This window comes from Gopherus evgoodei, chromosome 2 (genome assembly GCF_007399415.2).
Source record: "Gopherus evgoodei ecotype Sinaloan lineage chromosome 2, rGopEvg1_v1.p, whole genome shotgun sequence".
Lineage (NCBI taxonomy): Eukaryota > Metazoa > Chordata > Testudines > Testudinidae > Gopherus > Gopherus evgoodei.
The window spans coordinates 41,243,203-41,365,098 of NC_044323.1; the positions used below are offsets into that span (position 1 = coordinate 41,243,203).

General features: G+C 40.8%; 1 protein-coding gene across 2 annotated transcripts; it reads left to right on the top strand.

Moving 5' to 3' along the window:
- Positions 1-36,222: 36,222 nt before the first annotated feature.
- Positions 36,223-116,065, top strand: MINDY3 (MINDY lysine 48 deubiquitinase 3). 2 transcript variants are annotated; one of them, XM_030550458.1, is made up of 15 exons: positions 36,223-36,557; positions 41,550-41,629; positions 43,689-43,746; positions 44,172-44,345; positions 48,596-48,647; positions 50,810-50,924; positions 55,358-55,431; positions 55,962-56,041; positions 69,007-69,077; positions 72,420-72,500; positions 101,713-101,785; positions 102,927-102,999; positions 107,435-107,522; positions 110,005-110,076; positions 114,997-116,065. In XM_030550458.1, the coding sequence occupies exons 1-15, from the start codon at positions 36,461-36,463 to the stop codon at positions 115,144-115,146; spliced, it is 1,338 nt and encodes a 445-aa protein (XP_030406318.1). In that variant the 5' UTR covers positions 36,223-36,460; the 3' UTR covers positions 115,147-116,065. The 2 variants fall into 2 exon arrangements, with proteins under 2 accessions (XP_030406318.1, XP_030406319.1); XM_030550459.1 differs by lacking the exons at positions 36,223-36,557; positions 41,550-41,629; positions 43,689-43,746; positions 48,596-48,647 and having other exon boundaries at positions 44,258-44,345.
- Positions 116,066-121,896: the final 5,831 nt, after the last annotated feature.

Sequence of the window (121,896 nt, forward strand, 5' to 3'; positions counted from 1 at the left end):
ACGACACCTGTAAGTCCTCTTTGTGGATCTTAACCTTAAAAAGAACAAGTACAAAACAGCAAGACCTAATTCCAAAGTAGGTGTATTATTGTCACATTTATTTTAAATATAACATAAATACAAGGCAACAATCTAGGTGTTGGGGAGAAGAGAATTTATACTACCAACCTGAGGGCAGGTTACGGGGTGAGATAGCAGCACTATTGCACTCTCTGTTTGCTACACAGAGTCTGCGGCTCTTTCCTCCATCACATCCAAGCTTCCTATCTCCTCATTGGTTTAAGGTGATCCAGTGAGCAGCCCTTCTTCATCACACAAGGGAGAGACTGCCAATATCTGTCTGAGACACCATTTGCAGATGATATATAAAACCCCATGTGCACTATTTAAAAGTTCCCAATCCTTAAATATGTGTTGCAATTGATTCATGAAAACCATTCCACATCACAGTGTTTTGTTGGCAGGTGCTTGGCTATGTACAAAAGAAAAAACATCTTTAATATGGTTATTGTAAACCATTTAAACCTTAGGTTTGCGGCTTAACCTGACTCATTATTTCTGTTTGGCATATGTCCTACCATCCAGTGTTAAATACGAGAGAGGAAGATATTTTACTTATTAATGAGAACCATACTGGCCAGTAAGACCTAATGAAGTGTCTATTAGAAATGTTAAAAAAAAAACCCACAACAACAAAAAAACTATAGCATTTTAGTTGAAAAATGCTCCAAAACACAACACACATGCACATGGCTGGAAAGTATCCAGATGCAGTGAAAAGGGTCAGGTTTGTTCACACTCATTTCATGAAATAACCCAGTGTGACAGAATACACCTTTGTGTTCACATCCCACATGCTAGTGTAATAATATTCTACAAAGTATGCCTTCTAAGGCATCATTTGAAAACTTGTTATTTGCTGGTCAGTATTGTCTGACTAAAATATGTGGGGTAACATTGTATATGAAGTTATGAGAGTCTCCTGTATGATGTTATTAACACATTCCAAACCCCACAGCCCTGCTCAAATAGAATTCAGCAAACAGGTCTGTCCCAAACAAAGGAATGTGTGCTTGCCTTAATTTGCATTTAAGCAGCAAACAGGGTCATCAAGCAGGAAGGGAAAACAAAAGAAGCTCAAACAGGTGGAAAAAAACAGTTGGGTATATCCTTCCACATACACTCTTTGTCTCATGATTTTCAGAGGGAAATGTTTTTCAAGAAGGAAATTAAAATATACAAAGGAGGAGCAAACACCCCAAAGAACCCCCTGTTTTGCTCCCTGCCCCACCTCATTCTCCGCACCTGAAAAGTGAAAAGGAAACAGCTGTTGGACTCTGGGGGAGGGGTCCTGACTTGAAAGTTTGGTCAGTAATCTGCTGGAGCATGTGGTGAGAAACTTTGCTTGAATCTAATATAGTTTATTAAGTTAGGCACCAGAAAGCACTTTATCTTTATTTTTTTTGTAGCTATTTCTGACTTTTATGCCTCATTATTTGTACTCCTTTAAAATGTATATCTTAAAATGGACTTAATATATTTGTATTTATATAGGTTCTATCCAGGAGAAGGCAGGGAGATACAGGACATACGTTTCTGGGGGGAAAACCAAGACTGGGAGTGTGTTGTGGTCACCCTTCAGGATAACTAACGCTTGTGAGAATCAGAGTGTAACCCAGGGTGTGACTGGCAGGCTGCAGTTACACAAACACATCTGGGAGTGACCTGCATGCTTGTGGCTGTCTGTGAGCAGTCCAGGTTGGAGGCTACAGCAGCAAGGCATCCTACATTAAAAAAAAGAGGTGACACAGCTCCCCCCCCCCTCACCTGATCTGGATTGTACCCCAGTGTGTCACAGCTATGTACACCATTTCTAAATTAGATGATTCCAGTTTACTACTGGCCTGCTCCTGTTTCCATCAGTCAAAAATTTACATCAGACCCTAATTCTGTTTGGAAGTCTAGAACATTAGTTTGTAACTGGGTTGATATCAGAACTTAGCATATACTTAGGTCCATCTCTCTTCAACAAAGCACTTAAGCCTGTGTTTATGTCCCACCAAAGTCAATGGAACTTAAGCATATTAAACTTAAGCATGTTCTTAAGTGCTTTATTAAATAGGGACAGACGCATGCATCTGCTTTGCTGAATTGGGACCTTAGAACCTAAACCAAAAAGAACAGGAGTACTTGTGGCACTTTAGAGACTAACAAATTTATTTGAGCATAAGCTTTTGTGGGCTACAGCCCACTTCTTCGGATGCATAGAATGGAACATATATTGAGGAGATATATATACACATACAGAGAGCATGAAAAGATGGGAGTTGTCTTACCAACTCTGAGAGGCCAATTAAGTAAGAGAAAAAAACTTTTGAAGTGATAAACCAAAAATGAAGCTCAAAAGAGAAAACTGCAAAAAAAAAAACAAACCCAAATCCTTTTATTTCATGAAATCTGTAACCTGTGATGCTACAGGCCAAATTTCAGGACTTAACTGCCAACTAAACTCCTTTCTTTAATGACACAAACAGAATCTACCCTAACCCTAAGACTCATATTCTAGACAGGCACCATGATTCCTTATCAAAAAATAGCTTGCCTTGATCTTGTACCACCAAAAAAAGTGGAAACCAATTTAGATATGATTTAAAGTGCTTTTTCAATTTTATTCGCTATGTTGAATTGTAATTCAACATAGTGAATAAAATATTCATATTCATTTCTTGATTTATTTTTTTTAAATGGTATACTGTTTCTGAAATTATTTTCTCCTTTCTTTCTATTTGTTTATTGGTTGCAATAAATTCTTATCCTTTCTCTTTTCTTAGTTTACAAGGTAAACATTTTACTTAATGCCTTATCTTATGGGCAAAATAAATGGAAGTTGATGGAGTATATTACTGTGATTTATATGTCTTCATTCGGGACTATGCTTGTGAATGTAGTCCTCTTGCGAGACTATAATGTTTTTTATAACTATCATTTATTTCTGAATAAAATTATATGAAAAAAAGAAATATATAACCTTGAAAAAGAGAACTCCCCAAAGAGCAAAACAAAGTTAAATGCTTCTCTCCTATCTATGGAGGCAGTAATTCTGTCTGGAATCAGACTTTAACATGGAGGATACATACTGATACATAACGGGGAACTACAGGTCAGTCAGTCTCATCTCAGTCCCTGGAAAAGTCATGGTGCAGGTCCTGAAGGAATCAATTCTGAAGCACTTGGAGGAGAGGAAAGTGATCAGGAACAGTCAGCATGGATTCACCAAGGGCAAGTCATGCCTGACTAACCTAACTGCCTTCTATGAGGAGATAACTGGCTCTGTGGATGAGGAGAAAGCAGTGGGTGTGTTATTCCTTGACTTTAGCAAAGCTTTTGATATGGTCTCCCACAGTATTCTTGCCGGCAAGTTAAAGAAGTATGGGCTAGATGAATGGCCTATGAGGGGATAGAAAGCGGGCTAGAGCGTTGGGCTCAACAGGTAGTGATCAATGGCTCCATGTCAAGCTGGCAGCTGATATCAAGCAGAGTGCCCCAAGGGTCGGTCCTGGGGCTGGTTTTGTTCAATATCTTCATTAATGATCTGGAGCAGGGGTCAGCAACCTTTCAGAAGTGGTGTGCCGAGTTTTCATTTATTCACTCTAATTTAAGGCCAGTCACACATTTTAATGTTTTTAGAAGGTCTCTTTCTATAAGTCTATAAAAATGTATAACTAAACTATTGTTGTATGTAAAATAAATAAGGTTTTTAAAATGTTTAAGAAGCTTCATTTAAAATTAATTTAAAATGCAGAGGCCCCTGGACTGGTGGCCAGGACTGGGGCAGTGTGAGTGCCACTGAAAATCAGCTAGCGTGCCGCCTTTGGCATGCGTGCCATAGGTTGCCTACCCTTGATCTGGAGGATGGCATGGACGTCACTGCACTCTCAGCAAGTTTGCAGATGACACTAAACTGGGAGGAATGGTAGATAAGCTGGAGGGTAGGGACAGGATACAGAGAGACCTAGACAAATTAGAGGATTGAGCCAAAAGAAACCTGATGAGATTCAACAAGGACAAGTGCAGAGTCCTTCACTTAGGACAGAAGAATCCCAGGCACTGCTACAGACTAGGGACCGAATGGCTAGGAAGCAGTTATGCAGAAAAGGACCTAGGGGTTACAGTAGACAAGAAACTGGAAATGAGTCAACAGTGTGCTCTTGCTGCCAAGAAGGCTAACTGCATTTTGGCTGTATAAGTAGGGGCATTGCCAGCAGATCGAGGGATGTGATCATTCCCTTCTATTTGACATTGGTGAGGCCTCATCTGGAGTACTGTGTTCAGTTTTGGGCCCCACATTACAAGAAGGATGTGGAAAAATTGGAAAGAGTCCAGCGGAGGGCAACAAAAATGATTAGGGGGCTGGAATACATGATTTATGAGGAAAGGCTGAGGGAACTGGGATTATTTAGTCTGCAGAAGAGAAGAATGAGGGGGGATTTGATAGCTGCTTTCAACTACTTGAAAGGGCTTTCCAAAGAGGATGGCTCTAGACTGTCCTCAGTGGTACCAGATGACAGAACAAGGAATAATAGTCTCAAGTTGCAGTGGGGGAGGTTTAGGTTGGATATTCGGAAAAACTTTTTCACTAGGAGGGTGGTGAAGCATTGGAATGGGTTACCTAAGGAGGTGGTGAAATCTCCTTTCTTAGAGGTTTTTAAAGTCAGGCTTGACAAAGCCCTGGCTGGGATGATTTAGTTGGGAATTGCTCCTGCTTTGAGAAGGGGGTTGGACTAGATGACCTCCTGAGGTCCCTTCCAACCCTCATATTCTATATTCTATGAAATTTCTGTCTCAGGGCTTGCCTTCACTGTAGTGTTAGCTCAACCTATAACTCAACTGTTGCCCCTAATCAGGCTCCTGTCCACACATACCACTTCACTTGAAATAGAGATGTGTGCTTTGAACTTGAGCTAGCTAGCCTATCAGGGGGTAGGGGTTGGATCTCAAGTGCTGCTGACACTCTAGCTAGTAGTAATGCAGTGGGGATGAAGCTATAGGTGTGAGTTAGCACAACTCTTCAGCTGCTACACCACTTACTCTGTGCTGCTATTCAAATCTCATGGTGTAGCTCCAGTGTTGTTTCACAGGGTGGTCGCTCTCATTTGAGGCAGGCTAATTCAAGTAGAGTAACTCAAACTAAATGCTGCAATGAAGACAAGCTCTCAAAAACACTGACGCCAAACTCTCTTCAGTCATGGGAATAATTAAATACCAGAGACAGCTGAATGTAGGGTAATATGCTTATTAGTATAGGAAGATAGTCTAGGCAGCAACAACAGGATTGACATAATTTCTATATATTGCCCCTACAAGGCCAAACATTAACTGATATAGGCCTACAGACTTATGCATCAGTTGAATGGTTCTGATTAGATTGTCCAAATGAGATAAGAGACTAGAGATTAACATATGGTTGGAGTGACCCAACAGCAGGTGAGACAACAGGAAGGATTCCACATTTATCTGTACTGGAAGGTACAAAACAGAATAAGGGTGTCATAAACAGAGAACTAAGGGTTAATGTCTCTTTCACCTGAATCACCTGACCAGAGGACCAATCAGGAAACAGGATTTTTTTTTCTCAAATGTCATAACTCTAGTCCCAGATTTGGACCTTAGCGTCCAAAATATGGGGGTTAGCATGAAAACCTCCAAGCTTAGTTACCAGCTTGGACCTGGTATCTGCTGCCACCACCCAAAAAATTAGAGTGTTTTGGGGCACTCTGGTCCCCCCGAAACCCTTCCCTGGGGACCCCAAGACCCAAACCCTTGAGTCTCACAACAAAGGGAAATAAATCTTTTCCCTTCCCTCCTCCAGGTGCTCCTGGAGAGATACACAGACACAAGCTCTGTGAATCTAAACAGAGGGAGTCCACCCTCTGTAATTCCAATCCTGGAAACAAAAGCACTTTCCTCTTCCCCAGAGGGAATGCAAAATCAGACTAGTAAATCTAACACACACAGATCTCCCTCTGACTTCTTCCTCCCACCAATTCCCTGGTGAGTACAGACTCAATTTCCCTGAAGTTTCCCAGAAAAGAAAAACTCCAACAGGTCTCAAAAAGAAAGCTTTATATAAAAAAGAAAGAAAAATACATACAAATGGTCTCTCTGTATTAAGGTGACAAATACAGGGTCAATTGCTTAAAAGAATATTGAATAAACAGCCTTATTCAAAAAGAATACAATTCAAAGCACTCCAGCAACTATAGACATGTAAATACCAAAGAAAAGAAACCACATAACTCACTATTTGATCTCTTTGTCCTTACACTTGGAAACAGAAGATTAGAAAACAGAAATCACTTCTCAAAGCTGAGAGAAAAGCAGGCAGACAGACAAAGACTCAGCCACAAACTTCCCTCCACCCAGAGTTGAAAAAAAAATCCTGTTTCCTGATTGGTCCTCTGGTCAGGTGATTCAGGTGAAAGAGACATTAACCCTTAGTTCTCTGTTTATGACAAAGGGTCAAAAGAAATGTCCAGCAGATAAGGAGGAGGAAGAGAGATGAATATGAGGAAGGAGCTGAACAAAACAGTTTCTTATTTTGAAAGACCATGTATTGTCCATATGCTGACAAATCTGTATTGACTTCCTTTCCGAGAGACTATCTAGAGCTGGTCAGAGAAACTTCAATGGAACCATATTCCACTGGAATACACAATTCTCTAAAAATCAAAACACTGCACAGAACTGGGTCAATTTTGCCAGAATTTCATTTAGAAAAGAAACAGTAGGGAGTGGAGTGGGGAAGAGTTCCAATGATGTCAAAACATGCTATTTTGATATTTTTGAATGAAATATTTTGATTTTTCATTTTGAAATGACTTTTCATTTTGAATTTTATTTTGTGTTCTAAGTCAAAATCAAAACTAAACATTTCAAATTTGTGAAATGGTCTTGAATAGCCTGAAACAAACTTTTTTTTGACATTTTCCTTCACAGAGAATTTCAAAATTTTCAGTTTTCACTCTGATATGGAACAAAGTCAAATTTCAAAATCTCAAACTTCTTCATGAACTGGAACTTCTATCCTCTGCACAGCTCTGATAATATCCATTTCCTCTCAGGCTTCTCCATTTCTCTAGGTGCAATGACCTTTATATTGTAGGCTTGGAGGGCCAGATTCTCTGACCTGCTCTTTTCCTTTTGTACAGCTTCAGAAATGCAAAGGGGGCAGTATCTAGGCCTAAATGTCCCCTGCTGGGGACACTCATATCACATGGCAATCCCTAGCTGGGATAGAGTTGGCTCCTACACTCCCCTTCCGCACAGTCTGCAATGCAGGGGTTGTGCTGATGGCAAGGAGAGGGCATGTCAAGAGTGAGAAGGAGGTGCTGGAGCATATTGCACTCTATCCATACTCAACTAGCAAATAGTCTCTTGTGGATTGTTACCAGGTGGTGCAAATTTGAGCAGAGATCTGGGAAGCCATAACCAGTTTCTTGACGGACCCTACTCTCTGCTGAGCACAACAGAGAATCTGGCCCTAAGTATTTATTCCCACACACATGCTCTGTTTCTGAGGGGAGAGCGCATGTTCCAAAAGATGCTACACAGTGCAGACATATTGCTGAACTGCAAAGAAGATTCAAAAGATTAATTTGTTTTGTCAGTATGTCATTTATGTAGCTACTACAAATACAGAACCTAAAGATGCAAAACTTAGGGTGAATATTATAACTAATTACAATATGAAGGCTCAGGCTTGTATGATGCAGTAAACCTGGTATGTCCAAAATTTATAAAAAGATATTCTTTTTATAGCATTACATGAGAAAGGAGCTATGGAGAGAGCATGCATAAGTGAGTGATATTGTAGCACAAAAGCATGCCCACAAGCAGCTATTGGCAGGCACTTGTTTTTCCTCTGCAACTATCCTTGTTTAGAATTAAATTGTGTAGTGGGGAGAGAGGGAGGACATTGCTGGAAGCTTAGTTTCTTATAGATTTTGCTGCCCAACACATGGCTGGGAAATACAGTGAACCCACCCTAGGCACTTTGTAAAATCTGATGCCACTGAAAGTATGTTAATGTAAATCAAGGCAACACCCTTGTCTCTATGTTTTTGTTAGAGTTAAGGGTTAAGAGGGAGAGATAGATGGAGTTTGAAATTCATCCCTAAACGCCCCATTCTATACTAAGTGTTGTAGAATACTATTCTAAGATGCATAGGTCAAAATACAATACAATCTGTGATGCACTTCACTGCCACTCAGTCTCATACTATTCAATAGAAGGTATTTCAGCTTCAGCTATTTCTAGTCACCCAACAGAGTGTCTGAATGTGAATGTCAGGCTCTTTCTCATGTGGTCTCCAAAGGACAGCTATCTCAGGGAAAGATTGCCATAATGTCTGAGTTTTGTCTTTTCACTCTTTTTCTTTTAGAATAGTGTTGCAGTGGTAGCTCTGCAGTTAGAGTTGAATAGATGCTTTCCTTATAAGCCTCAGTTTCCAGGCGCTTAGACAGTTCTGAAAAAAAAATTACCCTTTGGGCTGAAATTTCTCATTCTTGCTCTCAAACCAATGATGATTTCATTTGGAATGTCTGGTAAAACTCTGTTTGGTTGTGACACATGGTATTTCACACTGTAAGATCATTCTGATTCTTTAAAATAGTTCAAATGTTTCAATACACCCTTTTCACCCTTTTATCATTAATAATAGAATAGTAGAAACTGTCTGGGAGGACAGACTTTTATCCTGATTAAGAGTGAAGTACTCTGGAATTTGCTTTTATACAGTGTCCTTTATTTGAAGATGTCAGAATGTTTTTCAAACATCAATTAAGCCTCACAAAACACCAGAGTTCAGCAGAGAGCGGGATGTCTGTGGCTCATTTCACCCACAAGTGAAATGTACTTCCCACTAGGGTGGAACCTGATAGTTATTTAATAGCAACACAATAACACAATAACAATAAGCAACAGTCTGGAACAGAAGGTGAAGAACTACATATTCAGTTGAAACTTCAGGAGAAATGCAGGTAGACAGACTATATATGAATACAATGGAATTTTACACAAGACCCCTAATTGTATTAAAAGGGCCATATGATTTTTAGACATAAATTTTCAGAGAAATGAGCATTACTGTCCTTATTCACACAGAGTAATTGTGATGGCTGTGACTGCATGTCTAAATTAGACATAAAATTGCATGCACAGTTTTTGAAAGTTTCTGCCTGAATGATCACAAGTGATTAGATTTGTCTCATTTGAAAGATGGATTTGGCAATAGAAAACACACTGGATACAAATGAGGAAACTAGTTTCAGGAGTCTGAGTATCCTTAGTGTTAAACTCTATTATATTGTCTTTAAAGCAAGGTATGCTGTATATTGGACATTGAATAAGGTTGGTGACATTAGAGTTACAGAAGAAAAGGAAAGAAGTTAATCACATACAGAAAACCTTGAAATCAGTATTCTGATTTCTTTATAAAATGCCAATACGTGTGTATTGCATGTTACAAAATACATAGCTTAGAGAGGTCCCTGCCTGTAAGAAATTTACAATCTACATAGATACAATACAGATAAAAAGAAGAGGCATGACAACAGAAGCCAACAGAATCATAGTAAATAGGTATAGAAAACTAGGCAAAAACATGGGTTAATTGACTGATTTGAAGGAGAAGAGGGATGATATTTGCTTCACAGGACAGAGGTTGTTCCATGCACAGTGGGCACCATGAAAAAAAGTCTAGGAGTCTAGTGGGAAAGGGTATAGGGTACTAAGCAGATAGGTCTGAGCAGAGCTTAGGGTCAGAGAATAGATAAAGGGGCAATATAAGTCGGATAGCAGTGTTCAGGTTGTAAATTGAAGTGTGTTTCCCTTTCATTGCAGTTCTAGGGTATCCGTCCCTAAAAGCTTTTTCCCAAGAATACCTGATACTCTGTGAAGTTCAGTGTATTTCAAATGGCAGGAGAGCAGTGGAGAGAAAGAAAATCTCTTTCAGAAGCATTTTAATGAGGCCCAGGGCTATGCCATCTCTGGAAGAGATGATTTTTCTGTATTCAAAGACGTGAACTCCACTGAGGGACATCATCACACTCCTTTTGGTCCGATGGCAGAATTTTAACAATGGTCCCCCATAAGAGACCCCTCTCCAGTACATCCTGTGAGGGGCCTCACTAAAAAGGCCTGATGCTAGTCTTAGACTTAGTCTATGCTACGAAGTTTTGCCAGCATAGTTATGATGGTTAAGAGTATGAAAAAATCACACACTCCCAGCCAACACAGCTATGCCAGCAAAGCCCCTGGTGCAGACTCATCAATGCCAACAAAAGAGTGCAACAAAAAAGCACTCTTGTTGGCTTAGCTAATGTCATTTGGGGTTCTGGGGTAGCTGTGCTGCCAGAAGAACTACTTATCTTATCTCCAGAACTCCTTATCTTAACTATCATAATGCAACCTAGGAATAAAGGCGAGTCCCTGTCTACTCAGGGCTTTATAGATCATAATCAGAACCTTGATGCCCACAAGCAGACAGATAGCAAATGCAGAGCACAGGAGGGAAGGGGGTTGTTGTGGGGGCTTTTAAAGAAAGAAAACTAAAGACAAAAAAATCATGTAAGCATAACATTATAGTTGGGGAATTTAAAAGTACTGTACCAAAGTGAGGACATTCAAAGCCACTGTAGCGCAGCCACATTGTCCATGCAGTGCTACGTATATTAAAGGATAAAACTTATCAGCATATATGCAGACAGTATGTGCAAAGAAGCCAAGTCACAGCTGCTGTGGGAAGTCAGAACTGAAATTCTTTAATTTGTACTTTTCAAATCAGATGCTATAAATTGAGATAGCTTCCTGATCCTTAATTTCTTAACCACCAGATTGTGTTAAGAGAGACTTTTGCCCTGAACTAAATTAAATATTGTTAAGGACACCTGTACTAAGAACTACAACTCCCTCTACTGGGCAGAAAATTCTGACATTAAGAGCGGAAAATTCAGCTAATTTGGATGATCTGAAGTTAATGCTAATTGCACTGTTTTCAAAATGTCAAGTTTTAAGGTGTGACAGGCAAAATTACTGTCATATAAACCATGATAATGCATGTTCATAAAATACTGTGAGTGAGTTTATTTTTCTTGTGGGGTGGTGATACTCCCCTTGGTGATTCAGCTCAGGATGGATAAAGATCAAAATGTTCTAACTGAAAAATGTCCAAAACTGAACCTTCTTTGCATGGCAGTCCCTTAGCTATCACCTCCCTCTCCACAACAGGTTCTTACTTTATGACTCCTTCCTTTCTGTGAACCCACTCTAACTGGCTTATCATAATTAGGACCCTACCAAATTCACGGTCCATTTTGGTCAATTTCACGGTCATAGGATTTTTTTAAATCATAAATTTCATGATATCAACTATTTAAATCTGAAATTTCACAGTGTTGTAATTGTAGGGGTCCCGACCCAAAAAAGAGTTCTGGAGGGATGGCAAGGTTATGGTAGCGGGGGAGGTGGGGTTGGACTACTGATACCCTGACTTCAGAGTTGCTGCTGACTGTGGTGCTGCCTTCAGAGCAGGGCAGATGGAGAGCAGCGGCTGCTGGCTGGGATCCCAGCTCTGAAGACAGAGCCACCACCAGCAGCAGAGCAGAAATAAGGATGGCATGGTATGGTATTGCCACCCTTATTTCGGCACTGCTGCCTCCAGGGATGGGCCACCACTCTCTGGCTTCCCGTCTCTGAAGGCAGCAGTGCAGAAGTACAGGTGGCATGGTACAGTATTGCCACCTTTACTTCTATGCCACTGCTGGCAGGGCATTGCCCTCAGAGCAGAGCATCTAGCCAACAGCCACCACTCTCTGGCTGCCTAGCTCTGAAGGCAGCGCAGAAGTAAGGGTGGCAATACCGCCACTCCTCAAAAATAACCTTGCAACCCCCATGCAACCCCCTTTTGGGTCAGGACCCCCAATTTGAGAAACACTAGTGGCCTCTGTGAAATTTGTATAGTATAAGGTAAAAGCACGCAGAATACCAGATTTCACAGGGGGAGATCAGATTTCACAGTCTATGATGTGTTTTTCATGGCCATGAATTTGGTAGGCCCCTAATCATAATCCACCCTGTGGACTTCTCCCCCATAAATTATTATTTTACATTTTGGGTGTCATTGGGAAGTTTAGATGAATGAAATGGGTTTTAGGATAGATTTGATGGAGGAAAGGTAGGATGTCCATCATATCAGAAGACAGAGGCTATTCCAAGGTTAGGGAACAGTGTGACATAGGTGCAGGTTGACAGTGAGGAAGAAGACAAAAAGATTGTTCTGAAGAGAGAATTGCACAGAATGTAAAGCACATGAGGTGCAGGAAGTGTCGGAGAAAACAAGAGCTGATTTCTAATTAAAACAAATGTTGAAATCACAGACTTTCCCATGATACAGAAATTCTCACTTCTGCACAGCTTTAATCAAGAGATTCCCTGCAGCCCAACACTAACCGAGGCCACTGTCTCTCCAGAGCCCTGTTCTACGCTTTTGATTCTCCTTGACAGAGTTCTAGTTTTTCATAGCTCACATGCTCTGGCACTCCAATAACTTTGCTCTCACCCTCCTGGCAAGCTCCTTTTTCCACGTTATCCTCCCTCCTGATGAACTTCCCTGAAAGAGTCCCAGCACCCCATGATACAGTATTTACCTTCACAGATAGAATTCCAGTACTACATGAGCTACCTTAAAGTTATAAGAACCAAATTACTTGTGGCACCCTAGAGACTAACAAATTTATTTGAGCATAAGCTTTTGTGGGCCACAGCCCACTTCATCAGTTGCATGCAGTGGAAAATACAGTAGAAAGATATTATATATATGTGTGTGTGTATATATATTTATATATTTATATATCTTTCTACTGTATTTTCCACTGCATGCAACTGATGAAGTGGGCTATAGCCCATGAAAGCTTATGTTCAAATAAATTTGTTAGTCTCCAAGATGCCACAAGTACTCCTGTTCTTTTTGCGGATAGACTAACATGGCTGCTACTCTGAAAACTTAAGTTATAGGCTCCTGAGTCCTGACTATTCATGCCTGCTTTTTTCCCCCTTTCCAGACTTCTCACTGCTCTTGATCTTTCTGACAAACACCTCCAACAGGCAGGGCCGGCTCTAGCCATTTCGCCGCCCCAAGCACGGCGGCATGCTGCCGGGGGCACTCTGCAGCTCGCTGGTCCCGTAGCTCCAGTGGATCTCCCACAGGCTTGGCTGCGGAGGGTCCGCTGGTCCTGCGGCTCCGGTGGACCTCCCGCAGGCATCTCTGCGGAGGGTCTGCTGGTCCCGCGGCTCCGGTGGACCTCCCGCAGGCGTGCCTGCAGATGCTCCACCAGAGCCGCGGGACCAGCGGACCCTTCACAGGCACGCCTGCGGGAGGTCCACCGGAGACACCTGCCGCCCTCCCAGCAACCGGTAGAGAGCCCTCCGTGGCATGGCGCCCCAAGCACACGCTTGGCCCTGCCAACAGGCTCCCCCTAAACCTCCAAGATCCTGTACCACTTCACATGGTTTCCCTGAAATGTTCCCACAACTTGTCCTCCCTCCTTATAAGTGCCCCCAAATGATCCCAGACCCCCGTAATACTCCCTCCATGACTTTCACATATTCCTATGACACATCTTCCATACGCTCCCATGTTCTCTTACCTGTTCTCAGGTTTCCAGACCCCACAAAACGAAGAGGACATAAAACTTTGATTATGAAAATATCCACTTCTCACTTAGCTTCATAAGAAAACAATACCAGAACCCCAAGTAGTTTTTAATGACTTAAACTATATTCTAGGAAGTCTCTGATTCTATTTGTATACGGAAGCAACAGTAATCTTGGGAGAAACCTGGTGACATCAGTTATCACTTAGATATTCAACTTCATGCTACATAGATATTCATTTTAAAATTAAAATCAAATAAAATACTCTATATAGTACTAGTAAGAGTAAGATACATAAACTGGAATGATTCATAATTCATTCTTACAAGAGAATTTGGCATAATTGTTTGCTCTCTATTTTTTCTTCTCTGCAGAGTTACTGCAAGAAACTGGTGCAATTTGCTGAAGAGTATTGCATGCACATGAAGTTATTTGATTCAAGTATCCTAGACCTAAAATTTGCCTAAGCCACCTGTAGTCAATGAAGCTGAACACAAAATATTAATATTATTGGTTATACGTGCATTTAATTCTTGACATTCTTAATCAAAATTTTTACTTTTTTGACAATTATATTGTCAGTTTCTTTCTCTTACCATTCACAAGAATTGCAGTCCATAACCCAGAGCAATATGCCACAGGTCATATCTGGAGTAACCATGTGAATGTATGATAAAAATTGACTCTAAAATATAATTTCATTTTAATTTAGTGACAGGGCATCTCAACCTATGACTTTAAAACAATATGAAGCAGCACTAAAAACAAAACAAAATCCAAACCATAAGAAATCAAGGAACTGAAAACTCCATGCTTGATAACTGGAAAAAAAATGTATAAGCAAGTCTCTCTTATGTATGTCCACTTTCTTGTTTTCAGTGCCATACTTTTTTCCCTTTCTATCTAGACATCTTGTATCATTCCCCCTGGTAATCCTCAGCATACTTGCTAGATTTTCATGTAACTGCTACTGTACAGATAGGGATATTAATTCTTGTCAATGTTTCTGCAAATGATGGTACTAGAGTAGTTTGATAGGAATCAATTTCAATCAGTGGTGCTGTAGTTTAAACTAAACCACTGTTGTTAAAATATGGGAAAAAATGGCATTCCTGCTTGGTTTGCAATTAAAATTATTAACTTTAATAGAAACTGAGCTATGAATCAGATGTCAATATTTAGGAGTACTTCCCCCACTCTGTGAGAAGGATGACTACCACTAATGATAATAGCCAATATACACATGCATCAAGGGAAATCGATAGGTTATCTCCTTAATAGGTAACACAATTATAATTAAAATACTGGAGTATGGGTTAATTTTATACTATTTCTTATATTAAAACCAATTATTTTCACAAAAGAAGATTGCCTGTTGTGCTCTTTTGGTTTCCGCTCGACCAGCAGTTATCAAATTTTGTTACACATACAATGGTGCAATCAAGTGGAAAATTAGTTGATTTATCAAAGTAAGAATCCATTATAATTACACTGATTAAAATTATGAAGGTGATACTCCAGGTACTTTTTAGGTTTTAGATATGGTACACTAAGTTTTCAGGTATGAGAACTGCTGATCTATGTGTAGCACAAAAAATCTTTGCAATTATATTGAACACTCTTATCTTATTGTTCTTCCAGCTTCCAAAAGCACAATCCATCTAGAAAGAGCTTGTCATTTACCTGAAATACTATTTTTTCTTAAATGTACATTACTTAAATTTAAGAGGATGAAGAGATATGGTCTACCTTGCAGCCAGGGAACCAATAGAAGCCATCAGATAATTACTTGCAGTCCAAAAGAGAATTGGGATCTCTACAGGGTAAATGGTAGGAACAATACATGAGACTGAAAAGGAAATGTTGAAACTGTATGAGATCTTGCACTGAGGGAAACACAGTAGTATGTGTAGGTTTGTAGCATTACTAAGGCAGAAACAGATGCTACTAAATAGTCTCTACAGAGGAATAGTTGGATGAGGGTACTGGAGGAATTTCTACAGGGCAATTGTGGGATGACAACGTGAGCTGAGTTCAGAAGAAAATCAGAGAATAGCCCCAGCGTTTGAAAGAGAAGGCCAAGCATATTCCAATGGCATCAGCTATTTCCTGTAGCAATGTTCTTCCTATTGTATTTGGCACAATAATGAATGCATCAAGTGCTATGTCTGTTCTTAGCTTTTAGACATTTGTGTATCTTTCATTTCCACATACTTACCATCAGCAAATAAGTTCGTAAATCACTATATGCTCTTTTAGTTTCATATTCTAGTGGTTCAGACAGCCAGTGGCCCTCATGACATAGCACAGGTGAGTTAGAGGACATTAAGGCCCGTTCTCTCCCTACACATCCCCAATCCCTGCATTGCCTGTCTGGATTGCAATCCAAGGGTGGGAGAGATAGGCTCCATGGGGCTACTATTCTGCCGTCTGTGAGCAAGTGGGTAGAGAGGGGCAAGGTATTCACAGAGTGCAGGCTCTGCCCCTCCCTCCGATGGCAGCCACGAGAATTCCCCTGATGCAAGTGAGAAAGTAAACTGTACCTTGTGAAGAGATGATGTAGATTGCTCCCCACCACTCCTCTGAAAGCAAAAGTAAAGCAGGGAAGAATTTGCAACTAAATTACTATTCCTTCCCAAGGATCCTCCTGGAGTGGTGCAGCTACCAGGGCCAGCTCCAGGTTTTCTGCCGCCCCAAGCAGCCAAAAAAAAAAAAGCTGTGGCAGCGCGATCGCGCCACTCCACCCTTCAGCGGCAATTCGGCGGCTGGTCAGTCATTCTGACAGGGACTGAGGAACCCACCGCCAAATTGCTGCTGAAGACCTGGATGTGCCGCCCCCAGTAGTGACCGGAGGGCCGCCCCTTGATATTGGCCGCGCCAAGCACCTGCTTCCTTAGCTGGTGCCTGGAGCCGGCCCTGGCAGCTACACACTCAGCTAGGAGCAAGGCCCAATCTAGCCCAGTAGCATTACTGTGCCACATTGAACTTCTAAACAATGTATTCTCGGTATAGATTTGGTGGACATTTTCTAGTTTTTTTCCCTAGATAACCAAAGCTATGAAGAGAGTAAATAGGAATGAGGAACCATAGAAACCTTGCCTTGGAAAGTCTAACAATATAATACTATATAACTCCCCACCAATACTAGAGCATCTGGCTACACAAGTATGCACTGAGCAGCTTGGCATTTTCTTCATTATTATTATAATAATATTTATTTATGTATTACCAGAGCCAGGGAATGCATTTTAAAGACAAATTAGATAACACAATCTCTGCTCTCAGGAACCTGATACTGTGAGGTGCAAAGTGCCCTTAAGCAAAGGGAAGAGGGGGGAGGAGGACATACACATACAGAACTTATAAATTGTTAACGTTTTTCACCCACTTCTTGTTTGCTGTGAGATAAATTTTGTTTTTTAAATGATCAGAGGTGAATACAGAAATATAAGTAGTACAGGGACATTAATGGGGGAGAATCAGAGTGAACAAAGTGAGTTTGGAGTAGAGATTTAAAGGAGAGTGGTTGTTTCTGTGTCCTTCTAAGAAAACAAAAAAATATTAAAAAGCAATTGACTGTATCTTACTGGCAAAGAAAAAATAAGTTGAATAGAATTTTGTGTATTATATAGAAAGGAAAATAGAAAAATTATATGTATTGAAAAGCAGCAGATACATTGTAAATTAACAAGGCAAACAGCCACATGATGGCAGCATAGAATAAAAAATGGGAAACAGCTCCTATGCATTTAATAACAAAATAGGCAAAAACAACTCAAATTGTCACCATTAAGATTCATCTTTTGTTAAGAAGACTAAATGTGCATGTTAATTTGGAGATATTCAAGCAATGCTCCAGAGTAACAAAATGGCATTTATTTCCACATTTAACTATCCCGTTCTTAAATTATATTTTCCATGCTGAGTCACACCTTTTACACAGAGCAGAGGTCAGATTCATGTTATATACAGGAATGTTCTGTTTGTGTGAAGCAATATAAGGTTATCATTATAACATGCAGAGCAGTTGGCATACTAAAATTAAGTGAAGTATTAGCTTCTGCACTGGACTTCAGAGGTACCAATCAGTATTCAAATGGGAAAAATAAAAGTACTAGTACATTCTTAACTCCAAAACAGTAATAGATCCCTACTCACCGCCTAATCCCTTTGTCCACCAAGTCCAACCTCACCCCTCTCCAGTAAATTTGCACACACGCACACACACCACCCACTCCTCCATCTAAGTTGTAAATGCCAGTGAACAACCAAGACATCATTCATTTAGCATATATTTGGATTCTTTGAACTTGGTATCAACTTTATTGCTCCAGTCTATTAAAGGCAACAATACATTTTCTGAGTATCTTGACCTGTATTGCATAGAGTGGCATAAATCTTCTAAAATACATGTGTCATTTTAGCCCCGTGCGACTATACAAGCACATAACGAAGTGTGCACACAGCCCCATCACATTTATGCAGGCACTGGAATTTGTAAGTGCACACTTTTTAAGATAGGAATCAGTAATCCTTAGGCAGGCTAACTCAAATGACTTAGACAGCCAAGGCCTCACCTCTTTTATTTTGTATTCTGTGCTGCTGTTAATACCACCTACTATACTGATTGCCTTTTTTCATTGTTGTTACTGATACTGTGCACTGGCCTGATGATGTTTCCACAATAATTCCCTGATGCTTTCCCTGGCCAGTGTACTGGTTGATTGTTCTATTTGGCACATATTCCCTAGATTGGTTTCTTGCTCCCAGACTAATTGTTTTGTATTTGTCTACATTGAACTCCATTTGCTATATACCGGCCTCTTCCTCTGCATTCCATGCACTAAATCAGACAAATTGGGGAGCACTCCTGTGATCATCCTTTTCTCACCCTTATGTCCAGCTTGAAACATTTCCCTCTATGCCTACTTTTTGCCTCCTCCTCCAAGAACTGTTTTTAATCCTACAGTCTATTATACTTGTTATTCCATGACCACAGGCACTTGAAAATTGTAAGGAAAGTGCATTACAATTGCAGGGAATTATCTATTTTGTGGAACATTGTAAAACCCATCATACACTATGCATCGATTCAAAATGGAAAAAAACTGCAGAACAAGAAGGAAAACACCAATTATTGTAAGAAATATGGGGTCTGATTCTGTTCTTATATTGATCTTATAACAGTTTAATTCCTTTAAGCTCCCTGGAGTTACTCCTGATTTACGTTAGTATAAGAGCAAAATTAGGCCAATACTGTCAAGATACACAATTCCAATGCAGACAGGGACTTTGCTTCAGTTAAGCACTTTATGCAGTTACTCGGTGTAGAAAGACACTGATGAAATATCTTATAAATGTACCCAAACCAGTATCAGAAGTCAATGGAAATGTGGAAAAGGCACTGTGCTGCAAAACTTGGACACTTGTTACTATAGCAGAAAGAAGTACAGCAGTGCCACCTGCTGATCAATCCTCAGTTTTTGCACCCAAAAGAGAGAAAAATTCCAGCAAGCGGCTGCTGTACAAGTAAAACCAGAATAGTGGAAGGTTTGCAAAAGACACATAGGCTAAGTGTGCTTAGCCTATCAATAAAACATTCAGAAGTAATACTGGGTGATGACAAATTAGACAACTAAAATATTACAACCCCATCTTGTCTGTCATCTATAAGGCGAACTTTCATTGAAGTTTCTGTGGTAGGTCCACCCACAGAATGGTTAGAAAACTGGGCCCTCTAGTTTTAGCTTTTACAGAAGGAAGACAGCGTTATCAGAACAGTTTTGTTACCCAGGAATATAAATGATTTAGATTAACAGACTATAAAACCAAAAGATAGCATTATCTTCTGCATGACACAGGCCACTGGTTTTCCATGATTAATTCTTGTTTGACCTAGAACATTTATAGAAAAAAAAATTCTTGATTAAAAAACTTCCAGTGATAGAGACTCCACCACAAAACTAGTTTAAAACTAGATTGATTTTATTAAAGAATAAAACTGTCAGCATATTGGTAAATTTAGACAATTAAAAATGTGTCTCAGACAGAAGAGACACTGTTATTAATTTCACTAAAATCATGTAAGTCTTTTCATTTTCATGCACCCGTAATAGTACAAAAAGGGTGCTTCCCAGCAAAAGAATAGTTCTGAAAATATTTTCAACAGTTTATCTGAATAACCTAAGGAAGACCAAAATATTTTGCTAACAGTCCCTAAAATATATGCTGCACAGAGAGGTTAACATGCATTCCACTTTGAAATTCCAGTGCTTCAGGTCTGTAAGGTTCTAGTAGTTAGGAAGTCTTTTTGAAATGTTCCGCTCAGCTGATACAGTATACACAGAGTGTTCTCAAGATTATTATTGTGTTAACTTTTTCCTTATTTCACAGTTGGTTTTCTGGTATTTGCAGGTCTGAACTTCTTAACATTCTTCCTCTCCTGCTTTGTATTAAGTGCTGAATAGGTGCACCTTGCCTACCTTCAACCAAGCTTTGTATGTTCTTTGTGGGCATACTTGGATCAATACCACTTTTTTATTCCATCACAGATCCTTGCAATAGTGGACTAAGAATGTTAGAGAGAACCCTCTCTTTAGACGTATAGCTATAATTAAAAACTGCTTTTCTGAGTCACAACATTATCCCAAAATTAAAGCAATTGCTCCTCAATTTCTGTGGAATGGTAGCTTTCTGACAAAGGTTGTGTGACAGGGTCTAGGCCCTGCTGTTTTCCAACCAGCAGAGAGTCCACTCCCTGCTTACCCCTTGCAGAGATATATAGCATGAACAAGACACGGCTGGGGATTAAAGGTCTGATCCAAAGTCCACTGAAGTCAATAGGAGTTTTTCCATTGATTTCAGTGGGCTTTGGATCAGGTCTTAATGCCCTAAGGCAGAGGTCCCCAAACTTCTGAGGGTCATGCCTGCCTTACCTCTGTCGTCCCCTCCACCCCCCACCCCTCTCTAGAGCCAGGGCTCAGGAATGGGCAGGGAAAGGGGGACAAGGCTGAGGCTACAGCTGGGGGTGGGCTGTGGGAGGCTACAGCTGAGGGTGGGTCTGGGTCTTGGAATGGAGCCAAAGCCAGGGGCCAAGGCAGGGGACAGGAACGGAGCCACAGCTGGGCTGTGGCGGGGGCCAGCAACTGGGGCCGTGACCTGATACGGCTCTGCTCCTGGCCCTGGCCCCAGGCTTAGCTCCCAGGCCGGGAACAGAGCTGCTGCCAGTGACCAAAGTGGGAGCAGGCACAGGGACTGGAACGTGGCTGGGGGTGGGATGGGAGCAGAGCTGGTAGCGGAGAGGGGCTGGATGGCGCTCCCTCTGCAGCCCCATGGGGGCTAGCCTGGGCCTCGCCATGCCCCCCCAGATGTTCATCCACACCTCCCTAGGGGGAAGCACCCCACAGTTTGGGGACCTCTACCCTAAAGGAATGCGGAAACGCTGTAAGAACCAGAGAAATGTAAGGCTGGAATGTTAATTTCAGTTTACATTTTTGCCAAATTATTAAAAAATGTTTATATATATAAGTTATAAAACACTCTGCAAATCAAAAGACCATTTGGTTTTGGTAAAAGGACAAGGCGACTTCCGTTTTGAGTCAGATTCTTGTTCCTCAGTACCTAGAAAAGGCAGGAAAATGGGAAGAGCAGGAACAGCTCCCTATAAAGACCAGTGAGGGAAGGGGCCGGGGCACTGGGCTTGAAGCTGTCAGAAGCTCAAGTGTCTAGCTCTCTCTCATAGTGCGGTACAGTCTTGGCACTGGCTATTGGCTTGCAATAGTTACTTACTAATTAAGTTGGGGTTGTTTGTTTGTTGTTTTGGGAAAGCAAACTTGCATACACGACCTGGTCCAATTAGTTAGATCAACTGTGCACTCAGGACGACGCAAAGCGGGTTAGGGTGGGAGTTAAGATAGGGACACGTACTGTCTATTTCATCTGTCATCCATGGTTGGTGTTCATCGCTGGCTTCGGTCATCTGAATCCTGCAGCCTCTTCACTGCGAACGCCTGTAAAGGTAGAAACACATCTTGTATTATACAGTGCATGTGTGTGTGTCTTTTTGTTATCCCAAATCTCCGGAATTGTTAATCCATTCCCCTTTCCTTCCTTCCTTTCCCCTTAGCAAATAAAGTGTTGTTGCTTATTTTATATTTGTGTGCGTGTGGAGTTCATTAAAGTCAGCTCTGATAGATGGGCTTAAAAGAGGGATTCAGCAGGAAATAAACAGTAAGGCTCCCTGAGATCTTCTGATCAGATTGACCTAGAGAGAAATAAATCCTTAACGATTGGGACCGTGAAAGGTCATCCAGTCGAGCTCCCTGCACTGAGGCAGAAACAATTAAACCTAGGTCATTCCTAGGTGTTTGTCCTATCTGTTCTTAAAATCATCCAATGATGAGGATTTTAAAACTTCCCTTGGAAGCCTATTCCAGAGTTTAACTACTCTTATAGTTAGAAAATTTTCCTAATATCTAACCTAAATCTCCCCTGCTGCCAATTAAGACCAGTACTTCTTGTCCTATCTTCAGTGGACATGGGGGAAAAAATGATCACAATCCTCTTCATCACAGGCCTTAACATATTTGAAGACTGTTACCAGGTTCTCCCCTCCCCCACCCTTCTTTTCTCAAAACTAAACATGCCCAGAGTTTTTAACCTTTCCTCATAGAGCAGGTTTTCTAAACTTTTTTCATTTTTGTTGCTCTCCTCTGGACTCTTTTCAATTTGTCCACATCTTCCCTAAAGTGTGGTGCCCAGAATTAAGACACAGTACTCCATATGAAGACCTCACCAGTGTTGAGTAGAGCAGGGCAATTACCTCCCAGGTGTTACGTACAACACTCCTGTTAATACACTCCAGAATATTAGCCTTTTTTTGCAACTGCATCACATTGTTAATTCATATTCAATTAGTGATCTGCTTATACCCCCCTGTTCCTTGTCAGCAGTACTGCCACGTAGGTAGTTATTCCCTGATTTGTAGCTGTGCATTTGATTTTTCCTTCCCAAGTACTTTGCCCTTGTCTTTATTAAATTTCACCTTGTTGATTCTAGACCAATTCTCTAATTTGTCAAGTTCATGTGCAGCTACTTGGTAATCAGAAGTGGGAAAGGCCTTTAAGAAATTAGGTTAGACTGGATTATGCTCCAAATTGAAGATCTTTATGTTTATTTTCTATTTCCGTTAAATCAATTTCTTTCTTTTTATGTGCTTCATCCTTGCATCCTCAGAACAACACCTTCATTAAAAAACCTTTCTTATGTTTGTTTTTTGCTGCTGAACTGTAGATTCTCTCTACCAGTTGATGAAGATGTGTATGGTTTGTTTTATTCATCTACATACATCTCTACAATAAGCTAATGAGCTAAGACTTAAAATGTAAATCCTGAAGAGATCTACAACTGTCCAAGGAAGACAGACTATCCTTGTTGGGGATTCAACACTCAGAAGAATTGAAAGAACATTCTGCAAGGAACAGGCAGATAAAAGGATGGTGTGCTTCCTGGATCCAAGACAAGTACCATCACTCTAAGATTGGATAGGCTTCCGAAGTCAACGGGCAAGGATGCATTGGTGATGGTTCATATCAGTACTAATAACACTGTGTTGTCGGATATCTCACAGATAACAGATTACTTCAGGGAACTAGGAAGTGTGCTGAACAAGAAGAATGTCCAAGCAAACTTCTCAGACATCCTTTCTGTCCCACGAGCAAAGGAAGACACAAGGTAGAAGATTCTGGAAGTGAACTGATGGTTTGGTAAGTGGTAAAGGATTCTGGTTTTGTGTAACATTGGTCCACCTTGTATGTAGAGAGGGGGCTGTGTAGTTGGGTTGCCTCCACTTCAGCAGAATGAGAACCAATTTCCTCAGGGATAGTCTGGCTAGAGGGTGTTAAACTAATAACAAAATGGGAGGGTAAAAAGAGGAAAGATAGGAGCTCTCATTTAGCACAATATCAAGATGTTGAGAACAAAATTAATCATGGAACCAAGGGACATGTAGAGAAGAAATTCTTGAATTGCTGATAAACCAATTCAAGGGTAAGAAACAAGATGAATTGGAATTGCTCATTTATGAGCATAATTTGATCCAGTTGGTATTTACTGAAACCCGGAGGAATGTTAAAATCAGTAGTTATAAATTATTTAGAAAGGATCGAGTGGGTAAAAAGGGAGGGGTAGTGGCACTCTATATCAAAAATGGCATGATTCATTTTTGAATTACCGACAACTTTGAAGAAAATGATCTTGAATCATTACAGATCAAGGTCCTAACCTTGATAAACCACAAGATGGGGTATAAATTGGTGACTACTACAGACCGTCAAATTGCACTAGCAAGCAGGGTGACTGGCTCCTTAAGCACCTATATTTAGCATGTAGGAAAAACACCCTGCATGACTATAGGGCACTTCAGTTTGAGTGACACAAGCTGGAGGTCTCATGATGCCAGTACTAAAACATCTTCTGAATTTCCAGATATGATAGATGACAATTTCCTAACTCAAAATGCGTTGCATTCAACATGCAGGAATTATATATTAGTTTTTGTCTTGACAGATAGAGGACTTGATCATAGAACTGAACATTAATGGTAATTTAGGTGCAAGTGATTATGACAATTACATTTTTAATGTGCAAATAGAATAAAGTCCAAACCAGTAACATAAAAGGGCCATTTCCACAAAGCTGAGCCAATTCAGCCAGGCTGAATTTAATTAGAAAAATATGTGTGATCATCGGGAATTATTTAAGAACATTTACTAGGTGCCCAAAATGCCACAACCCCCCCGCAAAAGAAATAAAGCCATACTGGTTAAAAAACTAACCTGGTTTAGAGGAGAAGTGAAAGCAGCTATAAAAATATATATAAAACAAATGGAAGAAAGGGGAGTTCATAGTCATGGATATAAATCAAAAGTTATGAACTGTAGAAAATTGATAAGGGAAACAAGGGACACACTAAAAGTATATTAGGAACAAAAAGAATCCTAACAATGGTATTGGTATATTACTAGATATAAATGGAAGAATTATCTATAACGGGGTAGGCAACCTATGGCACGTGTGCTGAATGCAACACATCAGCTGATTTTCACACTGCCCAGGTCCTGGCTACCAGTCCGAGGAGATCTGCATTTTAATTTAATTTTAAATGAAGCTTCTTAAACATTTTAAAAACCTTATTTACTTTATGCAACAATAGTTTAGTTATATATTATAGACTAGGCCTGCACAACACGCAGCCCGGGCCCACTGTGCGGCCTGCGGGCAAGCGGTGAGAGGGGCTTCCAGGTTCACCCTCTGCCTGCGGGGGGGCGACCTCACAGCCCCGTGTGCCATGCTCAACTGCCTGGACTGTCAGAAGCGTGGCTGCCGGGTTTGCCACCTGCCCAGGGAGGGGTGGGGGGCGACCTCACAGTCTCACGCTTCTGACTATCCAAGCGGTAGGAGCACAGGTCGGCCATCCCTCACCCCGGGCAGGGGGTGAACCCAGCAGCCATACTTCTGACTGGGTTCACTCCCTGCCGAGGGGAGCAGGGGAGCGACCACACAGCCCCGCGTGCATGCACACTGCGCTCCGACCGCTGGAATGGTCAGAAGCGCAGCACACGCATCTCTGTCTCCCGCTCCTCCTGCCTGGCATATAGTGTCACTTCCAGGGCTGCTGAGGCGGGAAGCACTGGGCATGAGGCAGAGCCAGTAAATGCGAGCGAGGGGAGAGGCACCTGGCCTGGGCTCAAGCCGCAGCGGGGGATGTGGTCAGGAGGGTCCTTGGCTCAGAGGGGCTGGGCTCAGAACTAGGGGTCAGGGCTGGGGGGGATGTGGTCAGGGGGTCCTTGGCTCAGAGGGGCTGGGCTCGGAGCTAGGGGTCAGGGCTGGGGGGGTGGGGTCAGGGGGTCCTTGGCTCAGAGGGGCTGGGCTCGGAGCTAGGGGTCAGGGCTGGGGGGGGTGGGGTCAGGGGGTCCTTGGCTCAGAGGGGCTGGGCTCGGAGCTGGGGGTCAAGGCTGGGGGAGTGGAGTTAGGGGGTGTCTGGCTCAGAGTGGCTGGGCTTCGAGCTGGGGGCAGGGGGGATGGGGTCAGGGGGGTGTCTGGCTCAGAGGGGCTGGGCTCAGAGCTGGGGGTCAGGGCTGTGCGGGGGCTGGGGTCAGGGAGATGTCCGGTTCAGAGGCGCTGGGCTCGGAGCTGGGGGTCAGGGCTGGGGGGAATGCCTGGCTCAGACAGGCTTATCATGCTGCTTACCCCCACCTCCCCCCTCTCCTGGAGCCTCAGCACGCCGCAGCCAGGAGTGGCCCTGGACAGTGCTGCAGCAGCCTGGCTCCAGCGGGGCGTGAACTCCTGCCGCTCGGCTGCAACTCGCAGCCCCACCCCCTTGCCATGTGGCTGTGAGCAGGAGGAGCTCATGCCTCACTGGAGCGACGCCGCTGCAGCACTGTCCAGGGCTGCTCCTGGACGCGGCATGCTGAGGCGCTGGGGGATGGGGGAAGGTGAAGGCAGAGGCGGGGTGGAGCCTCCGACATTCTCGTGGGGGCCCCTGTGGGACGTGGGGCAAATTGCCTCGCTTGCCCTCCCCCCGGGTGGCCCTGCATGTGTGTGTTGCACCTGTTCTGCCCTGACTGCTGCCTCCTTTCCTGGTCCAGGGACCTTACCCCTTCCTGGCCCCTATCACACTGCTCCCCCGGGCTCCCTGTGGTTTGTGTTTGTGTGTTGGATAGTCACATCCAATCCCTTCACACTGCCCCCCTTTCATCTCCCTAGCTTAGTTCATAGCCCAAGAAAATCTCTTCAAACTGTCCCCCTTTTCCCCTCCCCTTATTTCATGGGGGGGATGATGAACCGAGAGGGTGAGTGGGCAGGTAGTGGCAGTGAGGCTTTATAATTGGGGGGGTAGGTGAGGAGGCAAGCGGTGAGTTGGTGGCTAGAGGGAGGCATCCATTTTCAGTATTTTAATTTTTGGTACTGCTGTGTGCAGTAATATAGTGACCCCTGGGGGGCTGAAGAGGGGTGTAATGGTGGGGCCGAGCAGGGAGGAGACGGGTCCTATTTTACTGCTGTGATCTGGTTACCCTATGCGCACCATCTTTCTCCCTCTACAGGCTTCCTCACACTGTCAGGCTTCCTCACACTGTCAGTGCCTTGCTAGTGTGCCACGTGCCATGAGATATCTCTTCTCTTTGTGTGTGACTGTGAATGTTTCCCTTGTGTGTGAATTTATTGAACAAAATCTTGAGTTTCATAAACCTATTCAATTTATTCATAAATGATCTGGAGAAAGAGGTAAACAGTGAGGTGGCAAAGTTTGCGGATGATACTAAGCTGCTCAAGGTAGTTAAGACCAAAGCAGACTGTGAAGAACTTCAAAAAGATCTCACAAAACTAAGTGGGCAACAAAATGGCAAATGAAATTTAATGTGGATAAATGTAAAGTAATGCACATCAGAAAAAATAACCCCGACTATACATTGGAAAAAATAACCCCGATGATGGGGGCTAATTTAGCTACAACGAGTCAGGAAAAAGATCTTGGAGTCATAGTGGACAGTTCTCGGAAGATGTCAACGCAGTGTGCAGAGGCTGTCAAAAAAACAAACAGGATGTTAGGAATCATTAAAAAGGGGATAGAGAATAAGACTGAGAATATATTATTGCCCTTATATAAATCCATGGTATGCCCACATCTCGAATACTGTGTACAGATGTGGCCTCCTGTCATAAACAGATAGCTAAGGGTGATAGCTAAGGGTTAATGTCTCTTTCACCTGAAGCACCTGACCAGAGGACCAATCAGGAAACCGGATGTTTTTCAACTCTGGGTGGAGGGAAGTTTGTGTCTGAGTCTTTGTTTTCTGTCTGCCTGCTTTCTCTGAGCTTTGGAGAAGTAGTTTCTACTTTCTAGTCTTCTGTTTCTAAGTGTAAGGACAAAGAGATCAGATAGTAAGTTATATGGTTTCTTTTCTTTGGTATTTGCATGAATATAAGTGCTGGAGTGCTTTGATTTGTATTCTTTTTGAATAAGGCTGTTTATTCAATATTCTTTTAAGCAATCAACCCTGTATTTTGTCACCTTAATCCAGAGAGACCATTTGTATGTATTTTCTTTCTTTTTATATAAAGCTTTCTTTTAAGACCTGTTGGAGTTTTTCTTTACTTCAGGGAAATTGAGTCTGTACTCACCAGGGAATTGGTGGGAGGAAGAAATCAGGGGAGATCTGTGTGTGTTGAATTTGCTAGCCTGATTTTGCATTCCCTCTGGGTGAAGAGGAAAGTGCTTTTGTTTCCAGGACTGGAAACGGAGAGGGGGAGTCACTCTGTTTGGATTCACAGAGCTTGTGTCTGTGTATCTCTCCAGGATCACCTGGAGGGGGGAAGGGAAAAAGGATTATTTCCCTTTGTTGTGAGACTCAAGGGATTTGGGTCTTGGGGTCCCCGGGGAAGGTTTTTCAGGGGGACCAGAGTGCCCCAAAACACTCTAATTTTTTGGGTGGTGGCAGCAAGTACCAGGTCCAAGCTGGTAGCTAAGCTTGGAGGTTTTCATGCTAACCCCCATATTTTGGACGCTAAGGTCCAAATCTGGGACTAAGGTTATGACACCTCCTCACCTCAAAAATGATATACTAGCACTAGAAAAGGTTCAGAAAAGGGCAACTAAAATGATTAGGGGTTTGGAGAGGGTCCCACATGAGGAAAGATTAAAGAGGCTAGGCCTCTTCAGCTTGGAAAAGAGGAGACTAAGGGGGGATATGATAGAGTTATATAAAATCATGAGTGATATGGAGAAAGTGGATAAGGAAAAGTTATTTACTTATTCCCATAATACAAGAACTAGGGGTCACCAAATGAAATTAATAGGCAGCAGGTTTAAAACAAATAAAAGGAAGTTGTTCTTCATGCAGCACACAGTCAACTTGTGGAACTCCTTACCTGAGGAGGTTGTGAAGGCTAGGACTATAACAGCGTTTAAAAGAGAACTCGATAAATTCATGGTGGTTAAGTCCATAAATGGCTATTAGTCAGGATGGGTAAAGAATGGTGTCCCTAGCCTCTGTTTGTCAGAGGATGGAGATGGATGGCAGGAGAGTGATCACTTGATCATTGCCTGTTAGGTTCACTCCCTCTGGGGCACCTGGCATTGGCCACTGTCGGTAGACAGATACTGGGATAGATGGACCTTTGATCTGACCCGGTATGGCCGTTCTTATGGCTACCATGAGTGAAAAGAAAAAGAGAAAAATAGAATCAGAGCACAGAGTTTTCAACACTGAATGGACGAATAAATACTTATGTACTGTTTCCAAAGTCAATATACTGTGCCTCATGTGTTGCGAAACGTTAGCCGTTGCGAAAGAATACAACCTTCGGTGGCACTTTGAAACTAAACATCCCAATCTCGCCAAATTGAACTCAAATGAAAAAATAATTAAAGCAGCCAATTTAGTGAAAAACCTTAGTGGAGAACAGCAAATTTTCAAGAAAGTGAGCACTGAGAACGATACAGTTACTAAAGTAAGCTTTCAAATTTCTACGGAAATTGCTGCTGCTGGGAAATGTTTCATAGTAGGCGAGTTTTTTAAAAAGTGTACGTTGATTGCGGTATCTGAGTTATGTCCAGAAAAGAGGGGAATATTTGAGAATGTCAGTCTATCACGCATTACTGTACAGAGAAGAATAGTTGACATTTCTACCATTCTAAGTGATCAGTTAAAGCAGAGAGTCACTGAATTCTGCTTTTACTCCCTAGCTATGGATGAAAGCATTGATTTAAAACACACCGCCCAACTTCTTATTTTTATTAGATAATTATTTTTATTGATAAACCTTTGAAATTACTGAAGAACTTGTTGGCATGTGCTCCATGACGGGTCGCACAACCGGAAAAGAAACCTCCAGTGAAGTGATAAAGTGCATGAATGATAAATTGGGATTAGATTTCACAAACTTGGTGGCCATTTGTACTGATGGTGCTCCAGCTATGTGCTGAAAAAATGTTGGAGCAGTTAGTCTCTTGAAGAATTTATCGGGAGACAAATAACCAAACATCACTGCATTATACATCAGCAGGTTTTGTGTAGCAAAGTCTTAAAATTTGAGCATGTAATGTGAGTGGTAGTTTCCATTGTAAACTACATCTGTTCTAGAGGACTAAAACATAGGACATTTCGAGCCTTTCTTGAAGGGGAAGACACTGAGTGCAGCGACTTAATCTACCGTACAGAAGTGAGGTGGTTGAGTCAAGGAACAGTGCTCCAGCGTTTCGTTGCTTTGAAAGAAGAGGTAGCAAAATTCCTAGAAAATGGGCCAATAAAATTCCCAGAGCTTGAAAATGAGTCCTGGAATCAAGATCTCTTTTTCTTTTGTGATATTACAGCACACTTGAATGATCTCAACATTCAACTTCAGGGAAAAAATTAACTTATATTTCAAATGTGTGCAGCAGTGAAAGCTTTCAAAATGAAATTGAAACTTTTCAGAAGTTAGCTGTCAAAAGGTGAAATGTGTCACTTTCCCACTTGTGCACAGCGTATCCCTCAGCACAAACATGCCAAGTTAGGAGAAAAATACGCAAAGCACATCAATCTTTTGATTGAAGAATTTGATAGAAGACTTACTTTGTCTAAAGATGATGATATCCAGTTGAAGCTGATTGAAGATCCTTTTTCTGTGGGTCCAGAAAAAGTGCCACTAGATTTGCAGTTGGAGGTTATTGAACTTCAATGTTTGGCAGTTTACTGAAATAAGCACAGAGAAAGCAGCTTGTGGGGCTTCTAAAAAGTCTGGACAATTAAAAATACAAGAATCTTATCAAAGTTGTACTGAAAATGTTCAGCATTTTTTGGAAGCACTTACATATGTGAACGTTTTCCATCATGAACATGAATAAAAACAAGCAACATTCTTCTCTGACTAACGACCATTTGGAAGACATTATGAAAATATCCACTTTAATTATGACCCCCGAATATGACAAGCTTGTTGCCGAAACGAGATGTAATATCTCTCATTAAATTTGCAAGGTAATTATGAAAAGTACAAATGCTTTCTTTCAACGGAACAGGTGTTTTTCATTTTTCCATGATTCATAAAAAAAATTAAAATAATTTTAAAAAGTGTTTGCTTTAATTGAAAAATTCTTAATAAAGTATCACCTCCCCCTACCCCCCCAAAAAAACCTTCCTTTTCGGCCCACAGCTGTTTCGGCGGGGCGGTGCTGGGGAAGGAGTGTTTGTTTCCACGGTGCGGGCGGCACTGGGGTTGGGGATGTTTTTCGGGGGGTGTAGCAGGGTGGGTACCCCACTCCTGCCCTGAACAGCTTAAAACAGCCCTGTGGGAGGGCTGTGGCAGGGGAAAAGCTCAGCTGGTTGGGGAAGCCGCCCCAGCTGGCCTGTATAAAAAGGCTGTGGGCCAGAGGCCCAGAGGAAGTCTCTCTCTGCTTGTAGAGAGAGAAGGGTCTGGCTGCTAGGGAGCTGAGCAGGGTACTGGAAGTGGAGCAGGGCTGAGGGAAGGCTAGAGGAGCTGGGGAGCTCCAAACTGGAAAACCCCCAAGCTGCAAACCTAGCTAAGGGCCTAAGACCAGTTCCAGGGCTGCAGAGGGGCAGCCCAGCTATCGAGGGGACAGCAGGTCCAAACCCAACCTTGCCTATGATGAGTGGCAGATATACTGCAGTCTGCCCCAGGGCGCGGGGGCTAGTTGGTGACTGGCAGTAGCCTTATACTGAAGTGAGGTGGGAATTAGAGGATTGGGGGTTCCCCAGAGAGGGGATACCTAGAGCCAGAGTGTAGGTGTATTGCCAGGAGGCAGCACCCCAGATCAAAGGGCACCGGGTTCCAGCAAGGACACAGAGCCAGCGGCAGTGGGACACCAGCCTGCAGAGGGCGCTCCAAAGGCTGGATGAGCTAATTCCCAAGAAGACCAGCAGGTGGCACTGCCGGGGTGAGTCCTGCTTGCTTACACGTGGGCTGGGCAGTGCTGGGGGACGGGGGGGGGGATTCGGCAGGGCTGGGTGGCATTAGGGGAGAGGGTGTTTCAGCACAGCCGGGGGTGTTTCAGCACGGCCAGTAATATGGCCCTCGCCGCTTTACGAGTTGTGCAGGCCTGTTATAGACTTATAGAAAGAGACCTTCTAAAAACATTAAAATGTATTACTGGCACGCGAAACCTTAAATTAGAGTAAATGAAGACTTGGCACACTACTTGTGAAAGGTTGCCAACCCCTAATCTATAATAATGCAGAAAAGGCAGAAGTATTTAATAAATATTTCTATTCTGTAGTTGGGAGAAAAAACAGATGATGTAGTGCTATTATATAATGATGACACTCTTTCCATTCCACTAGTATGTCTGGATGATGTTAAGCAGCAGCTACTAAAGTTAGGTATTTTTAAATCAGCAGGTCCAGAAAACTTGCATTTAAAGGAGATGGCTGGACCATAAAGGTTGATTTTCAGTAAGTCTTGAAACACTGAGGAAGTTCCAGATTACTAGAAGAAAGCTAATGTGCCAATGTTTTAAAAATGTAAATGAGAATGACCCAGATAATTATAGACCTGCTAGTCTGTCATTGATACCAAACAAAATAATGGAGTGGTTGATATGGGATTTGATTAATAAAGAATTCAAGGAGAGTAATATAATTGTCAATTAGCATGGGTTTATGGAAAATAGGTTACTTTCACAGGATCTATCTTTTCTTGGTAAGATTCCAAGTTTAGTTGATAAAAGTAATAGTGTTGACGTAATTTACTTGGACTTCTGTAAGGCATTTGACTTGGGACCACACAACATCTAGATTAAAAAACTAGAATGGTACAAGATTAATGTGACACACATTAAATGGATTTAAAATGGGCTAACTGGTCTCAAAATGTAATTGTAAATGGGGAATCAGCACCATAAAGCAAGTTTGTTTCTAGTGGGGACCTGCACACATCAGGTCATGGCCCTATGCTATTTAACATTTTTATCAATAATAAGGAACAAAATATAATACCGTCCTGGATAAAGTTGCTAAATGACTCCAAGACTGGGTGAGTGGTAAATAATGAAGAGGACATGTCTGTGATACAGAGCGATCTGAACCACTTATGCTGCATGCAAACAATATACATTTTAATTGGGCCAACCATAAAGTTATACATTTAGCAACAAAGAACGTAGGCCATAGTTAGAGGATGTAGGACTCTATCCTAGGAAGCAACAACTCTTGAAGAAGAGTTGAGAGTCATAGTGGATAATCAGATGAACACAAGCTCCTGTTACAATAGTGTGGCCAAAAGGGTTAATATAATTTTTGAATGTATAAACAGAGAAATCTTGAATAGGATCATGGAGGCTATATTATGTCTGTGTTTGGCACTGGTGTAAATACTGCTGAAATACTGTGACTGGTTCTGGTGTCCACAATTCAAGAAGGATGTTGATAAACTGGAGAGGGTTCCAAGAAGAGCCATGAGAAAGATTAAAGGATTAGAAAGCATGTCTTACAGTGATAGACTCAAGGAGCTCAATTTATTTGTCTGTCTCATCTGTTTATCTGTGAATCAGGAGAAGGCTAAGGAGTGACTAGATCACAGTTTATAAATACACGTGGAACAAATATTTGATAATGCACTCTTCAGTTTAGCAGAGAAAGCTATAATACAATTCTATGTCTGGAAGAGAAAGCTAGACAAATTCAGACTTGAAACAAGACACAATTTTAAAAACAATTTAATTAACCATTGGAACAATTTACCATGAGTCATACTGGGTTCTCCACCACTGGCAATTTTAAAATCAAGATTGGATATTTTTCTAAAAGTTATGCTCTAGTAATTATTCTGCAGAAGTTCTAATGCCTGTGTTATATAGGGGGTCAGATTAGATGATCACAATAGTCCCTTCTGGCCTTTGAAGCTGAGTGATAATATCTTCACAGAACAGGCTACAACCTTGTGACTAGATGTAAATTTAAAAAAGACATTCCTAGCCACAGTTTTTATTTGATCCTGTAAAAGCAGCTTGGGCTCTACGAGCAAGTTACACACTCATAACAAATGGTGGGCCCATTCCTTCACACAGTGATTGGAATACAATAATCTGTACCTTATCACTGGTTGCTTCTTATAACCAAGTATCATGTCAGTTTTGGGTGAATTGAGCCTCAACCAGTTTACTTGCAGTCTTGCTCCAGTCTCATCCATACATTGGGAAAGATAGTCATCTTCACTCTTTGGATAACTATTCCAGAATAAATCCAGATATGAACACTCTTAATCTGGAATTAGTTTACTCCACTTTGAAAGGCACTCTTATTGTGGAATAATAGTGTTCACACGGGGAAGTATTCCAGAACAGATACTCTGCTTTAAATCCACATCCTATATTACTCTGGAATAACTTTCGAATGTACACAAATCCTAAGAGAAAGCAACGGGGAGCCTTTTATCTTTCTCCATCCACAGCTGCCAAACTCCTCCAATGCTCTTTCCCATAATCCCTCCAAAACAGGTCTCCAAGTCTAGGCCATATCTGCTTTTCACTTTTATCAGACCACAGTTAACGTTGAAGCCCAATTATCACAATTTGAACTGCTGTATTAATTATAGCACTGCTGATTATTTTAGTAGAAATGTCCTGCTTTTGGGGAGTGAGCTGTGGGACAAGCATGGGCAGACTACCATCTCTTCCCTCCTTTGGCCCCAGACAGCCAGAGTACATAGAATAGTAGGCCACAAGTCCCCACAGCAACAGGACCTACAGCAGTAGCTCTATGATGTGGCAGCTGCTCCTGCTTGTCTCTGGGGTTATTAACTCAGCCCTTTTCAAGGCACCGTCACCCAATCATGGCTCTTCTGGGCTGGCAGGAGCCCTCTGCTCTGATGGTTGGGGAGTAAGTCCTGCCTCCTAAGGCCTGGGCAGGGAGCCTGGGTACAGGGAAGAACAAGGCCCCAGCCTGCCCATGGACTAGGATGCTAGGTGCTATACAAACTCAGAAAAGACAGCACCTGACTCAAACAGATAACAATCTAAGTATGAGACAATGGATGGATACAGACAGACTGACAGGGGAGTACAAGGAAATAGGACAATATTGGTCAGCAAGGCTGTGGTCTCAATATACCAGGAGCTATATCGTTGTTAAGTTTTTCAGAAGCATCACAGCAAAGGATAATTTTAAGAAGGGGTTTAAAGGAGGATAATGAGTTAGTTTTGTGGACACTTATGGGGAACTCCTTCCAAGTGTGAGGGGCATTATGGTAAGTGAGCAATGGAGGTGGCAGGAATTGACCTTTTGACACTAAATGAAAGATGTCAGGGCTATGAAAGGCCTTGAACATGAAGCTTGTTTGACATGATACAGAAGAGGGAGCCCATGGAAGGACACAACGAATGGGATGACGTGGCCAAAGTGACAAGCTGGGACAATGATCTTTGCAATGGCATTTAGAATGGATGGGGGCAGGGCAAGATTGTTTTTGTCCAGGCCAAAGAGAAAGATGTTGCAGTAACCAAGGCAAGAGGTGATGAGAGCCTGGCCAAGTTTTAGCACTGTGGATGCATAGGAAAGTCTGTCAAGTGTAGCCCTGTTAGTCTGTATCCACAAAAACGAGGAGTCTGGTAGTACCTTAAAGACTAACAGATTTATTTGGGCATAAGCTTTCATGGGTAAAAAACGCACTTCTTCAGATGCATCTTAAGGCTGAAAGGCTATATCTTAAGAAATGTTATGCAGAGAGCATCTGCAAGATTTAGACAAAGCCTGGATATGAAGACCTAGAGCGAGGATCAAGTCAAAGATGATGCCCAGGTTGTGGACGTGAGTGCCTGGCAGGATGGTAGTGGACTCTAAAGTGATCAAAGGTGGTGGTTACACTTTTTTGTGGTTGTTTATTTGACCGGTGGTGGGGTAGATTAAGAATGCTGTTCCAGCCACACGGACCCTGAGCTGGTAGCTAGACATCCACAAAGCACTGTCAAGGGGAGAGGCTGAGATTTGAGTTTGGGCAGGAGGCAGGTCTGGCACACTGGTAGCTCTGTGAAGCACCTGCACAGGCACGGCAGTGGAATCTGTGGTGAAGATTATCCAAGGAAGGGATAGAGGCAGGGTGATGCCCCGTTGTGCAAGTGGCCCCACAAGGGGTTATGCCTGGGCTGCCTCAGCCTGGCCAGAAGAGGGGCTCGGGGGCTGTGTCTGGGACCTAGATCCGCTGTATCAAAACCCCTTCCCCGGCCCACACAGACTGAGCCGCCAAGGCCCACGGGCGGGGTCTCAGATGCATCTTCGGTTTCGCCGCCGCCTCTGACTAGGCTCCGCACCAGCAGCCGGGCCGCGGAGAACGCGGCGCCGCGCGGGAGAACACAACGCTTCCAACGGCTGCTCCCAGCCTCGCGCTCTCGGCTGGATCCACCACCCAGCGCGAGACAGAACCCGCAGAAAGACGGCACCAGCCCCGCGTCACGGGCTGAGAGGAAGGCAGCGGGATTGGTGCTGAGCTGCGCTTCCCCTTCCGGTTCACCCAGGAGAGGAACCGGAAGCTTCTTCTGGAGGCGACTCCGCTGAGTGAAACCCAACAGAGGCGGCTGTAGCTGTTCCTTCTCCTCGCTTCTCTGTGAGCGGCCGTTTGCTGGACCCTCCTCCTGGTCCCGGTAGCCGCTTCTGCTCCGACCCCTTCCCATGTTCAGGGAAAGCGGGTTGGTAGCAGCCCAGTCTCGTTCCAGCGCCAGGAGCCGCCGTCTCCGCCCGGCCCGAGAGCCGCCGCCCCGTCATGTCTGAGCTGAGCCAGGAGCTTGTCCACCTGGTGTGGGGCAAGAAAGCCGGGCCCGGCGGGCTCGCTGACACCATCTTCTGCCGCTGGGCGCAAGGTAGGTGCCCCTCTCCCCACGCTCTGCCCTGATTCCTCCACCTCTCCCTTCCTTCGCTCCTCCCTATCTCTCTGCCCCTTCCTCTTCTCTCCCCCCTTCCTCCTCGCCACCCTCTGTGCCCTACACTTTGTCGCTCCTCACTCCTTGCCTCTCTCAGCTGCCCCTTATTCCTCTGTGCCCTCCCTCCGTACCCCCCCGTGCCCTCCTCTTCTTCTGCACCTTCTCACTCGTCCCACATTCTCCTTCTTGCCTTGCTCCTCTCTGCCCTCCTCTCCACCCCCTGTCCCTTACTCCTCCTTGCTCTCATTTCCTGTGCCTCTCTTACCTCCCTGCTTTGTCCATCCTCTGTCAAGTCCACCCCCTCACTTGCCTTCTCCTCCTATCAGGAACTGAGACTTGTCTCCTTCTGAATAAGTTCTTTTCCCTTTAGTCTTCTATCTCCAATTTAATTCTTCCCAATTCAGCCTCCCAGTTAGTTTTACTGAAAGCTAAATCTTCCCTTTATCAACACTCTACTTTATCAGTTGTTGTCTTGTCAATACCAGTCCATGGGGTTTTGTTGCTCCTAAAAAAAAAAAAGAGAGGGGATAAATTGGGAAACAGCATGCTTGGGGGTACAGATGAAATCACTATATACAGTAATGATGTTTTGCACATGTGAACTTGGTTTATTTTGCTATTAGATCATTTGTGGTCTATGAATACATGATGAAGCAATTTCATAGCTAAAATATTTTTGGGTTATCTGGCATTCTCTTTTTAGGATACTGAAATGAATTACAAAGAAATGGAGGAAATTTACTTATCAAACTGAATTCATACAGCAGTATATACACATTTTATGTGGTCTAGGCCAGGGGTATGCAGCCTATGGCATGGGTGCCAAAGGTGGCACGTGAGCTGATTTTCAGTGGCACTCTCACTGCCTGGGTTCTGGCCATTGGTCCAGGGGGCTCTGCGTTTTAATTTAATTTTAAATGAAGCGTCTTAAACATTCTAAATACCTTATTTACTTTACATACAACAATAGTTTAGTTATATATTATAGACTTATAGAAAGAGACCTAAAAATGTTAAAATGTATTACTGGCACACAAAACCTTAAATTAGAGTGAATAAATAAAAACTCGGCACACCACTTCTAAAAGGTTGCTGACCCTTGGTCTAGGCTTTTGTTTCTACAATCAGTTTTCCAGTGTTTGCTGCTTATTCTTATGTGACTACAGAGAAGCACTGGGATCATAAGTAGTCTTGCCAAAACTGGGTACAGACTTGGGCCTAATCTTGCATAGATTTTTGCACTTGCTCAATTTCAAACTCTCATGCATACAGGGCTGGATTAACTCTCCTGTGGACCTGGAGCTATTAGATTTTGTGAGGCCCTGTATACAAGTCTCTTTCCTAACTTATAACAAAATGAACACAATTACGGCATCAGGACTATTAACACTACTAAACTTGCCTTTTAATTAACATAAAGCTGTTCTGTGGTTACATCTCAGTCTTAAAACATGTAGAATATAGTTAAGTTAATTCAGAATAGCCTACTTCTTTCTTTAGAACAGCTGTTATATTAGTTTCTTTCTGGGAGAGCTTTGGGTGCAGGAGGGGACTCCAAGTTGGGGCAGCGTGTTGGGGTGCAGGAGGGGATTCTGACTTGGGGCAGAGTGTGTGAGGTGTAGGCTCCAGCTGGCAGTGCAGCAGGGCTCAGGCAGGCTGCCTGTGTGCTATAGCCCCACGCAGCTCCTGGAAGTGGACAGCAGCTGGCACATCTCTGGGTGCCCCTGGGGGGAGGGAGACAGTATGGTGCCTGTGTGCGCAAGCACCATCCCCACAGCTCACATTGACCATTTCCTGACCAATGGGAGCTGCGGGGATGGTGCTGGGGGTGGGGGCAGTGTGCAGAGCCGCCTCCCACATCCTTCTCACCAGGGGCTGCAGAGCCATGCCAGCAGCCGGCCTCTTCAGGGACTGGCATGGGCCCATGTCATGCAAGCAGCCTGCCTGAGCCCTGCAGCACCCTGTGGGGCCCCCCCTGAAGTCCCTGCGTTAATCAGGTTGAGTTAATCAGGTGCAAACATCTGTGCAGGACTGGTGCTTCTTCATAGGAAAACAAGTAATGATAACCATGGAATCTGAGATCTATACTATATTAAATAAGATGCTGATTTTGTACAAGTTCTTGTTAATTTTGTATAGAGAATCTTATTTGGGAACTGAAATTATAGTGTTGGACCCAGATATTTATTTGGTGAAAATAACGAATAAGGAATGAGAAGTTGAAACATTTCATCTGGCTTGATAACTGATATGACAAAGAGAAATATGAATCTCTTGACTAGGCAATTTTAAAAGGAACATGCTCATAAATTGGGGAGTGCATGTGTAGGACTGAATTTTGAAAAGCATCAGACAGATAAATCAGCAGGGGCCTAGAATACTTTGTTTTCACTAGTAAAATGAGGGGTTTCAGTGAGGGTGGTGATATTAGACTGAGGTGAGCAGAAACCAGGTATAAAAGGCTCAAAGGAGAGAACTTGGAAGAATGGAATTTTGCTGCTCTAATGGAATTGAATTATAGTTAAATAGATCTGAGTGTTTTTTCAGATAACTGGAAACAAAGGTGAATACAGAAGGGAAATGATTATTGAGGAATGGGATTGGATTGGGAAGATGGTCATAGAACTTAGATGAGGAAGGGTGGGAGAGTATTGGTGATTATGAAATATTGTGTGTGTTATTTAGAGGTAAGTAATCATCGTGTACATGGAGAAAGGAAGACAGGCAAGTCAGGAATGGTTTTTGATATAGGGGAAGAAAGATGAGCTCACATGGGATAGTATTAGTCTTGCCTTTGAAGAGCGTAGCTATATCTTAGATAGAGGGAGACGGAAGGAAGCTGGTTGTTAGGTTTTGACTTCTTAAAGTTAACAGTACATAAAGGCTATGTTGGCTGAGGAAGTCTACTTACGGGTTTCAACAGGTTGTTAAGAAAGAAGTAGTGCATAAGATTTCTGTATTGTTAAAATTATTATAGAAATTCCCCAAGAAGAGGTTACTTGTGGGGAATGAAAGGAGGAAGGGAAGCCAAAGGGGTCAGTAGATAACGTAGGTGGAATAGACTTCAAAAAACCCTTAAAGACTTGGTTTGGTTTCAGAATCCTAACTGAATTATCCATCTGGAATTTAAAAAAGGGCCAAAAGGTAGATGAAATCCTAAAGAGCATCATACAATAAGCAGATCTTAGCGGAAGTTAGAATGAACATTTACTATAGGCATAGTGTAAAAATAAAAAAATCCAGAGACTTGTACTTTTTGTAAAGGCTAAAATTATAGTACTCAGAGTATCCATACTAAGGAATATCAGATGTACAAATAATACTTCTGGGGGAATTCTGCACCACTGCATGCAGGCATAATGTGCCGTGCATATTTTTAATTTTTTGAGCAGAAAACAGCTTCTGCTTGAAAGTTGCTGCAGCTCTGCCTTTTGCTCACCAGAGGGTGCTGTGGAAATAGAATGGATTGGCGGGTAGTGCTTGATTTATCGGGGATTGATTTTATCGCACCTAGTGTATACGTGATAAAATCGATCCCCAATTGCTCTGCTGTTGACTCCAGAATTCCACCGCAGAGAGAGGCGGAAAAGGAGTCGACAGGGGAGTGGCAGCGGTCAACTCACCGCCATCCTCACTGCCAGATAAATCGACCTAAGATATGCTGTGTAGACCTAGCCACAGATTGTACATATGAATGCCAGTAGGCTATGGGATGTTCCTAGCTCATCGCATTGGTGGCAATCTATATCATTAGGTAATGTACACCAGGTGAATGAAATGACACTAATGAAACATTTGTAAGCACTATAGAATAATAGAGATTTTTGGTTCAAATTAAGGGAGTCTTAAGTAGGTATAACTTGTGTATACTGGTGCTTGGTATGTAAATTATATCAGTGTAGACTCAGATCATCTTGAATTAACACCCAGTTAGTAACAAGTCAGTTACACACTATTATGCATCACCTCTGGGTTTGGCAGACAGACTAAGGAAGATGTAATTTTCATTTCTAGTGAAGGAATGGTCTAATTTACATGATTGGTGAAGGGTGCCACAAATTACATAATTTTAGACTGGCCTATAAATTTAGTTCATTGTGTAAAAGACTATTAGCTGAATATTGTTTGGTGCTTGGAATACGCTTGTCCACCCTAACTTAAATTTTTGTGTGGCAAATTGGGCTTTGATGTTTCAGTCTTAAGATTTTACTGTGGATATGGAAGAGGAAAACTTTCAGATGTCCTGTCCAGGATCATCTTGAACGTGCCTTAGTTCATGAACAATTAACATTTCAACCCCTGTGGAGGACACTATTCCAAAAGGGCTTTCTGTAGTCGAAAGCAGATAGTTGCTCAAAAAGAGATTGCATGCCTTAAAAAAAAATTAAAATCCTTAATTGTGGGCCAGTAGTGCCTCCTGTGATGTCAGTGGGAGGTTTACTGTGGAAGCAGAAATGGATTATTTACAGAGAGTAAATATTCAGTAAAAAGCTCAAAAATCAACTTTTACACTAAGATATGGTGTCTCAAGTTTCTAAACAGGATTTATATGGAGCTATATTCTTACTGAATCAGAATGACTATGGTGGAGTGTTGAAAGTCACATTCTGATGGACATCTTAATTTTGTTCACTACTTTACATGTTATTAATTCAAAACTCTAGGGACTAGCCCTTTTTGGCCATGTGTCATTGCTGATATTGTGATATCAGTAATATTGTGGAATGTAATCAGCCCCCTTGTACTCCATACAGTTTTGATTTTCATGTTTCATATATTAAGCTTGTTTGCTCTGTAAAAATGGTGTTGTCTGGTCTACAAAACTATCTTGATCTTGGTGAATAAGGTGAGTGGCATTCCTGTGAAGGAGAATATATGTAATAAGTGTGCATGCTTAAGTACATCATTAACCATGCTCTTTTTCGTTGTCAGGGTTTGTATATAGTGAATCTGAATCAACTGCATTAGAACAATTTGAAGGCGGCCCTTGTGCGGTGATTGCACCCGTTCAGGTAGAGTGCGCTCGTTGCAGAAATGGTTTAAACATAACAGGCACAAAATTTCACCAGCTCTTGCATAATTTATATGGTACCATAGCTGAATAAAAAAATCAAGCCAAAGTTAGAGAGGGATCCCCAGGAGTAAGGAGAGAACCTGGAGTAGCTGCTGCTAGCACTGGATAGCTAAAGGAAGAAAGCTGGCTAAAGAGCCCTGATAGGAGAATCTGTTGGGTAAGTGAACCTGGTACAAGGAAAGGGAGACTGAGGGAGTGCTGTAACACTCTGAAATACTATGTGGTATGAGTATTAATTAGAGCCGGAGCATATAAATCTGTGTTTGGGTCCTTCTGCTCTGGGGTGGAGGGACCCCCCTGCTGCCGAATTACCGCCACCGAAGTGCCGGGTCTTCAGCGGTAATTTGGCAGGGGGGGGCCCACTGCAGGTCTTCGGAGCACTTTGGCGGTGGGTCCCGGAGCGGAAGGACCCCCCATCGCCAAATTACCGCTGAAGTGGGGGCCCCCCACTGCTGAAGACCCCAGACCCCATGAATCCTCTGGGCGGCCTTGTGGTTTGATACCTGATTTTGTTTTTTTAATTTTTTTTTTTTTAATCACAGGGATTTATAGAAAACCTAGCAGATTTCTAGAACTGCAATACGTTTTCAGACTGATATGGGGAAACGTTACCCAGGCACCCTTTTAAAAGAAAAAATGTAGCTTGCAAGCTGCTGAGCTTGTTACTTGCTGAAGATGTTTAGTTTGGTCTCTGCATGGAAGGAGGTTAGGGCAGTCTTCTATGTAACTTAGTATGTAGAATTGTGACGTGGTGGTGTACCTTCACTTAAGCAAGAGTCCCACTGGGTAATAGTCCTTAGTTCGGTATGCAGTTTGGCATACAGATATGAACTCTGGTAGACAGTGTGGGTATACTTCACACTTGAGGTTTATACTTAAAACTAGAGAAACTTATTCTGAAGCCACTGATGTAATAGGATTGAGTAGGGGAAACCAGGGAACAAATATCAGATGTGCCACAGGATTCTTTGCTGCTTTTACAGAGAACGAATGAAGCTCTGGCATTTTTTCATAGTTTGAGCTCAAATATCTGACATTTTAAGTGTATATTATTGCTGTCTTTTTAATATAAATATAATGTGAAATGTAGAATTGAATTGATGTAAAGTAAAACTTGATTACCTTATATACTCAGTCATAAGCCTAATTTTTTTAGTAAAAAAGGAAAGCACCAGTGAAGGGGATCGGCTTATGAATGGGTATAGAGAGGGAGAGGTGGAACACAGCCCCTCCGCCCAACAGAGGGAGCAAGGAGAGGCAGCATAGTCAGCAGATGCAGAAGGAAAGAGACGGGGCCAGAATTTTTCCGCTTCTGGCCACCCTGCGCTCCCCCCAGCCACCGAAGCAGCTGCAGCTCTGGGGCTGGCAGGTTGCAGCCATGCGGCTCGGCTCCACGCTCCAGAACAGGCTGTGGCTGCTGTGACTGCGCCTCCCAGCCCAGCCAGCTGAAACATGCTGCAGCCGCGCCAGCTGGTCTGGCCCACCAGAGCAGGCTGTGGCGGTGCTGCCCAGCCTGCTGGAGAAGCTCCAGCCAGGCCAGAGACATCCTCCCCGGACCTCCCCATATAAGGTGGGAAGGGATGGGATGGGGAGATTGTGGGGTTCCAGGCTAGGGGTGGGGTCATTTGGAGGGTGGTCACAGGGGCTACTGCCCTGACCCCCAGCTTCTCTCCCCCCCCCAAACATTTTCCCACCAGTTGCTGGTGTGCCAGGACACTTTGTGTACTTAGGTATACCTCTGTGCCTGCAGATGCTCGAGGTAAACAAACCATCTCGTCCTGCCAGCAGCTTATCCTGATGGCCCGGGAGCCAAAGTTTGCTGACCGCTGAATTATAGGATTGGTTTATGAATGGGTCATAAAAAAATTTCCATTTTTATTTATCCATCTTGTGGAGGTTGGGGGTCAGCATATAAATGAACTGGCTTATGATCGAGTATATGCGATATACGGTACTTCATCTTGTAGTCTAATGCTTTTTGCTTTAATTACATAAAGGCATTCCTTTTGAAGAAGCTTTTCACCTGTGAGAAGTCTGCTTGGAGAGAGTATCAAGGTAATTAGGACCTCTTTTCATTTTTTTTTTTTTAATTCTAGTAATTTGTGTTATAAAGAGGTTAAAGTTTTGTACATCTGCCTGTTAACTGTGCTGCCATGCTATCTTCATAGTGGGAAAAATTATACTTATGCATCACATGGCGCTAACTTGTTAATTTTCATACCTCAATGCTGGTCTACAATATTTTTGATCACACTGGTGGACATCACTGGTTGAAACTGATTAGTTTAAATTCTTATAAACTAAACTGAAAGTGAGTAACAGAAATCTTATTGAGATGTACCTTTTGGAGGGCTGGTTTTAAATTTCTGTACTGTGACAGCTGCTAACGTTAATAAGTGGGTGCATACATTCAATGCTATTAGCATACTTAAGATAGTGATAAACAGTAATTGAACTCATGCAGGATTCTGATCTTTCAGAGGAAGAACAGAAGAACCTTCTTTGCCATACATTATGTGACATTTTAGAGATGGCTTGCTCTGATAATTCTGAATCATACTCTTTGGCAACGTGGATAAGAGGAAAAACAACTGAAGAGACTGCTAGTATTTCTGAGAGTCCTGTCGAGTCAAGTCATCAGGAGGAACAACCCTGTAAGATGTATTTCTCTCTAAATTAATTGTGTTGTCTCTTGAGCAATAGTTCATTCTTTTAGAGAACCCTCAATAGCTGTGTCGGTGCAAAAAGCTCTCCTGCCAACCTAGTGCTATCTACACTGGCTCTTAGGTCACTGTAACTTACATCGCTCAAAGGAGGTGGCTTTTTCACTCCCCTGAGCGACATAAGTTATATCGCAGTAAGTGCTAGTGTCGACAGATGTTATGAGGAAGGGTGCACCATCAAGGTGATAGTCATACATTATTTATTTCAGATTTTGTTGTACATGCGTGTTCTTGTTTTCTGTAGGCAATATTGCAAGAGAGAGCTTTTAAGAATAGATAAATCGGGTGACAGTATTGAATAGAGTTTGGATCATAAGGTCTTTTTGGTAAGGGTTGTCTTTATTAGCCTCTGGTAAGTGCCTAGGATGCTTTTGAATGCTCAGATAACAGTAGTTAAACAGACTTGTTCCTAGAAGCTGCTTAATTAACAAAGTTCAATCTCACCATATAGTGGTTATTAGAAAGAAGTCTCTCAGAGAGGATTACTTATGGAATTTCTGCCCTTTTTGTTCAAAAACCATGTTTTTCCACTTAAGACATAATGTGCATAAAGTTGTACTGGCAACTTATTTCTAGGGCTTGGTAAATTCTTTCTTTGAAAGATTATTGTAACCAGGGAATAGTAATATCTGAGTAAAATATTTTCTGTATGGTTTCCTGTTTGTCATGAACATCATCTTTGTGCTGCGAAATTTGTCTTGTAAGAGATTGGAGCAAATTCTGGTTGCAACAAGGCTTTTCCAAACCGACTCTTCGTGTTAAAATACTGACCTGAACTGAGCACTCTGTGAATACGGAAAGGGGGCTTGCTTGCCACAAAAAAAAATCTCCTTTTCCCCTGCAGCAACCTTGATACTGGCAGCCCGGCCACTTAGGACTTCTCTTCACTGCATTGTTGACTTGGGCTCAACCAGACTCCTGTTCCTCCCCTCCCCCCAAAAATCTCTAGCGGAAGTTCAGTGGTAGTTTAAGCTCCACCCAGCTAGCCCATAAAGGAGGATGGTTTGGAAGGGAGTGCTGCTAAAGCTGGAGCTAGTAATGGAGAGGTAATGCAGCAACTCCACTTTCAACTAATCCGCTGATAATCCAGTCACTCTAGTTCAAAGTGTTCAGTAGTGTGATCACTCTCACTACGGCTAGGCTAGTTAGAATGTATGAGCTAACTGTTGTAGTGAACTAATCTGTCCCAATGTATGCCTATATATTTTCTGATGTTGCTGTACCAGTTTGGGAGTTGTGGTTGACTTTGCCCTTTATAAATGGGATGAAATTTTCCTTCTGTTATGAAGAGCCTGTACTTAAAGGAAGAGCAGGGAATTTCAATGGTGAGCCTCCCTTGTCTGTCTCTCTCTGCTCTTGGCCATTGAACAGCCCATCTCTTACTTGTACTCTGGTGTTCAAGAAGTATTTTGATTTTTACTTCTCTCCCGGTCTGAAGATTTTTTTTGGCCTATCCTCATTTTCTCCTGTTTTAATTATAGGGGGGCTTCCAAATCCTTATCTGGCCAAGCTGTGGACAAAGAGATGAGTACCAAAGAACTGATGGTAGTGCAAAGTTTCAGCACTGGCAGGGTTAAGACATAGATTGAAATTTCCTGCCTTTGCTGCTGTGACCAAATGATCATTCAAACTTTGCCTTTTCATTTTTCAAGACTTTTGATGTTGCGGAGGACAGGATGGTTTTGCAGATGGCAATCAGCTAGGCAATCAGGCTGCTGCTTTCGGGAGTCTAATTACATTATTCCGATGGAATAAAAGCTGAAGTATATTTATAATGTTGTAAACATTTCTAATTCTGGCTTAATACATTAACACTATAAAATAATTTCAAATATTCTAAATATAATATTTTTTTAAACTCAGCTTTTCTCTAATCACCTTTTTTCTTATATAGATTTTTTTTATTTCATCTATTCTTTCGTCTCCTCTTTTTATCCCATCTAAATGTTGTTTGTGTGATCTCATCTGAATTATGCCTGTCTCCACTATTTTTTTTAGTGCTATCCCTTCTCTTCCAGGCCCCTCATCTGTTGTCTGTCTGTTTCCTGCTTTTGTTCCAAATGTTAAGTTTCTGCTATTCCACTCCAAGTAGTATCAGAGTGAAATGGTCTAAAATACTGTTCTTAGAACTTCCAACAAAGTGGATTCAAACATACATACAGAATGGTCACATTTGTTTGATCTGCTTTTGTGGTGTACACTAATGACTTGTTGGCCATGCACTTTATTATAATCATGCAAGCTCTCGGGTTCAAATGTTGATTTGTATGTATATTCTCTCTAACTTTTTTCCTTTACCTTTTTTTTTTTTGTTTTAAAAAACTCTTAGTCTCTTTAAAGAAGTCGTCATAGCTGCTATTGTATCTAAAGTTACAATAATTTTCATTATGAGCTACTGTTCATGTTTTCTAAAATATGTTTTTGTGTAGGAATGTAACATGCATGATTTCTGCCCCCCAATTTTTTTTTTTAGATTGTGTAAAGCTTTTTAGCCATTAAGTTGAAAGGGTTTAATGATCATTCCCCTTTTTCAAAAAATATTCTGGTCCATTCACTTTTTATGGGGTTAACTTGGCAATTTCTATCTTGATATGTGAGTGGTCCACTGATTAGAGAAACAAAGCAAATAGCTCTGAATTTTTTTTAACTTATTTTAAAAAGGAAATCTATTAATAAAGACAAGGATCCACAGGTATCTTAGCCATTTCAGAATTGATTTTAAGGTTCCAACTATTATTATCTGGCCACATTGCATATTTGTCTTATCTTCTGTTCAAGTATTTTGTCTTCATATTTCTCCAAAATGCATATGGTAGGACATGAGACTTAAAAAAAGATCATTCTTCTTATAAATATAAATGTTGCAATTCCTGACTGCTTGTGATTTTTAAAACCATTAATATGTAGGTGACAGCACTAAGGATACTGAAATCATGGTCCAAAACCTCCTATGATTCATAAATCTGACATTAGTCTTTGCAAAAGTCACATCTTTACTGAAGAGAGAAGCATATTGTGTATTACAGGAAAACTAAAAAGACTCTTGAAAATACAATTTTGATATTCAATTAAGCCACTCTTCAGATAAATTAGATTATTTGAGGAATGTTTAATGCTTTGTGAACCTTCATACTGGCTCAGTAGTGTTGCTTATGACAGGTACACTTGTAACTGATACAGGGCACAATCATGCATTCATTGAAGCAAATGGAAGCACTGATAGGATCAAATAGATGTTCAGAAATTCATTGTTCAGTTTTAATTGAAAGTGAAAGCATCTGTTGTAGCTGTTATACACAAGGAATAAGATAAAATATTTAGGAATATTGGTGGAGTCAAAGCCTGTTAATGATGCTGCTTTTTGAGTGTCTCTTGTAATCTTAGATAGTTGTTTTACACATTTTACAAGTATCAAAACAGATTTTAGAGCCTACTTATTTAAAAGCAATTGAAAGTCAAGAAAAGCTCATTTTCTCTCCGTTTCAAAAGCTTTTATGAGGGACCAAATGTCTATGCTAAACCTGGGACAACACTACATGCTGTATTTTTTTCCCTCTAGCTGTAGATATATTTGAGGACTGTCTGAGGAGAGAGTTAGTTTAGAGTTATGAAAACTTGTTGCAGGAACAGTGTGCTTAAAACTATATGGAACTATTCTAATTTGTTTACAAAAACAAATAGTACTTAAACATTTGAAAAAAAGTACGGCTTTCTTACATTGACACTGCTCTAAAACTATTCAAATATTCATGCTTGCTTTCCTCTAGAAAATAATACTTGCAGTTGACTTGCAAAATTATTTGTAGCATGCTTCTGCTTGGTTGACTAACAATCATCACTTTTGCAAAATCAGACGTTTATATTTTTACAAATTTTCAAGGCTACAAACTAGGGGCTGTGTAATCTTGTTTTTTTTTTTTGGTTTTGTTTTTTTAAATTTTAAGATACATTTCTGTAATCTAAATAGTGGTGCATTCACTGATTTGTATGCTGAAGGACCCATATTGTTACAGTGAAGAAGATTACATCAGTTAGATACAAACATTGAAAATAAAATTGAAACTTTCAAAAGGAGGGGAAATTAAAAATATAATTGACGCTTGAAAGTGTACTGGCTTGCTGTGTGTATCTTGTGTCATTTTTTGCCATGTGTAGTGCTGAAAAGTGTCTCTTGTGTATAGCTGCCTTGGCTGCCGAAGAGCTTGGCTTTGAGCGATTTCATGCATTAATTCAGTAAGTAACATGTTGGAACATTTAAAATACATTATTTTACAATCTCACTAATATTCAAAATCATATATATGACAAAGTGTTGTAGGGGTTGGTCAAACTTGGAGTTTAAAACTTTGTTTTTACGCTGTGTATTTATAATTCAAAAAGAAAGCAATAATTGGTTCCAGATTTTTTAAAATTATCTAAAATATCAGATTAGCACACTGCACATAATTATGTGCATCTCTTTGCAGTTAATTGAAAGGCATGTTTGAGTAAAAAGGATATGAATAATTAAATTTGTTCTGATATAGTCTTCACAGATTTATGCTGTTTTTTTTTTTTTTTTTAAATACTTGTTTGACCTCTATTACAAGAAACAGCTTGCCTCACCTGGTATCTTTCCATAACTTAGACAGGCCAGGAAACTTTTTAAAGAAATGTCTGTCTGTCTGTCTATCACTACAAGGTTGGTTGGTTGGTTGGTTTGTTTATTTGTGTGTGTGTGTGTATGTTATAAAAGAAACCTTGTAGTGACCTTTAGATTATTATATTGGTAACTTTTTATTTTATCCAAAATATTCTTTAACTTTTATTATTATTCTCGTTTTGTTCCTTACATTTTATTCCTGTAAAAGGTATAAATTTTTTTTAAAAAATTATTAGCTTCAGAGACAAATTCAACAGCATTTCATCCTTCAAATGCTGTTGAATTTGTCTCTGAAGCTAATAAATTTTTTAAAAAATGTTATACCTTTTCCAGGAATAAAATGTAAGGAACAAAACGAGAATAGTAATAAAAGTTTAAGAATATTTTGGATAAAATACGTTGCCAATTTAAAGGTCACTACAAGTTTTTATCACCTCAAGAGTACTTACAATAGTCTCTACCAACAGTTTTCAAAACATCCTTTTGTGTGACAGAGGAGAGAGGAGGAAAAAAATATATTGCCTGACCTTATAATCAACTCTTGTCTGTTCCTTGGTCCTGTCTTAGGTCCCCAGATGTTTCCTCATCATAGCTTCTTACAAAACAGCCCACTAGGAGTAGACATCTTTTTCCATGCCCTGTTGACCAAATTCATTTGGCGGGTTAGGTTTCTGAACTTTCTGTGCCTCCTGTACTTGTTTCAAGGTTGCAGGATGCCTTTTGTTACCAATAAAGGCTTGGATGAATCTTCTCCCTCACAAGCAAATTTGCACCATTGCAATATAAATTTAATATTAAATAAGATTTATTAAAAACAGAAAAAAGTGGAGTAAAAACAATGGCTTGTTTAATATATTTAGATTTACACTTAGCATAACATACATTAGGTAAGGCTTTCTCAGCTTAAGTGACAGAAAAGAAACAATGCATACGTATTCTTAAAAGAAATCTCTGGTTGTGATCTCATGCTGTCCCAAGAGAAAGCAATCACCTCACTTACCTGCATTCAGAGATTTCTTCTACCTCTGACTTTCATTTACAATCTATCTGCTTGTCCAGATATGCCACCTTATTTTCCATACCAGTTTTTCCCATTACACCCACCCACAGACGAGTTGAGGACTTTTTGCTTTCACTAAGGCTTTGTCTAAGAGGTGGCCCATTGAGGATATGTCCTTTTAACAGCAGCCTTTCAAAGCCTTAATGATTCTTTGAGGGGCAAGCTGGTCTTTAAAATGAAGTCTCAGAGAGGAAAGTGGTTTATAATAGGTCCTACACAATGTTCATTGAAGGAAAATATTTTCACCTGGTTAGGTAGAGTTTTTCTTAAGATACAACTCTCCCCTCTCCTTTCCTTTCATTATTAATTACTGTACTGACAGACCTATTCAGTCTACTGCAACTTCAGATTTGAAAAACTTGTTAATTATTTATTCTAGCCACTTTGCGCTATTTGAAATGTACCTAATTTACATAAAATACATAAAAATATTTGCATATCAGTAAAAATATAATACTGTAACCAGCTTCTCTAAAGAAACCATTTATTTGCTCTTCTGATAAATAAATACTAATAGTTATGTGGCAGGTATATTAACTGCAGAGATTGCTGTTTAACTGTCTCAGCATGCAGTAACACTGATGTCCAAGTAAAAACAGAGTAACAGCTTAATGTTAGAACCTAATATCCTCTTTACTTTTTACACTATTCTAATGCTACATCTAAATTATTTCTCCTTTTTTCTGTCTTCAGCAAGCAATCATTCCAAAGCTTTCCAGAACTAAAGGATGCCATGTGGGATCAGTATTCAGTGTGGACAAATAAATTTGGAGTACTGCTCTTTCTGTATTCTGTGATATTGACAAAGGTTTGTTTATAAAAGAAAAGATTTGATCATTATCCCTTTACTTAAAGGTGAGCAGCAAGCTCAGAAATTAAAATTGAGTTAATTCCAGATTTATGGGTAGGATGGGCTCCTTATTCATGTTGCAGTAGGGCATCCAGCACAGAAATAAATTTGTAAATAGTGTATTTTTAAGAAAATTCCTTTCTGAACTTCACGTGGTAGTTTACAGGGGAGTAGGTGGAAAAGAATCTCTTTATAGAGTTAAAATGTATTTGTGTTGACTGCCATCCCATTACTGCCTATTAAGTAGGGACATTAGGTCCATAAATCTGTAGCTCCATTTTCATTTTAGTCTTTAGTTCAGCTGATAGCAGTGAAATCCTGAGGAGGGGGGAAAGTCAGAGGATCTCCTGGCAATGTTCCCCCCCTGATTGACTGTGAGTAGAGTGATTGTTCCTTATCCCATAGACTTTAAGGTCAGAAGGGACCATCATGATCATCTAATCTGACCTGTACATTGCAAACCACAGAACCTTGCCCAACCACTCCTGTAACAGACCCCTAATATCTGGCTGAGTTACTGAAGTCCTCAAATCATGCTTTAAAGACGTAAAGTTACAGAGAATTCACCATTTACACTAGTTTAAACCTGCAAGTGACCCATGCCCCATGCTGCTGAGGAAGATGAGAAAACCTCAGAGTCTTTGCTATATTTAGGGTCAGAATGACAATCAGTTAGACCCTGAGCAGAGCATGTGGGCAAGACCTACCAGCCAGATACCTGGGAAAGAATTCTCTGTAGTAACTCAGAGCCTTCCCCATCTAGTGTTCCATCACCAGCTGTTGGTGATATTTACTGCTAGCAGTTGTAGATCAACTACATGCCATTGTAGGCAGTCTCATCATACCACCCCTTCCATAAACTTACCAAGCCAGTTACGTTTTTTTGTCCATCCATCCGTTTCCCACCCTAGCACTTGGCAGACTGTTTCAGAACTTCACTCCTTTGATGGTTAGAAACCTTTGCCTAATTTCAAGCCTAGACTTGTTAATGGCCGGTGTATGTCCATTTGTTCATCTGTCCACCTCGGCACTTAAATACCAGGGAGGGAGAGAAGTTATTTAAGTTATCCCCTGATTATATACAGAGAGCAATCATATCTCCGCTCAGCCTTATTTTGGTTAGGCTAAACAAGCCAATCTCTTTGAGTCTCCTCTCATAAGGTAACTTTTCCATTCCTCAGATCATCCTAGGAACTCTTCTCTGCACATGTTCCAGTTTAAATTAATCTTTCTTAAACATTGAAACCAGTATTGTGCGCAGTCTCACCAGTACCTTGTAGAACAGTACTAACGCTTCCCTTTCTCTGCTGGATTTACTGTGCCTTATGAATGCTAGGGCTGCATTAACCTTTTTCACATCTGCATCACACTGACGGCTCATGGTCATCCTGTGATCAACCAATACACCCCGGTCTTTCTCCTCTTCTGGTGCTTCCCACTGACATGTCCCCAGCTTATATCAAAAAGTCTTGTTAGTCTCTAAATGCATGCCCTTAGACTGTGCACTATTAAATTTCATTCCATTTCTTCTATTCCAGTTTACATGGTCATCCAGATCTTCTTGTCTGATCCTCCTCCACATTGGCAATACCTCCCAACATTGTGTCACCCGCTAATTTTATTAGCACACTCTCCTTTTTTTTTTTTTTGCCAATATCAGTAATAAAAATGTTAAATAATACTGGTCCCAAGACTGGTCCCTGAGGAACTCCAGTAATAATCTCCCTTCAGCCTTAGATTTCACCTTTTTAGTATGACTGGTGTAGTCTCCCCTTTAATCAGTTCCTTAGCCATCTTGCGATTATCATATTAATCCCCATCTTCGCTAATTTAATTAATTTCCCATGTGGAACTGTATGAAATGCTTTACTGAAATCCAGGTAGATTAGATCTCTGCTACATTTCCTTGACTAAAAAAATCTGTTATCTTCTCAAAGGAGATTAAGTTGGTCTGGCACAATATACCTTTTGTAAAACCATATTATATTTTATCCCAATTGTTAACATCTATGTCCTTAACTACACTCTCTTTCAAAATTTTTTCCAAGACCTTGCATGCAATTGAGGTCAAACTAAGAGGCCTTTAGTTTTCTGGAGCACTTTTTTCCTCCTTTGTTAAAAATAGGAACTGTATTAGCAATTCTCCAGTCAGCGGGTGCGACCCCCAAGTTTACATATTCATTAAAAAGCCTTGCTAGTGGGCTTACAATTTCATGTGCCAGTTCCTTTAATATTCCTGGATGGAGATTACCTGGGCTGCTTTTAGTCTCATTAAGCTATTTGTCTTTGACTTCACCTTCGATGTGGTAATTTCTACTTCCATATCCTCATTCCCATTAGTCACTCTGTCATTACCCCCAAGCTCTTCATTAGGCTCGTTAAAAACTGAGGCAAAGTATTTGTTTAGGTGTTGGGCCATGCCTAGATAATCTTTAACCTCCACCCCACCCCATCCTCATTGCTTAGCGGTCTCACTTCTTCTTTTCTTTTTTTCTTATTTATATGGCTATAGAACCTTTTACTGTTGGTTCTAATTCCCGTTGCAAAATCCAACTCTGCTTGCCTTTTGGTAGTTCTCATTTTGTCCCTACACTTTCTGACCTCCAAGAGGTAGCTTTCCTTGCTGATCCCTCCCTCTTCCATTCCTTGTAGGCTGTCTGCTTTCTCTTAGTCATCTGCTTAAGATGCTTTCTTATCCAGCTTAGTCTGCAGCCCTTCCTTATGATTTTTTTCCCCCTTGCTTGGGATGCAGGCTTCAAATAGTTTCTACAATGTTGACTTAAAGTAATTCCAAGCCTCTCTACATTCAGATTTTTGAGTTCTTCAGTCTAGTTCACTTCCCTGACTAATTCCTTTAATTTTTTTAAAGTTAACCGTTTTGAAATCCAGGACTCTAGTTGCAGACCCGTTTTTGTATATCCTTCCATTTAGTTAAATTGAATTAGCTCATGGTCACTTGAACTAAGGTTGTCCTCTATAACCAGCTCTTGTATTAGGTCCTCACTATGTATCAATATTAGGGCTGTCGATTAATTGAAGTTAACTCACGTGATTAATTTTTTTGAGTTAATCACAATTAATTGCAGTATTGATTGCACTGTTAAACAGTAGAATACCAATTGAAATTTATTTAATATTTTGGTTGTTTTTCTGGATTTTCATATATATTGTATTTTGTGTTGTAATTGAAATCAAAGTGTATATTTTTTATTACAAGTATTTTCACTATAAAAATAATAAAAGAAATAGTAGTTTTCAATTCACCTCATACAAGTACTATAGTGCAATCTCTTTCTTTGTAGTGGAAGTGCAACTTACAAATGTAGATTATTTTTTTTGGTTACATATCTGCACTCAAAAACAAAACAATGTAAAACTTTAGAGCCTACAGGTCCACTCAGTCCTTCTTCTTATTCAGCCAATCGCTAAGACAAACAAGTTTGTTTACATTTATAGGAGGTAATACTGCCCTCTTCTTTTAACAGTGTCACCAGAAAGTGAGAGCACCTGTTTATAATGCACTTTTGTAGCTGGCATTGCAATGTATTTATGTGCCAGATATGGTAAACATTCATATGCCTCTTCATGCTTCAGCCACCATTCCAGAGGACATGCTTCCATGCTGATGACACTCATTTAAAAAAAAAATAAAATAAAAAAGTGAACTACATTTGTGATTGAACTCTTGGGGGAGAATTATGTCCCCTGCTCTGTTTTACATACATTCTGCCATATATTTCATGTTATAGCAGTCTTAGATGATGACTCGTTTTAAGAACACTTTCACTGCAGATTTGACAAAACGCAAAGAAGGTACCACTGTGAGATTTCTAAACATAGCTACGGCACTTGACCCAAGGTTTAAGAATCTGAAGTGCTTTCCAAAATCTGAAAGGGGCAGGGTGTGAAGTGTGCTTTCAGAAGTCTTAAAAGAACAACACTCAGATGCTGAAACTACAGAACCCAAGCCACCAAAAAAGAAAATCAACCTTCTGCTGGTGGTATCTGACTCAGAGAATGAAAATGAACATGCGTTCGTCTGCACTATTTTGGATTGTTGTCAAGCAGAACCCATCATCAGCATGGACGCATGTCCCCTGAAATAGTGGTTGAAGCATGAAAGGACATATGAATCTCTAGCGCATCTGGAACGTAAATAACTTGCAATGCTGGCTACAACAGTGCCATGAGACTGCCTGTTCTCACTTTCAAGTGACACTGCCCTTAGTGTCTCTTCTGTCAGTTATGCCATTCTGCAGCAAAGCAGCCAACCTTGATATGTTTTATTGTCTGTTTTATTTTGTATCTGCTAGCTTTAAGCTTGTCTTCATTCTTTAACAGCATTAATTTTTTTATAAATACTCCAATGAGTGCTTCTGCTTTTTCTCTAGGGTATCGAAAACATAAAAAATGAAATTGAAGATTCCTCAGAGCCATTGATAGATCCTGTTTATGGCCATGGGAGGTAAGTTGTAAAATAGTAATTTTTGTGAGATATGTTTGCAACTTTTTTATATTTTTACTAGAATAGCCAGGTTATTCAATGGTCTCCATAGAGTGGACTAACACGCTTTCCCATGTTTCTACAAGCAATTATTCTTTTAGAAATCATTGTTAAGCATCCTTAGTATGAAAAGAATTCAGTTGCTATTCTACAGTAGATAAAAGCAACAACTATTGCAGTAACTTTCTACTTGAATTCTTGAAACCCCTTTGTTCACACAGTTTGCTGCAATTTGGAACAAACCCTTTTAATACTGAATTTCCAGGAGAAGTATTCAATCTCTTAAAATGGTGATAAATTGGCAGTCTTAAAAACGTTAGTTTTAAACTGTTTTGGGTGTCATTGAGATAGATATTTAAACTGAATTCAAAGTGTTTAGACAGCAAATGCTTGCTAAGATATGAGTTTTCTCCTTTTGTTCAGGAGTAATTAGATTTGCAGAAATAAATTGCATATCACTTTTTAATAATGTATATCTTTCCATTACATAGCCAAAGCTTAATTAACCTCTTGTTGACGGGGCATGCAGTTTCTAATGTGTGGGACGGAGATAGAGAATGTTCAGGAATGAGTAAGTTACTTCCAGTTTATAATTTTATCTGTTTTTACACAGCATAACTGTTTGGTGCTAGAAACTTGAGTTGAACAGTGTTCCTTGTTCAATAGGTGAGGTACTATTTCGCTGTCCTTAGCTTCGAAGTAGGCATCAAGTAAAAGTAATATTTCATCCTCCCAAAATCTTTGAGGCTGGTATTCATTAATCCTTAAAATCCTTGTGAGGTCGGTGTTTAATCAGCCAATATTTATACAGCACTCAGGGATATAAGGCTATGCCTTTTTATTATTTTTTAAAAATCACTTGTCTAACTCTTCAATTATATTTTCTATGATACATACCTGTACCCAACTATTCCTGGGGAAGAAAATATAATCTAAATTCCTAATTGTATAGGGGGAAGTAAAGGAAATGCTTGCATGTATCCCAAAACTCTTCAGATTACGTGGGCTGGATAGTCGCTTCTAATTGTGCAGTAAACATATTTTGATTGGTTACTTTCCACAGTCTTAGTAAGAAAAGCTGAGTTACAGCATTGGGAACACAAGTATGCTTTTCCCTTCTCCCTCGCTATCTTTATCCTCTCTCCTTGCACTACACCTTTTTTTCTTCCTTTGATCTGTTCACTGTCTTCCTTGCTCTCTTGTCACATTTCTTCTTTAGTCAGTCTCTTCAGGGTTGGCAATAGTCAATCTGTAGCTTCCTCACGTAAAAGGCCTGCACAAGTAAAATACGAGGACTTTGTATGGTCCTACATGACTCTTTGAAGTAGACTCCATAGGTATTTTCCTACTATGATTACGAGCCAGTTGCCTAAGCTGCTTCTAGGCAATAACTACCAGTCAGAGAGCTGCACAGGGCACTCCATGTATAGCTGATATCCAATGCCTTTTGGACATCCTATGCATTTGCACAGTGGTTGAAGGATACTGGTTATGTCAACAGTTCTATTTACCAGTTGCATGTATTGCTTGACACTTTTAATAGGTTAATCATTGTAATGATTGACAATTGATATGACTATGATAAGTTCTTGTCCCAAAATCAGGCTACACAGAACTAAAACCTATGATTCCAATATCTTGTCGGAAGCCTCAGGGTAGGTGACAAGGACACTCACGCTCAGGGCAAATTATAACCTTAGAGACCTTTATTAAAATAATGAATAAAGCCAGAAAGGATCCAAGCCATATAAAAAGATAGAGATAATACAGTATTGGAGATATCTGTGGTATCATTCTTTGCATAAACTCTTAAATTTGCATACTTGTACCCTTCTTTGAGGACCTGGTGGTAAGAGACAAAGGACCAGCCCTGTCTCTGGCATGGCAATGAATCCAATTGTCCAGGTTCCTGAACGAGTTGAAGGGTCAAATGGGGAAAAGCAGAAAAGTCTAGAAGAAAGAACTAACGCCACATGGTGGGTTGCCCTATTATAGGCCATAAGCTAATATCCAACCCACTTTGGCCAAATCTAACTTCCTTACCCACATAGTGCTAAAGTTAACCTATAGAATAAGTACACATATATTGATATGTGTTAATACCATTTTAACTCATTATCATACCCATCACTTCTTGCTAAAGCAGAACTGCAGCTATTACTTCCAAGTTTCTTGCAGTTGCCATTTACTGTTAAGTTCCAACTTCTACCATTGAGCAAGCTCTCCTTATTTCTCAAAATCTAAAAGTAATTAGGCCATTTGTCTATGCCAAAGGTTACAGGCCTATTTAACCACGCTTATGCTAACTTGTTTAAGCTAATGTCTTACAAGATACAGGCCTGTAGATTCCTTACAGCTGAATATAAATTAAAGGCAAGACAGCCCCTTGGGCTACATGTGGTGAGATTAATCTGTGGAAGGCCTACCTTAGATATGATAGATTAAATATTGAAAGCACTTACAGTTTTAAATTAGACACTTGCATAACTTCTGAATAAAAGTGCACATTTGCATGTTGCAGATATTTTAATGATCTCTGGTTCAGTTGTTTGATATAATTTTTAAAAGGAACCACCTGGCCACAAACTGATTACAAATTTTAAAATATAGTAGTAACAGAGTACATCTTTTTTTAATCTCTAGGTTTAGAAATAATGTCTCTTGTACCAGAATTATCTACTCATAGGTCTTAAGTTTATAAGATGAAGCAGATGCAAACAATGCATATGTTAAATGTATCCCAGTACACTGATCATCTGTCTCTTTTCAGCCTCTCAAATTTCAGAGAAACTTAAACTTCATAGCATTTCTAATGCTCTACTCTTCTGAACCCTTCCATTGATTCTGCCTTCTGTATTTATGTTCTAATATATCATTGAGCCTGGATAATAAAAGCTATCCACTGATCCTAGAATAATTTTTTTTTGATGCAGTACTGTTAAGGTGTGCTTCTTTTAAAGATTCAAAAACCTAAGTTGGTGGTGATCTGATGTTTAATATTAGTTTATTGTACACATTTACTATGTATAAAATAAGACAAAATACATGCCTTAACAGCTGGTATAATTGTGATTTGGTTTCCATTAACTTGTTTTTGACCCCTAGTGTCTTGATTAGTTTCAGCGGGAACAGGCCGAAGTCCTTAATCTTCACACTTTCATTTTTTATTTCAGATTTTTAATCAAACTCATGCTTTTGGTTAGCTATTGAAAAAGATCAAATTACAATATTCAAAACTGTTCTGCAGATGGTATACAGTACTGATTTGTGAAATTCCATAAGCATCCAAGTGCCATATGGGAATATTAAGTAACTGTTTTCCTACCCATCTTGTGCCAATTCAGATTGACCTTTTGTTTTAAATTATTTGAACTAGTTCCAATTTACCTCTTTGACTTCCTATCCGCTTACTTCCCACGCTTGCTCTGTTACTCTAGTCTTCTCTCTTCCGTCCTGTATTCCTGCATAGTTGGAAGATGCCTCTCAGTTGTGAGTACTAACTTTGAGATTCACAGAGTAGTTACAAAATCTTAACTTGCTTGATTTCTTTATGAAGCATTTTCGTGGTAGACTTTACCAGTTTTAATACCAGTTCCTTTTTGTTGGCTCAAATGCTGTGATCTAGAAAGTAGTAATTCTTCTTTGAATGCTGTCCTTGTGAGTGCTCCGCTTTAGGTGTTGGTGCATCCCGGTGTCGCTGATCGGAGACTTTTGGTAGCAGTGCCTGGTTGGGACGCGCATGTGCAGTAGCTGCCTTGTGGTACCGTTGGTGCTTGTGCGTCCTGACCCTCTCAGTTCTTTCTCAGCTCTCTAGGGCTGCAGATGAAGCTCTAATAGCAATCTCTTAAAATGACCTAAAATAGAGAAACAGAACAATTTAGATAGCAATTAGAGTTTAGTTACTCAGTAGTGTAGAAATAGTTTTAAACTTCAGTTTAAAACTATTTAGACTTCCAAAAAAATAAGAGAGAATCTTGGAGAGATCTTTCTCCTTCTTTACTTCTGTTTAATTAGATAACGACAATGCCAGTCTTGCCTGTATTCAAAAGATGTACTTTTTGCAAGGACACGATGCCTGTCTGACGGCCACTCACAGTGCTTCCATTGATTAGAGGAGGTGCACATTCCCCAGAAATGTGCCCACTGCAACAACCTCAAAGCCAGAGCAAGGAGAGACAGGGATCTTAGGATAATTTTTAGTCTAACGGAAAAATCCCTTACTCCATCAGATGCTAGAAAACCCCCAGGAAGGGACTGTCCAGACACCTCCTCCCTGGATAGAGCAAGAACCCTTTCCTCCAAAAAATCGAGGAAAAGGGAAACATCACCGATGCAGGGAGAACTGTTAAAGAGAAAACGGTCTCCAGTGAGATCACTACCGTCGGTGCTGATGGCCAGCAGGGTGCGCACATTCGGTGCTCTAGGCATCTCTGGCACCGCCTGCACGGGGAGTATGAACGGTAAAGGCAAGGAGTCAAGTGGCAGGCATAAGACAGCCACCTCCTCCTCCATGGCACTGACCTCTCCCAGGAAGGACACTGTGTTGACAGCACTGAAAACAACAATGCCAACCCAGTACAGACTCCTAGGGAGCAAGTACCTGCCAGACCTAAACCGCCAACATCAGCACCGACCAAAACCACTCACAAGAGAGTGACACCAGTACAGGTGCCTGAACATATCTACTCGGCACTGACGACCTCGGCTCCAGACATGCCGATAACCTCCGCACCAGGGTCTCCCATTCTTGGCACCGAAATACCAGGACTCAGTGTGTGTGTCACACTTCACAGCCTTCATGCATCCAATTACAAAATGCTTTCTTGCAGGAATTCAGAACATGTATCCTGAAGTCCGCATGGGATCTAAACTTAGTCCTCAGAGGACTTACCAGAGCCACCTTCGAACCCCTTACTACCTGTTCACTACTACACCTATCAGTGAAGGTAGCTTTCCTAGTTGCGATCACCTCAGCACGTAGAATGGGTGAGATCGGGGCCCTCATGGCCCAACTATGTGACCGCACCCTAATTCGTACCAAAGGTACCCTTATCATTCCATTTCAGTCAACTTACACATTTCCCTCCCTGCGTTCTACCTAAAGTCATGTGAGTCTACCCAGGAATCTGTTCTCCACACTAGATGTTAGAAGAGCACTAGCATTCTACCTAGAGAGAACAAAACATTTCCGTAAGTCACCGAGACTCTTCATCTCCACCACCACTGGACGATCAAAAGGCATAGCCATTTCAAAACAGACTATCAAAATCCATTTTGATTATTGCATCTACCTGTGTTGTCGGCAATAAAAGAGAGAACTTCCACCAGGGATCAGAGCCCATTCAACGAGAGCCGTTTCTATCTTGACTGCTTTTCTACATAATGTCCCAGTCAAAGAAATGTGCCAGGCTGCCACTTGGGCTTCAGTACACATGTTCACAAACAACTATGCAATAATTAAAAGCTCTGAGAATGATGCAATACTAGGCCTTATGATATTATCATTAACTGTGCAGCCTACTCTGGAACCCAACCTTCCATAATGGGGTTCTGCTCTATAGTCACCTAAAATGGAGCACCCACAGGGACAGCACTCTAAGAAGAAGAGAAGGTTACTCACCTAGTGCAGTAACAGAGGTTATTCGAGATGTGTGTCCCTGTGGGTGCTCCACTACCCACCCTCTCCTCTCTACAGAGTTATGTATATGAGCTTTACATAGAGTAAGAATTGAGTGGATCTGGACATGTGAGCGCCAACAATACCACAAGGCGGTCACTGCACATGCATGTCCCAATCAGGCACTGCTATCAAAAGTCTCTGATCAGCAGCGCCAGGACTCACTGACACCTAAAGTGGAGCACCCACATGGGGACACATCTTGAAGAACCTCAGTTACTGTACAGGGTGAGTAATCTCCTTTTGCATCTGAATGAAGTAGCTGCAAAAAGAGAATACATTTTATTAATATATACAATGCTGTGCCTTTTCAGAAACAATCTCTGTAATGTCAGAACTTCTGCATTATTTCATATCAACACAAGGTGGCATTTAACATTAAGCTTGAAGTAGTATCACTAGGTATAGCACAATAAAAGACAGAAAAAAGTGCTCTTATAAAAGGTGCAGTGCACTGCACCAACTACTCAATAAAGTAATTGCAAAAATTCTTTTAGAAAAGGACTAATTTTCTGACAAGGAGCCCAAGTCAGCATAGCAGGTTATGTGAAAGCCCTCAACTATCAGAGGATCTCTTCTGTTTCCTTTCTGACATAATGTCTCAAAATAGGAGACCAGGAGTCGGCAACCTATGGCACATGTGCCAAAGACGGCATGCAAGCCAATTTTTTTAATGGCACACTGTGGCCTGCCAGGACTCCAGTGTGCTATTAAAAATCCTTCCGGTGCGGCAAGCCGCAGGGTCCGCGCAGCCGGCCGAGCTCAGCAAGCCGCCAGCCCCTCCCCTGCCTTCCTCCCTTCTCCTGGAGCCCTGCCACCACGCGTGCAGCGCTTTCGGGGCCGGGGCTGCGCACTCCCGTGGGGCAGTGTTTGGCTCCGCGGGGAGGGAAAGATGCTCCTCGCCCATCTGGAGCCCTGCTGCCGTGTGTGCAGCGCTCTGAGGGGCGGGGCTGTGCGCTCCTGCAGGGCAGCCTATCTGGCTTTGCTTGGAGCCTCATGGTAAGAGGGCCAGGGGGGTTGGATAAGGGGTCGGGGCAGTCAGGGAGCAGGGTGGGTTGGATAGGGGATGGGATCCCAAAGGGGGGCGGCTAGGGGCGGTAGTCTCTGGAAGAGGCAGTCAGGGAGCAGATGGGGTGGATGGGGCATGGGAGTCCCGGGGTCTGTTAGAGGGTGAAGAGTGGATAGGGGTCAGGGCAGTCAGGGGACAGGGAGCAAGGAGGAGGGTCCTGGGGGGACAGTTAGGGTGTGTGTGGGTCTCTGGAGGGGTGGTCAGGGAACAAGGAGCTGGGGGGGGGTTGGATGAGTCGGGAGTTCTTGGGGGGGCTGTTGGGGTGGGGAGCGGTTGGATAGGCATGGGAGTCTGGGAGGCGGGGTGTGGTTAAGGGTCAGAGCAGTCGGGACAGATAGGGAGTAGGGTCCTAGGGGGCAGTCAGGGGACAAGGAGCAGGGAGGCTTAGATAGAGGATAGGGTGCTGGGGGATAGTTAGGAGCAGGGGTCCCAGGAGGGGGTATTCAGGGGACAAGGAATACAGGGGCTGGGGGTTCTGAGGGGGGCAGTCACCCAACCCTGAGCCCTGACACCCCTCCCACAGGTCTCTGCTCTGAGCCCTGACCCCGCCCCCCACACCCCAGGCCTCTGCCCCGGGCCCTGTACCTTTCTCATATGCACCCAGTCCTCTGTTGACTCCTTCACCCCCCCCCACCCCAACCCTGACTCTGGCACCCCCACACATACCCAGCACCTCCTGCCCTGGCACCTGCACCCTCTTCACATGCCCCCAGCCCTCTGTCCTGACTCTTGCACACACACCCCCCACATCCCATGCACCCCACGCATCCCCACCCCCACCCTGAGCACCAAACGGGAGCTCCTGCACCCCTCCTCACATTCCCACCTGCACCTCTCACACCAAATGGGAGCTGCCCAGCTAAGTGCCCCCACACTCAAACCTCCTGCCCCAACCCTTAGCCCCCTCCCTCATTCTAGCTCCTGGCCAGACCCTTCACCCCCAGCCCTGTGTTCAATGCATTCTCACCCTCAGCTCAGTGCAGAGAGAGGAAGAGAATGGGCCAGAACCAGGGAGAAGATAGGTACCCACTGTATGTGGGCAGGGCCGGGACCTCAGACCAGCAGCAGGGTGAGTGGGTCCGGTAGCCAGGATCCCGGCTGGCAGGAGCCCGGCGAATGGAACCCCTGAGCAGCAGTGGGCTGAGCCGCTCAGCCTACTGCTAGCCTGGGGTCCCAGCCGCTGGCCCCGCACAGGCTGCTGGTGTTCTGGTTGCTAGACCCTTCCCAGCTGGGGTCCCGGCCGCAGGCCCTGCACAGCCTGCTGCTGGTCTGGTGTTCTGGTTGCCGTACCCTTCCCAGCTGGTGTCCCGGCCGCAGGCCCCGCTCAGCCTGCTGCCAGCCTATGTGAACAAAACCCCAGACCAGCAGCGGGCTGAACGGGCTGGCAGCGTAAGATCAACATTGTAATTTAATTTTAAATGAAGCGTCTTAAACATTTTGAAAACTTTGTTTATTTTACAATACAAAACTAGTTTAGTTATATAATATATAGACTTGAAGAGAGAGACCTTCTAAAAAACATTAAAATGTATTACTGGCACGCAAAACCTTAAATAAGAGTGAATAAATGAAGGTTCTGAAAGGTTGCCGACCACTGTAGCAGCCAATTCTCTGTCCTGCACTGGATCTTTCACTCAGTGCTTGTTTAGGCATTCACTTTATAAAATCAGCTTCTCTCTAGATACTGTATTGAAGCTGGAAGGGAAATAATCTCTGCCTAAAAAATGTAGTTATCCTTAATCACCCACTAGTAGAGAAGCAAGATACTATACTATACTGCATTTCAAAAAGCCCTTATCTGAGGGACCGTTTTAAGATTGATTTCAGTGTATATTAGATTTTTTTTCACTAAGGGAATTTGATATATGGTATTAACTGGGATTATTGTATTGCTATGACCTTTTGATAGGCTAGATATTTACCTGTGTTTGCTTAGGGTCTAATTCAGCTAAAATTATCTGATGCATGGAAGCTTTTTAGCTCTAAAGAGAGGCTAAAGACCTTCTATTAGATTTTGAATTGGACTTGCCACTTTTACTTCTTCCCAAGGAAAGTGCGATTCTGCTCAGTATATTGCCATATATAGCAATGGGGCTGTAAGTGAATAAGTATGCTGCCTGAGCTCCCAAATGTACCAGTGCATGAGCAAGTTCTTTCCTGTCTGGCTGATTGTCAGCCTGGAAAGAATTTTAACAGCCTGTGGTCCAAAGGTACCTCCAAAATAGAGGTTAATCAGAAAGATCCCTTAGTGATAAACTTTTGATTCTACAAGGTGTAGAATCTTCTGAATACATTTCCTAGGCAACTCGGAGCAAAGAAGTCTGTTTGTGGAAAACATTGGGAAAGGGAGATCATGCATAATAACCAGCTTATATGAATGAAACACATCATGCCAAACTTATCCAATATCTTCTTTTTTGATTTATTGGAATGGATAGATAAAGGAAATGCATGGAAAAACTAACACTCTTTCATGCGATTCCTGTAGTCAATTTACTGCACAGGTGTTGAATGCAAGTTCTTGAAAACGCATTGCACCTGGTGTCCCAAGTAAATAAGAGCACATACAGTACTGTCATAAAATGCGGGATTGAGTCTAATTGAAACATTGTAAAAAAAAAAAAAATTAATTTTCTTTCTCATCAGAGTGTTACCCCAGAAGTTGGCCTGTAGGTGAATTACTTATCTGTTTATGACAGATGCAGAGTTAATAGAACAGAAGTGCTTCATATCTCTTTGCCTGGAAAGGGTTAATGAGAACAGTGAGCCTGACTGTCACCTGACCAGAGGACCAATCAGAGGACAGGATACTTTCAAATCTTCAGGGAGGGAAGTTTTGTGCTGTGTTGTTAGTTTTGGTGGTTGTTCACTCTGGGGGCTCAGAGGGACCAGACGTGCAACCAGGTTTCTCTCCAATCTCCCTGATACAGGCTCTTATAAGTTCAAAATAGTGAGTACTAGATAGATCAAGCGAATTAAGCCTAAGTTTGTTTTCTTTATTTGCAAATGTGCATTTAACTGGAAGGAGTTCAAATTTGTATTTTTGCTGAAAGGATTTTAATTTGTACTTGTATACTTAGGCTGGGAGGGTATTCCCAGTGCCTATAGCTAAAAAACCCTGTACCTATTCTATCTTAAATTTACAAGATCATTTTTACTGTTTTTCTCTCTTTAATTAAAAGTTTCTTGTTTAAGAACCTAATTGTTTTTTTTATTCTGATGAGACCCCAGGGGACTGGGTCTGGATTCACCAGGGAATTGGTGGGGAGAAAGGAGGGAAGAGGGAGAGAGAGGCTGATTTCTCTCTGTGCCAGGATTACTTTATCTCAGGAAGAGTCTGGGAGGGGGAAAGAGAAGGAGGGAGGAAGGTGAATTGTCTTCTCTGTTTTGTGATTCAAGGAGTTTGAATCACACAGTGATCTTCCAGGGTAACCCAGGGAGGGGAAGCCTGGGAGAGGCAACGGTGAGGGAAAGGGTTTACTTTCCTTGTGTTAAGATCCAGAGGGTCTGGGTCTTGGGGGGTCCCCGGGCCAGGTTTTGTGGGGACCAGAGTGTACCAGGCACTGGAATTCCTGGTTGGTGGCAGCGCTACAGGTTCTAAGCTGGTAATTGAGTTTAGAGGAATTCATGCTGGTACCCCATCTTTTGGATGCTAAGGTTCAGAGTAGGGAATTGTACCATGACAGCATCACAGTTTATAATCATAACATGAGGGTGTCATCAGGAGGAGGGAGAAAACTTGTTCACCTTAGCCTCCAATGATAGAACAAGAAGCAATGGGCTTAAACTGCAGCAAGGGAGATTTAGGTTGGACGTTAGGAAAAAGTTCCTAACTGTCAGGGTAGTTAAACACTGGAATAGATTGCCTAGGGAAGTTGTGGAATCTCCATCTCTGGAGATATTTAAGAGTAGGTTAGATAAATGTCTTTTAGGGATGGTCTAGACAGTATTTGGTCCTGCCATGAGGGCAGGGGACTGGACTCGATGACCTCTCGAGGTCCCTTCCAGTCCTAGAGTCTATGAGTCTATGAATTACTATTACTATCAAATATATTTAAGAGCTACAGTTCCCCAAAATCGAAGCAGCTTCAGTGTAATTGTTTGAAAAGTGATTTTGGATATGTCTGCATAGCAGTTAAACACTGGCCGCTGACTCAGGCTTGTGGGGCTGTAAAATTGCAGTGTAGATGTTTGGCTCAGATGGGAGCCTGGGCTCTGAGACCCTCCCCACTTGCCGGTTTCCAGAGCTTGGGCTCCAGCCTGAGCCCGAATGCATACACCACCATTTTACAGCCTTGCAGCCTGAGCCTACTGAGCCCAAGCCAGCTGAATCAGGCCAGCTGCGGATGTTTGTTTGCTGAGTAGAGGCAGAGCTCCTTCCGACCAAGATGTAGCCACCTTCCTGAGCGGTTCCCTGGACGGCGAATTCGCCTGGGACAGGGGTGACATGGCCTCGCTGTGGACCTGCATCCGCAACGCCACGCGCCGACTGGGAAAGCAACTGGGCTGCCACTGGGTGTGGAGCGAGGAACGGCGGGAGCTGGGAGTCCTGGTACCACAGATCGAGACAGAGGGCAACACCATCGTCAGCCCCGGAGCTAGAGGCTTGCTGGAGAAGTCCCTGAAGGCTGCTGTCCACGCGCTCTATGTGGACACCCTGAGGAAAAAACCGGACCAGGGCAAGGCCTTCGAGGTCAACAGCAAGTGAGACTCCAGCAACCAGTTCCTCCCTGTGGGCAGCTTCACCCGATTCGCTGACTGGCGCTTCATACACCGTGCCCGACTGAACTGCGTCCCGCTCAATGGAGCCATCCGCAATGGGAACCCGGACAAGCGCTACAGGAAGTGTGGGTACGCCATGGAGACCCTACCCCACGTCCTGTGCAGCTGCAGGCCCCATGCCAGAGCCTGGCAGCTGCGCCACAACACCTTCCAAGACCGCCTAGTGAAGGCCATCGCCCCACACCTGGGAGAGATCGCTGTCAACCGCACCATCCCCGACACCGACAGCCCACTGCGCCCGGACATCGTCGTCACGGACGAGGACCGGAAAAAGATCATCCTCGTTGATGTGACGATTCCGTTCGAGAACAGGACCTCAGCTTTCCATGAAGCCCGAGCCCGCAAACTTGAGAAATACGCTCCCTTGGCGGACGCCCTGCGGACAAAAGGCTATGAGGTCTACACCGACGCTCTGATCGTTGGGGCCTTGGGTGCCTGGGAACACTGTAATGAACGTGTACTTCGCACCTGTGGGGTGGGCCGTCGCTACGCGCGGCTCATGAGACGCCTAATGGTCTCAGACACTATTCGATGGTCTAGAGACATTTACACAGAGCACATCACCGGCCACCGCCATTACCGAGTCTGAGCCGGTGTGACTCTGTGAACCCACGAGGGGGAGGAAACTTGTGGACCTCCCCTGCTGGACTTTATCCCCTGAGCCCTGAACCCACCCAACCGAACTCCACCATGTGAAGGTCATCTTATCCCCATTACCCAGCCCGCTTATCTTTACCCATGACTGTCTGTAACCTGTATGTATGAGCGATGTACCTGCACTATATCTTGATCTCACCCACCGTACACCCTGCATTGGGAACATGGCAGACTGTATATGCTATGTGCCGTTCAATATCAAACTACTAGCATCCCCCTATACTCTGCATGCTACCCCCAATGATCAATAACTGACTTTTCATACTCTCTGTATCGTTTATTTTTAAACATTTTCTAATAAACTTTTAAATCTGTTATTACCTTAAAGACTTTACCAAACAGATATGCTCACTGTATGTTCAGACATATGCTTGCTTTTGTGTCACAAATGTTTATTGCTTTTATTCTTGTTAGAGTGAAAACTGGATTCTACCCCTTTTGATCAACAGATTTGTTTACTAAATTTTAATCATACCTGTGTAAAGCTAGGGATGCTGTATTTTTGGCTGCAGAATGTTCATTACTAGTAGTTATTCTTGAGTAGAAAATAACTCAGCTTGACTTTCAGATCCAAGAGAATGTCCAGCTCAGGCAAATAGTTTCTTATTTGCAAATTTTGCACATTGTGGTTCATTGAGACAATAAACATGAGACCTCAGAGCCATTTTTAGTCCTTTTCAGAGTGGAACTACATTTCTAAAGATGCTGAAGTCCAAGTTTTAGTTCTGTATAGCTTATACTTTTCAAAGATTCATTGGCTTCGAAGTATTTTTCTTTCTTACTGTGAGGCTTTCTTTAAAAATAGTACTACTTCAGAAAAGTAGCATTGATACTTGAGTGCTGGTGGTTGCTCGCAATGTAATTTAAAAATGAAGTTCTCCACAGGAAAAGGAATGAGAAATAGTCATTTATTAATAACTAATATTTCAAAACCAGTTGATTTTGTATTGTCCACAGTGTCAATATGATTAGAGAAAAGTGGAAATTTTTTCTCCTTTTGTTTTCAAAAATTCTGCAGTTTCAGGGTGTTATTTTTTCTAGAGCATACTAGAATACTTCAGAAAAATTTGCTTTATTGTAAATCTACACTTTTTTAAAAGGACTGTCAGCAGCAGACTTCTAGTAAAATTCATTTTGGTTGTATTCATTTATTGAAAAAACAATTTGGGATTTGACTAAAGTCATCCTGGAATTTTTTTAAAGCGTCCAGTTGACCTGGCCTGACATTGCTTTTTCAGCACTTGTTTAAGTTGTTTGTCTTTTTAAAATAAGGTATCTTAAACCATATCATTTTTGGAAAAAATAGAAAATAACTTATCTAATAAAATGTTTGGGTTTTGTTTTTAAACAGAACTACTTGGTATACGTAAACAGGCAACTGTAGGTTTTTTGACATTAATGGAATCTCTAAGATACTGTAAGGTAAGCTGCCTTTTTTCCCATCATTTTAAAAATGATCTTTCTCTTGCGAGTTGCTCCTTAGCAGTATTCCATTAGTGCATCATCCTCTTCTGAAAATATTGCATGTAGGCACTTCATCCTAAACTGTTGAAGAGTACAGTCCAAGAGTTATTGGTTTGTAGTATTTCTAGTCTCAAAATGAAACCAAGACTAAAAGTCTAATAAAATAACATTCTCTTTGTTGTTAGGCATGTCAATACGTGTCTTATGATGAGTAAACATTAAGAATGAACAGTTTATTCTTGTCTTTAATAGAATAACTAATTTATGTATTTTTGCTCTTTTCTTAGCCAAAAGAATGTTTAAATGTAATATTCCAACCTTGCTCAAAAAAACATGCGTTTTATGAAGAGCTGAATGCTCTAATTTGTACCAGAATTTAAAAAAAAAAAAAAGGAGGGAGGAGTAGATACTAGCTAGTCCGTTTGTTAAATTAAAAAAACCCATACTTCAGTCTTGCGGGAAATAAAGACAAAAATGGAATAGCCAAAATGTGTAATTTTGGCAGATGTACCATTTTAGTAGTGATATATTTTAAAGCTACATTGGTGTGGTTCATTATTTGTGCATTGGTAGGTAGCTCTTAGATTTGCTTTTTACAAAGGAACTGCTTTGCAGCAACTTTAATGTAAGTAGAAGCTGGCACTGTTTTATACTTACAATTAAATCCAAGGTGTCTTGTGATTTTATGTATTGTAACTTGCTTGTTCCAGTCTGTGCTGTAACTCCTAGATTTAAAAAAAAAATTGCTTGGATATTTACTTATTACTATTTCTCTATGCCAAAAACATTGACATCCAAGGCCTGGATGCTAACTTCATGTGTGCATCACTGCATATATCAAAATCTACTTAAATGCAAACTCTGGCTATTTTGGTATGTGGTGATACAGAACATAAGTCTTCAACACTAAGATTTTATTGAAGGGGCATTAGTATGCTTTTCAGTACACTTGTAATATTTTGGATGTTTTGTTAATGTTTTCTGTCTATTTGGCATGCACTTTTGTTCTGGTAACATTTGTCAAAGGCTGGCTTGTTGGTGTTTGGTTTCATACTCACTGAATCCTTTTGACTTGGCTAATGGTGTATAGAGAATTGTGTAGAATTTGCATATATTTAAAAGAATATTGACTACAAACCATGAACGTCTCTTCAAAGTTTAATCACTTTAATAAAAATAGATTAAAAAGATGCAGTGGTAGACTAAGGTAAGCATAAGTGCTCCTCATGTAGGGCATGTGGCGGTATGATGCCTTAAACTCATCAATAGCCCCTTGGCCTTTGTAGGGAGAGCTTTCACTTCTGAAGTGAGGGGCCATCATGTTAGGTTGGCTTAATAAGGATGAAGAAATGCGCCTGATTGGTCTGTTTTATTTTTGTCAAGTAACATAAATGAGTTTATAATCACAGGATGCATAGTCAAGTGCATAAACCAAATAGACTTCTACCTTAAGGGCCTGAATATACAAACAAACACAAAAGTACAGTTACTTGCATGAACGTTTGAAGGATTAGTCTCTATGATTGTAAGATGGGATATTGCTGCCTTCTCCGACTGACACTTTCCCTTATTGAAATCTGCTCCCAGTGTGCCAGGAGCAGCTATATTGTTTTCCAAATTACACAGTGGAGTTTTGACATCCTGAGAATCTGATACTACTTTTTCCTGGACAGTTTGGAGTAGTGTTTGAGCAGTACAATCTCTGAAGATGAAACTGCCACACCTATTAAATTGGACCAAATTGTGTGACACATTCTCTCAGGGGACAAGTTTAAAAACTTATTTAATATGCCACCTAAGATGTAGAATTATGTCTACAAACAAGTTACTTTTGCATTAATCAATTTAAACACCTAAACCTTTGTTGTCACTTAATCCTCCTTTTTCAAAACAAGTTGGTAATTGTACCTTTAAAAAAAAAAGTTCTTCTAAATAGGATCTTTTCAATATAAATAAACTGCATTCATGTTGTAAGGCTCTCTATTCAGTTGCTTTAACCCCCCCCCCCAACTTATTTATTTATTTATTTATTTATTTATTTATTTATTTTACAAGCATGAACAATAACTTAGGCCTCAGAGTTAGAGCGTACCACCAGTTCTTGAGTTCAGTGGTGTTTGAAGGCACTTGACGCTACACAGGATTGGGTCTAGTGCCATCTAATTTCGCTGATGGTTGGATTTACATGGCTAAATTGTTATACCAATATAATAAAAACCAGCAGGATCTTACTAAGAGGGATAAGGCAAAGATGCCACATTTATTGTAAATATAATAATAAGGCAAAAGATAAAAGCAAACAACATTGTTTTACTCCTTATTCCTATCACTACTTATTACACACACACACACACACACACACACACACACACACACACACACACACACACAGATTTTCATTCACACAATCATTCATTCAGGTTCTGTATAGGTGTTATAGTTACCAGCCTAGAAGTTGCTCATGCCAAGTTACTGGCCAGGAGGTTGGCAGCAGAACTAGGGACTCAAAATCCTTAAGTCCATTTTTATAGGAATTAATTCCTGTGTTAGTCTATGGGAACTGTTTCATCCTGCTGTTGTTGGCACTTTCCTGGTGGCTCCACACTGTCTAAAGTGGCACATTCCTTCCAGGTGTTTGGGGTGGATCCCAGTTTACCCTCCGGGGGTTGTCTGGTGGTCCACTTGACATTCTTTTGCCAATGGATCCTTTTCAGGCTGGCACCTCCCTAACCATTCACGTACATCAAATATTCATCAACATGCATTCCATAGCTTAACTATATTTTAATTTACTGTCTCCACCACTTTTGGGGTGTGTGTTAATTCCTATGAGATTCCTGGCCCTTAATCACAGAGGGTGGGAGATTGTTTGTTTACATTGTATCAATTACAGCTTAAGGCTAGCATAGTGTTTACTTCAAGAACAAAGTCAATTAACTTGTTTGTAAGTTTTAGATAGTAATAGAGTATCTTTCACAGGACAGATACAATCAGTGTTTTCTGCAGACAGGAGCTTACGAGTTAAACATAAGAACGTAAAAGATTTTTGTACTTGGTGAACCTGGGGGGTCACTGTCACTTGGGGGAATCACTGTTAGTACCTTCTTTAATATCCCTACATAATTACAGATCACCAATTATTAAATAGGGGATATGATAATCAAAAACAGATTTAGTAAAGTTTTTAAATACTACCTTCAAATTGTGACTGAATGTTAATTTTTTAATATTACAAATGTGGGGTGGGGTATTGGGCTGTAAGCTAGTTTGGTTATTTTGTTTTTACTGCATCTTTTCTAGGTTGGCTCCTACTTGAAATCTCCAAAGTTTCCTATTTGGATACTTGGCAGTGAAACACATCTCACAGTCTTTTTTGCCAAGGTATGGTAGCTTTTGTTTTTTGTTATATGACCTCAGGCAGATAAATACCATATAAGTCCAAAGTTCAGATCTTGCTACAGTTTGAGTTTCAGCTGCCTTTAATACAAAAATTGAATCACAGAACATTTAAAACAGCCCTTCCCTTAAAAACAAGTTTAACAGTTTGTGATATTTTTGTAGTGTCTTTAAGCTTAAACTTGCATTTTAAAAGAGAGAGGTTGTTTAAGCTACTATTATATTTTAAGTTTTACAGTGCTATAGATGTTATGTCTGAGATGTTAAATTGCTATAGTATGGGAAGGTTTGTTTGAATAAAATGTATGGAGTTTCTTTGCAACTCCACCTGTTCGGGAATATTTTTACCCATTTTTTAACCATATGAGGTACAAAAATCTGTACTGTAAGCTCGAGTATACATACTAAATGTTTAGAATTAGTACATCATATCAGGAAAAGCTTAAGCTTTAGGATTTAAGCTAAACCATTACACTTAAAGTATAAAACATTTAAGTTAACAGTTCCTAATGAACTCGTAAATCATATGTTGAATTTTCTCTAGACACGTATTTCCATAGTTGTGGTTGAGACATTGTCCCTTGTAAGTCAAACTGTTTACCTCCTTCTCAGAAAAGCTGCTTTCTGCGTAAGTGAATCTTTGATTTTAGGAAATAGCTTTTAATTTGTGGAAAGCTTTTCTGCAGTTTTGCCCATTCCTAATTCAACAATTTACAATGAACTTTTCTTTTAGACTGTAATTCTGAAACAAGGGACAAAGTTTAAGTACAGAATTCTTTAGCTATTAAAAAGTGGTCTCTGTATTATAGTTTCCAGGAGAGTTCTGCCTGTTCTCTGCTTAATCTTTGTGTTCAAATCCTCCTAAAAACTCAATTGTGATGTGAAGCCTGCATGAGGTGAAGGGCATAATAGCTAACTTGTCAATAAATAAGAAGCTGGTTTATCAAGATATAGAAGTGCCAGTCTAAATGATCTTTTTTTCATCTTGCCTTTGGTCTCCCTCTTTATCTGCTCCCTATTTGACCCTCACTTGTCATTACACGTGATTTTTGTGAACTTAGAAACAGGAACTCTTTGCTTGTTTGAGGAGTCTCATGTTGTTGGGCATTCATAAAAGTACTACTTCCTTTAAACTGCCATAAATGTTTCCTAAATTAGAATAATTAAAGCATAGGACTGGAAGGGACCTCAATAGGTCATCTAATCCAGTCCCTTTCACCAAGGCAGAACTAAGTATTATCTTAACCAGGGGTTCTCAAACTTCATTTTACTGTGACCCTCTTCTGACATCAATAAATTATTACATGACCTCAGGAGTTGGGACAGAAGCCTGAGCCTGCCTGAGTCCCACTGCCCTGGGGGGGATGGGAGGGTTGCAGGACAAAGCCTGAGCCCCGCTGCCCCAGGTAGGGAAGGGGTTAAAGGCAAAGGCTTCACTCCCAGCTAGGGGGCCTGTAACCTGAACCCTCTTTCAACACATCTGCCTCAACCTCAGTGTAAGTTTATAAATCTTTGCTATACAAGGCAACACCTCCTCCCTTTTTCCCCTGTTGACCTTCCATAGCAAATGTGGGTATTATACTTATTCTGAAGATCTAATATGTGTAGCCCTAGTGATTTCATCACAAGTAATGTAGTTTTGGCCCCTGCTGGAGAAATTCTTGTGTTGAGACTAGACACTTCAGCCTTCATGTGTATTTCAGCCCTGTGTGTGGTAAAACAGCTGATTGCCTTCTCCCACTTCCCTGTTTCCTGGGGAAAAGCAGCCAATCAAGAAGCAAGCAATCCCTCTCTTCCCCCACCCATGACAGATGAGTTTGTGAGGCTGGGGATCGGGAACAGATTGGCTCTGCATCTTCCACAAACCCTCCTGTCACACATGAGTCTGCTCCTCTTGGCTCCTTCCCCTCCTATTCCTTCATCCCTGTAACACTTGGTGGTGAAGACCTCCTGAATTGGGGGAGGGGGGGAAAGGGAAGCGTTAATGAAGGAAAAGGGTGTTCACAGCTTCAAGGATTCACTCCTGTTGTCATACCCCTGGGAGAGGTAGAAGAGGGCCCTGCTGTAGCTGCTCCCCAGGCCTAAGAGGAGTGAAGGTGAAGATCCCCTGGAGCTGCAGGAGGAGCAGAGTTTCACTATGTGGCTTAGGGCAGACTTGATGTGAGGGTGGAGGGTGCATGATTAATTGATGAGCTTTAAGACAGGCAGATCTGAGCACAGAAGAGGACATAACTATTTTGGAGTTTGGGGAGAAGCTGTAAGCTTTACTCCATCAGGCAGCCAGTGAGAGTGTCTGTAGTGGGGACCAAAATCGCATTATTCTATGAATTTGGGAGTGATGGCACCACTTACTGCTGCATGCGCACTGGGAGTTGACAGGGGGAGTTAAATCAAGATAGATTCAAAACCAAACAACAACAACAACAAAAAGATTTTTGAGAGGTCTGACTGATGACTTTTGAACTCTGGGGATTGGCAGTACTAAGGTCTTGACTCTTTCATATGAGATTGGGGAAACTTTAGTAGCTCTTAAGGTTTTTTAACTCTTGAAACCACAAGCAGGAGTGTAGAGTAGGATCCAAGTCCCTGTGCACATTCATGAAGTGCCTTAAAATTGAGAAAAAGAATCTTGTATCTGAAGCAGTAGAAAAAGGTGTCATTGGAAGGATTTATAGACCAGGAAGATGGGAATAGAGCCATAGGCAAAAACGGCTATCACAACTTCATTTTGTATGGGCTGAAGTGGGTGAGATGTGGATGTTTAGGAGACTGGAGAGGAGGACCTAGGGTCTGGATGAGAGAGACAGAAAGAAAAGATCTTGTGAAAGTGTCAGGATTAAGATGTGGAATGGATGTGAGAGAAGAGGTAAAAATTAGCATGAATGACAGCTTTGTTGAGCACTGGCAGAGAATCGTGGGAGTTTTGTAGAAAGATCACGAGGAGTTTTAGCTGTTGGTAGTATTCAGAACTTCTGCTAACAAGTTTGAATTAGATCAGGCTGCTGAGGCACTTGCTGCCTCTTGCAAACTTTACAAGTCTGCTGTTCGAATCAGAAGTAGTGAGGGCTTCATGAGGGATCACTGTCTAGGTATATGAAGAGGAAATACTGTCTCCAGCATTCTGAAGCATTCTTAACCAAGATCTACAAACTTCAGCACAGAAGTTATTAATCTGAAAAGGTACTGCATATTTTACTTACAAATCTTCGTAGAATTTGCACTTAAAGAGAATCAAGTCAACATGGTGAAGACATTTCTAACAGGTTTCAGAAATCAAAAACAAAGCTAATGTGAATATTTGTAAGTTTTCTAAGGTTGCTAACTAACCTTATCATAATGTGCACAGTTTAAGTATAAACATCTAAGGTTATTGTTCATGGTTGGGTGATGTAGACCAACCTTTTTCTTTGAGGCCCCCTGTAATATGCTACAGAAACTCCAGGGCCCAGCAAGGAGGTGGGCCTCAGGGCTCCACTGGATGCCGGGGCGTCATCCCCACAGCTCCACTCCTGGCTTCAGCCCTGCCAGAGCTTGGGGTGCCTGGCTTCAGCTCCACCAGGGTTCGGGGTTTCAGCCCTGTGGGGCGCCACAGAGCCCTGGTTGAGAATGGCTGATGTCAACCATGAAAATGTAACTGTATATATGTCCTTAGGAGAATAAGCAAATTATTTCTTTTGGCAAAAAGATTTCTTATCCATCTTTTGAAGATGGATTTTAGCTGTTACACTTAAAGTTCCAACTTTCTGGAAGTCCAAATCAGACCTTAGAGGTGTGTTACATATCGTCACATGGCACATGTTAACACTGAATGGCACTAGATACAACACAGCACTTGTCAAAGAACTCACCCATTTCAGGATCAAAATCGCTGACGTCACAGGACTATCTGTCGCAAAGTGATCAAGTTACTGTGGAAGGATCAACCTTTCTCCACTCCAGTGGTCCACACTGAAATCAGGGTGTGGTGTTTTGTTAGAGATTGTCTGACCACTTTAAGCACACGGAACCCCATCTCTTCACACTTACTCTGTACTTAGGTGTCCACGACAGTGTTGGAGCCATCAGTCATTATGGCCTTCCCACCATCAGAAGGAGCATTACTTGCAGAAAAGGATGCATTCTACCACCAGCTAGCAGCAAAGCCAGTCAATTCCGCTAGTGCTTGGAGACTTCAATGCTGTGACTGGCTGTAAATTAAATGGGTGTGAAACTGTGCCAGCGCCCTTCAGTACAGGTTCCCCAAATGACAATACCATCCAGCTTTTGACATTGTGTGCACATGAGGGCTTGTCTGTCATGGGTTTCTGGTTTAGGCAGCTTAACCATCACTGTCCTTAGTTTTCAAACAGTGGATGTGCCATGAAGGAACTTAATCACATCCTCATCAGAAACCACTCCATAGGGAAATCTCCCTAGGTCTAGAAGCATCAGCAAACTCAGATCATAGACTAGTTGTACAGCTCACTGGATTTTCCAACTCTTCACAAGCCAGATGTCCACCAACAGTACAACATCCAGCATCTATCTGAGGATCCTGTTGAAACAGCGAAATACACAAGGCTGTTGAGGATCACATATGTAACCTCAGTACACTATCAGATGATGTGGAGATCACCTGGACTTGTTTTACCTAATGCTGTATTGCATGCCATGGCTGGAAAAATCAATGTCAGACACTTTTGCAAGAAACCTTGGCTTTCTGAAGAGGCCTCTGATATATTAGCAAAGAAGACAGGAGCATGCAAGTAAGAAGGTGTCTAGGAAAGTAGAAGGCTGAAAGGCATTTTCTGGGCCATGGCCACATGTGGCCATGAGATCTACATCAACTTCATGGCTGATGAAGCAGAGGCCAGCCTAAATTACAACAATCTGCCTCCTGCTTTCAGAGCCATTGTATCTGGCTGGCAGCCATAAACAGCTTTCTGACATACCCATCCCAAAACTAAATGGCTGTCCCTGCTTGTTGATGGACAAGGTCCTGGACAGAGAGAAAACACATTATGAAAGTGTGCTGACCCACATACCTGCTCACAACTGTCCAAGCTACGTGATCTAGCAAACAGTGTGGCTGCAGACTTGGGACAAAGACTGTACTCCATTACCTGAAGTAGGCTATCCAAAAGTTATGGAATAGACATGCTACTGGACCTGATATTCCATTCAAGCTGCTCAAAGATGCCTCGAATCGGTGCACATGTGCCTGCATCAACTGCTTTTAAAACTGAGCATGAGGCAAAATGCCAGCAGAATGGAAAGATGGCATTACAAGTGTCCATGTACAAAGGAAAAATCTTACACCAAATGTAGCAGCTGCAGGCTGATCTCATTGTTATCAGTTTCTGGAAAGATTTTTGCTCATGTTCTGCATGGTAGGATGCAGCCACACCTTAACAAACATTATCCACAGCGATCAGATTTCATTGTTGAGCAGTCCACAATGGAAGCTGTCCTTACCCTTTGGCTTCTGGTTGAGCTGCACTGAGAATTTAACCACACGTTTCCAAGTGGCATTTGAATCAGTCTGCATGTTAGCACCTTGTCTCATGCAGAGCCAACTTGGCGTTTCAGATATGCACAGTCTTCACACCAGTACTGACAAGAGTTTGCATTGGTGCATGGCTTTCTCTGTGTTTCTACACAACCTCGGGTGTGCAGCAGGTATGCATTCTCGCCCCGGCATTATTTTGTCAAACTATCAGCTAGATATTCGGATTTGCTGCTCCACATGTCCGAATCCAGGTTGCCCAAGAAGTGTTAACTGCCCAAGATTATGCCGACGACGCTAACCTGCTTATGGAGAGGTTATAGAATTTCAGCCCTGCCCATCAGGGTCTCAGAGTCTGCCCACACTATCAGGTTGAACATCTCATGGCAGAAGGCCAGCGTCCGGAACCATGGAGTATTGACACATTCATCTACCTACTCTGCAAGCAGAGTTCAAACAGTCTCAGAAAACTGGACATTCTTTGACAAATAGGGAGGGCCAATGAGATGGGGGGCGAGAGCTGGTACAAGTTACAGGGGCCCGGTGCTCCGGAAGGGGGCCCAGCTTCCCCAGCTTCGTCGGCCCTGTTTAGCTGGTCCACCCTTGCTGGGGGCCCGAAAAAATTTTTTCACTAGGGACCCAACCTGCTCCTGGCAGCCTTGCGAATAGATCTCACCACCTCCTGCACAAAGTTCATGTCTTTGCATTGAGACAAAGTTCAAGACCTATCAAACCTGTGTACTTCCCATGTTGCTAATAGACATCAGAAACCTGGACCCTCTCTTACAGGCAGACTTGGCAGCTAGAAACATTCCATGTGTGCTGTCAGCACCAAATCCAGAGCATAAAATAGCTTGATTTTGTACATAATCTCAGAGATCTGACCATCCTTCTATCACTCATTATGGTCAAAAGTGGTGTGGCATACTTATCAGCCTTGTAGCCAGGATGGACACACAACACCCCAACACACTCTCTCAAACTCTCCATTGATGCGTGAAGAGTGCATGCACTGTCCCTACCTGGTGCCACCTGCGAGGCGGCCCCAGAGATTTGTTGATTTGACGGATTGCGCCAGAACGGAGAACTTCACTAACCTGCTACGGCACCATCAACTGCGATCACTCTGGCTGGCACAAAAGTCCTCGGTAGACTGTGTGGATTTGATGACTTGAAGTGGTTAATTACAAGTGAAATGAATTGCATTCATTGACTTTGGAGAATGGAAGAGTATTGCTTTGATGAAATCACTTGTCATTCATGTGTGCAAGTTCAAGATGCTTTTAAAGAATAAGATTTTTTGGTTCTTAACTTGGATTCCTTCTCCAAAGCTGTACATTTTAGTACAGTCACACTGAGCTAGAATAGAGATGGAATATCCCTTTTACAGTATCTTCCCACAGCCTTTCCAAGCCTAGATGAAAGGCTTGTAAATCAAGAGGTCAGAATATACCAGATTTTTCCCCCCAAGCTGTTCCTATTTGATCTTCACAGGAACAAAGTTCTTTCTAAAAATTCTAATTAGAACTCTTGCTCCAGTTTGTATTGTATGAGGCCCTTTCTAAAATAAACAAACAAACAAAACACCCTTTATAGATGAAACAAGATAATTTCCCATGGCAAGCCAAACATTCAAGTAAATATAATTAAGAAGCACTTCAGAAATTTTCCAAAGTTATAGGGAAAATGCAATTAAGTGTGTGCTGAAATGTAACCACCTATTTAAACATTTTAGTCTATTTAAAATCTGGCTAGAAAAGTGACTACAAAAATCTTTTTTTTTTTTTTAATTCAGTGTGGGTGCTGTGTCTTCAAATCATATTCTCCTACTTAACTGTCATCATTACATATATTCTTCATTTTCCAGAGCAACAAAATAGTAATTTTTAATTCAAGTTTTTATTGGTGGTACATGAAGAAGAGCATAGTTTAATTTCAGATCAGTTAGCAGCGTAGCCAGTTAAAAATACATCTTCTGACTTGTAAAACAGGCAAATTTAATATTGAAGTACATTGAGAATAAATATTGTAACTCCAGAATGTAATTTATGGTCTTCTCTGACTATAACTGCAAGTTTAATTGGCACATTCTGGTTATTTTATGGTTTGGTGTAATTTTTAACTTCAAAAGGTTGTAGTAATAAGAAATATGTAAAATCACTGTCATGAAAAATTTAGTCACCATATAAAATGGACTATTTGATTAAAAATCATGGATGCCAAATTTTTAATGGAAGTTTCTGCACATTTCTAAGCAAAGCAGTATTGAATATTTATTTTAATCTTTGAACTTACTACATGGACTCATTCATAAATCCAATCTCATTCTGTTCAAAAGACATCGGAAGTATTCAGTTGTCCTATTAAAGTTACATTAAAATTAATTAGTAAGACAGCTCAGAGTTTTTTGCAGAGAATGAGGTAAGATTTATGAATGAGTCCACTGTAATTTGAAGTAGTTGGCATGGTCCACTTCTAGTGGATGAACAGCATACAATACCTCTATATACCTGACATCTCAGATGTTGAGTTATAAAAATATTTCAGCTTTCTCATATATTTTTTACACAGAATGGCTTGCAGGTACTGAACACATCAAATGCACTGCTAAATATACCTCTTACTTTGTAAGTCACCGTGTACAGTATATTAGCCTACCACGTAGAAGAGAAGGCTGTGAACATCATTGTATTATTCTGTATCCTTTTTTAGGTGTCAAACCAATGTTGGTTCCAGCCATGTTTGGTACAATAGAAGACATTGGGCCTGACTCATCACACAACGGGTAGATATTTTGCTTTTCAAAGTTGGAAGAATAAACATCCCAATTGACTGAAACTTGATGGGTTAAATGATAGTTCTAGCTTAAAATTGATAGTTATAGAAACTCAGCACATAAATGTAAATCAGTTGTTCTTTGTTTCTGTAATTTGTGCCCCATGAGGTGGAAAAGCAAAGCCACTCTTCTGCAAGGCTCCTTTGCCCAATAGTATTGTCTGAGTCTCGATTGTCAGTGTGGTACTTTCGGTTTTAGTGCTATGGACTTGTGGGTCTTTCTGAATATTTTACAAAACTCCATCTTGCTAATCTAGACATCGTTTCAGTTTTTCTCTGAGCATGACCAAGGGCATGGCATTTTAAAGAAAAATCTGATTATTTTTTAATGACTTTGAGGATTCATTTACCATTCTATTTTTAATACTTTTTTGATGGTACTCCTTAGCTCCATTGAAGGCTTTCTCCACTCCTAAAAGCTTACTTGTGCATAGGGATAAAATGATTTTTTTAAAGACAAAATGGAAACTCGGTCTTTGAAAGCTGCTTTGATGACTATCCTTCAGAGATGCAAGTCTGAAATGGTAGCCAGGATCTCATGGGAGACTATAAAATCCTTTAGCTCAACTGTTGCCTGCTTCAGTTTCTTTGTAGCCTCTAGGTACAGGTATTTGCTAGGCAAGGCATACACATAAATTAAAGTAGTAACACAATGAGCTTACAAGCTTCAAGCTAATCAAGGCATAAGGCCAAAGCCTTAGGGTATGGCTACACTTGCAGATGTACAGCGCTGTGAGTTAAACCTGCCTTGGTACAGCTGAGTAGGGAAAGCACTCTAGTCTGTCCACACTGACAGCTGCCAGTGCACTATCATGGCCACATTTGCAGCTGCTTTGGGAGCAGTGCATTATGGGCAGCTATCCCAGCATTCAAGTGGCTGCAATGTGCTTTTCAAATGGGGGCGGGGGTGGAGTGTGACAGGAAGCGTTGGGGGGAGAGAGGGTTTTTGGAGTGCTGAGTGTCAGCATGCTGTCTTGTAAGTTCAGACCCCCCTCCCTCTCCTACCCCCTCTCACTCACTGAAAGCAAACAGCTGTTTCTTTTTTTCTCATAGACCAGATAAACAGCCCCTCACGGAAATGGACCTCCCCCTCACACACACACCGCCTCTCTCTTCAAGCAAACATTAGTTGTCAGTATTCCAAATGGAGCCCCCCTGCCTGCCTCTCACTCATTCAAAGCAAACAGTAGCTGTGTTTGTTTTTTTGATAAGCAGCCCCTGAAATGGAACTTTGAAACGTCTGCGTCTGGAGTTCGCAACAAAACTTCAGTTAAAAGGATTACGGAGAGTTTCCAGAGGTCAATCAGTGCGTCGTAACGTTACTCTCCGTTTACACTGGAGCAGCGGTGTCTCAGCCAATATGCAACAGCTGTTATTCCTCTCAGGGAGGTGGAGTACCAGCAGCACTGTAGCTGCAGAGACACAGCACTCTACGTGCCTTGCCAGTGTGGACGGGGAGTGAGGTACAGTGCTCTGGGAGGCTTTATTGCACTGTAACTGGCAAGTGTAGCCAAGACAGCTAACCAGGAGTAACCAGTAGATCATAAGATATCATAAGATAGAATGCTGTAATGATTAAACTGCTCACAGGTAAACACAAAATGCTAGTTTATACCAGCTTGGGATATTCTAAGTTAGGAACATCACCAGATGTCCAACCACAAGAATAACATAGTAATTAATTGACAGATAAGACAATAAACTTTAAGTAAACAGATTAGTAACCTATCGGAGAAGGGCACCCCAACGTTCATAGCATGAGGAAATATAGATAAGGAAAAGGGGATGAAACACCTGCATAATATTCATTAGACATAGTGGTGTTAATGTATACCAGTCTGCATGCTTTGGGAGAAGCCACGATGACAATCGCTGGTGATGGTGATGAGGAAGATGATGATTGATAAGATAATCAGTATAATTCATACACAATAGATTGGGCCAACATGATGTCACTGTAATCCAGTTAATCTTCAGTACATTTTTTCTATACTTAAGATTAGTCTCCATCTGTGGCAGCAGCTAGCAGCTCTGCAACCCCCCACCCAAGCAAAGGTACAAAAGCCATGACTTGCACCAGTTGTTTGTTTAATTTCAGTGCACAAATGCAGCAATGCTGATTGCAGATCACTGTATACCAGGCATAGATAAGGCCTTTGTTCTTGTAAATATTAATATGTAAATTTTAAGTGAGTGGAAGGCAAGGAAGAGTTGGTTTAAGAAGACAATGTAACAGTCACTTCTTTACCTACTAAATTTTAGCAATAGAACTGGCCATCTTTCAGAGATAGGCAGGTCTAAATAAATGTCCTCGTACTTGTGAAAAGATAAAAGGGAGAAAAGAGAAGCTGTGTTAGGCTGTTTTCAGTGAAGAGGCTATCACATCACTCATAGCATGGTCTTTCAACAAGCTTTTGAACTATCATGAGTCTGTAAACTTCATCTAGATCAGGGATTGGCAACATTTGGCACGTGGCCCATCAGGGAAATCCGTTGGCGGGCCAGAACGGTTTGCTTACCTGCAACATCTGCAGGTTTGTCTGATCGCAGCTCCCACTGGCCACGGTTCACCATTCCAGTACCTATGCTGCTATACGTATAGTGATTGGTTCTGTTTGTTAGATTATTTCAAATTAGCAAAAATACATTTCAGAAGAGTAAGACTTATTCAAACATTCCCTTGTGATATGTACTTTTCAAGAGATCTTAGAAGTATAACTCACTGTACTCCAAAATACTGTTTTTTAATATTTGCTGCTGTTAACAGGAGAGACTGAGATGCCTAGGGTGTGATAGACCACAATGTCACTTCTTTCTATTTCCCATATTTAATATAAAGTAAAATGCCAACTGTCCTGGTGTGGGGAACATCCCTTCCATTCCCAATTGCATACACCACCCCTCCTCTTCTTTTGCTATCCATATGGCTACCGCAGCTGTTTACATGATAGTGCTGTTAGGTGGTTTTTTACCAGTTTCTTAAAGTGATTTAACATTTGGAAATGAAGAGAACCAACACTGTGTGACCAGCTAACTCTGCCTGGATTAGTTTGAGAACTGATGGCACAAACTCACTTTATTGCCTTTTCATTTAGAAAATGAGTATTGGCTAACGATTCTCAGTTGGGAAGTGTTGACTAGTGGTAGAAGATTGTCCTAGATTTTTTATTTTTTTGTTTACAAAATGAAATGGGACACATCCATCAAAGGTGTCTTCCCTCCACTTAGCTGGAAGTCATAAATGTAGTGTATAGTTCCAAAAATAAATGTCTTTGGAATATAATTACTGAATGTCCATGAGTAGTAATTTGAAGTAAGAATTTATTATTTTTCAGAATATATAGAGTTAATCTTTAAGGTCTGTCTACACAGCAATAAAAAACTCATGACACCAAATTTCAGAGCCCACATCAGCTGACTTGGGCCTATGGGGACTGCGGGGCTAAAAATTTCAGTGTAAACATTTGGTCTTGGGTTGGAACCCAGGCTCAGTAACCCTCCCCCTTTGCAGTATCTAAGTCCAGGCTCCAACCTGAGCCTGAATATCTACACTGTAATTTTTAGCCTCCAAGCCCAAGTAAGCTGAACCAGGCCAGCTGTGGCTATGCTGCAGGTCTCTTTTTGCAGTGTAAACATGTCCTTTTGCCAGTTACTGTGCCTGTGAACTTTTTCAGCTGTCTGTGCACAGTTCTGATATATTTTATATCTAGCCTATTGTCTCATTTTGTCCTTTCTCTTCTTGATCTCCCCTTCTAGCAAAGGAAAGCTGTAGACTTTTTCCTGGGCAGATCAGTGTTTCTCCTTGGTTAGCTGGAGGAGGTAGTGTGAGGTGACATTCCTTGTTCCTGGCTGCCCTCTCTGAGGCTAAGCCTGCTATCTGCATTACTCAAAGATTGCTGGACTAGAAGCAAGGGAATAAGCTCAGAAAATAACTTAGACCCCCAACATGGCAGTATAGTTGAGTGGCAAATCTTTTTTTAAATCGTAACCAAGATAGTCTTGGACTGAAGCTTTATGCCAAGCTCTGTCCCAAATTCTCTTCTAGTTATAAACTCCTAAACATGTATCCAATGAAAATACAGAAACACTATGGACACTAGTGCAATTGTATGCTTGACAAGAACCTTACAGAAATCAATTTGTCTTTTGGCTGTTGTTTGATCATGAAAACAGTAATGCATGTGACAGCTGTTAAATCTGCAGAAACATTAGCAAAAACCCATATACAGCATCCAATTTCATCCTTTACAAGTGCAGTGACTAATACCCTTGGAAATCCATTTCAGACTCTTTTGAAGTGGTGGGAAACGAGTTTTACATACCCTTCATTGTCCCCTTTCATAGTGATGGGACGTTCTTGTGTATAGAATAACACTTTTGACCTCTTCTGATTAAGCAGTTTCACTTTCAGGTGAGGGCACATGAAGGAACACATTGAAAACCTAAGCTTTTTTTAAAAATTGTAAAGAAAACAATCTTTAGTGGTACAGGACACTCTTAACCCTCCCTGGAAAATTGGCAGTGTATATAGTGATATCTGTTACTGAGACCAGATTGTATTGATGCCTTACATGGCAGATGTCTTTATTTCTTCCCTCCAAGTAACATTAGAAGTCACATTTAATCAAACACCTTTTTGTGTGCCTGCTTATCTAAGATTATATTCCTGAATTAAATAGATTTTTAAAAATTTTAAATGGTAAATATGGATTTTATTTTGCATGTTATACATGAAGTCAGCAAACTGTTCAGTTTAAAAGTTTTATCAATGACATTTTGATACCTTGCATTCTACCAGTACAGAAAAAATTGTTAGTGGAGTCCTTAAACTCTGCAAGCATATGTACTGGCTTAGAGAAAACATACTGTGAATACTTTGTGTAGTTAAGATCATGAGTGTAAGACATGGATGAGCTGAATACACTCATAGGCCAGGACCTCAAAAGCAATGGCTAGCATATTTAGAAAATTTATAATTTCAAGGGCCTATACAACCAAAAAAACACACTGTGCCCAGAGCACTAATGTTAAAAAAATGCACTAATGCAGCATTAAGGCTGGAAAACTGAACTTACAAGGAAGTTTACATGTAATGCAGTATTAGCATACTTTTCTTTCTTTCAAAAAAAAGAATTCAAAAGTAAACAGGGAGTGGGGGTGGAGAGAGAAGGAAAGTGCCTCAACAGAACAGGGAGTTTCATAATGCACCCTGGCAGAGTTAAGCATCTGGTGTGCTGTAGGGCAGTTACAGAATTGAAAATCTAAAATGTTTGCTGTAATGTGAAAATGAATTCTTATCACATAGCTGTTTTTAAAAATACTTGTTCACAGTTGCCTGATACCTTGTCTTTGAGGGCAAGCTGTACATAAATTTTTAAAATAAGCAGTAGCTCTAACCAGGCTCTACATTGTGTTTAAGCAACTTTTTCCTGCTTGAAGAGTTTGAATACCTGACTTAGAATCACAGAATTATAGAAATGTAGATGTGGAAGGGACCTCAAGAAGTCATCAAGTCCAGAACCCTGCGCTGTGGCAGGACTAGGTAAACCTAGACCACTCCTAACAGGTATTTGTTCAACATATTTTTAAAAATCTCCAAATGTGGAGGGGTTCCTTGGAAGCCTATTCCAGATCTTAACAACTCTTACAGTTAGAAAGTTTTTCCTAGTGTGTAACCTAAATCTCCCTTGTTTCAGATTAAGCTCATTATGTCCTACCTTCAGTGGATGTGGAGAACAATTGATCCCTGTCCTTTTATAACAGCTGTTCACATATCTGAAAACTATTAGGTCCCTACCTCCTCTCTCTCCCCCTCACCCGCTGCATTGTCTTTTCTCAAGACTTAACATGCCCATTTTTTTAACCTTTTCTCAGAATATGTTTTTTTAAACCCTTTATCATTTTTGTTCTCCTGTGACCTGCTCCCGTGTGTCCATACCTTCCTAAAATGTGGTGCCCAAATTCCATCTAAGGCCTTACCGTTACCAAATGGGACAGCTACATCCTGGGTCTTTTATACGACATTCCTGTTAATATACCCCAGAAGGATATAGCTTTTTTTCGCAACTGCATCCCGTGTTGACTCTCATTCGATTTGTGATCCACTATAACCCTCAGATTTTTTTTTCAGCAGTTCTACAACTTAGCAAAGTTATTCCTCATCTTATAGTAATGGATTTGATTTTTTCCTTCCTAAATCAAGTATTTTGCACTTGTCCCTATTGAACTTCACCTTGTTGAATTCAGACCAGTTCTCCAGTTTATCAAAGTCATGTTGAAGCCTAATCCTGCCTGCCAAAGTACTTGTAACTCCCCTCTACTTGGAGCCATCTGCAGATTTTATAAGCATACTCTGCACTCAATTATCCACGTCATTAATGAAAATATTGAATAGTACTAGATACAGGACTGACCCCTTTAGTGAGTCTTTAGTGTTAAGTTATAAAGAGGCACTGTTGAAGCATAGCTTTTCAGAAAGTTCTTTCAATGAGCAACAATGCTAATATATCAAATACAGTGATACTGGATTGGTTTATTTGTTTGGTGTTTGCGTTCTTTCACTTACTGGTTACAGAACAGATTATTTTATCATTACAAATGTAACTTATGTTGATGCTCAGTGAATGTAAGAAAGGTGAAAACTAATGAATTGGCTAGGAAGCATTTGACTTTGCAGGGAGGAAGTACTAAAGCCAACTCTTTGTATGTTTCTGCTCAGTTTCTACAAAGCATGAACACTTATATCTTGATATGACTATAGGATATGGATATTAGCATGTTTTGCCCTATTGAAGCAGACTTATGGAAGTCTGAACAGATGTAGTACCCCAGGATGCCACCTTAGCCGCTTCTGAGTAGAACTGCACGTAAAAGGGGATCCCACACAAATTAAATGAATTACATGAATGCACTCAGTCACTCTTAACATTCTTGAGTTTCCCTGGTAGGTTCTCGTGTTTTCTTATTTCTTATGTTTTGCTTATAATTGGTTCTCCTGGTGTACTGTGCTTTACAGTAGAACCTCAGTTACAAACACCTCGGGCATGGAGGTTGTTTGTATCTCTGAAATGTTCATAATTTTGAACAAATGTTATGGTTATTCTTTCAAAAGTTTACAACTGAACATTGACTTAATACAGCTTTGAAACTTTTCTACAAAGAAGAAAAATGCTACTTTCCCTTTGTTTTTAGTAGTAGTTTATATTTAATGCAGTACTGTACTATATTTACTATTTTGGGGGGAGGTTCTCTGCTGCTGCCTGATTGTGTACTTCCGGATCCAAATGAGGTGTGTTTACTGGTCAGTTCGTAACTCTGATGTTTGTAACTTTGAGGTTCTACTGTATTTCCTTTGTGGCAGATAGTCTCCCCTTCCTTTTCTTTTTCAAATAAGAACCTCAAAAATAAGCGAATATTTCACAGTATGGTACAGCTTTTTTTCCAAAGACTGATCTCTAGATTATATTTCTGAATCTCTCTTCTGTAATTTCCCCTCCAGAGTGCAACTTTCTCACTGGAAAATGCATCATGTCTGTAATAGTGCCTCTGCTCCTACATGGTATGTTTTCCAATGACATTAGCAACATTTTCAACAGTATCACAGGCCTGTCCTGTGGCATATCCAGAAAAGTGCAGTTGTGTATTGCAGAACAAGAGATTGTGTTGCTTTACAACTGATTTACTTTTGCAGATTGTTAACCAAGTAGAAAGTAGTGAGTAAAATGCAGGCTTCCTGCTGTCAGTGTTCCCCTTTAGAGATTTTTCAGTAGCGGACCCTTGTGTCAGACCTTGATCAAGTTACTCAACTTCTGCCTTTTTAAGCAAAACTCACATTCATGGGCAACAATATGGAGCAACTTTGAATTCAATATTAAGATAAGTCAAATGTGATAATTCAACTTTATTGGACATGGAGACAGGGGTGGCTCCAGGCACCAGCACGCCAAGCGCATGCCTGGGGCGGCAAGCCACGGGGGGCACTCTGCCAGTCACCGCAAGGGTGGCAGGGAGGTTGTCTTCGGCGGCATGCCTGCGGAAGGTCCGCTGGTCCTGCGGCTTCGGTGGACCTCCCGCAGGTGTGCCGCCGAATCCGCGGGACCGGTGACCTCCCACAGGCAAGCCGCCAAAAGCTACCTGCCTGCCGTGCTTGGGGTGGCAAAATACCTAGAGCCGCCCCTGCATGGAGATATATTTGAAACTGGGATCAGCTGTGACCTGGCCCAAGGTGGAGCTATTGAGTAAAATTACCAGACATTTCTGAAAAATAGAGAATTATGTTGTTTCAACTTACCTGTTCTTAAAATGTCTAGAATCCCTATTTTTTCTGCCTGCTTTTTTGTGTGACAGTAGTATTGCAACATACTGGCTACTCCGCTGGTGTATAAAAGCTGCTTTGTTTTTTAATGTGTATTGATGCTCATAAACAGCAAAATATCTGCAATAAAAGGTATAGCAGAGCAGAAAGATCGTGAGTAGTGAATTGCTTGTCTGTCTAGCAGTGAACTGAAGGCTAGTATTTTCAGTAGTTTATTTAAGAGCAACTAATGTTGCTACTTTATAAAAAGGTGTAGTATAGGTAGCTTTTAAACATACCAATGACCGAGCTACAACTCTTTGGCATTGAAGAGGTTTTTATTTCAGCAGTTTTATGATTACAGGAAATTAATTCTACCTGGTTTTAGTTTAAATGTTGTGAATTAGTCTTTATTTGAATTTTTCCAAAGCAAATTTGAAATGACATGATTAGTCTAAAAAGTTCCCCAATCAGTAAGAAACCTCTCTATTTAAATTGTTTTATCAAAAAGGTTTAAGATTTAGAGACAATCAGTCACTTCCAAATGGCCTTACACTAAAGATTTAAAAAGGCAGACTTTTAAATAAAAATCATATAATTAAGCATATTTAAGCATTGCAATACTTTTTAAAAATCTTGAGTAGTTAGTTGCTAAAGTATTCTGCCAACATGGTAAAACACCATCTTATAGACCTGAGTGTTGCATTTGAGTTTCAAGATCCCATTACCAGAAATCAATCAGATTTACCGTGTACACCACTTCATAAGCTAGTAATCACCTTTTTTTCACTAATATGTGGGGTTTCTGTAGCTCCTGTTGGCATTTATAGTGAGTTGCAAACAAACCACCAATATGCTATTGGAAAAATAAACCTCTAGGAAGCTGCCAGAGCACTGCATGGAGATTACTTTATTTTTAATGAGAGAATTTCATACCAAAGCAGAATTGAAAACAGGATTATTTAACCAAAAATCTTCTTGTTTGTGTTGCATTTTCTGCTACTAAACTTCTGTGTTTTAATAAACATTTTCCTTCTCATAGTCCGGCTTCTCCTGTCTTATCCTGCTGTGAAATCACAGTTCTGTTCTTACACACTGGTCTGTTGCTATGGAAACAATGATGCTGACATTGATTCAGCATTGACTTCACTATAAGGTTAAGTAGAAATGGGATCAGAGCATTAGCTAAACAAACAGTAATATTGGCTATAAGCTTTTTTTTGAAAGTGAGAAATGTATAAAGTATGTTTGAACTACATGCTTCTCTGCATCAAATAAGGTACAGGTTTGAATGCTACTGATTTGTTACTGTTGAACACATTTCTATATGTAATGCAAATCAACCACATAAAAATAACATTAACTCTTATAGGTACAACAGTGAACTATAGCTAGTAGACAGGAATTGGCCCTAACTTTCTTTGTATTGGCAATTGCTGTTAACTGAATTGATTACATGTAAGCTTTTCTGGCTGACCCATTCTTTTAATGGTAGGGTAACTCCCTACCAAGTAAGGGGATCAATTTGACCTTCATACTTCACTCAGAAGACAGTGAAGCATTAGCAGGGATTAACAGCAATCCATCCAGCCCATTTGGTAGTGATTTGATAGGCTTCACTGGGTATTGTCTTACTTCCCAGCCAGTCATTTTAATACAGGTGTATAGCAAGTCGCTGAAAGACCGTAAGGATTTGGGAGAAGGAAAGAAATTCTTGAAATAAGAGCCTAGAAAAAACATACTCTGTTTCCTTCTATACTATACTGAAAAACAAATCACTCCTTTTATTGAATGGTTGTAAATAATGTCTGCCTGGCTAAAGTCCTTTAAGGAAAATGCAAGTACGATGGGAACTCCTCCCTAAAAGCCACCTTCTACCTTTAACTTGCAGTAGTTTCATCTGCCAGTTTTTAATATGATCTTAAGTTTAGACTTCTCTGCACACTTTGTGGGCTCGCAGATCAACCAAGTACTTCTGTTTGGTGTTAAAACACTGTTTCTGCTAAAATGTACTTTGTATATCATACCAATATTTCATGTCATTTTCTTTGTATTCATACTTTGATATATAAAAGGACACTAAACAAAAACTTAGAAAATCTAGATCTTGTGTTTTGTTGATGCAATGAGTGAAAGGTCTAGTGCATCTAATCAAAATCATTCTTCGGTTACACATGATGATCACTTTTAGTCTGTCTAGTTCGTCTGTCCATATCACAAAAACACTGCATGCTTTTATCACTCTTGGAGTTCTATACTATGGTGTTGCTCCGAACTGGAGTAGCATGGTGTCACTGGTCAGTATTGTGCTGAATTGACAGAATTTGTGTGTAAGCTTGTACTGAGTGTGCTTTGAGGTATTATTCTTGACATCATCGTGATTTGCTGGGTATTTAGCACTGTTGAAAATTAGGCTGCTTAGAAGTCTAACTTTTTGGAATCCATTGTTTTTAAAAACAGTCTTAGCGTCTGTGTCCTTTGACTGGGAAGACTTGCTGTATTGTATTTTAGAAGTAACAACTATCAATTTATTGAGTGTAGTGAGATGAAAGTTGGTGTGAACTACAAAAAGATGGCCTTTGTAATACTTTAGGAATGATGTAAATCTATAGATTAGCTTGGAATAGTTATAAAAAAAATTAATGTAATCTTTATCAAATTTAGGCACTTTTTACATATATTGATATTTTAATTTGAAATTAGGCAAACAATGTAGAAAAATATTTTACAAGCTATTTTAATAGTAGTAAAATATTACTATCTCATACTTCCTGTAGTATGTATGGAACTTCTAAATATTTCATATCCAAGTGGGTTTGAATTAAAAGGGTAATAGGTCCTTCAATGAAGAGTGTTGTAAAAAACTCAAAAAAGGCATGTCGTTGCAGCTTAGTCATTATAGCAATTCTTATGAGCTGTTTTGGATTTGTAGGACAAACTTCTGGAATGTTTTCATTAGAACTTACTAAGAATATATTTTGCCTCCAAGAATAAACAGGCGATCTTAAAATAACTAGTATTATTGAAGAGAACTTTTGAAAGTTGTAAAAATGTGTATCACAAGAGCCACAGGGTGAAACATGATTTTCTTGCCTCTTGGGACATGGAGTACTTTTAAAGTGTTGAACCATTGTTATGATAAGCTGTTGATGAGATTTCCTTGTATGGAAGTTTCAATGTGTGGAATGTATCAAATGCAGTTCACAAGGCTGGAGGTTTGTTTTTCATATTTTGGCAGAAATGATGGAATTTCAATTTGGGCACTTGAAGTACATTTTTGTTAGATGTTTGCCACATTACTGACTGAAGTTCATATTTGCCATTTATTTTCATTGCAAAAACTTAGGAGAGGGATAGTCCATTTTTTTTTTTTTTGTGAAGGTTCAAATTTCTTGGTCAAAGGTATAGTCAAGGGCCAGCCTCCAGAGAAAATAATAATAAAAAACAAACAATAATAAGTAAATAAAAAGATTTTGGAGTCCGTTCAAAAGTGTCTGGTGGTCCAGATTTGGCCTACATTCTGCCTGTTGACTATCCCTGCCATAGGGAATGCAGGTCATATACGTATGAAGGTATTTTAATTTGTTTTTACCTGCTATAATAGCACAATATTCCATCTGAATTCCAAAGTTACTATGAAGTTTAGGGTTTTTTCATATTTCTAAAAAAAGTACAAGTTTATTTTCTTGGCACTTCTCTGTGGTAGCTAATGCTGCTTTTCTGATCTTGCTGTTTTAAACAACGAAAACTGTAGTGTAGAGTTAAAGCTTCATGTAAAGCAAATTATGTAATCTCTTCTCGAATGACTTGCATAGAACATCAAAATTCCATACTTTAAAAATTTCATGCATAACAAATAGCTGGCTTTATTCCAGTTTAGCATTTGGCTTAAAATTGTAGCCATTTACTTACTGTACAAGCATACAGTTTATTTCAGATGCCAATTAATGAATGGAAAGACTGATTCCTTGTGTTCCTCCATGATCATGCATATTGAAATGAGAAGATAGGCATGTGCACTGCCCAACACAAATTATGAATATTTACATTATTTCAGTTTTGTTACCAAGTAAAGACCATTAAACAAGTAATCAAATCATATCTATGGGAGTTTGCTGGAGATATTTTTAGATGGGGACTCTTCTTCTGTATCTCATGGAATTGTAAAAAGTTAAACAAGTACAAGATCATATTGGTGATGAGTTTCGTCACAGAGACCTCCTTGAGGCTGTCACCTGTTGTGCTGAAATTACCTCTGAGCCCATTTTCCCTGCCAGCTTGGGACTCCAGAACCCTGCCTTGTTGATCCAGACACGCTATGTCTGCTGCTACACTGACCCAGATCTGTACCATGCCCCCAAAGCTGCAGACTTTAACCAAAAACTGCTCAGCAAGTCACCTATCTCCAGCATCCAGACACCTAGCTACCCAATGGGGATACAAACCCCAAATAAACCCGTTTTGCTCTGTTTAAAGCTTATACAGGGTAAACTCATAAATTGTCTGCCCTCTGTAACACTGATAGAGAGATATGCACAGCTGTTTGCTCCCCCAGGTATTAATCACTTACTCTGAGTTAATTAATAAACAAAGGTGATTTTATTAAGTATAAAAAAATAGGATTTAAGTGGTTTTAAGTAATAACAGACAACATGGTAAGTTACCAAGCAAAATAAAACAAAACGTGTAGGTCTAAGCCAAATACATTTAAGAAACTGAATACAGGTAAATCTCACCCTCAGAGATGTTCCAATAAGCTTCTTTCACAGATTAGACTCCTTCCTTGTCTGAGCCCAATCCTTTCCACTCGTACAGTTCTTGTTAGTTCCAGCTCAGGTGGTAACTAGGAGATTTCTCATGACTGCAGCCCCCTTTGTTCTGTTCCACCCGCTTTGGCACAAGGTGGGAATCTTTTGTCTCTCTGGGTCCCCACCTTCTGAATGGAAAAGCACCAGGTTTAAGATGGATTCCAATATCAGGTCACATGGTCTGTGAGACCCCAAGCCTCCATTTTTTCCAGCCTGACTCACAGGAACACAGGAAGGCTTACAAGTAAACAGAGCCATTTACAATCAATTGTCCTGGTAAAGATTCTAAACCAACATTAATGGCCCAAACTTTGCATAATTACAATAAGACCTCAGAGTTAACTTCATATTTCTAGTTTTAGATACAAACAGGATGAACACATTCAGTAGATTATAAGCTTTTTAGTGATACCTTACAAGAGACCTTTTGCATAAAGCATATTCGTTACATTATATTCACATTCCAAGTATATTTTCATAAAGCATATGGAGTGCATTGTCACACATATAATGTAACTTTTTGAGATAGGATGCAGGGGGAGGATAAAATGGCTTTATCCACAGCCACAGCATGCATCAAGCTTTAATGTAAAATTAATACGTTTAGAATGTATAAATAGAAAAGATATTTAAATAATCTTAAAAGGGGGTGTGCCATGAGTTCTACCTTAAACTGACAGTAGCTACAATCTCCCATAACTTGTCGTCATAACTAATTCCATAATTAAGTTGATGTCACATGCTGTGAAAGTATGAGAAGATTGATGAAAAGCATCTGTGTGAATGGTTGAAATTTGGAAGGGTCTGTATGAATTCATGCCAGGATGGAGCATAGTTGATGCCATATTTGCACTATTAATCCTCATGGAGTAGTTCTGAGAAAAGAGATAGCAACAGGATATTGTCCTTGTGAACTTGGAGAAGGCATACAATCATGTACCAAAAGAACTAGTTATACCTCTTCAATATTGCAATTTAAAAAACAAAACAAAAAAAACGTTCATTCATGCATGGTTTCAAACAGTTGCTTAGGGTTGGTTATATTAGGTAGTCATCTATCTAATATATAGAGATTTACAGGTGACTGTCTAAGTCTAACACCTTTGGTTTGAAATAGCTTTTCTTCTACTAGAGAAGCTCCCTACCAGGGCTTTCGATCCCCACCAGGACTGGCAAGACTTATTTTAAGGCAGTCTTTATTTGCCTTGACATCCTCATCTGACCAGCATTTAGCTGGTAGCTGCACCACCTGCTTACCCCACAGTGCCCTGCTGAGAGATGTTGTTGCCAGTTGGTCTACAACTACTTATGGAATATTCCAAGCTGTCCTGCATAACTGCAGAGAGTTCCCCTATTCAACACCTGCAGATGCACATGAGGAGATTTGAGCGCAGCTGATGCATGGAGGACAGTTGGTTCAAAAGACACCTTTGCTGGAAACAAGTGAATCCACTGCCAAAAGAGATAAGAAGGGAGACTTGGGAGTGGAATACTCATGTTAAAGAATCTATTAGAGAAAAAAGTAACCTTCAAAAAGTGGCAGGCCAGTGACTTGAGGAGTGATAAGATGGCATACATGGGGCAAAGATATGTGACAGCAAGAAGTATGGACCATGATGCATATGTGACTAACTAGGATTACAGAAGGGAGAGAAGACCATCTGTGGACTCAAGGCAAGAGAGAAAATGACTAGATATTTGAACAAGTTTGCTTATAGTAGAAATGAATATAGTATATTGCAAACAAAAGGTCAATCAAAATTTGGAATGATTATTTTGAAAGATTGATGAATGAAAGCCTAAGGTGGGGAGTTAAGAATATGTGAGCCAAACTGAAGCACAATAGATTACTTCCAGGACAAAGCGGTTGCAGAGGCATTTAGGAATATGAAAAAAGGAGACCAGTACCATGTCCCGGATTGAAGTACAAGAGGATGCAGTGAAATCATCGGGAAGGAAAGGCATCAAGTATCTTACAAGCTTGTTCAGTGATATTCTTAAAAAAGGGGAAAATGCCAAATGAATGGTATAAAAGCTCTTTGTTGCCTGTTTTTAAACTTAAAGGAGATGGTAATCCTGTGCTAATTATTGCCCAATTAAGCTGACATCACATGTTATAAAAGTAGGGAAGAAGATTGGACACACTCTGATATGAAACAAGGTTTAAGGGACCCAAAAATAGCCTCTCCAATCCTGAGTCTATCATTCGCCAGGAAAGAAGCCAGCAGCTCCTCAGCCAACTTGCCTTGACAAAAGTTTCTGTTAGACCAAGTGAAGAGTCTTTCAAGCCCTGTATAAAATTAGGAAGGAGTTGTGTTTGAAAGGTTCCAGCCTGAAGGTTTTCATGCTGTGTCCTCCATCCCCAAATACAGTTCTGTTAAACTTAATCAGAGCATTCTGGATATTCATTATGGCTGCAATGATTCTTTTTCTTCATACTTAAAGTTCTTAAGATTGGGTTTTTTAACTTTTTCAAATATTTATTTGTATTATTGTAGTGCCTGCGGGACGTAATCATAGACCGGGACCCCGTTGTACTAGGTACTGTACAAATACAGAACAAAAAGACAGCCACTGCCTCAAGGGATTTATAATCTGAAAAGAGACGACAGATGGATATAGACAGATGAAGGGAGTACAAGTAAACAATGAAATAATATTGATCATGATAGGCACATGAGCAGCCTAACCAGTGCAAAGTTTTTTGTAGGCATCATGGCAAAGGAGGGATTTGAAGGTGGGTAATCAAGTCAGTAGCTTTGTAGACATTTATGGGGAGTGCCTTCCAAGCCTATGGGTCAGCATGGGAGAAAGCAATAAAGGTGTGTTACAAAATTGAACAAGTGGGCAGTGGAGGCTGGCATTACAGGTCAATAGGAGATGAGTGTCAACAGCAAAATAGTGAGAGATGATTTATAGGGTGGGAATTGGCTGAACGGCCTTGGAAGTGAATATGAGCAGCTTGTTTGATGTAGAAGTGGGGAGCAAGTAGAGGGATTCAAAGAGGGATAATGTGATCAAAGCGATGCCCTAGGAAAATGATATTTGCAATAGTATTCTGACTGGATATGAGTGGGGCAAGATTGCATTTGTCAAGGCTAGAGAGAAGGTATGGATAAAGTAAATGTTATTTACTCCTCATAATACAAGAACTAGGGGTCATCAAATTAAATTAATAGGCAACAGATTTAAAACAAACATAAGGAAGTATTTCTTCACACAACACAGTCAGTCAGTCTGTGGAACTCTTTGTCAGAGGATGTTGTGAAGGCCAAGACTATAACAGGGTTCAAAAAAGAACTAGATAAATTCATGGCGGATGGGTGCATCAATGGCTATTAGCCAAGATGGGGAGAGATGGTGTCTCTAGTCTCTGTTTTACAGAAGCTGGGAATGGATGACAGGATGGATCACTTGATGATTATCTGTTCTGTTTATTCCCTCTGAAGCACCTGGTATGGGCCATTGTTGGAAGACTGGATACTGGGTTAGAATGACCTTTGGTCTGACCCAGTGTGGCCATTCTTATGTTAAGGATGTTGCAGTAACAGAGATGCAAGATAAAGAGCTAATTTTGTTCCCTCCATCAAACTTCTGTTACAACCTTTGGTTGGAAGAACTTTTTTTTATTTTTATTTTTTAAATCCTATAGTTTGATAGTGTAACAGTTTGGTTTTTTGCAAAACTTACAGTTGGGAAAGGGGCTCAGATAAATTATATAAACATGAGAATGTACTGCTATAAGTGTTGAGGTTCTGTAACATTGTTCTAGTTATGAAACTTATTACAGTGCTTTTTATTAGTTTTCTTTAAATAGGAATGTCATTTTAAGTTGTACAAATTGTTCATCACATATGGGGATTTGTCGTAGTATAATTCCCAATTCTGGACCTTAGCGTCCAAAATATGGGTACTAGCATGAATTCCCCTAAGCTTAAGTACCAGCTTAGATCTGATAGGCTGCCACCAATCAGGAATTTTTAGGGCCTGATACCCTCTTGTCCCCCCAAAACCTTCCCAGGGGACCCCAAGACCCAGATTCCTTGAGTCTCACAACAAAGGGAAATAAGCCATTCCCTCCCCCCTCCCTTCCTCCCAGCTCCTTCCTGCCCTGGGAACACTAGGAGATCGCCTGATTCAACTTTTTGAATCACCACACCGAGGGAAATGTTACCTTCCCCCTCACCCAGAGGCAATACAAGCTGCGTGAATATAACACAAAGAGAAAATTTATCCTTCCCTTCTCCCCACCAATTCCCTTGAACCTTAACTAGGAGAAAAAAAAAATTAAACAGGTCTTAAAAGCAAAACTTTTAATAAGAAAGAAAGGAAAAAAAGTAAAAGGTTTATCTCTGCACTTTAGATGGTAAAAAGTTACAGGGTCTTTCAACTATAAACAATAGGAAGAAACTTTCTCCAGCAGAAACACAATTTAAGCTACTTTCAGCAAGTACACATGTAAATGAAAAAAAAAAAACAAATTAAAAGACTATGACCGCCTTTTCTTACTCACAATTCTGAATAGATAAGAGACTGTAGCAGGGAGATTGGCAGAAACCTGGTTGCACCTCTAGTCCCGTCCAGGACCCAGAGAGAACAAAGCCAAACCCAAAACCCACAAACAAAGGCTTCCCTTCCATGAAATTTGAAAGTATCTTGTTTTCTGATTGGTCCTCTGGTCAGGTGTTTGGGGTCCCTGTTTGTTAACCCTTTACAGGTAAGAGAGACATTAACCCTTAACTATCTATTTATGACAGGATTCCTAATATGTTGTTGTTTGCCAATTTAGCATCCAAAAGAAGTAAATCGTTACATATACTTTCAGTGAATTATGAGAGCAAGATTACAAGCTTACCTTCCCATTCAGGGAGGTATTTAAGCACATGCCAACCTTAAAGTTAAGCATATTTTTAAATATCTTGCTCATTTGGAGCATTTGCAATTGAGGTCTAATATAAGAATGAAATTCTGGTTGAATGCATTTCACTTCTATTTTTCCCTGAGGTAGCATTTTATTTCTTTAATCTAAGATGTGGGTCACTGTACTAAAATAACATACTTTATTATCTTTATGTAGATGCATGGCTTCCATTTATGGCTATCAATTAAATTGAACAGTAGTACAGGCCTGCACAATCCAAACTAAAACCATTCGTCACGTGCTGAAATCTGCTGACTGAAAGTATTGTCTTTGGTTTTCTGCTTTAAGAAAATGAAAATAAATTAAAAAAAAAAAATTTTGTACTCGGGTCATTTTAAATAGGTAGGGTAATTTTTTGTTTGTTTGTTTAACTTGTAACAAATTATTTAGGTTTCAAGAGCAATGAAAACGTAAGACTAGAAAGGACCTCCTGGGTCACTGAGTCGAGTCTTGTGCTGTTGCCGTCAGCCCTGTCATATAATCCAATTGATAAATTTATCCAGATCAATCTTAAAACTATAGTTAGGTTGTTTGCCCCCACTGCTCCTATTGGAAGGCTGTTCCAGAACCTCTCTCCTCTTATGATTAGAAACCTTCTAATTTTCAACCTAAATGTATTCATGGCCAGTTTATGCCCATTTGTTCTTGTGTCAATATTGTCCTTTACTTTAAATAGCTCTTCTCCCTCCCTGATGTTTTTACACCTTACCCCCCAGTGCATTTATAGAGAACAATCTTATTCCCCCCCTCCCTCCCCATCCTTCATTTTGCAAGGCTAAATAAGCCAAGGTCTTTCCTCTCGTAGATAGGCTCTGCAGTCCTCTGGTCGTCCTAACATCCCTTCTCTGCATCTGTTACAGTTTGAATTCATCTTTCTGGTTACATAGGTAACCAGAGTTATACACAGTATTCCAGATGAGGTCTTATCAGTGCCTTGGACAATGATGTAAATGCTTCTGTAGCTTTACTGGAAATACCTCACCAGATATATTCTAAGATCACATTTGCCTTTTTTTACAGCCACTTCACATTGGTGGCTCAGTCATCCTGTGATCAACAAATGCACCTAGGTCTGTCTTTCTCCTGTCATTTCCAAAGATAAGCTCCAGCTTATCACAGAAATTCTAATATGTCTAGGAACAAAGAATGTAGGCCATACTTACAAGGTGGAGGACTCTATTCTGGTAATCAGGGGATTATCCACCCCCAAATCTTTTTCAGAATCACTGAACATGAGCTCCCGGTATGCTTTGCCCAAAAGGGCGGAGTTGATCCTTGGACGCATAAACAGGAATCTCGAGTAAGAGTAGAGATGTTTTTATCTATGTGTTTTGGCACTGATGTGACTGCTACTGGAATACTGTGTCCAGTACTTGTTTCCACAGTTCAAGAAGCAAGTCAATAAACTGGAGAGAGTTCAGAGGAGAGCCATGAAAACGATGGAAGGATTATAAAACATGATGCTCAGTTTAGCTGAACAAAGACTTGTAGTCTATAAGTACCTACATTGATAATGGGCTCTTCACTCTAGCAAAGAAAGGTATAATGTTCTAATGGCTGGAAGGTGAAGCTAAACAAATTCAGACAAGAAATAAGGTAAATTTTTAAATGAAGATGATTAATCATTAGAACAATTTACCAAGGGTCATGATGGATTCTCCATCACTGGCAACTTTTAAATCAAGATTGGATGTTTTTCTAAAAGATCTGCTATAGGAATTGTTTTGGGGATGCTCTATAGCCTGTTATACAGGAAATCAGACTGGATGATCACAATTGTCCCTTCTGGCCCTGGAATCTCTGAAAGTCATACAATTCTTCCTGTATAATATTCCGATGCTCCTCTGTATTGACAATGACTCCCAGCTCTGTCCTCAGTAAACTTCTTTAGTACACTAAGGCAAATAGTAATTTAGATTGTTTCCAAAAACAGTCCTTGAGGAGCTCCTCTAGTAACTTCTTTCCAGCCTGATAGTTTTTTCAGCGTAACCCAATAGTGCGCAACCTGCAGCCCGCTGCCTTCCACAGCTCCCATTGGCCGAGAACAGCGAACCATGGCCACTGGAAGCTGCGGGAGGCTGTGCCTGTGGACAGTCAATGTCCGCAAAATGTCTTGTGGCCCACAATCAGATTACCCGCATGGGCAACCTGTGGTCCACGGGCCACAGGTTGCCCACCACTGGCATAACCTATTGTCTTCTTCCTTTTAGCCAGTTTCTTACCCACCTAACAATTTTTATTAATTTACTTTTTTTTTCCCATTTTAACTAATCTGTATATCAGATTTCTTACTGAAATCCAGATGAGACTCATTGCATTTTCGTTGTCTAAAGAACTCAGTTATTTTTTTCTAAGAAAGTTATTGGTCTAGTCTGGCATGATCTAGCTCTGGTATACCCATCTGCATTTTACCAACTTTTCTGGGTTTTTTCCATATCTTTAATTATTCTTGTCTTAAATACTCTTTAAAATAATTTTTTAACTTTTATTTAAAGGTGTATGCCTTTTTAGATTCAAAAGGATTTAGTTGCCAATATAAATATCCTAATTATTACACTCTCTTTGCTCTTGGAATCAGCTATTTCTATGCCATGACATCTGCATAACAAGCTATATCCATACCAGGATAGTTGTCTGGAAAGCCATGTAAATAAACCATAACGCATTCTTAACACAATCTTTTTGAATACCACCAATGTGTGGAATTAACTTGAAGCTAATCCTTATCTCTGCCATTATACTTTGTTTCTTCATTAATTTAAGGTTTGAAATTTTTCAGTATGGTCATGTACTTGCATAGTGAAACAATATGTATTGGTCTGAAATAATGAATGTTATGGAACTTTCTTGTTTAGGATTTGGCCCTTGTTGCCCCTGAAGCTCCTTCAGAACAAGCCAGAAGAGTTTTTCAAACATATGACCCAGAAGGTAAGGCTGCATTTTTTAGCTTTGGGTTGAGCTCTTTATATTAACTGGTTTTGAATGTGAAGAATCTTTCTGGAAAAATGAGACAACAGTTTTACAATATATGCAAAACACTGCACCTCCAGTACTACAGTCCCTTGCATTGTAAGGCACTGTTCGTGATAAGACTTAATACTGATTCACAAGGTATGTGTACACTACTGCTGGAAGGTGTAAATTCCAGCATGGGGAGACATACCTGCACTATCTCTGATTTAGTGAGCTAGTGTGCTATAAATCATACATGGCTGCCCTGTGTATGATCTCATCCAAGACCATAGGTATGTACTTGGCACAGCTAGCCTCTCCCATTGCTTGCACTGCCAAGGCTACACTGCTATTTTTAATGAGCTAGCACAATCAGAGCTAGTTACAGGTATGTCTCCTCAGGCTGGAATTCACATCTTCCGGCTCTTGTGTAGATGGACATACCCATAGGGAAGTGTGCTTCCTACTGATTAACCAGCAAATCACAAAGTGTTGCTGTTTATCAACCTAATAATAAAATGGACAAACCTCTTGAAAACTGCAGAGCATGAGGAAGTCAGATATAGCTATAGTAGGAAGGAGAGTTCTTATTGTAAGCTTTTCAACACCGGGCACTTCGTACATTTCTTAGTATGTGACCCACCACTTTCCCTAATCTTACATTTTCAGAAGTGTAAGACTTTCATACCTGATCCATCGTGTTCTGAGAGGTATGACAAGTACTGAAAAATTCCTTAGTTTCATTTTAGAAATCAGAAGCTGCCTGATATTCACATTTTATTTTATTCAGAAACAAGTTTAGAAGTATTCTCTCACCACTTTAAGGTGGTATATGTCTATTAGTAAAAAAAACAAAAAAAAAAAGTTAAGTTTAATAAGGTTCACATTTTCAAATGTTTTAGAAAAATGGCATTTTGAAGACCTGTAGGCCTGCAGTTTTTTAACTGGGGAAATATATATATGTAAATCATGAGTTCTAAGACCTTATCTTGTAACTTTACAGTGAGCTCTCATATTCTAAGATGTGGTTTGATTACTAGTATTTTGGGTAAAATTCATAATCTTGAAATGTTTTCAGTTTATTTTCCCCTAATGAGAAAATTTGTCCCATTTGTAGATAATGGATTTATACCTGATACCCTTCTAGAAGATGTAATGAAGGCTTTGGATCTTGTATCAGATCCTGAATAGTAAGTATAATTTGTGTAGCTAAATTTTCATTTAACAGATTAGTTATGGGTTGGTTTTATCTTGAATTGTTAGTACAGCTAATTCTGTGTAGTGTCCTGAGGACAATGTCTCAAAATATTGAATCAGTTGTAAATGAAATAAAAAAGGCCTAAAGATAAGATTCAAAATATTTTTTGATTTAGAAAGAAGAGCATCTTTCCTACCTCCCAGTTATTAGCTATTTGTGTCCCACATTTCTATAAGAACATGTATTTGCCTATGACAACCCAGTACCGCAAGGTGAATCTGTGTGCTAGAAAAAACAAACTCTCTCAACAGCAGACCACCATGTTACAGGAAGATTTAATACCATCCTAGAGCTCAAAGTTCAAACTGCTTTTCAGATTGATTGTGTTTCTGTATGGTTGCATTTTATGTAGTTGTGCTTAGCTCTACGTGAAACATATTTTCTCCTCCAGAGGGGAACAGAATTTTGCAAATTCTAGGGAAAAAGCTTGACTTGGGAGGCTTAGAAAGGCTTCTTTTGTTCTACTGCCTCTAAAAAAAAAAAAAAAAAAAAAAAAAAAAAAAAATCTGCTTTCCCAAAGGAAAAGGGAAAAATCCTCCTTCTAAATCCAGCTCTCTTTCAGAAATCGCTGCTTGGGTTTTAGGATATTTGTGGCATAATCATGACCTCTTATTGCACATGGAACATCAGGTGTTGTACGGTCAAGAATCATTCACAAGAAAGGTATACAATATTAAAAAGACTCTTTGCTGCAGATCAAGCTGTGGAATTTCTCCGTATCCATAGTCTGCAATATTTTCTCTGTTAAAGCAATAGTATTATAGAGTAGGTTCTGACTTATGTAGGTTCACCACATTTTTCAGCTGACATCTAAGTCTCCTTGTGTTTAGGATCTCCAGTCCATGAAATATGGAACAAACTGTGATGGAGTAGGGGCTGTCTGTGTGCGGGATGGGAGAGCTGGGGATGTCTTTTGGTGAGGGACAGGATCTTTAAGCCTGTAACCTGAGCCGGGGAGGGGGTTAGCACCTTGGCCCAGGAAGCTGGTCAAAGGAATCGGCCGGCTGGAGGAGGGGCAGTTCAGTTTCAGTTTGGAGCTGGGTAGGGGAATTCAGGGAAGCCTATGCTGGGATCCAAGCGCCCTGAGCCCCAAGAAGGACTCAATTGAGGGGTCCTGGTTGGGCCTCCAAGCTCTGCTGTAACCTGCATTCCTGTTGTCCAATAAACCTTCTGTTTTACTGGCTGGCTGAGAGTCACTGTGGGTCCCAGGAAGAGGGGTGCAGGACCGGACTCCCCCAAACTACGTGACACAAACTTAAATAATGTAAAGAGTATTTGGATTCTTAATTCCTTATATGTTGTCAAGATAAAAATCAAACATGGTGGTTGCAAATGTGGTGTTATTCAAAGCAAATAACATCTACATTATGTATAATATATATGTAGTTTCCTATAAACTTCTACATCAGGCTGTGATCTCTTCAGATCTCAAAACCTAACCATCCTCAGACCTGCTCAGTGTTTGGGAAATGTGCAAGGAAAACCATTTGTGGTCAGATAGTTATTCTGGTGACTCAGTAGATGGAATTATTCTATTTCAGTTCTGAACGAATTCCTGCAACATGGCATTGATGGCACTGTTGCTGAAGGTGTCATCTTTAATTAGAGATGAAATGAGATTCTTCTAATTTTTGATTACTAAAGATCCTATGATACTCTTTAGAAGATTATCCTTGTTTATAATTTAGTTGTTTACTCCTGTTTAGAATTTGATGGTTACATTTTCCCAAACTTCCATCTGTATTTTCAGTTGGTTAATGTTTACTTTCTACATAAGAACGGCCATTCTGGAGTCTGACCAATGGTCCATGTAGCCCAGTATCCTGTCTTCTGACAGTGGCCAATGCCAGATGCTTCAAAAGGAATGAACAGAACAGGGCAATTATCAAGTGATTCATTCCTGTCATCCAGTCTCAGCATCTGATAATCAGAGGCTTAGGGACACCCAGAGCATGGGGTTGCATCTCTGACCATCTTAACTAATTCTGTTTTTAATCCAGTTACAGTTTTGTTCTTCACAACATCCCCTGGTAATAAGTTCCACAGGTTGACTGCATTATGTGAAGAAGTACTTTCTTTTGTATGTTTTAAACCTGCTGCCTATTAATTTTATTGGGTGACTCCTAGATCTTGTGTTAGGTGAAGGGGTAAATAACACATTCACATTGTCCATATCATTCATGATTTTATAGACTGCTATCATATTCCATTTCAGTAGTCTCTCTCTTCCAAGCTGAATAGTCCCAGTCCTTTTAATCTCTCCTCACGGAAGCTGCTCCATACCCCTAAATATTTTTGTTGCCCTTCTCTATACCTTTTTCCATTTCTAAAATCTCATTTGAAATGGGGTTACCAGACCTGCCCACAGTATTCGAAGTGTGGATACACCATGGATTTATATAGTGGCATTATGATATTTATATTTTATTATATATCCCATTCCTAACATTCTGATAGCGTATTTGACTTCTTCCATGTATTGAGCAGATGTTTTCAGAGAGCTACCCACAATGACTCCGAGATCTTTCTTGAGTTATAACAGCTAATTTAGACCTCAACATTTTGTATGTACAGTTGGGATTATGCTTTCCAATGTGGATTATTTTGCATTTATCAACACTGAATTTCAGCTACCATTTTGTTGCCCAGTCACCCAATTTTGTGAGATCCCTCTGTAACTCTTCACAGCCAGCTTTGGACTTAATTGTCTTGAGTAATTTTATATCATTTGCAAACTTTGCCACCTCACTGTTTGTTTACCCCTTTTTGCAGATCATTTATGATGTGTTGAACAGCACAAATCCCAGTACTGATCCTTGTAGGAGATACTGCTACTTACCTCTCTGTTCTGAAAGCTGACCATTTATGCCTATGCTTTGTTCCTTATCTTTTAACCGGTTACTGATCCATGAGAGGACTTTCTTTTATCCCATGACTGCTTAAAACTAGGCTTCAAACTTAGTGTGGCTGAGAGGTTTTTAAACAGTTGCTATATTATTTTCAAGAGATGTCTTTCATTGAGTAAAGGGGTTTCTCTATATTCATTAGGTTAATTGCAGAGCATTTGAAAAGTGGTACACATTTGTGGGCTTATCTACAAAGTGGAATAATGTACCTTACAGGAGTGTGATTTCTAATGCTCACTAATGTGTTACGTGTTGATTGGTCCGTGTACTCTGCTGCACTTCACCATAGCTCTGTCTGAAACAGTACTATGTTAAAGTGAGCTGTGGAAAATGTAATGTGCACCAGCGGGCTCTACATGGACCAATTAAATGCACAATATGTTGGTGCATGTTAGAAATCACAGGCTTACATTCACGTTGCTGCTCCATGTTAACAAGACCTAAATATGCCTCGTGCATTCTGTCCACTAATCCATCATGCATAGAACTTGTTCTAAAATTCCAAAACTGAACAGTTTTTAGACTGCTTTTAAAAAAAAAAACTAAAATGTTAAACACACCAAAGGTTTGGCTTGCTAGCAGAATGGGAAATATTCTGTCGTGGACCAGTGACAGGTTTAAAATTCATGTTAAAATTCTACTTGATTTACAGGAGAGCTAGTTTAGATACTGTGTGAATTTCTCATTCAGAAGCCTATCCTGGTAAACTTTTAGAATTAGACGGAGAGCTAAGAAAAATATGAATACTTTTTAAAGTTCTGCTAAATAGTGTCTGTAAAATATATTGCATACATAGAAATGTAAATGTTTTATTGACATTCATTTAGAACGGCTTGCAAAAATCCCACACTATTGCCAATAAATCTTTTATACTACTCCATGTATATTCTCATTTACTCTGTTTTTGTATGTATAATATCAAAATAAATGTTAAGTGATTTGGTCTACTTTAATATGAAAGGCACTATGTAAATATACTATGATAAATATGGGACCTTATTTCAATTAAATTTATTCTAATCAAACTTAATTTTAAAAATCTCTGAAATGTATTCATTGGTGGCTTTTCAAATCTCCATTTAAAAACATGTTGTTTGGTCAGAGCTCTTCAAAGGATGACTGGTCTGTGTGTTTAAGATGAGGAATGCTTGCAGCATACAGTAAAATATCTTCTGGGCTAATGTGTAGGTTTTAGTCTGACTGACTTTCAGCTGACTTTACCTAATAAGGCAATCTTTCAAAATTATAACTACTTCAATTTTAAATAACAGATTACTTTGGTTTAAAAATAACTGCATTTTCTTAAATCTGGTGCCGTTCTGGTGCATTTCTCATTTAAGAGTCTTAATCAAAAAACCTCAATATACTTGGCAGTCAGAAGTGTTGTAGTACCACATAACATAGTCATGCAAGAATAAAAATGTGCAACTCATATTTTTGTATCCAATGTTCTTGTTTTAGTGTAAATCTCATGAAGACCAAATTAGACCCAGAAGGACTAGGAATCATATTACTGGGTCCCTTTCTGCAAGAATTTTTCCCTGAGCAGGTAACGTAGATTTTTTTCTACTACTTTTGCCATAGAACATTTTGTATTTCACTAAATAGAATTCTTCAGAGATGCATTAAACATTCATACCTCTAATGTGCATTTTTGCAAAATTATTTAAGCTAATAAATGTTGCATTTTTTTTATTCTTCGGGTCAGCCGGTAACTCTTTGCACTGTTCAGTTCAATATAACTGTCCCACATGATTAGCATTCCAAAATGTTTAAATGAAAATGTATTCTAATTTGTAGCCTTCACACTAAAAAGCACTCGCTGCTGAAGCTGCCAAGTGTCAGATAAGTAGAGCCCTGTGCGGATGCATCCGGTCTACTATCCACAAAAATTACATGTGGATGTCCGTGGATTTGCAGGGCTCTACACTAGAGAGTCGGGCTGAGGCTCCAAGGCATCCCCCATGCCGGAGCCCACTTGGGGAGAGCTGTGGGGAGCCCACGCGGAGTCGCAGATCCTCCACCTGCCCTCGGTCAGGGAGGGAGTCTAGGGGGTGGGGACACAGCCAGGGGCTGTTCTCAGCCTCCCTTCCCCACGACCCCTCACTGGGGCAGGTGGAGGGTCTGCTGCAGCTCCCCGGCTGGGTTCCACATTGGCCTGGGAGGGGGAAGACCTGTGGAGATGCCCTGGAGTTGTTCGAGCCCTCCCCCCAGGGCAGGTGAAGGGTCCGCCACAGCTGCCTGCCCAACTGTTATCGTGGCTGGGCTGCGGCTAAGAGCTGCCCCTCTCCCCAGCAGGAGCCAGGTCGGAGAGAGTCATGCTGGCAGCTGTGGGGAGCTGTGGCGGACCCTCCACCTGCCCTGGGTAGAGGTCTTGAGCAGCCCCGTGCCAAGGGCAGGTGGAGGAGACCCAGGCTCCCCGCAGCTGCCAATGTGGCTCTCCTGGACCAAGCTCTGGCTGGGGGATAGGGGGTGTGAGAGCGGCTTGGAGCCGCAGAAAGAGCCGAGCAGGCAGCTATGTGGAGCCATGGTGGACCCTTCATCTGCCCTGAGCAGAGGGCCCAAGCAGGCCCCTCGTCCAGTGTCCCTGGTCCCCAGGGCCCCCGCCCAAGGCAGGTGGAGGATCCATGCCGCAGTTCCTCATAGCTGTCCGCCGGCTCTTACCATCAGAGCCCTGCGTGGATACAAAATTTGTATCCGCATCCACGCTGCTATCAGCAGAAATGGTCCATGGATATAAAGCGGATACCCGCAGATTTGAAGGGCTCTACAGATAAGGGAACAAAGTCAGATAAGGAGAAATTGTCATCAAGTATTTTAGATCTAAAATGCCATTTCTCTTACCTGGGAATTGGAAAGTCCCCTGAATTATCAAAATCAGTTTTATTTTAATCTTTTTTGAGAATGAAATGGCCACAGTGTTATGTACCAGTCTTGCAGCCTCTGTAGCAGCAGTTAGCCAACAAATATTATTCCTAGATTTTGCTGACCTAATTGATGCTAGGGCCCAAACAAATCTTTATACATCTTACTATATAACTTGAAGCTATAGTTAGTAAACAAAATAGCCTTATTAATTTCAGCTATGTTTGAAATACAGGAAAATCAGCATTTGTTTAAAAAAAATGGAAATTTTTTTAAAGATAATAAGTGTTACTAAGGAAAAGTGAAACACCCACTACTGTTTTAAAAGTATACTTGGCAATGCACCTTTTAAAGATGTAATATAGATCAGAAAAATGTACCGAAGCAAAACAATACTGCCATGTGAAACACAAACACAACAATGATTCAAAAGCACTTCTAGAGCTTTGCTGCCAAGGATGGTAAGGACTGAATACATTAAGAGATGACTCAATGTCTAGAGGAAACGTGTAGGCTGCAGCTTTCATTTTCTTCAGATTGAAAGGTCCAGAGCTGTGGAACCACTAGAAAATCTTTTGAATTAAATTTTATTTCATACAAAAACTGAGATGTTGCAATTACTGGCAAGTCTGGAAGCAATACACCACTGACAAAGTGGAATTAGTTGTCTTATTAAATTTAAATACCAGACATGATTCTTCTGCACTTTTTGGTAAGTGAAGAAGGAATTCTTTCTTGGAAATAATTCATTAAACCTTTTACTGAGTACTTAAGCATTCTAACTATATCAGACTTAACAGTTTTAAGTGGCTAGTATTTTTGGGTCTTGAACACGAGTCACTTCGGAGGCCCAATTTTCAGAGTGTATATGCTCAACTCTCTTTTAAAATCATTCCACTTCAAGATATCTAGTTGGGCACTGAATCATTAGTCTCTTGAACGTTTTGGGTTGCCTAATCTATTAACAGGTAGTGGAACCGATTGACTGGGTGGTGTATTTTTCTCCTATGAGGGGCCTGGAAAATTTTCAGTATCTTGTGTCTTAACTCACCTTTTTTTTCTGACCTACTTGCCCCTTTCCCATCAAGCAAAGTAATTGTAAAGAGAAAAAAGATGCACGATGAGCTGATTTTATGATATAACATGAACTGTCTTGTTTATACCAGGACTCCAGGGTTCCAGAATCATTCACTGTATATCACTACAATGGATTAAAGCAGTCCAATTATAATGAAAAGGTATGATCTGAAAGAAAATGAATTGGGACCTGCTTAGGAGAAACCAATAATCATGACCACGTGATAGCAGTTCACTGTCTTATGTGAAATGAGTTGATGTCAGTGCCGTTCCTTGTGTCCATATTGCAGAACTACCACTACATTTGACACCGAACAATTAGCTAGGTCAAAATTTTTCAGTAGAAACATGTTTTGCAAAAATTCTCTGCTTTCTGCAGAAAATTGATTTTCCCCCTCCCCTCCCCTCCCCAAAACCAGAAGTATTTCAATTTGGAAGTGCTACCTCATACTCCACTTTTCTTCTGTATACCATGCTCTCTGGTCGAACCATATTTACTGTGGTACACCAATCACACTCTTCCAGAGAGGAGGCAATGCATCATGGGAGATGGGCTCCACCTAAACCAAAGTGGAACCAGACTGCTGGCACTAAACATGAAAAAGGTTGTAGAGCAGTTTTTAAACTAGGAGATGGGGGAAAGCCGACTGCTGCAGAGGAGCATGTGGATTGGACACAGACTTCTCTTAGGGGAGAGTCCGATGATAGAGAATCTCCAGGTTATAGTCAGGAGCAGAGGACGGAAGAGGATAATGTAAGGGCCAGATCAGATGATAAACAGTCACATAAAAAAGAATCTGGCACATCAGAAAAGGGCAGACAAATAAACAGGGACAAGTTTTTAAAGTGCTTGTACACAAATGCTGGAAGTCTAAATAATAAGATGGGTGAACTAGAGTGCCTTGTGATAAAGGAGGATATTGGTATAATAGGCATCACAGAAACCTGGTGGACTGAGAGCAATCAATGGGACACAATCATTCCGGAGTACAAAATATATCGGCAGGACAGAACAGGTCGTGCAGGGGGAGGAGTGGCAGTATATGTGAAAGAAAATGTAGATTCAAATGAAGTAAAAATCTTAAGTGAATCCACATGTTCCATAGAATCTCTCTGGATAGAAATGTCATGCTCTTAATAAAAATGTAACATTAGGGATCTATTATTGACCACCTGACCAGGACAGTAATAGTGATGATGAAATGCTAAGGGAAATTAGAGAGGCTATCAAAATTAAGAACCCAATAATAGTGGGGGATTTCAATTATCCCCCTATTGACTGGGAACATTTCACTTTAGGATGAAATGCGGAGATAAAATTTCTCGATACTTTAAATGACTGCTTCATGGAGCAGCTAGTATGGGAACCCACAAGGCGAGAGGTAACTCTACATTTAATCCTGAGTGGAGCGCAGGAGCTGGTCCAAGAGGTTACTATAGCAGAATCGCTTGCAAATAGTGACCATAATATAATAACATTTAACATCCCTGTGGTGGGAAGAACATCTCAACAGCCCAACACTGTGACATTTAATTTCACAAGGGGGAACGATACAAAACTGAGGGGGTTAGTTAAACAAAAGTTAAAAAGTACAGTGACTAAAATGAAATCCCTGCAAGCTGCATGGGCGCTTTTTAAAGACACCATAATAGAGGCCCAACTTCAATGTATACCCCAAATTAAGATACACAGTAAAAGAATGAAAAAAGAGCAACCGTGACTTAACCACCATGTAAAAGAAGCAGTGAGAGATAAAAAGACTTCTTTTAAAAAGTGGAAGTCAAATCCTATTGAGGCAAATAGAAAGGAGCATAAACACTGCCAAATTAAGTGCAAGAGTGTAATAAGAAAAGCCAAAGAGGAGTTTGAACAACGGCTAGCCAAAAACTCCAAAGGTAATAACAAAATGTTTTTTAAGTACATCAGAAGCAGGAAGCCTGCTAAACAACCAGCGGGGCCCCTTGACGATCGAAATACAAAAGGAGCGCTTAAAGATGATAAAGTCATTGCGGAGAAACTAAATGGATTCTTCAGTCTTCATGGCTTCAGTCTTCACGGCTGAGAATGTGAAGGAGATTCCCAAACCTGAGCTGGCTTTTGTAAGTGACAAATCTGAGGAACTGTCACAGGCTGAAGTGTCACTAGAGTAGGTTTTGGAATTAATTGATAAACTCAATATTAACAAGTCACTGGGACCCGATGGCATTCACCCACAAGTTCTGAAAGAACTCAGATGTGAAGTTGCTGAACTATTAACTAAGGTTTGTAACCTGTCCTTTAAATGGGCTTTGGTACCCAGTGACTGGAAGTTAGCTAATGTAATGCCAATATTTAAAAAGGGCTCTAGAGGTGATCCCGGCAATTACAGACGGGTAAGTCTAACGTCGGTACCGGGCAAATTAGTCGAAACAATAGTTAAGAATAAAATTGTCAGACACATAGAAAAACTTAAACTGTTGAGCAATAGTCAACATAGTTTCTGTAAAGGGAAATCGTGTCTTACTAATCTATTAGAGTTCTTTGAAGGTCAACAAACATGTGGACAAGGGGGGATCCAGTGGACATAGTGTACTTAGATTTCTAGAAAGCCTTTGACAAGGTCCCTCACCAAAGGCTCTTACGTAAGTTAAGCTGTCATGGGATAAAAGGGAAGATCCTTTCATGGATTGAGAACTGGTTAAAAGACAGGGAACAAAGGGTAGTAATTAATGGTAAATTCTCAGAATGGAGAGGGGTAACTAGTGGTGTTCCCCAAGGGTCAGTCCTAGGGACAATCCTATTCAATTCATTCATAAATGATCTGGAGAAAGGGGTAAACAGTGAGGTGGCAAAGTTTGCAGATGATACCAAACTGCTCAAGATAAGACCAAAGCAGATTGTGAAGAACTTCAAAAAGATCTCACAAAACTAAGTGATTGAGCAACAAAATGGCAAATGAAATTTCATGTGGATAAATGTAAAGTAATGCACATTGGAAAAAATAACCCCAACTACACATACAATATGATGGGGGCTAATTTAACTACAACCAGTCAGGAAAAAGACCTTGGAGTCATTGCGGATAGTTCTCTGAAGATGTCCACGCAGTGTGCAGAGGCTGTCAGAAAAGCAAACAGGATGTTAGGAATCATTAAAAAGGGGATAGAGAATAAGACTGAGAATATATTATTGCCCTTATATAAATCCATGGTATGCCCACATCTTGAATACTGTGTACAGATGTGGTCTCCCACCTCAAAAAAAATATTCTAGCACTAGAAAAGGTTCAGAGAAAGGCAACTAAAATGATTAGGGGTTTGGAGAGGTTCCCATATGAGGAAAGATTAGAGAGGCTAGGCCTCTTCAGCTTGGAAAAGAGGAGACTAAGGGGGGATATGATAGAGGTATATAAAATCATGAGTGATGTTGAGAAAGTGGATAAGGAAAAGTTATTTGCTTATTCCCATAATACAAGAACTAGGGGTCACCAAATGAAATTAATAGGCAGCAGGTTTAAAACAAATAAAAGGAAGTTGTTCTTCACGCAGCGCACAGTCAACTTGTGGAACTCCTTACCTGAGGAGGTTGTGAAGGCTAGGACTATAACAGTGTTTAAAAGAAAACTAGATAAATTCATGGTGGTTAAGTCCATAAATGGCTATTAACCAGGATGGGTAAAGAATGGTGTCCCTAGCCTCTGTTTGTCAGAGGATGGAGATGGATGGCAGGAGAGAGATCACTTGATCATTGCCTGTTAGGTTCACTCCCTCTGGGGCACCTGGCATTGGCCTCTGTCGGTAGACAGATACTGGGCTAGATGGACCTTTGGTCTGACTGGTACGGCCGTTCTTATGCTCTAGTCGGACCCAGAGAGAAGAATGCAGTTATGAGACAGATTAACTTAAACTCCATAAAGCACCACAGCAGCATGTCAAAATCAAAATTTCTGGTTTTGGCCAAAAAAAAATTGATATTCACATTTCTTTCAAATCAAAGATTATTCTTCAAAGGAAAAAAATGTTTTTCAACCAGTTCTAATTAGCACCTTTGCTATCAGTCTGAGTAGAGATCACAAGGAATGAATAGACATAGAGACAACTACCAGGGAGGAGGCCCTTCCAGAAAATGCATTTTGATTCAATCACCATTTAATGCTCGTTGAAATCAGAATACTTGGGATTATAAAATCAGCTAAGGGGACCTAAAGAAATGACCTGTCTTTCAGAAGTGCTGAGCACCTGCAGCTTCAATTCAGTGCAAGCTGTGGGTGCTCGTCACCTCTGAAAATCGGGCCACTTAGTTGGGTGGTTAAATATATTCTGTGTGCTTATTCATGAAAGCATGAAATAAGGAATATAAGATTTTGTCCATCCTCATTATTAACCTGTATTTTCTTGTGCACAATTGTATTTGTTAATTTCTTTTCATTTGTTGTGTCTATTGATACCTGTGTATGTTTGTTCACTCCTCCCTCTTTTCTGTTGTATTTGAATTAAAAATATTCAGATTGTTTATAGTAACATTTACCTATATGAGCAAATTTCAGTGCTATAACTTCATAGTGTTTCCATATATGGAAACACAGACTTTGGTGCAGTGAAACCATTCTGCTTCAAAACTATACTATTACTCATCTGAAAATTTGGTCAAAACATGGTTTCTGACTTTCTTGTAAGACTCGTGCTATACTATAAAGAAAGATTTGTACATAATTTGCCTGTTTTGCTTTTTCATCTTTTTCTTAGCTAAAGCAAATTGACTTTGTTCAATGAATGGCCTATTGCTTCAGACTTTTTGCATCATTTAAGTTCTCTATTTTATTTTTCTGCTTTGGCCTTTACTGTCAGTATGTGAACTGTATGAATAATCTATGCCCTGAATAGACGTTTCAGGCATCAATACCTACCAGTTAGATACTCTGGATCTTATATTTCAATAAATGTGAAATACTTATGTAAAACTTTTAATTTGATTTGAGTTTTTCCTTTTGTTATGAAAAGCATGCTTTGTTACAAGTGGTTTTCTACACTCTGAAAACATTCTCTGTATCTTTAAAGGTATCTCAGGAAATATACTGAAGTATATGGTTTTATTCTGACAGGTCATGTATGTAGAAGGCACAGCAGTTATTATGGGCTTTGAAGATCCAATGCTACAGACTGATGATACTCCAATAAAGCGCTGTTTGCAAACCAAATGGCCATATATAGAATTACTCTGGACCACAGATCGATCTCCTTCTTTAAATTGATGTGTTTAGAAAAAATACTATACTACTGTCTAATGCTTTACTGGGGGGTCAAGAATTGGCATTTGCTGAAAGCAGTATACTTGACTGTATGAAGCTGTACACTGGTATCATTGATAAATTGTAAATATTGCAAACACTTTTCAGTGTTAATTGAAATACTTAATTTTTTTAACCAAATTGATTTCTCTTTATAATAGTTTGTCATTTTTTGACCATTGTGGTAGTATTGTGAGTTCTGTTCTTAAAAAAGCCTACTTATATCATCTAAATTTGCCATCTCATAAAGATTTGAAAAATGTCTAATACTGCAGTATCTGCATGTTAGGTATCAAATTAATCTTTCAACTGTAAAATCGCTCTTTTTGCTTCCTCTTGAATCTTTTGGGCACGTTTTGTTATTTAAATTATACTGGCGTACGTTACAGTATCAAATTTGTGGTCTGGACTAGCCTTGCACTGAATGTTTAAATGACCTTAAACTCTCTGCAATTTTTTCCAAAATTTGGCTCTAACCAACTTTTACAAAAATGGTAAAATTAGGAATAATTTCTAGGCTCTTACCATTTAATATAAACCATAAAAGCAGTTTCTAGGCGGTTGTATATTGCTATGGCTTAGCTATCTGGCATGTTAAAAGTGAAGACAGAGTATGAGGAAAAATAACTATATTAATATTTATTCAAAGTTGTATAAAGGAAATGTAAAAAATCAACAGCAAGAAGAATTTGTTCTATTATCTTTAAATTGTTCAGATTTATAGTATTGCCAAATACTTCTTCTCAATTTGTCCAAACAACTATGTAAGCCAGCTTTATTGTATGTGTTAAATGCATGAGAACATCTGTTATTACATGAGTATATGCCTTTATTTATTATCTAGTTGTTAGCCCCTAAATAAAACCTTTTCCCTGAACTATGACCTAGTACTTACAAATTTGTTTTTTCAATCTGACCTGTGTACTTCCTCTTCAAGTTCTTTGTATTGAAAAAAATAACTGGATAGTAGGAGCTAAAAATGGACAATTTTTGAAGTAGAGTGATCTCTTGAGGATATAAACACAAGTTAAAGATAACAAAAGGATCACTTTAGTGCAGTTGACCCACTTAAACTTGCTGTTCACAGACCATAAATGCATAGTGTATATTAATATCAAGAGGGCTCAGAATTCATGTTTAGAAATGTATTTGCTCTACAATGTTTAGGTGGGGATACTTTCTTTTTATGTATAAATAACAGCATGAGTTTGCTTGTTTCCCCCTTAAGCAGACCTGTGCTGTTTGAATTGTCAAAACACAATCTAACAGAACACCTATATATTGCAGTATTTTCAGTGTAAGTGATGTGGTAATGGTAGAGAGTTATAGCCTCTGTATAAGCCTCTGTATAAGCATAGAACCAGCTACTAGATTTACATCTGGAAAACGTCAGCAGTAAAGTGCTACTCCTGGTTACATCCACATACTCATTCCAAACACTTTACTCTGTAATTAACACTGTTCCTGAATGTACAATTGACAGCGCTGAGAGTATCTCAGTTTCAAAAACCAAAGAAATAAGGCAGAACTATATTTTCCTGAAAAATTATCTTCTCATAGTGAGTAACAGTTTGAGAACTTTTTTAAAAATGGCCTTTCATATATCTGGACCCAAGGTTAAAATGTCCATTTATCTGATTCAAATTAGAACATGAATATTTTTCACGTTAACTTGATCACATAAAAGGGAATAGCTGTAGTGCATGCTCTCTATCCACGAAGCCATCTTGCAACCAGCTTAAGTGGTCTGGCACACTCTAGCTTTCTGTGCCCCTCCCCTGAACTAGGCGAAATGCCACTACTTCATGCCATCTAAGGGTACAGACTTCTTGTTTACCTACCCACCCCCCAACTCGCTCGTGTTTCACATGGTGACCAAGTGAGCCTGACAACACCTCAAGGCCACCTCTCCTGATCAGGTGATGAAGAAACTTGACTTTCTGGGGTACAAGGTCTACTCTTCTTCAGGCCTCCAGTTATTCATTGGCAGCTACCAGAGCATCCTGGTGAAGTACGACTTCCTCATTAATCCAAGTTGGTGGGGTTCCAGGCCTTTCCCCTGCCAGAGCAACAGCAGGCTTTTCAGTACCTATTGGATGAGGGCAAGCTAGTTGCCAAAGCCTCCAAGCCACGGTTGACACTGTGTCACACTCTCTGGCATCCAGGATGGTGCTCCACCAGGATTCCAGGCTTCAATCCTCCAGCTTTCCCAAGGAGGTCCCGTCCGCCCTAGAAGACCTCCCCTTTGATAGCCACAAACTTCAGCGATGAAACGGGCAAGTCTCTCCACTCTCTTAAGGACTCCTTTGCCACCCTCCATTCACTCAGAATCTACACCCTGGCCCCAACTTGCCAGCAACAGTGGTCATCCTTCTGACCCCGCCCTCACTCTGCCTACCAGCCCTACCCTCAGCACCTGCAAGATCTGTCTTGCCGACGCCCATGCACATAGTGACCTCACTACTCTACCGCTGCCACCACCTCCACTTTCCCGCAATGTCCATCCAAGCAATCCTTTTGATTCTTCCCCTAAGATCCAAGAACCTCACTCCACCCCTTCTGCAGCACCTCATATTGTTCTGGAGGGCTGTCTTGCCCTGTTTGCCCACATTTGGAGCAAGACCACTGGGTGCTGGATGTTGTTCACCAATTGAGTTCCTCTCCTTGTCGCCCACCCCATGGCCCTGGGGATCCTTCCCAATGCAATCTCTGAGAGGAAGCAGACACCCTCCCCTGGAAGGGTGTCATAGAATGCGTCCTGCACTACCATGGCCGTAGCTTCTACTCCCCTTATTTCCTTGTGCCAAAGAAGAGGGGTGGCCACTGTCCCATTCTGCATGTCTGGTTGCTGAACAAATTCATATGCAAGTTCTACTTTTGAATGATCATGCTCCCCCTCATAATCCTGTCCCTCCCCCATCGAGGCTGTTTCTCAGCTCTTGATATGAAGGATGCCTATTTTCATATAGGCATCCAACCCACTCATCGCAACTTCCTCCACTTCGTGGTGGGACGCTCCCACTACCAGTTCTGGGGCCTCCCCTTTGGGACCGCTACTGCTCCCTGCATCCTTCATGGTCATAGTGGCCTACATGCACTCTCTAGACCACTCACTATTCCCCTATCTAGATGACTGGCTCCTCGTTGCACCATTTCATGACACCTCCTCGCCACTATCCAGACCTTCCATGACCTTCTTGCCAGCCTGGGGATATGCATCAATAATGACAGATAGGTTCTTGTCCCTTGTCTGGACTCCCTTGTGGCCTGAGCCTTTCTCCTATCAGATCAATCCACCATGCTCATCACACAGCTACACCACAGTCTGCATATTCACATCCTGCAGTGCCTCCCTCCTTGGCCACATAGCAGTCTGCATCTCAGGCACACGGTATGCCCACCTGCATATGCACTGCTTCCACCTGTCTCCAGTCAGTCTACAACCCATCGGAGCACCTGGACAAGCCAGCCTTCATCCCCAGCTCCATCCTGGCTTCCCTACCCGGCTGGTGGAACCCATCCATGATCCTGACCGGCACTCCATTTACTCCCCCTATGTCCCACACCACTCTCACCAGGGACGCCTCATTCATGGGGTAGGGCACCAACCTGGAGGGCCACACAGCCAAGGGCCTCTGGCTGCCCAGGGAAGCACAGATGTATATCAACATCCTGGAACTGCAGGCCACCTGCCTTGCTTGCCAGACGTTCCTGTCCCCCATCAGATCCCGCCACATTCAACAGCTCTCTGACAACAGAACACAGAGATGAGTGACACAACTATGTTCATGGATTTAAAACATTCATGGCTGTGACGAATGTCATGGTTGATTTACTGACATAGGATTGAACACAGCAATCGTGTGATAATATTGTCTTCTTTCTCTCAGACCATATCTCCCCTCTTTCTTGTCTACTCAGTCTCAGCAGCATTTTGTATGTCATCTTCCCCTCTTTCCTTCCTGCACCTTCCTCAACCAGAACTCCCACTTTCATCCTGAATCAGGTTCATGGCTTGACCTCCATTCAAGGCTTTGCTCCACACCAGCCCCACCTGTGGCTCATCCCTAACCTCTCACTAAATCCTGCCTGCTCTGCCCCAGCTTCTCTTTTGACTATGTCTTTGCCCATTCACAGCATCTATCTTGCTTTTATGCCATCCTTTATGCTTGGAACAAGCACCAGTTAATAGTGACCACTTGTCCTCTATCCCCTCCTCCAGAACTCACCTACTGTGTAAAGCCTTCTAGCTTCAAAGAGCACACTTCACTCTGTGAGAGCTTACAGTTGAAGCAGCATGAGTGGGTGCAATACAGAATGCATACAGAGTGAGGGACCATTAGGTGTTGTGTACATTTCTCTCATTTGAACCTCTGCAGTAATGTAGACTCATTGCTCTGACCTCAGATTTATACTGTATGTCCCTGAAATGTATGAGGAGCTGAACTTTTGAGAAGCTAAAAGCAGCCCTCCTGTTCTGGCACAATAAAATGATTTTCCATCCTCACAAAACAGTCAGATCCAGATATCCTCTGCTCTGGTCTAGTTTGGCCCATTTTGGTCATTTATAGAAAAAAGCTTGTGATTCCATCTGAAACAGTGATACTCAGACCTCAGTGGTTCAGGAGCCAAATTAGAGGTCAACATTACCCAAAAGAACCACCATAGTGTGAATTCATAGTTTAATTCTCTCTCTCTAGATATAGATATAGATTATATATAGATATAGTGCCACTGAGGAGAACTGCACTATTGGCCTTGCCATACATTTGTTCAATGGTAAAAATAATATATAAATTGAATAATGTATATATTATATATATACATATACATAGAGAGAAAATTTCACAGCAAAAAGACTGACCAAGATATTATTATATCAACTGTAGTTGGTTAATAATATAGTAAAAGCATCCTGATTGGTTAATAATTAAATCACACAATGTTTTAATATCATGGGCTGCAAGAGACACATTAAGGAGCCACATGTGGCTCTGTAGCTCCAGTCTGATCTAAAACAAGCAGATCATAAGCCAATTTAGTGTAAGTTATAAAGCCACAAGCAGAGAATATCATCACTGAAGAACAGGCTGGCTTTCATACTGAGAAGTACTTACAACACCAGCAGGATATCTACCACATTATTGTTGACTTCAAGAAGGCGTTTGACAGAGTATGGCACTAAGCTCTCTGGGCAACCATGAAACAGTACAGTGTTGGTCATAAGCTTATTCTCACCATTAAACTGTATGCCAAGGTCAGCAGTGCAGTTCTCGTCAACGGCACAATAGAAGAGTGGTCTGGTAAGGCTGCCTTCTTTCACCCACACTGTTCAACATCTGTGTGGAGCGCATAATGATTGATGCCCTGGAAGATCGCATATGCACAGTCAGTACTGGGGGGCACGCAATCTCAAATCTTCAGTTCACTAATGACATTGATGGCCTGGCAGGCAGTGCAGATGAACTTGCCAACCTTGTGAAACGATTGGATGAAACCTCTGCAAAATACGGCATCAAAATCAGTGCCTAGAAAAACAAGCTGATGACAAACAAACGTGATGGGATCAGCTCACATGTCACTGTCAGTGGACAAGAGCTGGAGACAGTGAAATAGTTCAAGTATTTGGGGACAGTCAACACTAATGAAGAATCAAAGGCAGAAGTTTTGGCAAGAACTGCGCAAACAGCAGCAGCAGTGGCAAAGCTAAAGCCAGTTTGGAGGAATAAGAACATTTCCCTGGAATCCAAACTGAAACTGCTGCACACACTGGTCATCTTCATTTTTCTGTATGCGTGCAAGACCCTTACAGCAGAACTTGAATGGAAAACACAGGTAGTAGAGATGAGATACATCCATAAAATCCTGGGCATCTCCTACTTCAACCATGTCACTAGTGAAGAGGTCTGCACCATCATCACCCAAGATGCTGGGTCATATGAAGACTTCCTGACAACTGTGAAGAAGCACAAGCCGAAGTGGTATGGCCACATAACAAGATCTGGCCTATCCAAAATCATTCTCCAAGGGACAGTACAGGGGAAGAGAAGAAGAGGTAAGACAGAAGAAGAGATGGCGTGACTACAAAAGAGTGGACAGGAATGGACTTTGCAGAGACTCAAGCACTGACACACAATCATCAGGGGTAGAGACAATTGGTTGATTGCTCATCAATGATGGTGCCCCAATGACCAATGCAGTTATGGGAGTTATGATGATGAAGTTAAAAATGACCTAGAAATATTAGCTGACACTTTTGCACTCTGTCGTACATATAGCTAGTACTGAGTGTTCTGCCTACAGGGTTTTTATCAGTCTTTGAGTAAACCCAGAGCTCTAATTGAAACACTTCTCACTCAGGAACATCCCGTGAATTTCTGACACTCCTTGAAGAGTTTGGGATCTAGAATCTAATGCATGGCTTACAATTAATTCTTAATATCATTATTTCATTGGCCATAGATATATTATTAATACTCATTTTACTTAAATGTTTCAAAACACCAACTGAAACAACACAACTAGATGGAATTTTCTTTTACACAGTGTGAACAGGACATGGTGGTAGTGTCTTGTAACAGATGGCATGTCTCCCAGTAAAGTGAATATCCTATCACATGGCTCTATTTCCTCCTGGTATGCCTAGCTGAAAAGGCAATATGTGACATGTTTTTCACTTTACTGAAAGATTCAATGCATGCTACAATATGCTGC

Bases quoted from the DNA above. Each gene is read 5' to 3' on its own strand.
- MINDY3 (XM_030550458.1), top strand. From the start codon at position 36,461: ATGTCTGAGCTGAGCCAGGAGCTTGTCCACCTGGTGTGGGGCAAGAAA. The intron at 41,630-43,688 runs GTAGAGTGCGCT...AATTACATAAAG, and splicing joins CGGTGATTGCACCCGTTCAG to GCATTCCTTTTGAAGAAGCT. The intron at 72,501-101,712 runs GTATGGTAGCTT...TTTCTTGTTTAG, and splicing joins TCACAGTCTTTTTTGCCAAG to GATTTGGCCCTTGTTGCCCC.